Below are 135418 nucleotides of genomic sequence, written 5' to 3' on the forward strand. Positions count from 1 at the left end.
ATCCCATCAAGTGCCCCCCTCAGTGTCTGACACCCAGTCACCCCCAACCCCCAACCACCTCCCCTTTCACCACCCCAAGTTCATTTCCCAGTTAGGAATCTCTCATGTTCTGTCTCCCTCCCTGATAGTTCCCACTCATTCTTTTTCATTTCCCCTTTATTTCTTTTCACTATTTTTAATATTCCCCAAATGAATGAGACCTAATAATGTTTGTCCTTCTCTGATTGACTTATCTCACTCAGCATAACCTCCAGTTCCATCCACGTCTAAGCAAATGGTGGGTATTTGTCTTTCCTAATGGCTGTGTAATATTCAATAATACACATAAACCACGTCTTCTTTATCCATTCATCTTTCAATGGACACCGAGGCTCCTTCCACAGTTTGGCTATTGTGTACATTGCTGCTACAATCATCAGGGTGCAGGTGTCCAGGCATTTCATTGCATCTGTATCTTTGGAGTAAATCCCCAACAGTGCAATTGCTGGGTGGTAGAGCAGATCTATTTTAAATTCTTTGGAAACCTCCACACAGTTTTCCAGAGTGGCTGCACCAGTTCACATACCCACCAAGAGTGCAGGAGTGTTCCCCTTTCTCTACATCTGCTCCAACATTTGTGGTTTCCTGCTGTTAATTTTCCCTATTCTCACCGGTGTGAGGTGGTACCTCATTGTGATTTGATTTGTATTTCCCTGATGGCAAGTGATGCGGAGCAGTTTTTCACGTGTTTGTTCGCCACGTCTATGTCTTCCTCTGTGAGATTTCTGTTCATGTTTTTTGCCCATTTAATGACTGGACTGTTTGTTTCTTTGCTGTTGAGTTTAATAAGTTCTTTATAGATCTTGGAAACTCGCCCTTTATCTGATACATCATTTGCAAATATCTTCTCCCATTCTGTAGGTTGTCTTCTAGTTTTGTTGACTGTATCCTTTGCTGTGCAAAAACATCTTATCTTGATGAAGTCCCAATAGTTCATTTTTGCTTTTGTTTCTTTTGCTTTTGTGCATGTATCTAGCAAGAAGTTACTGTGACCGAGTTCAAAAAGGGTGTTGCCAGTGTTCTCCTCTAGGATTTTGATGGAATCTTGCCTCACATTTAGATCTTTCATCCATTTTGAGTTTATCTTTGTGTATGGTGAAAGAGAGTGGTTTCATTCTTCTTCATGTGGATGACCAATTTTCCCATCACCATTTGAAGAGACTGTCTTTTTTCCACTGGATACTCTTTCCTCCTTTGTCAAATATTAGTTGACCATAAAGTTGAGGGTCCACTCCTGGATTCTCTATTCTGTTCCATTGATCTATGTGTCTGTTTTTGTGCCAGTACCACACTGTCTTGATGACCACAGCTTTATAGTACAACCTGAAATCTGGCATTGTGATGCCCTCAGCTATGGTTTTCTCTTTTAAAATTCCCTTGACTATTCGGGGTCTTTTCTGATTTCACACAAATCTTAAAATAATTTGTTCCAACTCTCTGAAGAAAGTCCATGGTATTTTGATAGGGATTGCATTAAACCCATAAATTGACATGGGTAACAGTGACATTTTCACAATATTAATTCTTCCAACCCATGAGCATGGAATATTTTTCCATCCCTTTGTGCCTTCTTCAATTTCTTTCCAAAGTGTTCTGTAGTTTTTAGGGTATAGATCGTTTAACTCTTTGGTTATATTTATTCCTAGGTATCTTATGCTTTTGGGTGCAATTGTAAATGGGATTGACTCTTTAACTTCTCTTTCTTCTGTTTCATTGTTAGTGTATAGAAATGCCACTGACTTCTGGTTGTTGATTTTCTATCCTGCCACACTGCCAAATTGCTGTAGGAGTTCTAGCAATCTTGGGGTGGAGTCTTTTTGGTTTTTTAAGTAGAGTATCATGTCATTGGTGAAGAGGGAGAGTTTGACTTCTTCTTTGACAATTTGATTGCCTTTTATTTCTTTTTGTTGTCTGATTGCTGAGGCTAGGACTTCCAGTACTATGTTGAATAGCAGTGGTGAGAGTGGACATCCCTGTCTTGTTCTTGCTCCTGATTTTAGGGGAAAGGCTCCCAGTGCTTCCCCATTGAGAATGATATTTGCTGTGGGCTTTCCATAGATGGCTTTTAATATGTTGAGGAATGTTCCCTCTATTCCTACACTCTGAATAATTTTGACCAGGAATGGATGCTGTATTTTGTCAAATGCTTTCTCTTCAACTATTGAGAGAAGCATATGTTTCTTGTTTTTTCTCTGCTGATATGATGAATCACATTGTGAAGTATTAGTGGAGACAGTCACTTATTTGTACACCATGGGGACAAGGCATGATCCCATGTTTAGGATTCGCTCCAATTCGCTCCATTCGCTCCATTCGCTCCATGCTTCTCTCTTTCCATCCCTTTTCTTTTCTCTCCCTTAAATAAATAGATAAATGAATAAATAAATAAATCATTCCTTACAAAATTTACTGACCTTGATTTGAGAATGCAAATGGACTATTCTCATTATAGACAATGTCTCAGTAGTTAATTTGAATTTTCACATGTAAAACAAAATGAATATGGCTTAATAATTTTCTTCTAAGAATGAGAAACTGAGTAAACTTGAGTAATGCTTCTTTTTTTTTTTTTTTTTTTTTGAGCCACGGAGAAAGAGAGAGCGTGATAACTGGAGGTGGAGAGGAAAGGGGGAAGAGAATCTTTACAGATTCCATATGCAATACAAATCTATGGCCAAAGCTACCTCTCATGGAAATGAGAATATGATCTAGTGCAAAATCAAGAGTTGGACACTTGAATGACTGAATCAACCAGGTGTCCCTAGAAGAGTGATATTTGAATCCATGATTGACTTTCCATAATACCTTCAATTGGGCCATTTATTCGATGTCTTTTTGCTTTCCCAGATGAAATATTCTGGCTCACCTGAGTAGGTACATAGATTTACAGCTTTGGCTATGTGTTTCTTTTGGAGGCTCTGGAATATAGACTCATTGAAATGGACTGAAATAGAATGATATGTTGACAGCTTAATGTCAGAACACCAAAAGAAGGACTGATAACCTTACTGAGCTCAAAAGTTTGATCCCATTCCTAATTGTTTTCCTAGCAGAGCCACCTGATTCAGGGAATCTGATTCACTGGGGCTTTACATAGGACACAGAATTGCTCTATACCTAAAATATCCAAGAGAGAATGTAAATTGATGCAGTTACTAGGACATAAAATATGGAATTCCCTCAAAAAAATTAAAAAATCAACTTCTGTATACATCAATATAATGACTTTTGGTAAACACGTCCCAAAATTGAAATCTGAACTTTAGACAGATATCTGTGCATGTTCCTCTGTGCTAATCACAAAAGGTAATATTACAGAAAGAAACTCATGTCTACTAATGATCAAATGGATAAAGAAAATGGAGTCTATGCATGCAGTGGGATATTATTCTGCTTCATGGAAGGAAATCTTAACATTGTTGACAACATGGATGGCCCTGGAAGCCATTATGTTAAATGAAATAAACCAGGAGTTGTATGACAAATACTGCATGGTGTCATGTGTATTTGGAATCTCAAATACTCAAAGACAAAGAAGGAGAAATTCAAACAGTCCCTTGGGGAAAGAAATATAGAGAAAAAGTTGGGGATAGGAAATTAAACATGTTCAGGAAGGCCTCTTTACCACATAGATCTCTTGATTAAACAAGGGCTCACACTATTTCTGAAAGTCATTGGGATAATATTTCCAAAGGTGTGGTGCCTAAATTGAACAAGAGCAGCTCTAGCAGAAACTGTGTGAGCAAAACCTTCTATTAGCTGAAAAATAGAGAATGATGGAAAAACAGATTCATTAAGAGCATGATGTGGGTGACTTACCAAGTGTTAACAAACTGATGGCTGGTGGGTCCCAGAGGAAGAATGGAAGTGTTTCGGTTTGAAGAAGGTTCTCATAACACCTGACATGTCCCTGAGGCACCTGAGTTCACACCAAATACCCCTGAGCCTTGATCTCTGTCGGTCTCTCCATCAAATCCTCCTGCACTAGGTTCACTGTGGGAGATATCAATATCCTGGGGGAGGTCTGTGAGCAAAAAGAAGGTGAAATCTAACTCAGGTTCCACCTCACATGCTGACCAAAACCACCATGCACCTACCCAAATAAAGCCTCTTAGAATGGCCAGACAAGCTGTTGCCAGCCTCCCCAGCATTCACAACTGTTGCCAGCCTGTTGCCAGCCTCCCCAGCATTCACACTACCAGCTCTCTCCCATAGAGTTCTTCTGGAGACCAGCTGACAACTCTCAGTGACCAAGACCAGTGAGTGGTCTGCCCATCTTCCAGACTGATTCAGAATCCATGACATTCCAAACCATCTGTCACATGGCAGCTCTGCCTGCAGATGGCTTCCCTTCAACTGAAGAACTCTTGATGAGCACTTACTATAAATTAATTAGGAAAGTGGTTACTTGGCTGTAGATTAGGTGGTTTAATGGATAAAATATAAGCCACACAAGGTTCCACTGTCTGTGGGTCTCAGTATCTTCATAAGCAGCTAAGAATAAGGACTGCCAGGTAGTGGCCATTGGCTGAGCTTGCTCTAAGTGGGCCCCTTTCATGTTCCTTCCTTTTCTCTCCTATTCCAGCCTCTACAGACTTCTCATCCTTCTTTTGACCCTACTGTGTCAGGGTTTTAAGTCCAATTCTTTGAACAGGACCCTTCCTGGAGGTCTGTGTGTCTCAGGAAATTTAACATCTGACTCTGTCTCAGTACATCAACTCAGGTTCTGGAATCCAGTCCTGTATTGGACCCACACACGATTAGGAATAGAAGTGCCCACTCATATTGGGCCATATTTAAGCAGCTCGCAAACCCAAGCAAAGAATTCCCCCTTGCCATCATCTAAAGACCAAATAAACCATGGCACTTAGTAAATGTACTCATGTGTCAGTTCATATTTCAGGTGACCACATTGCTTTCCTAAAACAAAATTAGGATCTTATATAAAGGAAGAAGAAGTCATAGAGGAAGGGGTCAGAATTTCTTATAAACTCCATTAGATTATAAAACCACCTTTTTAATTTATACGTGGATATATCCTGAAAATGCACTACTTCCAAAAAGGCAGTATCTTACTACAGTCATGCAAAATTAAAAAAATACAAAGCAAACTAATTAAATAATCAGGCATAAAAATTCTAGGCAGACTAGGAAATGGCTTTCCATTTCATTCATGAGTAAAGAGAGGTGCTCTTGAAATAGCAATTCTTTCATCTCCTGCAGTCAACTGAGCTAAAATCAAAACTGCAGACTTTACTTATAAACATATATAAAAATGGAAATGGAGCCCTTACGTGGACCACAAGACACTCATAGAACATTTGCAAAGGTCTTTATTACAAAAAGGAGACAAGAGGAGCATTGGAAGGGCCTGCAGGTGACACATCTTGGTGTACCACACCCCAATTGAAGTACCCAGGTCATCTGTAAACAGTGAAAACAAAATAAATACTAAAGAAAAGATACGTCTTCCTGGCAAAAGAACACCAACACTTAGAAAAATCCTCCATTTCAAAGAAATGAAGGTGTTACAAGGAAAGAGGAAGCACTCAGATTCCTCTGTTGGCTTATGGATTTAAGATAAATTATCTAGAAATAAACAGTCATTCCCATCCAATTTCTGGTAAATCCTGGTACTCCTAGTTGTTTCTGAATGCTATCCGTGTTTCTCATGCTCATCTTTGGAGTAGATATATCCTGTAAGTTGTAGGTATCAAATAGCACACAGATTTTCCTTGAATCACCCCTGTGTCACCATACCCTGTGACCCCTGAACTGAAACAACTATTCTATGATTCTGTGTGTCTCCTGCCCTGCAGATTTACTTTGGAGAGACTTTGCAAATTTAATTGTATTATTGAATGTACACCACGAGGACAATGACTTGAGGTCCCATGGGTCTATTCATAACTGATATATATCTGCTCTGCATATGATTTTGCCTCCTCCATTGAAGGGAACACATAACTTTCACAAGGATTTGGCAGTGTACCTGACATTCCCAGGCTACAAATCACATCTACATAAGTAAAAGAATCAGAGCACAAAGCACAACATAGAAATGATAAGAGCCATCCAACATAACAATTACCTAAACTTCCCCAATAACTTATGATGTGGAAAATAAGGATCAGACTTGTAATTAAAAGCCTTTTAAATAAGATTTCATATACCTTCCACTTGTGCTAGTACCATTTTTGTATTGTTAGGAAAGGCACCAAATGAAGAAAGATAGTGATTTGTTCAAGACCTCAGGATCATCAACAATTTACTTTTTCTTCCTGGTAGGTCCTCACCAGGATGCTGAACTGTTATCAATTCTTCCAAAGCTACTTGCTTCGCTATACTGAATATTTGGTCTCGTTTCTCCATTTGTCTTTGGATCAGAGGGTTAATCCATTTCCCTCTCTCCAGAACAGCACAAAGGTGTTCCTGGACAATCATGGCCTAGGAGTTTACCGAAGGCCCCTTTGGTTTTCCCCTGGGCCTAGTCAAGACTTAAAATAATTTAAGGTTCCCTTGTAATTCAGTTGTTTTCATGTTTAAAGATCTTATTTATTTATCCATGAGAGAGACAGAGACATTGACATAGGCAAAAGGAGAGGCTGGGTCCCTCTAGGTAGCCTAATGTGGGATCCCGTGATCATGAACTAAGCTAAAGGCAGATGCTCAACCAGTGAACTACTGAGCCACCCAGGCAATCCTGTCATTCTTTTCTTATACAATAAGTGGACCTTCATCTGCTTTGTCCAGAGAACAAGAAAAAAAAAAGTAATAAGGATCCACATATTTGCTCCCAAACAACACAGAAAGAAATATAGACATTCAAAGGAAATTACAGTTTTGCTAAATAATTCATTAATCGTGACATAACTTATTTAAAGAGAGGAAATTATTTTTAGACCCATTAAAATAGGCAAAATTTCAAAAACTTGTGAGTTCCCTTCGTGCAAACTGACAGTAGCAAGGACGGCTATCCAGTACATTCACTTCAGTACATACTGATTCTTTTTCTAAAAGAGTTTATTTTTTTTATTATGACAGTCACAGGGTGAGAGAGAGAGAGAGAGACAGCCAGAAACACAGGCAGTGGGAGTAGTGGGCTCCATGCCGGGAGCCCAATGCGAGACTCAGGTATCCCAGGTGTCCAGGATTACACCCTGGACTGAAGGCAGCACTAACCCGCTGAGCCACCTGGGCTGTCCCATAGTGGTTCTTTTATTGTAAATTAGGAGTTGGAAGATACATAAGTCTAGGAATTTCAGCACTCAGACTTGAAGACACTACCTTACTACATGCAAATATGGTATCATTTTAAAGAACTCTTAGGATATTACCCACATTTTTCACCACCAAGTTAAGGCAAATGTTCTGCAAATAGTCCTAGCAGCCTCTCCCTACTCCTCAACAGGAGATGTTTCTGAAGGAAGAGACAAATATCAAAAACTACCCTGACACATCACTGAAAGGGAACTTGTCATGCCTATTTAAAACAAAGCAATAAAATTCTTGGAAATTCCACCTTTAATTACATTTTTAAAAAATTCAGAATTAGGGGAGGGGCAAGATGGCGGAAGAGTAGGGTCCCCAAATCACCTGTCTCCACCAAATTACCTAGAAAACCTTCCAATCATCCTGAAAATCTATGAATTCGGCCTGAGAATTAAAGAGAGACCAGCTGGAATGCTACAGTGAGAAGAGTTCACGCTTCTATCAAGGTAGGAAGACGGGGAAAAAGAAGTAAAGAAACAAAGGCCTCCAAGGGGGAGGGGCCCCGCGAGGAGCCGGGCTGAGGCCGGGGCGAGTGTCCCCAGGACAGGAGAGCCCCGTCCCGGAGGAGCAGGAGCTGCACCAACCTTCCCGGGCGGAAGGGGGCTCCCGGGGAGGTGGAGCAGGACCCAGGAGGGCGAGGATGCCCTCGGGTTCCCTGAGACAGTAACAGAGCAACTGCGCCCCGGGAGAGTGCGCCGAGCTCCCTAAGGGCTGCAGCGCGCACGGCGGGACCCGGCGGGACCCGGAGCAGCTGAAGGGGCTCGGGCGGCGGCTCCGCGGAGGGGGCTGCGGGGCCACGGGAGCAGCTCGGAGGGGCTCGGGCAGAAGAAGAGGCTCCGTGCGGAGGGGGCTGCGCGGTTCCAGGAGCAGCTCGGGGGGGCTCGGGCGGCAGCTCCGCGGAGGGGGTTGCGTGGCCCGGGAGCGCGAATCCAACAGCGTGGACGCCCGGACACAGCCCAGGATCCCGCCTCCCCCGGGACAGGCAGAGGCCAGGAGGGCCCAGGACAGCGAGGACGCTCCTGCCCCGAGCTGAGCAGATCAGCGGCCCCGCCCCGGAGCCTCCAGGCCCTGCAGACAAGAGTTCCTGCCGGAGCTGAATCCAGGTTTCCAGAGCTGGCCCCGCCACTGGGGCTGATCCTCCTGCGGCCTCACGGGGTAAACAACCCCCACTGAGCCCTGCACCAGGCAGGGGCACAGCAGCTCCCCCAAGTGCTCACACCTGAAAATCAGCACAGCAGGCCCCTCCCCCAGAACACCAGCTAGACTGACAACTTCCAGGAGAAGCCAAGGGACTTTTAAGGATCAGAAGATACTCCCCGGTGGTTCCTTTTTTTTTTTGTTTTTGTTTTTGTTTTGTTTTGTTTTGTTTTGCTTTTTGATTTGTTTCCTTCCCCCACCCCCTTTTTTTTCTCCTTTCTTTTTCTTTCTCTTTTTCTTCTTTTTTTTCCGTTTTTTTTTCTTCCCCTTTTTTTCTCTTTCTCTTTTCTTTCCTTCTTTCTCTCCTCTCTTTTTCTCTTTTTCCCAATACAACTTGCTTTTGGCCACTCTGCACTGAGCAAAATGACTAGAAGGAAAACCTCACCTCAAAAGAAAGAATCAGAAACAGTCCTCTCTCCCACAGAGTTACAAAATCTGGATTACAATTCAATGTCAGAAAGCCAATTCAGAAGCACTATTATACAGCTACTGGTGGCTCTAGAAAAAAGTATAAAGGACTCAAGAGACTTCATGACTGCAGAATTTAGAGCTAATCAGGCAGAAATTAAAAATCAATTGAATGAGATGCAATCCAAACTAGAAGTCCTAACGACGAGGGTTAACGAGGTGGAAGAACGAGTGAGTGACCTAGAAGACAAGTTGATAGCAAAGAGGGAAACTGAGGAAAAAAGAGACAAACAATTAAAAGACCATGAGGATAGATTAAGGGAAATAAACGACAGCCTGAGAAAGAAAAACCTACGTTTAATTGGCGTTCCCGAGGGTGCCGAAAGGGACAGAGGGCCAGAATATGTATTTGAACAAATTCTAGCTGAAAACTTTCCTAATCTGGGAAGGGAAACAGGCATTCAGATCCAGGAAATAGAGAGATCCCCCCCTAAAATCAATAAAAACCGTTCAACACCTCGACATTTAATAGTGAAGCTTGCAAATTCCAAAGATAAGGAGAAGATCCTTAAAGCAGCAAGAGACAAGAAATCCCTGACTTTTATGGGGAGGAGTATTAGGGTAACAGCTGACCTCTCCACAGAGACCTGGCATGCCAGAAAGGGCTGGCAGGATATATTCAGCGTCCTAAATGAGAAGAACATGCAACCAAGAATCCTTTATCCAGCAAGGCTCTCATTCAAAATGGAAGGAGAGATAAAGAGCTTCCAAGACAGGCAGCAACTAAAAGAATATGTGACCTCCAAACCAGCTCTGCAAGAAATTTTAAGGGGGACTCTTAAAATTCCCCTTTAAGAAGAAGTTCAGTGGAACAGTCCACAAAAACAAGGACTGAATAGATATCATGATGACACTAAACTCATATCTCTCAATAGTAACTCTGAACGTGAATGGCCTTAATGACCCCATCAAAAGGCGCAGGCTTTCAGACTGGATAAAAAAGCAGGACCCATCTATTTGCTGTCTACAAGAGACTCATTTTAGACAGAAGGACACCTACAGCCTGAAAATAAAAGGTTGGAGAACCATTTACCATTCGAATGGTCCTCAAAAGAAAGCAGGGGTAGCCATCCTTATATCAGATAAACTAAAATTTACCCCAAAGACTGTAGTGAGAGATGAAGAGGGACACTATATCATACTTAAAGGATCTATTCAACAAGAGGACTTAACAATCCTCAATATATATGCCCCGAATGTGGGAGCTGCCAAATATATCAATCAATTATTAACCAAAGTGAAGAAATACTTAGATAATAATACACTTATACTTGGTGACTTCAATTTGGCTCTTTCTATACTCAATAGGTCTTCTAAGCACAACATCTCCAAAGAAACGAGAGCTTTAAATGATACACTGGACCAGATGGATTTCACAGATATCTACAGAACTTTACATCCAAACTCAACTGAATACACATTCTTCTCAAGCGCACATGGAACTTTCTCCAGAATAGACCACATATTGGGTCACAAATCGGGTCTGAACCGATACCAAAAGATTGGGATTGTCCCCTGCATATTCTCGGACCATAATGCCTTGAAATTAGAACTAAATCACAACAAGAAACTTGGAAGGACCTCAAACACGTGGAGGTTAAGGACCATCCTGCTAAAAGATAAAAGGGTCAACCAGGAAATTAAGGAAGAATTAAAAAGATTCATGGAAACTAATGAGAATGAAGATACAACCGTTCAAAATCTTTGGGATGCAGCAAAAGCAGTCCTAAGGGGGAAATACATCGCAATACAAGCATGCATTCAAAAACTGGAAAGAACTCAAATACAAAAGCTAACCTTACACATAAAGGAGCTAGAGAAAAAACAGCAAATAGATCCTACACCCAGGAGAAGAAGGGAGTTAATAAAGATTAGAGCAGAACACAACCAAATCGAGACCAGAAGAACTGTGGAACAGATCAACAGAACCAGGAGTTGGTTCTTTGAAAGAATTAATAAGATAGATAAACCATTAGCCAGCCTTATTAAAAAGAAGAGAGAGAAGACTCAAATTAATAAAATCATGAATGAGAAAGGAGAGATCACTACCAACACCAAGGAAATACAAACGATTTTAAAAACATATTATGAACAGCTATACGCCAATAAATTAGGCAATCTAGAAGAAATGGACGCATTCCTGGAAAGCCACAAACTACCAAAACTGGAACAGGAAGAAATAGAAAACCTGAACAGGCCAATAACCAGGGAGGAAATTGAAGCAGTCATCAAAAACCTCCCAAGACACAAGAGTCCAGGGCCAGATGGCTTCCCAGGGGAATTTTATCAAACGTTTAAAGAAGAAACCATACCTATTCTCCTAAAGCTGTTTGGAAAGATAGAAAGAGATGGAGTACTTCCAAATTCGTTCTATGAGGCCAGCATCACCTTAATTCCAAAACCAGACAAAGACCCCACCAAAAAGGAGAATTACAGACCAATATCCCTGATGAACATGGATGCAAAAATTCTCAACAAGATACTGGCCAATAGGATCCAACAGTACATTAAGAAAATTATTCACCATGACCAAGTAGGATTTATCCCTGGGACACAAGGCTGGTTCAACACCCGTAAAACAATCAATGTGATTCATCATATCAGCAAGAGAAAAAGCAAGAACCATATGATCCTCTCATTGGATGCAGAGAAAGCATTTGACAAAATACAGCATCCATTCCTGATCAAAACTCTTCAGAGTGTAGGGATAGAGGGAACATTCCTCGACATCTTAAAAGCCATCTACCAAAAGCCCACAGCAAATATCATTCTCAATGGGGAAGCACTGGGAGCCTTTCCCCTAAGATCAGGAACAAGACAGGGATGTCCACTCTCACCACTGCTGTTCAACATAGTACTGGAAGTCCTAGCCTCAGCAATCAGACAACAAAAAGACATTAAAGGCATTCAAATTGGCAAAGAAGAAGTCAAACTCTCCCTCTTCGCTGATGACATGATACTCTACATAGAAAACCCAAAAGTCTCCACCCCAAGATTGCTAGAACTCATACAGCAATTCGGTAGCGTGGCAGGATACAAAATCAATGCCCAGAAGTCAGTGGCATTTCTATACACTAACAATGAGACTGAAGAAAGAGAAATTAAGGAGTCAATCCCATTTACAATTGCACCCAAAAGCATAAGATACCTAGGAATAAACCTAACCAAAGATGTAAAGGATCTATACCCTCAAAACTATAGAACACTTCTGAAAGAAATTGAGGAAGACACAAAGAGATGGAAAAATATTCCATGCTCATGGATTGGCAGAATTAATATTGTGAAAATGTCAATGTTACCCAGGGCAATATACACGTTTAATCCAATCCCTATCAAAATACCATGGACTTTCTTCAGAGAGTTAGAACAAATTATTTTAAGATTTGTGTGGAATCAGAAAAGACCCCGAATAGCCAGGGGAATTTTAAAAAAGAAAACCATATCTGGGGGCATCACAATGCCAGATTTCAGGTTGTACTACAAAGCTGTGGTCATCAAGACAGTGTGGTACTGGCACAAAAACAGACACATAGATCAGTGGAACAGAATAGAGAATCCAGAAGTGGACCCTGAACTTTATGGGCAACTAATATTCGATAAAGGAGGAAAGACTATCCATTGGAAGAAAGACAGTCTCTTCAATAAATGGTGCTGGGAAAATTGGACATCCACATGCAGAAGAATGAAACTAGACCACTCTCTTGCACCATACACAAAGATAAACTCAAAATGGATGAAATATCTAAATGTGAGACAAGATTCCATCAAAATCCTAGAGAAGAACACAGGCAACACCCTTTTTGAGCTCGGCCACAGTAACTTCTTGCAAGATACATCCACGAAGGCAAAAGAAACAAAAGCAAAAATGAACTATTGGGACTTCATCAAGATAAGAAGCTTTTGCACAGCAAAGGATACAGTCAACAAAACTCAAAGACAACCTACAGAATGGGAGAAGATATTTGCAAATGACGTATCAGATAAAGGGCTAGTTTCCAAGATCTATAAAGAACTTATCAAACTCAACACCAAAGAAACAAACATGATTCCAATCATGAAATGGGCAAAAGACATGAACAGAAATCTCACAGAGGAAGACATAGACATGGCCAACATGCACATGAGAAAATGCTCTGCATCACTTGCCATCAGGGAAATACAAATCAAAACCACAATGAGATCCCACCTCACACCAGTGAGAATGGGGAAAATTAACAAGGCAGGAAACAACAAATGTTGGAGAGGATGCGGAGAAAAGGGAACCCTCATACACTGTTGGTGGGAATGTGAACTTGTGCAGCCACTCTGGAAAACTGTGTGGAGGTTCCTCAAACAGTTAAAAATAGACCTGCCCTACGACCCAGCAATTGCACTGTTGGGGATTTACCCCAAAGATACAAATGCAATGAAACGCCGGGACCCCTGCACCCCGATGTTTATAGCAGCAATGGCCACGATAGCCAAACTGTGGAAGGAGCCTCGGTGTCCAACGAAAGATGAATGGATAAAGAAGATGTGGTTTATGTATACAATGGAATATTACTCAGCTATTAGAAATGACAAATACCCACCATTTGCTTCAAGGTGGATGGAACTGGAGGGTATTATGCTGAGTGATTTAAGCCAGACAAAGAAGGACAAACATTATATGTTCTCATTCATTTGGGGAATATAAATAATAGTGAAAGGGAATATAAGGGAAGGGGGAAGAAATGTGTGGGAAATATCAGAAAGGGAGACAGAACGTAAAGACTGCTAACTCTGGGAAACGAACTAGGGGTGGTAGAAGGGGAGGAGGGCGGGGGGTGGGAGTGAATGGGTGACGGGCACTGGGGGTTATTCTGTATGTTAGTAAATTGAACACCAATAAAAAATAAATTAAAAAAAAATTTCAGAATTAGACAAAATAATAAGGCTCTCAACCTCCTCAGAGATCTTTTGAAACAGTCAGTCTTTGGAAAAGGCAGTTGATACAAGACTTCTAAGATAGGCAAATGATGATAGATAGTGGGCAGCTTCCACCCAAGATAATGTCCAAGATTCTTATCTAAATCTTTCTCCGTTTTCTATCCACTCAGTAAAAATAATTCTTCTCTTTCCACAGATCCCTTTTGGCCCTTCACCCAGATCTCCCCTTTCACTCCTTATCTTCTCTTATACTTTTTATGCTAATTATAATCATTGTTAGGTCAGAACATAGCCAAACAGGTGCCATGACTCCCTGTCTTTCTGACTGCTGGACATGTCATCCACTAGGGAAACTCGTGGTAAATCCCTCAGGGAAGTGTGGATTTCATCTAATGAAATGAATCACCAACGCTGGAATTTCCAACTTATATGTGAGTTCCCAAATAAGACCACAATTTTTTTTTAAGGCACAGTACTCAGGGGAATTACCCATTATGCCAAAGATTGGAAAAATATTCCCATGTGTGAAGATTGCACAAATCGGAAAGCCTGTATACCAGCGACCTCCAATTTTGGTAATTGGTCACATGTTACTGATGATACAATATATGTCCGACATGGAATATGGATCCATCAAATCCTATTGTCATGAATAGTGACGGACTGTCACATTGCCCTAGATTTCTTAATGGCTGCGTAGTGTCATATCTATCATTGTTAACACCTTCTCTTCTGGGACCAATAAAATCACAGGGCAGAACAGGATGTGCAGTGCCATAGGAATAACCTGTCTAGCTTTCAGGTTGATTTTTTTTCAGGCTGATTTTCATGGCTTCCAGGAACAAATATATTGGTCTAGGTTGAGAAAATGCAGTTCCCCAGTATGAGGTAAATTTTCTTCATTCTTAACTTTTCTTTTTGTTTGTTTAATTTCATAATGGTCATAGCCCTGATCCTTTGTCTTCTATATGGAGACTTAACAGTTTTAATAGAGATGTTCTCACATGACATGAATGGTCAAGAAGATCTTATACTTCAGTTGAATATGAAGATGACTAGACCATGTGCAGCAGCAAAGCATGGGATCTCTTGTTTTCTCTGAATATGTCAACCCCTCGCAAGTGAGAAAAGGACCATCAGGGACTGTGAATGGAAGTCACAAATTGGCAATGGACTGACTACAGATAAACTTGGACTCTGTTGTGAAGTTATCAGCAACCCTCCAAGGATACCAGCAGATAATCTAGATTTTCCTACTAGTAGAAATTCATAACAGTACCTTGAGCAAGCATCCTAAAGAGGCAACCAATAATTCCTCTCATTATTTTCCTAGTCAGAGTATTATTTGTCCCTTAGACAGTCCTTGACTGTTCTATCTTGACAACAAACAACCACCATTAAAATAGCCCAACCTGTGACATGGGATGCCCTGAAGGAAGGGTGTACAAGACATTTTACACTGGGGAGCTGAGAAGTGGCACCATACTCCCATGATACAGGGGAGAGGGCCTGAAAAGATGAGGCATTAAGAAAAAAGACGATTTGGAATTGGGGTGAGTGGTGGAAGGAGAGGGAGGGAGAGCAAGAGATGGATGATAAGAAGGTCAAACACCATTTTTGCTATTTAGGTTCCTAGTGTGGATGAGACAGAGAAGCGATCTGGTCAGTCCCAAATTTTCCAGACTGTGTATGTAGAACACAATATTTACCAGAGCTGTTTGAAATTTGGTGACAACTGCAAGTCCAGAGTCCTAATACACTTAGGATGTATCATGCTCTGTACTCAGTTAGCTACTTAAGACCCCACAGGATACTTGACAGATTGTAAGTGAAACTCCACTTTTTGGGACAACATTCCTAAAGTTCAAAGAGATCTGTTATCTCCTTGGGGATGTGGGCCAAGGAATTCTGTATCTTGCGATAACAAAGGACATACTATACAAATGATTCAATTGAAGATTCCGTGGAGATTCATTCAGTTAGTTGATTCAAGATTAATTATTCAAGGGGTACCTGGATGGCTTTGTCAGTTAAGTGTTTATTGATTTTTACTCAGGTCATGATCTACGGGTCTTGAAATCCAGTCCTATGTCGGACTCCGTATTGGCTATGGCAGCTGCTAAGATGTTCTCTTTTTCCTTCTGCCCTTCCTCTTTTCCTTCTCTCTCTTCCTGTCTTAAACATAATAAAATGAATTATTATCCTAGTTTACTCAGTATGGCATAATTAAGAGCAACAGAACAAGGCATCTTATTTTTGTTTCATGTGTGTATATTTTAATTTTATGACGATTCATTAGTTTATAACCACACTAGTAAAATTTAATTTCCAACTCATATTTGATCTCATTCCATGATAGATATTTTGCAGCCACCATTTGAGTATTAGTTGGTTGTTAAATCTTAGCAAAAATTGAGGCCATTACTTTCTAGTGAATATAATTTATTATTTAGAATAACTCAGAATACTTGAACAAGTAGTATAAACCGTATCCCTATATCCCTATTCCCTGGCACAGATTTGCCACAATTATTAAAACTTGCATCATTGTGGAACATTTGTCATGAAGAAGAAATCAGTGGAGTGATTTTGTTTTTCATTGAAGCCTACCATTTCTATGAAGGTCAGCTCTGTATTGTGCCAATAGTGCAGGGTTTGACAAATGAATATCATTCATGCACCATGTGCATTGTAGTTTCACTGCCTTAATTCCCATTATTCAACTATTCATGCTGTTGCACTTTCTGTAGAAATCTTAGCAACCATTTAGCTTTTGTCATCCATATAGATCTTTTTTCAGAAATGGAGCCATAAAAAGTGTTGTTGTTTTTGAAGTCCCTACATTTTTCAATTTTATCTATTATTTAACATTCATCCATGTCTTTTTGTGGCTTAATAGGTCAAATATTTTTATATTAATATTTTTAGAGGGATAGACTGCAATGTATGGGGAAAGCAGAGGAAGAGAGAGAGAGGATCTTAAGCAGGCTCCAGGCACAGCACATGGCTGTCACGAAGCCTGATCTCATGAACCAGAGGTCATGAACCTGAGGCATAATCAAGAGTCAGAAGCTTAACACACTGAAACACATAGGCTCTCTAGGAGCTTAATTGCTTTTTATTACAGAATAGTATTTCTTTGTATGGTTTAAATTGAAGTTTCTTTTTCATTCCTTTAAGAGTGACTGCTTAGCTGTCTCTAGTTTCAGTAATCCTAAATAAAGCTGAATTTATTTGCAAAACATACTGGAATACCTTGGGGGAAAGCCAGTTTCAGGGGATCCCTGGGTGGCTCAGCAGTTTGGCTCCTGCCTTTGGCCCAGGGCATGAACCTGGAGTCCCGGGATCAAGTCCCACATCAGGCCCCCAGAATGGAGCCTGCTTCTCCCTCCTCCTGTGTCTCTGCCTCTTTCTCTCTCCCTGGGAGTCTTTCATAAATATAAATAAATAAATATTTTTTTTAAAAAAAATGAAAGAAAGCCAGTTTCATAGGCTAACCTCCTGAATCAGTTTGGATTAGGTCCATTAAAAATCTAATTTTCAAAGGGATGTAAGATTGTGGAGTATAATTCCTGTCAGCTTGTCCCCTAAATTTACCTACATAACATAAGCCATCCCAAACAACATTGAATTCAAGCTGAGATATAAGCAAGAACGGCTGTCTCTGCAAATAAAAAGTTGAAAACATGCATGGTGGAGTATGGAGAAATAAAACATAAGTGATATATGGGAGAATAATGGGCAGGTTGGGGGTGGGTTCATGTGTTAGCCAGCTGCAGGATAGTTAAAGAACACTGAAGTTCAAAATATGGAACTTTAGAAATCTGCTCCTCAATAGACTTCCCTGGCTGAAAGAGCTCATTGGTAAAAAGGAAAGGAACCACAGGTAATTGAGTGGGGTCTCAATTTCCTGGAGGCCAGAAGGACTGGGTGCCTGAGCCAACAGAGTTCCCATGTATTGGTTCAGGGCAATTGGTTTAGATCAGCAAGAGTTGGAGCATGCTTAGCTTGTGGTGCCGTCAACCAGGTTCCCAGGCTGGGCCTGAACTGCAGTCCATGTTGGGTCCATACAAGGGACTGGAACACAGCCTACATCTTCCTCTTAGGCAGAGCAGGTATCCATTGGGCTGATTGAATGTTCACTTACGGTGCCCAGCAAGCACAGAAAGGGACAAAACTTCCCTTCATCCAGGAAGAGGAGGTGAGAAGAGTGGCTAAGACTCTGAGGAAACCTAAACATTGCTCATTTCAGTGTCCCCCCCGCCAGATACCCTAGGGGACAATTGGGGTAGGCAGGCACCATCGGAGACTGCAGGTTTGTTAATCACCACATCACACATCTCCAGGCCTGGAGATGGAGGTGTGGCCTTCTTTCCACTCAGACCGAAAAAAGGCATAAGGGGTTTTAAGGAACAAACAGCTTATAATGTGCCTGGCCTCCTGACAAGGTTAGGGCAACACCACCCAGGCAGAGACCCTTGAGAATCTGTGCAGCAGGACCTTCCTTGGGGCATCATTTGGAAGAACAGGTGACCAGAACATTTCCTGATGGAAATAACAGAAAACTCCAGCCAGGGGGAACATTGCATAGCAACTCAAGGTTTTCCATTCTTGATTCGTTTGTTTATTGTTTGTTTGTTTGTTTGTTTGTTTTTTCAAGATAAAATTGTCCTTTATTTTTTAGTTTATTACAATCTCACCTATTTTCTTGTTTTATCAACTCTTCTTTTTAAAACTTTAATGACATATTTTAATATCACCTGAGAAATAAGCAGAGCATACGAGCAGGCATTTTTTGGAAGAGGACGATATGTGGTCAAAAGGCATGTGAAACAATGTCCTCCCTCACTTGTAAACAGTAAAATAAAAATCAAAACCACCATGAGGGCAGCGCCTGTGGCTCAGCAGTTTAGCACTGCCTTCAGCTCAGGGTGTGTGATTCTGGAGACTCAGGATACAGTCTCATGTTGGGCTCCCTCTGTGGAGCCTCCTTCTCCCTCTGCCTGTGTCTGTGCTCTCCCGATCTCTCTTGTGTCTCTCATAAACAAACAAAAACAAACAAATGATAATAAATAAATAAATAATAAATAAATAAATAAATAAATAAATAAATAAATAAATAAATAAATAAAATCTTAAAAAAAAAAAAACACAATGAGGCACCAAATCACACTGGTGAGAATGGCTAAATTTACAGCTAACGATGACAAGGATGACACTGATGGGAATGAAACTTGAAACAGCCACTCTGGAAAATAGTTTGGAGGGTCCTACAAAAGCTTCTGATACAAAGTAATTGCTCTGAAATACCTCCCTTGTCTCCCCAGATACACCCCCGTCTAGACAGCAGAAGTTGGTTGCTGTGCAGCTGCATTCACTATGAAAGGACTATGATGTCACACATTGCCAAGGTGACAAGAAATATACCTGTGCCTCTCTTTCCAAATGACACCCTTGAGCTTAGTAGATCAAAGTTGATATTGAGGGAGTTCTCCGCTCTCTACCTAACTTATTTGAAAATGGGCAAACTCAATTGTTACTGCTGTGAAGGTATGTTCATAAAGATCTTCTGAATGCTCTTTGTTACTAACTGGATACTTAACTGTTTCTCAAACTTTTTTTCTCATTGTTTGAAGTTTCCTCTCCCTGTATTGTCATGGGGACTTTACCTATGTGTTTTCATTTGTTCTAGTCCCTCATTTCTATTTTTGATTATTCTACCAAACTAGTTGCCTTGAAAATTTGGCCTCCATTTAAAAAAAAAAGTCTTACTCACTATTATATCTTGCATCCCTCATTTGTCACTACAAAGATCCTCACAGGGGGAAATATGGTTATGTTTATTTTCAGGATTTGTTAGTGTCCAAATTTATATATTCAATTTATTCATTTTAATAATTCAGTGTGAATCCAGAAAGGTTGATATGGAGGATATTTGTCATTGTTTTATCAATGGTTCACAATGTCTTCCTTACTGTTTCTCCCAAATTGGGGATCAAATTCTGTATTTGCAGGGACATGTTGCTACCTTCATCTGAATGGTTGCCCAAAAGTCACTCTGTGAATATGTGTGTCTATGTTTCAATGTATGTCCTCTAATACACATTTCCTTTTACACTTTGGGCATTATCCAAAATAAGACTTTATAGAGATATCAATTTTATCCTAACCCTAATCAAATAATTCCTCCCCTCTTCAGGTGTAAGCATGGTGAGAGTATAGTGATAGTTTTCTCGATTATGCTGCAAATAGTCAGTCTTTCTATTTGCACTGAAGATTGGATAATTGGTTAATAAATTAATGATTAATTAAGAGATAAACATGTAAACATTTATTAGTCATACTAAAAAATAGGTGATGTACACATATGAGTAGAGAAAGGACATCTTACAGAAGTGGAGAATGGCAAGTATTTACATTTGGAAGGCCAGTAGAAAACAGGAGAGTTCATTAGAGTGGTTTTTATGTAAAGTATTACGCAGTTCTCCTGAACTGCCCTCCAGAACTCTGTCCAAAGCTAAGCTATGGTTTATTCTAGGACATGTCAAGGTCTCAGGCACAGTTTTGAAGCACGTATATGTGAGTGAGGAATAAATAATGCATAATGACATTGTTTCATAGGTTTTAAAACACAGGACTTGATACTAGTGAGTCTACTTTCCTGCAACTACTATTCATCACATTTGATGTGCTGATCATGACTCAAGAATTGGAACGTTCTACAGGATAGTCATGTATATTTTGATCAAGGGTCCCAAGAGTATATTTGGGGAGGTAGCAAACAATTTCCCTTTCTTTATTTTTTGAGACCTTAATTCTGTCAATAATACATTGTTTTAAGGTAAAATACTTGTATTTAGGCAAAGCCACTTTGCGTAAAAGACAATAGTCTGGGAAGTCATATTCTTAGATTTTAATCCAGCTCTGGAAGTTGTGAAATGTGAGATCTCAGACATGATATTTAGCTTCTACTTAGACTTCGTGATCACTATCCATACATTTATTCATTCAATGCTCATCAAACACATATGTAATGTTTTGTTGACTCCATCCTCCTCAGGTGGATAAATAGAGGCACAGTAATGAGTTTCATGAACTCTGAATTCAGGAGCTAGGATATGAATCCAAGCTTGTAGTGTGAAATCTCATACTTTTATTATTGAATTACATTGCAGTGATTACTCAGTCATAGGATTATTGGTTACTGTGTAAAGGAGCTTTAGCTTCTGTGTGTATATCAGGAACAACCTGTGCCAAGGGAAATCCCAAAATTTTCACCATTATGAGGTCATTTCAGTAGTTATATAGCTCAGGGAAGCTCTTGAGCTGTAGTGGGAGAGATCTTTCCATAGTCACTAATAGGAACGTGCACAGAAGCCTGGTCAGTCCTAAGTCACAGATCTGGTCAGTTCAAAGCATTATTATGGTCCGTTTAAAGCTATGATAGTGTCAATTCAAGCCATGGTTTGGTTTGCAGATTCTGAGGGTTTGGAGGCACCATTAGAAACCCTGGTCAGGAAGAGAAGTCTGTCATTGTTGAGCTGTCCCTCAGCACATGACCTCAATCTGCTCAGAATTGAGGAGTTTCTTTCATGATGGCTTTGTCTGTATGGTGAGGCTAGTAATGCTGAAATCCTGTAAGCCTACTCCTGGGACAATGAAAGATAGACAAAAGGGCCAGTTTATGGTTAGCTTGCTATCATCACACCTTTGCCATTCACTTGTACAGGTGAGATACAATGCTGATCAATGCCTGGCCAATCAGTGTCATGGCACGGTCTGACTTCAGGATGTGGCCCAAAAATACTAAGAATTGGAATCAGAATGGCGAGTGCCTGGATGGCTCATTGATGAAGAATGCGACTCTTGATCTAGAGTCATGTGCCCTTGTCTATGTTGGGCATGGTGCCTTATTAAGAAAAAAAACAGTATCGGACACATATGGTAATATGTCTGAAAATACATTCAACCTGAGACCTAAAACATGCCTGAATGACATGAATTAACAATAACTGTTCATCATGGCTGGTTAGGTTAAGGGAAGCTGCGTCTTGGCAGAGCCCTCATGGGACAGTATGCTTGGAAGCTCCTGGGTTCTGAATCACCTTGTGAGCAGTCCACTTGTAATTGGGGCTAGTCCCCTGGTGTCCAGGAAGGCTCCACTTGAGACAACTGGCAGTATGAATGCTTGAGGAGGTTGACCACATTTTGGGTTCCCATTGCCATTCCAGAGCTTGACTTGGGGACAACTGCTTTGTGTTTTTGGTCAGGGATTGAAACCAGGATTGGATGATTTAGATAGGATTTGTACTTTACTATTCGCTCAGGCCATCTCCATGTTATGAAATGTCATGCACAGAGAACTTAGGGCAGGAGGATTTGAGAAAGAGACTGAGGCAGCCCTTGGTTCAGGCGTGCAGAGCATGATCTTTGGGACCTTAGGCAATTCACAGACCTCTCTCCACTGCGATCCAACTCACGTCATGTCTCAGTCCCCTTATTCATCAGTTATGTAACTCTTGGCATAATCAACATCATGTCTTGTGCTCTCAAAGACTGTGTTGTTCTGTCTTTCTATATTGTCTCACCTAAAGAAAGGTATGTCCCCACATAGTGTCTGCTAGCTATTTTCTTGTTTTCTGACATTAAGTGCATTTGATATCATCTAATCTCTTCATGATTTTCAAACATATAATACAGTGTTGCTTATCACAGGCCCTTGTCTGCAGATGGAATTTCAGAACACATTGAATTTGTATCACTGAAACTTTGGACCCTACCTGCAACATTTCCCCCTTTGTCCCTCCTTCAGGCTCCTACTCTTTTCTCTTATGCCGTGTATTGGCTTTCCTAGGTTAGGAACATAAGTATCATTCAGTATTTGTCTCACACTACCTGCTTATTCCTCTTAATATAAGGGCCTCCAGGCCCATCCATGTTATCATTATTATTGTGATTTCCTTCCTTTTAAAGTGGGATAATATTTACCACTTTAGTGGGAAAGTGTGATAAGAAATAATATTTCCTTGTGGAGATAGACTAATTTTTTTATCCTTTTGTTCATCAATGGAAGTGAAATCCTTTCTTTTTTTCTTGGGTGTTGTGAATGATGTTGCAGATCATGTGCAGATAACTCTGTGACAGTCAGATTTCAACTCTTTGAGACATATTTGCCAAAACTCAGATTACTAGATTATATAACAGATCTTTTTAAATATTAGAGGGGGGACTCCATGTTTTTTCATCATGGCTTTATCTGTTTATTTTTTTATTATTATTATTTTTTACTTTATCTGTTTAGACTCTCAGTTGGATACTTTAAGAATATGGCTTCTCTGAAGATTTTCTGCACCCCACTGTGACTCAGGTTTCTCTGCAAGGCAAATGACCAGTATTGGAATCAAATTTTGAATTTTGATAATCTTATCACTCTTTTTGGATGGTCTTCTCACATAAAGATATCAACAGCTCTTACTATGGTCATCCATTTCCCAGGATCTAGAGTTAAAAACCAAAACCCAAAACTATTTATGAAACCAGCTGGATACATCTGAACTGAGAAGTAAGCAAAAATATTTCAAGTTTTCAGAAACAGAAAAATTCACCCATAAAAGACATCAATGGAAGATACAATGAAAATTCATTCATTAAATTGACTCAAGAAATATTGTCATTGGGGCATCTAGGTGTTTATGTCAGTTAAATTTCCTCCTCCTGGTTTTCACCTCTGGTCATGATCTCAAGGTCATCATATTAACCCATATTCAGCATGGAGCCTGCTTGGTATTCTCTCTTCCTTTCCCTCTGCCCCTCTCCTCCTTACACTTTCTCTTTTGCTTTCTTTACAGAAAAAAAGAACCATTATGCAATTTTGCTCAGGGTGCTATTATAAAGACAAATATACCAAGCCATATTCTTTATATTTTTTGTTTGAAAATCTTAATTTAAATGGTCAGTCATTAGTTTATACCCAAAATAGTAAAGAACTCTATGTTGGTCAGACATAATGGTAGGTGTTGTGAAGCTAACATTTGCATACTTAATCCGTGTTAAATGTTTGCAAATAAACCTCTTATTGTATTTTAATAAATAGACCGTGTTACTGACATTGCGGTTAGGGTGATGTCATAATGCAGCATATAATATTAAAATAACCCTATCACCCTATGCCTTGGCACATAATCTCCACAATTATTCACACCTACACCTGTGTGGAGCATTTATCACATTTAACAAACTGGTGTAAAGATATTATCAACATTGACCACTCATATTAAGGACTGCTCTGCATTAGGGAATGTTTTGACACATGCATAGTAGTATGTAACTCAGGATCCTGGGAACATGACCTGAGCCAAAGGTAGTTGCTGATCCAAAGGAGCCACCCTCCTGACCACATATTACTGATTTTAATTCAGGTGAAGATGACCCACTAGGTTACATTAGTTTTAGGTGTACCTCCTGTAATTGTCACTTATGTTTATTGAAAATGCACTCACCCCAAACATAGATACCATGTGTCCCCATAGAGCACTATTACCATTCCACTGATCATATTCCTTTCACCCTCTCTCTTTTTTAATGGACGTGGAAGTCTGTCCCCTGTACTCTTCTTCACAACTATGACTATTTGTAAATTATATAAATTCAGTTTTTAAATCTCTCACATACTGGATGATTTTGTAACAATAGATTAGAGAATAAATACAATAGACTAATAGACTAAATAGAACAGAAAAAAATTTCCCTATGGGGCATTCGATACTGGGACTCCAGGATCACACCCTGAATCAAAGATAGATGCTCAACTGCTGAGCAACCCCGGCATCCCTTGCTCTTTTTTTTTTTTTTAGTTTTATAAAGCTTATTTCTGACACTACACTACAGGTAAGTACCGTGCTACTAGTTCAACACAGCAGCCCATTTTATCTTTCTTGTCTGGGACCTCAGTTGTCCAGTTTTTTTTTTTTTAGTTGTCCAGTTTTGTACTGCACTCACTGATGTGCTACCAGAATGGAAAGTCTACCAACTGCTCTCACAGTCATCAATTGCACCTGATGTGGACTTTGTGAGGTCCACAAAGTGTGTTTTGTGTGTGACAATCCGTGTGTTTCCCATTCTGCACACAAGGAAACTTAGGTCCATGAAATGGAGTAAGGACTGACATATCTGAGGTTACAGAGCCAGGGAGGACACAAAAGCAGAAGGAAAAACACACAAGGAGCTCAGATGCGACCACCAGCATGATGCATTTGGAGAATTGCATGTTGTTGTGGAAAGACTTGAATATTGGGGTATGGGGTACTGGGGTGGTCTAGGGAGATGTGGAGCCCAGTAAGAAAGGCAGCACCACGTGGTGGTTAAGATCACAGTCTCTGGTCAGACATACACATAACTGAACCTCATCCCTGCTACTTCCTCACTGTGTAACCTTCATCTTGACCCTTATAATTCCTGGCCTTTTTGCTTGTATATAAATGGGGATAACAATGATCACACTAACCTGTTGTGAGGATGAGATGGACACCAAGTTACTTGGTGTCATTCCCAAAATTTAGAAAATGCTCCAGAAATAGGAGCCTCTAGAATGTGGACCCCCCAATTCTGAATGGCCTAGCACAACCATTGAGTTGAGGCTGTGCTGGGTCACCTGACTACATCTGCTCCAATAAACTGCAGCCAGAGGGCAGAGGTTACTTGCTTCTATGGTCATTGCTGTTCCCAAGACTGATGGAGGGAGTCTCCCTGGAATGAGTCCATAGCTCCTGGTGTCTCCCTACGGAGGCCAAGAGAGCACATGAGAAAAATATTTCTTTCCAGGGATCCGTTTGAGCCCCATATGTCCTTGATGATTGGTCTTGGACACTCTACCACATCCACTCTCTCCACGCTGGATTATATGCAAGGGCATTCTTGTGAATTATGTGAAAGAAAAAGAACAGAGGCTTTGTTTATAAAACACGCAGAAGACAGACGAGGGTTACAGGAGGAAAACAAGGGGGAAGCAGAAGAACCGTAGGTGTCAGGGGGAATCCACCTGTTCCAGGTTTGCAGAGAAATGGGCCCAGAGCCTCCTTCTCAAGTTACATTAGATCCATGGGTTCTCACACTCGCCAAACCTGGGGCAAAACCTCAGGGAAGGCAGTGTGAGTGGAATGCTGTGTGTCTGACCATATGTGGTGGGAGGAGTGGGTCTATTGTAGCAGCACCCTGGGATCCCCAAGCAGAGTTCCCAGGGCTAGGCTGGATTTTGGGCATCTCCCCAGATATTCCATCGAGGACCTGGTGAGCAACATACACCTGAACCTGAGGAAGAAGGCCAAGGGATGGGGCACAGAGGAAGGAGACTTTCTCTATATGAGGTCAAGCAAGGCAGAAGTTAAGACAGGCTCATGTCCTCCTTACAATGATGCAAGGACAAGAATGTTTTCCCTCCTGATTTCAGGCCAGGATGGTCTCCAGTGACAACCAGGATATGATGCTCTGACTGGTTCCCATGGCAGTGAGGATGAACATGGCAGGATAGGCCAGGTTGGAAATACAGAAGCATCGCTCTTCAGGCTCTGTGGTGGAATTCACACTGCAAAGGGTGGACTTCTATCTGGCTCATTTGCCTCCCCCTCCTCCCTGTCCCTCAGAGGCTTGGTTCTCCAATATTCTGAAGAAATGCAGACATGGGAGATGAGTGGTGCTAGAAGCATGAGTGGGGTACAAGCTGCAGAAACCTGGGCAACAGCTATCTTTCAAGCAACCTGCCCTTTCCTTATTTAATTTCATAATATACCCATGAGAGATACAGAGAGAGACAGAAACATAAGCAGAGGGAGAAGTAGGCTCCACTGGGGAGCCCGCTGCAGGACTCAATCCCAGGACCCCAGGAGCACCCCCTGAGTGGAAAGTATATGTGTCACTAGCCACCCAGACATACCACCAGCTGCCCTTTCAGGTCAGATTTGCTTCCCAGCAAAATCCCCAGTGTTATAGATCTGGAACCTGAAGGAAGTGAGCTTATTGATGGATATTTCTATGTCCAGCCTAGGCCTGGGCAGGTGGTTGGGGAGAGACCCTGACAGCTAGCTAGGCTCTTCCTCATGGTGTTCAGTGTGGATGCACAACTGCTAGGCTAGACGCAGGGACATAGTAGTGCATAAGCTCAGCCTTGCCTTTGATGGCACTGGGTCCTCTACTCCCCAATAATGGGACTCTCCCCAGATAGGCCTCCAGGATTCTGACTTAAGGTAAGGGCCCTGAGACCTCCAAACACAAAGTTATTGTTAGTTAACACTGGGTCCTCTGGTCGCCATGCAGGCGCTTGGGTGAGAGGGTCCCGGGTGTTCAGACCCAAGCCTCCTGGAGGCCATGTATAGTGCTCATGACCCTACCCTTCTCTGCTCTAATGCACAGTGCTCCAAAGGCACAGCTCACATCTGGGGCAGATCTGCCAAACAGAGAAAACAAGAGCCACCCCAAATCAATAGTCTCCTCTCCAAGAATCCATACTGGTGACATCTGGTGTACTTCCCCATGGCTTATTTTTAGGTGAGTTCCCGCTTCTCCATACCATTAAACCATTAGGGAGAGAGTCCTTAAGCATTCTGGAGCTCAAAGGGTTCTCTCAACAACTGGATTGAGAAAAGCAAAGGACAGTTTGGGAGAAGATACATTGTCCTGAAAATAGCTCAGTGTTAAGTTTTGGAGACTTAAAGAGGTGACTTGGTGCAATCAGAAAAAAAGTAAAGAAATTAAACTTTGTGAGTAGTTATTTTTTGGAAGATGGACTGCTGCTCATACACATGGGTGGTATACACTAGTGTGTTTCCAGCTATTTGAAGGAATATTCCTATAGTGATATTATGGAGGTCACTGATACATATCCAATTAATTTTGTAAATGTCTTAATTCCACACCAATGCTTCATTGCTATTTGTTGGAACTCCTTCAGTCAAAATTCCTGTAATCTTGCCACATAGATGGAAATGTGACTGGCCCAGGAAAACTGGTTTAAATATTTTATTTTTTTAATTATTTATTTTTAAACATTTTATAACCATTCATGAGACACACACACACGCACAGAGAAAGAGAGAGGCAGAGACACAGGCAGTGGGAGAAGCAGGCTCCATGCAGGGAGCCTGAAGTGGGACTCAACCCAGGTCCAGGATCATGCCCTGGGCTGAAGGCAGGCACCATTCTACTGATCCACCCAGGCATCCAATGTTTAAAAGATGTTAATTTTTTTATTTTTTTTTAAATTTTTATTTATTTATGATAATCACAGTCACACACACACACACAGAGAGAGAGAGAGAGAGAGAGAGGCAGAGACACAGGCAGAGGGAGAAGCAGGTTTCATGCATCAACGTGGGATTCGATCCCGGGTTCCAGGATCATGCCCTGGGCCAAAGGCAGGCGCCAAACTGCTGCGCCACCCAGGGATCCCTGTTTAAAAGATTTTAGAAATGCCTTTGTGGGTTTTATTAAAATAACTTGATATTAGTGATATCTGTAAAGAATTTGAGTAAGAAGAATCATTTTCTAAATGTGAAAAGTATAACAGCAATAACTGTATTTTACATGATATGCAATGTAAATATATCATTGCATCTAAATGAATAAATATCATGGTACACATTTGATTTTACTAAAGGTTTATATTATTAAGACTAGCGACAAAATCTATACCTACTTGATGGAAAAGTATTTTTTGTTACAGCACTGGAAGCTGGACTTAGATTTGGGATTAGCATATATTGGGGTATTAAGAAGTCTGGAGTATATGGTACCAATCCTTTAATAATCTACTTTGTAAGCTTAGCATATTTTAATTATAGTACTGTTTATATCCACAAGATCCTTGAAGTGCACTGGAAGTGCTGTCAGAAAGGAATTTACATGAAAATGTGGATGCTCTTCTCTCACTGATGATGATCTGAAGATGCAGTACTTGCTTCTGCTTCTGGAATACCCCTTGTGTGTATGTACATATGCTTCATGCTTTCCACAACTCTCACTCACCCATCAGAACCTGGGGGTGGTGGTGTGCCTGAATCCCTGCCCTTGGTGGCAGTCAAGGACAGGGGAGAAAACTGGTTTGTTCTGGATTATTTCACCCAAAGGTGGAGGGGGTGGGGCTGTGCACAGGGGCACCAGGGAAGGCAGGACAATGGGGAAAGATGGAAGTGACAGTATGATGAGTATCCTGCAGAGCCAGAAACCCAAGGACCTGGAGTCAGGGGGACACAGGCCTAGCTGCGGATGAGTTGCCTGGAGCCTGGAGATGCCCTGGTTGTGTGTTGTATTGAGGCCACTACTTCATTGGTAACGTGATTGTGAAGACTTGGGGGCTGTGGTGGAGGCAGTGTCCTTAGCTGGACACAGCACAGATGGAGCAGAACATGAAGGATGGGCATCTGAGCCCATGGAGCAGGAGACCCAGCTTCAATGAGGCCAGAGAGGAGGGAGAATGTCACTCCTCCATTGGCACTGAGTCCTGGATCCCATCAAGGGGATCATGCCTGACCTCCCATGCACATATGGGTCACTTCCCTGACATCTCTGCCAACATTTGTCCCTGTGTTTAGAACTTTCTATACCAAATGTCCCTGTGACGCTGTCACTTATTCTTTCCTTCCACTAGATGCTGCTCTACAGCCACTGCAACAACCCGCATTTCTGATTCCTCAGTCCCAGTGTGGACAAGGAAGAGAGAAGATCTGGTGAGCCCTCCTCAATCTCCAGAAGGCAAATGGGGATCCGAGTGTTTACCTGGGCCCTTTGACATTGAGGTGACAGAATTAAGCAGCTATAGCTTGTGGAACACTCCGCGTGTGTCAGGCTCCTTTTGCCAAGTAGCTTTTCTCTCTCTTTTAAAAAGATTTTATTTATTTATTTCAGAGAGAAGATTGTGTGCACAAGTGTAGGCTCTGTGGGGAGGTAAAGGCAGAGATGGATGGAGGGGGAGAGGGAAAGAATTTCCAGCTGACTCCTTGGTGACCAGAGAGTCTGACTCAGGGTGCAATTTCAGTACCCTGAGATCCTGACCTAAGCTGAAACCAAGAGTTCAACAATCAACCAGCAGAGGCACCCAGGCACTCCTTCATGAATTAGTCTCTTAACTGACCCCAGGATTCTTGAAGTTTGTTCTCACCCTACATGCTGAGAAATAGAATCTCCGAGAGATGACGTGACCTCTCCAGAGTCACACAGCATATAGGTAGAGAAGCTGTGATTCGAATTGAGGTCCCCAGATTCCAAATGTCACAGGCTTAACAACTCTCCTGACCCACTGCCTAAGGCAGTTGCTAATTATTGTGTTTCTATGATGTGCTGGAGAATACAGAGATAAATAAGACAGACTCACACTCTAAATGGTTTGTGCTGTGTCCACTCTCCTGGGAAACCTGTCCTCATTTCTCTCCAGGATCTAGCACACAGCTTGGAACAGAGTAAGGCCTCAGTTACTATGGAAAAAATGATTTGCACTTATGTCAGAGACTTTTTTATTTTTAATAAGATTTTATTTATTTATTCATGCAAGACACACAGAAAGAGACAGAGGGAGAAGCAGTCATCCTGAGGGAAGCCGGATGTGGGACTGGATCCCAAGACTCCCAGGATCATGACCTGAGCTGGAGCTAGATGCTCAACCAGTGAGGTACTCAGACAACCCTATCAGATTTTCTGTGGTTCATACCCGAGATTGTAGAACACAGAGGATGTCCTGGGACCTCATATTTCTCCTATCCAGGCATCTTTTTGAGTCCTTTCTTTTGGGCGGTTGGCTGAACCCCACTGTGCCATCCCAATGGTCCCTTCTGGTCCTGGAGTATTACTCTATATAAAATGGTGGTTTAGGATGATTTTTTCCAGTGGCACATGCTTATTCATTTTCTCCATGTTCCTAGGTTTATTTGGCACCTTAAACCTTGTGCAGAATATGTTAAGTTGTCTAGATGCCTTCCCCTGAAAAATACATTTACACCTACCTTTTGCATCCAGTTTCCAAGCCTTCCTAAACCTGAAATTAAGTGTCTGTGCTGCAGAGGATTCTTGGAGGCTGAAGACCTCTCAAACCAACAGAATCACTTCCTAATGGGAGGGGGAGGGTTATTCAATCAGAAAAGTCATAAATTGCTGCCATGTGCTATGCATCACACCAGGTGCTGGGGACCACAGGGGACAGCTGCAGCATCCAGGTGAGTTAGGAGGCCACTCAGGGAAGTAGGAGTAACCCCTGGGCTCTCAGACCACAGCTTCAGACTGGGCTATGGGGCTTCTGTAGATTCCCACCTCCCTGGGGGTGCCTGGGCTTTTCTCCCTCCTGGCGTCTCAATTAGAGTCTACTGTAACAGGCTTATCCAAGATAAGCAGGATGACTCCTAGTAAGGTTCCTTAGTGCTTCTGCTCCAGAGTATATCCTACAGCCATGCAAACTCAGCTGTTGTCTGTTACAAGTTCAAAGCAACCCTCATCCTAACTCCCTCAGCAGATTGTCAGAAACCTCTTCCTCTCCTTTTTGCTGCTAATAACAATAATAACAGCTAATAATAACAAAAAGTTTAGTCATTCATTGGGCACATATATATGGAGCACTGTGGGTCCCCTGGGCCTGCGGGGTGAACAAGATCACATGTTTGGCTGAGACATGGGGTGGCCCCCCCACGATGAGATAATGCCTGGCTGCCAAGTACCAATCCTCATTTTTTAGGGTCTGAATATTCCCCAATTTTTTAGACTGCTTTAAGGAAAAAATATAAACTTCAAAAACAAGTTTTGCTTCTAAAGTGGCAATCTGCAGAATTAAGAAAACTTTGAAATATTGATGGCATCACAAAACTCAGAAAATAACATTTTTGGTATTGACTTCCATCTGTGTACCACCTCTTCCTGAATTTCTTATTTACTTATTTTGCTGGCATGGTCTTTGATCACTTCTCCATAGGACATAAATGTTTCATTTAACAGAGAACGAGCAGTGTCTGGGAGGTGTTAGGGAGCAGAAGAGGGGGAGGGAGGGGAACAAGCAGACTCCCTCCTAACACAAAGCCTAACATAGGGCTTCAACAATGACCCTGAGATCATGACCTGAGCAGAAATCAAGAGTCAGATGTTTAACCTACCTAAGCACCCCACGGGAGTGCTTTTTCTAATATAATCCTTTTTCAAAAAGAAATATTTATTCATTTATTTATTTATTTATTTGTTTGTTTGTTTGTTTATTTATTTATTTATGAGAGACACACAGAGAGAGAGAGAGGCAGAGACACCGGCAGAGGGAGAAGGAGGCTCCTCGCAGGGCTCCTGATGTTGAATTTGATCCTGGATTTGGGATCATGCCCTTAACCCAAAAGCAGATGCCCAACCTCTGAGCCACCCAGGCATCTCTCTAATATGTTCTATTCAACAAGTAAAATAGACATCAGTCTTCCTTCTAACAGAAAAGAGTGAAATTGGTTCTTTCTTAGCCATAGTTTAGAAAGGGATGTGTCACATGTCCTCAGTGGTGACACTATCTAACTTTTTGAGATTGTTGTCATATGTGGGACAGATACTGAACTTCTGTCAGTAATATCCATAATCTGAATATTTTTAGTTTTCTTTGTGAACTGATTAAATTTTAATACTCTGTAGGAAGGTCAGTCATTAATTAGTTTTTCAATGGAGACAGAACGTAAAGACTGCTAACTCTGGGAAACGAACTAGGGGTGGTAGAAGGGGAGGAGGGCGGGGGGTGGGAGTGAATGGGTGACGGGCACTGGGGGTTATTCTGTATGTTAGTAAATTGAACACCAATAAAAAATAAATTAAAAAAAAAGAGTTTTGTAAAGAGTTTTCCATTGACTTGATTTTGTGTGAAACCAGGTGGAAACTCTTTCTATTGTTCAAGATCTTTAATATTTACTTCCTTTCTTAATTTTATTCATTTACAAATAAAGTTCAGTAAGTTTCAGAATGGATTTTATTTATTTATGTATTTATTTGTTTGTTTATTTATTATCTATTTATTTATTTGAGGGAGAGAATGGAAAGGGATGGAAAGAGAGAGAGAACATAGCTGGGGGGAGAGTTAGAAGGAGAAGTAGACTACCCATGAAGAGGGAGCACAACATGGAGCAAATCCTGAACATGGGATCATGCCCTGTCCCCAAGGAGTTCAATTAAGTGTTTCCACTAGTAACCTACAAATCAAATATGATCATCATTAATAGTACTTATTGTGAATTTATTATTTGGATGTAAACCTACTGTAAAACATCAATAGATGTTTTAATCAATTGATGATATTTTAATCAATAGATTTATTACCTAGAATAAAAGTGATCTTTACTACTATTAATGATTTTAGAAAGCCAGATGGAACATAGTGTTTGAGATAATGTCTCACAAAGTCAGTGAAAGGACATCTGGAGGAAATTGTTTGTCCCTAAGGATGTGTCTCTCCAGTCCACTCAGGATGGTTACTACAACATTCCTCAACAAAGCAGGAGTAAATGTTGTTGAGAGAAAGTACCCCATCACAATCTGTAACAAGCTTCGCTGTCTCCAATGGCAAACATCCTCTTAAATAAGGTTATTCTTGGTAAGAGACAACCACTCAGCACTCTTCCCAAATAGACATTGACTGATTTTCATCAGAATCTGTGTGCAAAGCAACCAAGAAAGCGACATTCATTCCTTGGTCAAAAATACTCAAGCTCACTTTGACAATATTTATCAAATCTTCTTCTGTGATGTTCTTGATAAACACTTTCTTTAAGAATGGATCATGGGAAGAAGCCTGGGTGACTCAGCGGTTGAGCCTCTTCCTTTGAATTGGGGCATGATTCAGGGTCTGGGGATCAAGTCCCATTTCGGGCTCCTTGCAGGGAGCCTGCTTCTCCCTCTCCCTGTGTCTCTGTTTCTCTGTGTGTCTGTTAAATAAATAAATAAATAAATAAATAAATAAATAAATAAATAAGCAAGATGGCGGAAGAGTAGGGTCCCCAAATCACCTGTCTCCACCAAATAAACTAGAAAACTTTCAAATCATCCTGAAAAATCTACAAATTCGACCTGAGATTTAAAGATAGACCAGCTGGAACGCTACAGTGAGAAGAGTTCACGCTTCTATCAAGGTAGGAACACAGGGAAAAAGAAATAAAGAAACAAAAGGCATTCAAGGGGGAGGGGCCCTGCTAGGAGCTGGGCTAAGGCCGGGGTGAGTGTCCCCAGGACAGGAAAGCCCCATCCTGGAGAAGCAGGAGCTGCACCAGCCTTCTGGGGCAGAAAGGCGCCCGCAGGGAGTTAGAGCAGGAACGGGGAGGGCGGGGATGCCCTCGGGCTCCCTGGGACACTAACAGACACCTGTGCGCCCAGGAGGGTGCACCATACCCCAAGGCCGAGCTCCCTAAAAGACTGCAGCATGCACGGTGGGACCCGGGAGCAGCTCAGAGGGGCTCTGGCGGTGGCTCTGCGGAAGGGGCTGTGAGGCCGGGAGCAGCTCGGAGGCGGCTCCTCCAAAGGAAGAGGCTCCATGCGGTGGGAGCTGCGCAGCTCCAGGAGCAGCTCGGAGGGGCAAGGGCGGCGGCTCTGCGCAGACGGGGCTGTGTGGCCTGGAGCAGCTCGGAGGCGTTCCGGCAGAGGAAGAGGCTCCATGAGGAGGGGCCTGCATCGCTCCAGGAGCAGCTCAGAGGGGCTCGGGTGGCAGTTCCGTGGAGAGGGCTGCATGGCCGGAGCACGAATCCAACAGCACAGGCCGGGGAGCCCAGGGCGCCGGGGACAAAAACTGGGATCCGTCATCCCCACAACAGGCAGAGGCTGGAAGGGCCCAGGACAGCAAGGACGCTTCTGCCCCAAGCTGAGCAGAGCAGAGGCCCCGCTCCCCGGAGCCTCCAGGTGCTGCAGGTGGAGTGCTTCAGAGTTCCTGTGGGGGCTGAATCCAGGTTTCCAGAGCTGCCGCTGCCACCATGGTTGTTTCTCCTAGGGCCTCACAGAGTAAACAACACCTACTGAGCCCTGCACCAGACAGAGGGAAGAGCAGCTCCCCCAAGTGCTGACACCTGAAAATCATCACAACAGGCCCCTACCTCAGAAGACCATCTAGACGGACAAGTTCCAGGGGAAGTCAAGGGACTTAAAGTGTACAGAATTAGAAGATACTCCCCCATGTTTTTTTTTCTCGCTTTTTGATTTCTGTTTGCTTCTCCCATGCTTTTATTCCTTTCATTCTTTTTCTTTCTCTTTTTCTTCTCTTATTTTCTTTTTTCTTTTTCCATTTTTCTTTTCTATCCTTTTTTCTCTTTTTCTCCTTTTCCCAATACAACTTGTTTTTTGGCCATTCTGCATTGAGCAAAATGACTAGAAGGAAAACCTCACCTCAAACGAAAGAATCAGAAACAGTCCTCTCTCACACTCAGTTACAAAATCTGGATTACAATTCAATGTCAGAAAGCCAATTCAGAAGCACTATCATACAGCTACTGGTGGCTCTAGAAAAAAGCATAAAGGACTCAAGACACTTCATGACTGAGGAATTTAGATCCAATCAGGCAGAAATTAAAAATCAATTGAATGAGATGCAATCCAAACTAGAAGTCCTAACGATGAGGGTTAACGAGGTGGAAAAATGAGTGAGTGACATAGAAGACAAGTTGATGGCAAAGAGGGAAACTGAGGGAAAAAGAGACAGACAATAAAAAGACCATAAGGTTAGATTAAGGGAAATAAACAACAGCCTGAGGAAGAAAAACCTACATTTAATTGGGGTTGCCGACAGCGCCAAAAGGGACAGAGGGCCGAAATAAGTATTTAAATAAATCATAGCTGAAAACTTTCCTAATCTGGGAAGGAAAACAGGCATTCAGATGCAGGAAATAGAGAGATCCCCCATAAAATCAATAAAAAACGTTCAACACCTCAACATCTAATAGTGAAGTTTGCAAATGCCAAAGATAAAGAGAAGATCCTTAAAGCAGCAAGACACAAAAAATCCCTCACTTTTATGGGGAGGAGTATTAGGGTAACAGCAGACCTATCCACAGAGACCTGGCAGGCCAGAAAGGGCTGGCAGGATATATTCAGGGTCCTAAATGAGAAGAACATGCAACCAAGAATACTTTCTCCAGCAAGGCTCTCATTCAAAATGGAAGGAGAGATAAAGAGCTTCCAAGACAGGCAGCAACTAAAAGAATATGTGACCTCCAAACCAGCTCTGCAAGAAATTTTAAGGGGGACTCTTAAAATTCCCCTTAAAGAAGAAGTTCAGTGGAACAATCCACAAAAACACGGACTGAATAGATATCATGATGACACTAAACTCATATCTGTCAATAGTAACTCTGAACGTGAATGGGCTTAATGACCCCATCAAAAGGCGCAGGCTTTCAGACTGGATAAAAAAGCAGGACCCATCTATTTGCTGTCTACAAGAGACTCATTTTAGACAGAAGGACACCTACAGCCTGAAAATAAAAGGTTGGAGAACAATTTACTATTCAAATGGTCCTCAAAAGAAAGCAGGGGTAGCCATCCTTATATCAGATAAACTAAAATTTACCCCAAAGACTGTAGTGACAGATGAAGAGGAACAGTATCTCATACTTAAATGATCTATCCAACAAGAGGACTTATAATTCTCAACATATATGCGCCGAATGTGGGAGCTGCCAAATATTTAAACCAATTAATAACCAAAGTGAAGAAATACAGAGATAATAATACACTTATATTGGTGACTTCAATCTAGCTCTTTCTACCTTCTATAGGTCTTCTAAGCATAACATCTCCAAAGAAACGAGAGCTTTAAATGATACACTGGACCAGATGGATTTCACATATATCTACAGAACTTTACATCCAAACTCAACTGAATACACATTATTCTCCAGTGCACACGGAATATTTTCCAGAATAGACCACATAATGGGGAACAAATTGGGTCTGAACAGATACCAAAACATTGGGATCGTCCCCTGCATATTCTCAGACCATAATGCCTTGAAATTAGAACTAAATCACAACGGGATCCCTGGGTGGCGCAGCGGTTTGGCGCCTGCCTTTGGCCCAGGGCGCGATCCTGGAGACCCGGGATCGAATCCCACATCGGCTCCCGGCGCATGGAGCCTGCTTCTCCCTCTGCCTGTGTCTCTGCCTCTCTCTCTCTCTCTCTGTAACTATCATAAATAAATAAAAATTTTAAAAAAAAATTTAAAAAAAAGAACTAAATCACAACAAGAAGTTTGGAAGGACCTCAAACACGTGGAGGTTAAGGACCATCCTGCTAAAAGATGAAATGGTCAACCAGGAAATTAAGGAAGAATTAAAAAGATTCATGGAAACTAATGAGAATGAAGATACAACCGTTCCAAATCTTTGGGATACAACCAAAGCAGTCCTAAGGCGGAAATAATCGCAATAAAAGCATCCATTCAAAAACTGGAAAAAACTCAAATACAAAAGCTAACCTTACACATAAAGGAGCTAGAGAAAAAACAGTAGATGGATCTTACATCCAGTAGAAGAAGAGAGTTAATTAAAATTCAAGCAGAACTCAATGAAATCAAGACCAGGAGAACTGTGGAACAGATCAACAGAACCAGGAGTTCGTTCTTTGAAAGAATTAACAAGACAGATAAACCATTAGCCAACCTTATTAAAAAGAAGAGAGAGAAGACTCATATTAATAAAATCATGAATGAGAAAGGAGAGATCACTACCAACACCAAGGATACAAAGGATTTTAAAAACCTATTATGAACAGCTATACGCCTGTAAATTAGGCAATCTAGAAGAAATGGAGGCATTCCTGGAAAGCCACAAACTACCAAAATTCGAACAGGAAGAAATAGAAAACATGAAGAGGCCAGTAACCAGGGAGGAAATTGAAGCAGTCATCAAAAACCTCCCAAGACACAAGAGTCCAGTGCCAGATGGCTTCCCAGGGGAATTCTATACAGTGTTTAAAGAAGAAATCATACCTATTCTACTAAAGCTGTTTGGAAAGATAGAAAGAGATGGAGTACTTCCAAATTCGTTCTATGAGACTAGCATCACCTTAATTCCAAAACCAGACAAAGACCCCACCAAAAAGGAGAATTACAGACCAATATCCCTGATGAACATGGACGCGAAAATTCTCAACAACATACTAGCCAATAGGATCCAACAGTACATTAAGAAAATTATTCACCAAGACCAGGTAGGATTTATCCCTGGGACACAAGGCTGGTTAAACACTCGTAAAACACTCAATGTGATTCATCATAAAAGCAAGAGAAAAACGAAGAACCATAGGATCCTCTCATTAGATGCAGAGAAAGCATTTGACAAAATACAGCATCCATTCTTGATCAAAGATAGAGGGAACTTTCCTCGACATCTTAAAAGCCATCTACATAAAGCCCACAGCAAATATCATTCTCAATGAGGAAGCACTGGGAGCCTTTCCCCTAAGATCAGGAACAAGACAGGGATGTCCACTCTCACCACTGCTGTTCAACATAGTATTGGAAGTCCTACCCTCAGCAATCAGGCAACAAAAAGATATTAAAAGCATTCAAATTGGCAAAGAAGAAGTCAAACTCACCCTCTTCGCCGATGACATAATACTCTACATAGAAAACCCAAAAGCCTCCACCCCAAGATTGATAGAACTCATAACAGCAATTTGGTAGTGTGGCAGGTTACAAAATCAATGCCCAGAAATCTGTGGCATTTCTGTACATTAACAATGAGAGTGAAGAAAGAGAAATTAAGGAGTCAATCCCATTTACAATTGCAACCAAAAGCATAAAATACCTAGCAATAAACCTAACCAAAGAGGTAAAGGATCTATACCCTAAAAACTATAAAACACTTCAGAAAGAAATTGAGGAAGACACAGAGATGGAAAAATATTCTATGCTCAAAGATTGGCAGAATTAATATTGTGAAAATGTCAATGTTATCCAGGGCAATTTACACGGTTAATGCAATCCCTATCAAAATACCATGGACTTTCTTCAGAGAGTTAGAACAAATTATTTTAAGATTTGTGTGGAACCAAAAAAGACCCCGAATAGCTAGGGGAATTTTATTTTTGTATTTTTTTATTTTTTTAACATATTATTTTATTTTATTTTTTATTTTTTATTTTTTTAAATTTATTTTTTATTGGTGTTCAATTTACTAACATACAGAATAACCCCCAGTGCCCGTCACCCATTCACTCCCACCCCCGCCCTCCTCCCCTTCTACCACCCCTAGTTCATTTCCCAGAGTTAGCAGTCTTTACGTTCTGTCTCCCTTTCTGATATTTCCCACACATTTCTTCTCCCTTCCCTTATATTCCCTTTCACTATTATTTATATTCCCCAAATGAATGAGAACATATAATGTTTGTCCTTCTCCGACTGACTTACTTCACTCAGCATAATACCCTCCAGTTCCATCCACGTTGAAGCAAATGGTGGGTATTTGTCATTTCTAATGGCTGAGGAATATTCCATTGTATACATAAACCACATCTTCTTTATCCATTCATCTTTCGTTGGACACCGAGGCTCCTTCCACAGTTTGGCTATTGTGGCCATTGCTGCTATAAACATCGGGGTGCAGGTGTCCCGGCGTTTCATTGCATTTGTATCTTTGGGGTAAATCCCCAACAGGGCAATTGCTGGGTCGTAGGGCAGGTCTATTTTTAACTGTTTGAGGAACCTCCACACAGTTTTCCAGAGTGGCTGCGCCAGTTCACATTCCCACCAACAGTGTATGAGGGTTCCCTTTTCTCCGCATCCTCTCCAACATTTGTGGTTTCCTGCCTTGTTAATTTTCCCCATTCTCACTGGTGTGAGGTGGGATCTCATTGTGGTTTTGATTTGTATTTCCCTGATGGCAAGTGATGCAGAGCATTTTCTCATGTGCATGTTGGCCATGTCTATGTCTTCCTCTGTGAGATTTCTGTTCATGTCTTTTGCCCATTTCATGATTGGATTGTTTATTTCTTTGGTGTTGAGTTTAATAAGTTCTTTATAGATCTTGGAAACTAGCCCTTTATCTTATATGTCATTTGCAAATATCGTCTCCCATTCTGTAGGTTGTCTTTGAGTTTTGTTGACTGTATCCTTTGCTGTGCAAAAGCTTCTTATCTTGATGAAGTCCCAATAGTTCAATTTTGCTTTTGTTTCTTTTGCCTTCGTGGATGTATCTTGCAAGAAGTTACTGTGGCCGAGTTCAAAAAGGGTGTTGCCTGTGTTCTCCTCTAGGATTTTGATGGAATCTTGTCTCACATTTAGATCTTTCATCCATTTTGAGTTTGTCTTTGTGTATGGTGCAAGAGAGTGGTCTAGTTTCATTCTTCTGCATGTGGATGTCCAATTTTCCCAGCACCATTTATTGAAGAGACTGTCTTTCTACCAATGGATAGTCTTTCCTCCTTTATCGAATATTAGTTGCCCATAAAGTTCAGGGTCCACTTCTGGATTCTCTATTCTGTTCCACTGATCTATGTGTCTGTTTTTGTGCCAGTACCACACTGTCTTGATGACCACAGCTTTGTAGTACAACCTGAAATCTGGCATTGTGATGCCCCTAGATATGGTTTTCTTTTTTAAAATTCCCCTGGCTATTCGGGGTCTTTTCTGATTCCACACAAATCTTAAAATAATTTGTTCTAACTCTCTAAGAAAGTCCATGGTATTTTGATAGGGATTGCATTAAACGTGTATATTGCCCTGGGTAACATTGACATTTTCACAATATTAATTCTGCCAATCCATGAGCATGGAATATTTTTCCATCTCCTTGTGTCTTCCTCAATTTCTTTCAGAAGTGTTCTATAGTTTTGAGGGTATAGATCCTTTACATCTTTGGTTAGGTTTATTCCTAGGTATCTTATGCTTTTGGGTGCAATTGTAAATGGGATTGACTCCTTAATTTCTATTTCTTCAGTCTCATTGTTAGTGTATAGAAATGCCACTGATTTCTGGGCATTGATTTTGTATCCTGCCACGCTACCGAATTGCTGTATGAGTTCTAGCAATCTTGGGGTGGAGACTTTTGGGTTTTCTATGTAGAGTATCATGTCATCAGCGAAGAGGGAGAGTTTGACTTCTTCTTTGCCAATTTGAATGCCTTTAATGTCTTTTTGTTGTCTGATTGCTGAGGCTAGGACTTCCAGTACTATGTTGAATAGCAGTGGTGAGAGTGGACATCCCTGTCTTGTTCCTGATCTTAGGGGAAAGGCTCCCAGTGCTTCCCCATTGAGAATGATATTTGCTGTGGGCTTTTCATAGATGGCTTTTAAGATGTCGAGGAATGTTCCCTCTATCCCTACACTCTGAAGAGTTTTGATCAGAAATGGATGCTGTATTTTGTCCGATGCTTTCTCTGCATCTAATGAGAGGATCATATGGTTCTTGGTTTTTCTCTTGCTGATATGATGAATCACGTTGATTGTTTTACGGGTGTTGAACCAGCCTTGTGTCCCAGGGATAAATCCTACTTGGTCATGGTGAATAATTTTCTTAATGTACTGTTGGATCCTATTGGCCAGTATCTTGTTGAGAATTTTTGCATCCATGTTCATCAGGGATATTGGTCTCTAATTCTCCTTTTTGGTGGGGTCTTTGTCTGGTTTTGGAATTAAGGTGATGCTGGCCTCATAGAATGAATTTGGAAGTACTCCATCTCTTTCTATCTTTCCAAACAGCTTTAGGAGAATAGGTATGGTTTCTTCTTTAAACGTTTGATAAAATTCCCCTGGGAAGCCATCTGGCCCTGGACTCTTGTGTCTTGGGAGGTTTTTGATGACTGCTTCAATTTCCTCCCTGGTTATTGGCCTGTTCAGGTTTTCTATTTCTTCCTGTTCCAGTTTTGGTAGTTTGTGGCTTTCCAGGAATGCGTCCATTTCTTCTAGATTGTCTAATTTATTGGCATATAGCTATTCATAATATGTTTTTAAAATCGTTTGTATTTCCTTGGTGTTGGTAGTGATCTCTCCTTTCTCATTCATGATTTTATTAATTTGAGTCTTCTCTCTCTTCTTTTTAATAAGGCTGGCTAATGGTTTATCTATCTTATTAATTCTTTCAAAGAACCAACTCCTGTTTCTGTTGATCTGTTCCACAGTTCTTCTGGTCTCCATTTCATTGAGTTCTGCTCGAATCTTTATTAACTCCCTTCTTCTCTTGGGTGTAGGATCTATTTGCTGTTTTTTCTCTAGCTCCTTTATGTGTAAGGTTAGCTTTTGTATTTGAGTTCTTTCCAGTTTTTGAATGGATGCTTTTATTGCGATATATTTCCCCCTTAGGACTGCTTTTGCTGCATCCCAAAGATTTTGGATGGTTGTATCTTCATTCTCATTAGTTTCCATGAATCTTTTTAATTCTTCCTTAATATCCTGGTTGACCCTTTCATCTTTTAGCAGGATGGTCCTTAACCTCCACGTGTTTGAGGTCCTTCCAAACTTCTTGTTGTGATTTAGTTCTAATTTCAAGGCATTATGGTCTGAGAATATGCAGGGGACGATCCCAATCTTTTGGTATGGGTTCAGACCCAATTTGTGACCCAATATGTGGTCTATTCTGGAGAAAGTTCCATGTGCACTTGAGAAGAATGTGTATTCAGTTGAGTTTGGATGTAAAGTTCTGTAGATATCTGTGAAATCCATCTGGTCCAGTGTATCATTTAAAGCTCTCGTTTCTTTGGAGATGTTGTGCTTAGAAGACCTATCGAGTATAGAAAGAGCTAGAAGAAGTCACCAAGTATAAGTGTATTATTATCTAAGTATTTCTTCACTTTGGTTAATAATTGATTGATATATTTGGCAGCTCCCACATTCGGGGCATATATATTGAGGATTGTTAAGTCCTCTTGCTGTATAGATCCTTTAAGTATGATATAGTGTCCCTCTTCATCTCTCACTACAGTCTTTGGGGTAAATTTTAGTTTATCTGATATAAGGATACCTACCCCTGCTTTCTTTTGAGGACCATTCGAATGGTAAATGGTTCTCCAACCTTTTATTTTCAGGCTGTAGGTGTCCTTCTGTCTAAAATGAGTCTCTTGTAGACAGCAAATAGATGGGTCCTGCTTTTTTATCCAGTCTGAAAGCCTGCGCCTTTTGATGGGGTCATTAAGCCCATTCACGTTCAGAGTTACTATTGACAGATATGAGTTTAGTGTCATCATGATAACTATTCAGTCCTTGTTTTTGTGGACTGTTCCACTGAACTTCTTCTTAAAGGGGAATTTTAAGAGTCCCCCTTAAAATTTCTTGCAGAGCTGGTTTGGAGGTCACATATTCTTTTAGTTGCTGCCTGTCTTGGAAGCTCTTTATCTCTCCTTCTATTCTGAATGAGAGCCTTGCTGGAGAAAGTATTCTTGGTTGCATGTTCTTCTCATTTAGGACCCTGAATATATCCTGCCAGCCCTTTCTGGCCTGCCAGGTCTCTGTGGAGAGGTCTGCTGTTACCCTAATACTCCTCCCCATAAAAGTCAGGGATTTCTTGTCTCTTGCTGCTTTAAGGATCTTCTCTTTATCTTTGGAATTTGCAAGCTTCACTATTAAATGTCGAGGTGTTGAACGGTTTTTATTGATTTTAGGGGGGGATCTCTCTATTTCCTGGATCTGAATGCCTGTTTCCCTTCCCAGATTAGGAAAGTTTTCAGCTAGAATTTGTTCAAATACATATTCTGGCCCTCTGTCCCTTTCGGCACCCTCGGGAACCCCAATTAAACGTAGGTTTTTCTTCCTCAGGCTGTCGTTTATTTCCCTTAATCTATCTTCATGGTCTTTTAATTGTTTGTCTATTTTTTCCTCAGTTTCCCTCTTTGCTATCAACTTGTCTTCTATGTCACTCACTTGTTCTTCCACCTCGTTAACCCTCGTCGTTAGGACTTCTAGTTTGGATTGCATCTCATTCAATTGATTTTTAATTTCTGCCTGATTAGCTCTAAATTCTGCAGTCATGAAGTCTCTTGAGTCCTTTATGCTTTTTTCTAGAGCCACCAGTAGCTGTATAATAGTGCTTCTGAATTGGCTTTCTGACATTGAATTGTAATCCAGATTTTGTAACTCTGTGGGAGAGAGGACTGTTTCTGATTCTTTCTTTTGAGGTGAGGTTTTCCTTCTAGTCATTTTGCTCAGTGCAGAGTGGCCAAAAGCAAGTTGTATTGGGAAAAGGAGAAAAAGATAGGAGAGAAAGAAGGAAAGAAAAGAGAAAGAGAAAAAAAAGGAAGAAAAGAAAAACGAAAAAAAAAGAAAAAGAGAAAGAAAAAGAAAGAAAGAAAGAAGAAAAAAGGGGGGTGGGGGAAGGAAACAAATCAAAAAGCAAAAAAAAAAAAAAAAAAAAAAGAACCACGGGGGAGTATCTTCTGATTCTGCGTACTTTAAGTCCCTTGGCTTCCCCTGGAAGTTGTCAGTCCGTCTAGCTGGTCTTCTGGGGGAGGGGCCTGCTGTGCTGATTTTCAGGTGTTAGCAGTTGGGGGGGCTGCTGTGCCCCCTGCCTGGTGCAGGGCTCAGTGGGGGTTTTTTACCCCGTGAGGCCCCAGGGGCAACAGCCCTAGTGGCGGGGCCAGCTCTGGAAACCTGGATTCAGCCCCCACAGGAACTCCGGAGCTCTCGGTCTGCAGGGCCTGGAGGCTCCGGGGCGGGGCCGCTGCTCTGCTCAGCTCGGGGCAGGAGCGTCCTCGCTGTCCTGGGCCCTCCCGGCCTCTGCCTGTCCCGGGGGGAGGCCGGATCCTGGGCTGTGTCCGGGCGCCCACGCTGTTGGATTCGCGCTCCCGGCCGCGCAACCCCCTCCGCGGAGCCGCCGCCCAAGTCCCTCCGAGCTGCTCCTGGAACCGTGCAGCCCCCTCCGCACGGAGCCTCTTCCTCTGTCCGAGCCCCTCCGAGCTGCTCCCGGGACCGCGCAGCCCCCTTTGTGGAGCAGCCGCCCGAGCCCCTCTGAGCTGCTCCCGCCCCGCAGCCCCCTCCGCGGAGCCGCCCCCAAGCCCCCCGAGCTGCTCCCGCCCCGCAGCCCCCTCCACGGAGCCGCCCCCGAGCCCCCCAAGCTGCTCCCGCCCCGCAGCCCCCTCCGCCGAGCCCCCCCCCCGAGCCCCCCCCCCGAGCCCCCCCGAGCTGCTCGGGGTCCCGCCGTGCGTGCTGCAGCCCTTGGGGAGCTCGGCGCACCCTCCCGGGGCGCAGGTGCCTGTTAGTGTCCCCGGGAGCCCGAGGGCATCCCCGCCTCCTGGGTCTTGCTCCAACTCCCTGCGAGCCCCTTTCCCCCGGGAAGGTCGGTGCAGCTCCTGCTTCTCCGGGACGGGGCTCTCCTGTCCTGGGGACACTCGCCCTGGCCTCAGCCCGGCTCCTCGTGGGGCCCCTCCCCCTTGGAGGCCTTTTGTTTCTTTATTTCTTTTTCCCCGTCTTCTTACCTTGATAGAAGCGCGAACTCTTCTCACTGTAGCATTCCAGGTGTTCTCTCTTTAATTCTCAGGCCGAATTCATAGATTTTCAGGATAATTTGAAGGTTTTCTAGGTAATTTGGTGGAGACAGGTGATTTGGAGACCCTACTCTTCCGCCCTCTTGCCCCTCTCCCCTCATTCTTTGTTTTAAGCAAGGATTTGTAAGTAGTGGTCTATGAGAAATTATATCTCACAATACACATCCCTAAATCTGCTCCACAAAAAATACAAAAGGTAATTTCTCACACTGAAGGAAAATTTTCTACTTGAAGTACAGTCTGTATGTAGGAAATAAAAGTAAAAATGTTTGTGTGTATATGTGTGTGTAATATACATGCTAACTATTTATGCATTTTTGAATATAGATATATAAATGAATATAAATATATATAAACATTAAAAGGGTAAATGAAAATTGACTTTTAAAAATAAAAATTAGTGTGGTTGCAGACATGTAGAATTAAAACATATGAGGGTAATAATAATAAGGCAGAGTGACAAATCAATCTCGTGAGTCTTAAGACTGAGAGGTTAGAAGTATGAAAACTGCTATCAGCCACACAACTCTAAGTAGAGGGTATATGTATTGAATCTGTAGCTTGACTGCCAATTAAATTGAAAAAAATATGTATAATCTGTGTACACTAACCTAGAAATAGATATAAATTTCTACATATATGTGTAACTATATATGTTAGCACAGGAGAAGTAAAACATTAAAAATATTTCATCAAAAAAAAAGAAATAAAGCTAAATCTAAAAGGTATAGTCATCAAACAATATGATCTAGATATCACTAAAGACAACAGAGAAGAGAATGGAATAATTAAAAATAATTCATGAGAACAAAAGCACAAAGAGTGATAAAGTAACAAATAGAAGAATGCTGACACAAAACAGCAAGAGTTGAATTATGATTATGCACCAATGATTCATGAAATATAAGTAGACTAAAAAAAAAAGCAAATTTCAGCAAATAAGGCAGACTGAAATAAAATGAAAGATGGAATTCCATGCTGTTGACAAGTAGCACATGCAGACTGAAAATAAAAAGTTGAAAATAAAAGGTTGGAAAAATGAACACCTTGCAGAGACAAACCAAAGAAAGCAGTGGTGCTCTATTACTATAAGACAAAGCTGACTCCAAGTGAAGAATTACTACCTGAGACAAAGTGGAATATTTATTAATTAAGAGGGTCAGGGCAGCGAGATAATACAAAAATCCTATATTTATATGCACATATAAACATGACCTCAAAATAAAAGGAAGAAACAGACAAATCCCATACTGGAGTTATACACATAACTCTTTAACTGCTAGAATAAGAAGGAAAACCCAGTCGCAATACGGAGACTAGAACAACATGACTACCAAACAGAACAAATATATCCAACAGTACACACAACTCAGAATATACATCCCATGGCATTTCAGACAAAATGATCACCAGAATAGACTGTATGGTGGATGAGGAACCAAGTGTCAACAAATAGTAAAGACTGAACTCACACTGACTGTGCCCTCTGAAAAGTGTGGATTTCAATGTGAAATCAATGACATGGAGAGAACTGAGATTCCCTTTCCTACTTGGACTGAAGCAACACACTTCTACATGAGCCATGGGTCAAAACACACATCACAGAAAATTTCAGAAAGAATTCTGGACTGACTAGTAATAAAAATAGAATTTTGCATGGGATGTAGGTTAGATGGATAAAGAAAGTTTCATGTGTCTATATTAGAAAAGAAGAAATGCTGAAAATCAATTAAGGAAGCTTCTCCTATAAGAAGCCAGAGAAGAATAGTAATTGGGCACCTGGGGGGCTCAGATAGTTGAGCATCTGCCTTTGGCTCAGGTCATGATCCTTGGGTCCTGGGATTGAGTTCTGCATCAGGGTCTCTGCTCAGCAGGGGGGCCTGCTTCTCCCTCTCTCTCTGCCTTTCCCTCAGCTTATGCTCTCTCTCTCTCTGTATCACACACACTCTCCCCCTCTTAAATAAATAAATAAATAAATAGTAAATAGAACAAAAGAAAGTAGAAGCAACTACAGTACAAATATTAAAGCAGAACTTCATTAAAAGAAAGCAGATGCATGCTAGAGAAAATCAGTAAAGCTAAAAGTTGGTGGTCTGATAAACTTAGATTAATGTGATAAAAAAAAATAAGATTCGGCAACAGAAATGGTAAGCACTGGAAATATAATGATAGAGACCTATGAAGTGCTGGGACAGGAAGCTCTGCCCAGATTGTCAGCATCACGTACAACTGCATGGTAGAAAGCAGCTACCTCACTCAGTGTGTCTGGTGTTGCTTCTTAGGGATTCCCCTGGCCTTTCCCTTTTGGCCACCAGATGGCAAAACATATCCAGACGTCACTGCCACTGCCACTCCAGCCTTGAACACTTCTGTCAGGAACCTGTTCTGGCCACTTTGATGCTTCCAAAACCCAGATGCATGCGCCCACTTTTACCAGAAAAGTGAGGAGCTTCCTTCCTTAAGTAGCTTATTCTCCACTGAAATTCCATCAGGCAGATCTGCCTGGTGGAGCTTGTGCCTCTGCTGTAATTCTGTATTCTTTAGAGTTCTCTTTTATCCTTGTGATAGCAAAGCACCTTTCTTTTTCAGGTAATAATTCATCCTAGTAAATTGGCCCTGTCTCTTACAGAAATGGTTCAATATTCACAAATCAAACAATATAATATATTACATTATTAAAAGAAAGGATAAGAAGCATATGACCCTCTCACAAAAAGCATTTAACAGAATATAGTAGCATTACTTGATTAAAAAAAACCTCAACAAAGAGGGATAGATGGAACATACCTCAACTTTAGAAAGGCCATATATAGAAGACCCACAACTAATATTGCCTTCAATGGGGAAAAATCGAGAGTCTTTCTCCTATGGTCAAGAAAAGTCAGGGATGTCCAGTCTCACAATTACTACTGAACACAGTATTGGAAGTCCCAGCCTCAGCAGTCAGACAACACAAAGAAATCAAAGGCATCTAAAATGTCGAGGAAGTAGTCAAAATCTCACTATTCGCAGAGAACTTGGTACTCCATATAAAACCTGAAAGACTCCACCAAAACCAGTTACTACTAATATATGAAACCAGTAAAGTTGCAGGATATAAAATCAATGTATTAAAATCTGTTGCATTTCTATCACCAATAATGAACATCAAAAAAGAAATCAAGGATTTGATCCCATTTGCAATTATATAAAAAAATAGGATTCGTAGGAATAAAACCAACCAAGTTGATAAAAGATCTGTACTCTGAAAACTATAGAACACTTTTGGAAGAGACAAGGAAGACACAAAGAAATGGAAGGATATTGCATGCTCATGGATTGGAAAAACAAACATCATTAAAATGCTTATACTACCCAAAGCAATCTATACATTCAATGCAATCCCTATCAAAATAGCACGGGCATTTTTACAGACCTGGTAAAAATAATCCTAAAATTTTTGTGGAACCAGAAGAGATCCTAAATGATGAACATAATGTTGAAAGAGAAAAGCAAAGCTGGAGGCATCACAATTATGAACTTCAAGCTGGATTACAGAGCTGTGACTATCAAGACAGTATGGTACTGGCACAAAATCAGACATGTAGATCAATGGAACAGAATACAGAACCCAGAAATGAACACTCAATGAAATGGTCAACTAATCTTGATAAAGCAGAAAAGAATATCCAATGGAAAGAAGACAGTCACTTCAACAAATGGTATTATAAAAATTGGACAGCCACATGGAAAAAAATTAACCTGGACTACTTTTTTATACCCTACACAATAATAAACTCAAAATAAATGAAAGACCTAAATTTGAGACAGGAAACCATCAGAATCCTAGAGGAGAACAGAGAAATATCTTTGTGCAAACTGCAGCAACTTCTTACTAGATACATTGTGGGAGGCAAGGTAATCAAAAGCAAAAATGAACTATTGGGACTTCATCAAGATAAAAATCTTCTGCACAGTGAAGGAAACAATCAAGAGAACTAACAGGCAGCATGTGGAATGGGAGAAGATAGTCGTAAATGATATATTGAATAAACATTTAGTATCCAAAATCTATAAAGAACTTAACAAACTCAACACTCAGAAGAACAATCCAGTCAGAAATGGGCAGAAGACATGAATAGATACTTTTGCAAAGACAACATCCAAAAAAGATGTCATGGAAAAAACACTCAACATCACTCATCATCAGGGGAATAAAATCAAAGCCACGAAGAGATACCACCTCGCACCTGTCAGAATGGTTCAAATGAAAAAAAAAAAAGAAAAGAATGGCTCAAATGAATAACACAGAAACAAGAGGTGTTGGAGAGATGTGGAGAAAGCAGAACCTCTTACACAATTGGTGGCAATGCAAACTGGTGCAGCCATTCTGGAAAACAGTATGGAGGTTCCTCAAAACGTTAAAAATAGAAGTACCCTAAGATCCAGCAGTTGCACAACTATGTAATTACACAAAGGATACAGAAATAGATTTAAAGTGGTCCATACACCTCAATATATATAGTAGCATTATCAACTATAGCCCATCTAAAGAGAGAACCCAAATGCCCATTGACTGATGGAGTGAGAAGGTATAATATACACACACATACACACACACAACAGATTACTTACTACTCAGCTATCAAAAAGAAAGAAATAATGCCATTTGCAACTACACGGATGGAGGTAGAGTATATAATGCTAAGTTAAATAAGTCAGAGAATATATAGTCAGAGAACAATACCTACTGATTTTACATATTTTTGGAATTTAAGAATCAAAATATATGAACATATGGGTGGGGGAGAAGGGGAGAGGGAAATAAAACACAAGAGGCTCTTAACCATAAAGAATAGAGGGCTGATGGACAGAGGTGGGTGGGGGGATAGGCTAGATGGGTGAAAGATGTTGAGGTGGACACTTATTGTGATAAACACTGGCTGTTGTATGTAAGTGATGAATCATTGAATTCTACTCCAGAAACCAGTTGTTTACTGTATACTCACTAGGTAAAATGTAAATTAAATAAACAAATAAATTAATCAAAAATAGGCCCTGTTCCAGTCACTGGTGGGGTCTGCATCCTGAGTAGACCCTGACTGATACACTTTGTCAACACATTTCATATTGAACTGCAGTCTGGGATTTGATCTTTCTGTCTTACGTAAAAGTAACAATTATCAATGCTCTACAAAAGTGGGTAAAAGTAATTGATTGTGAAGAAGCAAAAGGGATATTTCTGGAGTGATGGAAATGTTCTATGTCTTGATTAGGGCAGTTGTTACTGAAAAGGGAATTACAAAAGTCTCTAGAATTTTGGAATTTCTTTCCTGACAAAATAAAGAATCTCCATGAAACACACCACATCCCAACTTTAACTTAATGTTGGTCATACATCCAAATAGGAACAGAAAAATTGTAAACTTTTAGGAGGAAATTGGACATCATCTTATAATATATGTTATATACATTTGATATCTATTCTGTTTGCTGTATTCAATATCAAGTATATATTTGATGAATTTGTTTAATACATTACATAAAGGAGATATTATATATACTAGTATCTATTTATAAATCAAGTGTATGGGAATTTTCATATACATCAATAAAATGCATATCAATGTTTCATATTTAAATAATATACATATTTACATATCACTTATAGTATGTATATTTTTGTTAAATCTACTACAAATCAAAAGAGAGAGAGATTTCCTAAACCTCCCTAATTAAAACAAACATCCTGGTGGGACACCTGGCTGGCTTAGTAGAGCATGCCAATCTTGACCTTGGGGTCAAGAGTTCAAGATCCATGTTGGGCATTGAGCTTACTTAAAAATAAAAAAAAGTGGTGCCTAGGGGGCTCAGTCAGTTAGGCATCTGCCTTCAGCTCAGGTCATGATCCCAGTGATGTAAGAATGAGTTAGGGGCAGGTGTGGTTAGACAGGGAAAGATAAGGGAAAGGCCCAGAGTTGGGCTCCCATAAATCCCAAGGACACCAAATGGTCCAGAGTTAGGTTCCTACCCATCCCAAGGAAACAGAGATAAGACAGTAAAAACAGAGAAAGAAGTAAACATAGTTCTCTCACAGTGCTAAACTCCCTAACTTTGAAGTGTTACAGAGTATCTCCCTTTGATGGCTACCAGACAATCCCAGAGATTCACTAATCTCAATCACTGAGACAGCGTAAAGAAATCCCAAGGCCTTGGGCTCTCTGGTTAGGTTTCCAATAAAAGGCCAGCCAAAAAGCCCTCAGTGGCAACCCTGTCAGGACCCCTCTCACTTCTGAGAGCTTTCTCTGTATCCTTGCTTAATAAACTTCTACTGCTTTACTCATTTTCCTGTGTCCACGAGATTCATTCTTCAACTCTGTGAGACAAGAACCAAATTCTCTAGTATCACAAGGGTCCTGGGATTGAGCCCTTCATTGGGCTCCCTGTGCAGCAAGGAGCCTACTTCTCCTTTTGCCTCTGCTGCTCCCCTTCCCCCTACTCCTGCTCTCTCTCTCTCTCTCTCTCTCTCTCTCTCTCTCTCTGAAATAAATAAATAAAATATTTAAAACAACAAAAACAACGTGACATGAAAATGAGCAAGTGAGCCCTGCACTCTGTCTGTGGTCAGCAGGCCCAGCAGCATGGGCAGCTAAGAAGGCAAGACTGCTTATTTGCTCTAGGAGGGGAGGAACCTCCCAGACTCAGGATCAGCCCCCAGTAGTGGTAAAACCAGATGAGGTGCAGCAGTGGCTTGGTGGCTCTTTGGGGATGTGATCCAGTTCTTTGAGAGAAGCAGCTTGAAGCTGGTAAGGATGAAGATTCTGTAGGTGCTCAAAATTATGCTTGCTGCAAATCACCATGATTTGCAGAGGAAGTCCTTCTGCTCAGTCACCACCAGCAAAACAAGCTCCAGCCCCATGGTGGCCATGGCTGGGAAGGTCCCATTGTGGTCTGCACCTCACCAGCCAGGACAGGACATACCTGCTAGGCTGAGGTTATATCTCCAGCACTAGCCAAGGAGACATCAGCAGGAACGTAAGCAGTGCCACTGACTCCATGGAGGCACCTGAGGGAGACCCAGCTGTGGATCCAGAGCAGTGAGCTGGTGGACTGGACAGAGGAGGGACACCAGAACATCCAACCAGGCCAAACTATCTCTGACAGTGAGAACTTTAGCGCAAACACTTGCTCTGCCAATCTGCCCAGACCACCACCCTGTCTACCTTTTGCTCCAGCTCAGTACAAAAGGATTAAGCCACAAAGCTTATGTGCCTTTCAGTCTCCTAAGAAAGCAAGAAATGGCTTTCTATACCAAAGTGACAGACAACAATGGGGGTGTCTCTGAAAGTATGTAATGTGACCTCCTTTCCTAAAGGGCAGGCAGTCACTTAAATTCACCTTGCAGTGCAAAATAAAAAATAAAATAAGCAAAGAATATGCATTGTCCTTCATAGAAGAAAATGTACAAATGGTAGTAAATGGTGTGGGGAACACAAGCAAAAAGGAAATGTAGATAAAATTACATTTTCTTATGACCTACAGGCTATTGACAAATACTTGAGACAGGCTGACTGTAACATTCTTGAGAAAACTCCCAACTGTCTTAATGTTAATGCATTGCTTAAAGGTAGAACAACTTTAGCTTGAAAATAGCAAGGCTTCCAGGATTCTGAGAGTCTTCTTTAGTATATGACAGTCCTTTTGTAAGCTTCCCTTTGTCTTTACCTCCCCCAATTCCAAAGTCTATACCAGCCATTCCTCATAACCCCAGGGAAGTTCTTGCTGCCCAAGGGTCCTGTCCCCCTGCTTTAATAAAACCACCTTTTTGCAACAAAGACAGCTCCTTGGCCATAAGGTCAGAACCCCAGCACTCCAAACCACATCAGTAAACAGAGGCATAGCGCTCAACATGATTAGTTGTCAGGGAAACACAAAGCAAAACTACAATAAGGGGCAGATACACAAACCTAAAGGGCTGAAATTTGAAAAAGACATCCACAATGGGTCAGAAAGGATCTGACACAACCAAAAGACTCATAAGTTACTTGTGGGAGTGTAACATGGTACACTCGCTGACATTATCTCATAAAAGTAAATTAACACTGTCCTTTAAGCCAGTAACTCCACCCCTCAGTACTTACTCAAGAGAAATAAAACAAGTGTCCATAAGCAGAGTTTTATCAAAATGTTTTTAACTACTTTTTCATAGCAGTTTCATACTGGAAACAATTCAGATATCCATCAGGAGGAGAATGGCTAAGCATACACAAGTAGTTATCTTTAAGAAAGGATACTACTCAGCAGCAAAAGAATCAAAGTTTCATCAAAGTGATAAAATTGATAGATCTCAAGAATACCATGTTATTTGGAAAAAATGAGACACTGAATAGTAGCTAAAGTGTAATTTCCCCTCTTGCCGTTGGATTATCTTTGCGTTTGGTCAGGAAAACAGTGGGGTAAATTGTGGATCTATTTCTGGACTCTACTCTGTTCTTTGTATTAATTCTGAAGCCATTTCCACCACGCTACCTTGATTGCTATTGTTTTTTTACAGATCTTGAAATCAAGTTATGTGATTTTCCAACTTTGTTCTTTTAAACAGTGTTTGGACCTTTCTAGGTCATTCAGCAATGCAGTTATTTTTTGTTTTGTTTTGTTTGTTTGTTTTAAGATTTTGTTTATTTATTTGAGAGACATACAGAGCAACAGGCATTGTGAAGTTTGGACTTAGATCTGGCAAGATTTTCCACTAGATCACTGGAGACCTGGCCTCAGGAAAGAGGTGGCTGTTCTCTCTGGAGGCAGGATATAGATAGCCTTAAAGTATCAAAAGCCTTGGCAATCTCCCAGGAAAAATGCCTGTGAGTTCTCAGAATCCCAGACCTGGGCATTTTCTTCTCCCAACACATCCTGCCCTGCTGTTGGAGCAACTGATTATGTACTTTGTGGTTGAGGGAAGTAAAAATAAGGGAAGTTTCAAAAGGATTTTCATATGTTAAAGAAGACTCACAGGATCCTGGAGGCCTTGCTTGTTTCTTTCTTTTTTTTTTTTTTAACTTCTTTTTATTTGCCAACATATAGCTTAACACCCTGTGCTCATCCCATCAAGTGCCCCCCTCAGTGCCTGTCACCCAGTACCCCACCCCCCCACCCACCTCCCTTTCCACCACCCTTGTTCGTTTCCCAGAGTTAGGAGTCTCATGTTCTGTCACCTTCTCTGATATTTCCCACTCATTTTCTCTCCTTTCCCCTTTATTCCCTTTCACTAGTTTCAAACTAAGGTTGTTTTTCCCTCTCTCAAAGCATTAACATTAAGATATTTGTGAGCTTCCTGGGGAAAGGCTATATACTTTGCCTCCCCCAAGTATTTGTCAATGGGCTACACATTATAAGAACATTAAATATTATCTACATTTACTTCTGCCTTTGTATCCCACATCCTTTCCCCTGAACAATTTTTTTTTCAATTTTCCCCTTAAATCTTTAAGGTTACTGAAGGTGGGAGGTCTCACCTTCTGTAACTTCTTCCTGCTGAATAGGGGGGTAGAGATGTCCCTATGTACTGGTCAACATTGGTCAGTTGAGGAATTTATATATATGAGTCACAAAAGGCAGAGGCATCCAATCCAAGGGAAACAACATATATGAATCTCTTTGAGTAAGAAAGGATCATCTATAACTAGAAGTTATGGCAGTGAGGAGTCTTGGTACCAGGTAGGGATGTGGAGGCTGAGAAAATTAAGGCCATTCCACCTCAAGTTCAGCGTTAGCACAAGTACAGCCATCTCAGACCCCTGTGCTTAATGCCCACGGCAGGAAGCCCCATATCAGAATGAGAACAGAGCTTAAGAAATTCCTCCACTCCTTCTGGAAATCCCCTAGACCAGCCCATAAAAACCCAACTGAAACCCACCTGGGGTCCAAGTCCCTGCTCCGCTGTGTCGGGTATACTTGGACCCAAGCTTGAGCTTGTTAATAAACCCTCATGTACTTGCATTGGTGTCAGCTCCTTGGTGGTTTCTCAGATTCACAATCTTGGGCACAACAGGGAGACACAAAAAAGACAACAAAAGAAGGTTAGTATTATGATAAGAAAGAGAAGACTACTTCAATAAATGGTGCTGGGAAAATTGGACATCCACATGCAGAAGAATGAAACTAGACCACTCTCTTGCACCATACACAAAGATAAACTCAAAATGGATGAAAGATCTAAATATGAGACAAGATTCCATCAAAATCCTAGAGGAGAACACAGTCAACACCCTTTTTGAACTCAGCCACAGTAACTTCTTGCAAGATACATCCACGAAGGCAAAAGAAACAAAAGCAAAAATGAACTATTGGGACTTCATCAAGATAAGAAGCTTTTGCACAGCAAAGGATACAGTCAACAAAACTCAAAGACAACCTACAGAATGGGAGAAGATATTTGCAAATGACATATCAGATAAAGGGCTAGTTTCCAAGATCTATAAAGAACTTATTAAACTCAACACCAAAGAGACAAACAATCTAATCATGAAATGGGCAAAAGACATGAACAGAAATCTCACAGAGGAAGACATAGACATGGCCAACATGCCATGAGAAAATGCTCCACATCCCCTGTCATTAGGGAAATACAAATCAAAACCACAATGAGATACCACCTCACACCAGTGAGAATGGGGAAAATTAACAAGGCAGGAAACCACACATGTTGGAGAGGATGCGGAGAAAAGGGAACCCTCTTACACTCTTGGTGGGAATGTGAACTGGTGCAGCCACTCTGGAAAACTGTGTGGAGGTTCCTCAAAGAGTTAAAAATAGACCTGCCCTACGACCCAGCAATTGCACTGTTGGGGATTTACCCCAAAGATTCAGATGCAATGAAACGCCGGGACACCTGCACCCCGATGTTTCTAGCAGCAATGTCCACAATAGCCAAACTGTGGAAGGAGCCTCGGTGTCCATCGAAAGATGAATGGATAAAGAAGATGTGGTCTATGTATACAATGGAATATTACTCAGCCATTAGAAACGACAAATACCCACCATTTGCTTCAACGTGGATGGAACTGGAGGGTATTATGCTGAGTGAAGTAAGTCAATCGGAGAAGGACAGTCTATGTTCTCATTCATTTGGGGAATATAAATAATAGTGAAAGGGAATATAAGGGAAGGGAGAAGAAAAAGACTCCTAACTCTGGGAAACGAACTAGGGGTGGTGGAAGGGGAGGAGGGCGGGGGGTGGGGGTGAATGGGTGATGGGCACCTAGGGGGGCACTTGACGGGATGAGCACTGGGTGTTATTCTGTATGTTGGTAAATTGAACACCAATAAAAAATTAATTTATTTTAAAAAAAAGAAAGAGAAGACTAAATAAAAAGATCTTTGATAGTTAACTAAAATTTTCCTTCAGTTCTTTATTGTCCTTTGAGGTGAAAGTTGAGGTCTTCCCACAGGTTCACAGGAATAGAAAGACATGTGAGTTTCCATATTGATTTCCTGTGAAGGAGATAACAGGTTTTCTTCTAGATATAAGAGCCCATGAAGAGTGCCCCTTTATATTTATTGCAGTGGGAGTACATAAAATGACCCAGTAGGGGCTGTTTCTGTTTTGGAGTTAAATTCCCTGGTGCATTAGACTTACCATCTTTTAAATAAACCATGTCTCTGGGGTTCATATAGGGTGGGTTGCTAGAGACCGTCAGATCAGGGTTAGGAGGGATATGGTTTGCATATTCATTTAGAGATTTGTTAATTAATATGGCCTCAAGTGATTAATTTAAAGAGCACTATAAGATGAGAATAAAAAATAAAAAATAAAAAAATGAAAAAAATAAAGACCACTATAGTCTCCATCTATTGATAGGTCTACAATTTGAAAAAGGAGTTTAAACTTTTTCCATTTAGTAACTCAAAGGAGCTTAACCTTATTGGTTGTTTTGGGGCAATCCTCATTCTGAGAAGCCCTATTAGCAAAAGAGTAATCCAGTTTTCTTGAGTCTCAATCTCTAGTTTGGGCAGATGCCACTTTAAGGTGTGGTTAACGTTTTCCACCTTTCCAGAGGATTGTGGATACCAGACCTAATGTAAAGGGTAACTTTTAAGGCCCAACCTATTTGGTGAGTTATTTGTGCAATAAAAGAAGGTCTGTTGTCATTTTGTAGAAACCAAGAGAGTCCAAATCTAGCGACAATTTCCCTTAGCAATGTTTTTGTCACCTCAGTAGCCTTTACTGTTTTACAAGGGAACCAGTAGAAGTGTTTTCATAAGTATTTACTTACATCCTTTACATGATTGCATTTGCATGAAATCTAATTGCCAGCCCTCCCTAGGATATGTCCCCTGCCTTTGGATTGCCCTTAAAAGAGCAAGAGGGGGGCCAAGAGGGAAGAGTGGGACGAGTAGCACCTTCTAGATTTGGTGTGCTCAATGAATAATAGCGCATGACTGACAGAACTGTTTTATGGTAGTGGTTAAGTTAATCCCATCATAGGTGTTTTTAGCCATTTGTTCCAGGGCCTTTTTACCCAAATGAGTACCCTGATGTATCCCTGAACTAGTTTCCATTGGTTGACTCTGGGTATAAAGACTTTTCCTCTATCATTTATAAGCTAGTCCTGCACATTTCTTTTTGAAAATCACTGTTCCTGGATTACTCAGGTTTCTTGATCTGAATAAACTGGACATATATCTTTTCTTGGTGACAGGACTGCTATGAGACTCAGTATTTACAGGCTTTGAGCAGCCTCCTTGGCTGTTATTCCCTTTAGATTCCATGGTGTCATCCTTTGGATGTTCCCTGAGGTGAATTATAGCCAACTCTCTGGGTTTGTTAACAGCTTCTAAGAGAGCTATTATTTCAGGTCCATATTTAATGGGAGAGTTATGACTTGATAACAGCCCCCTCTCTTTCCAGATTGCCTCATGCATGTGTGGAACCTGGAAGGCATATGTAGAGTCAGTATAGATATTGATTCTGAAGCCCTCTGCCAACTAAAAAGCATGAATGAGTGTCATTAACTATGCTTTTTGGGTAGATGTATTTCCTGGAAGAACTTTGGCCTCAATAGTCTGAGTTAGACTGATTTGCATACCCAGCTTTTCTTTTTTTTTCTTATTTATTTATTTATGTATTTATTTGGGTGCAGAGAGAGAGGGACAAGCAGATTCCATGCTGAGCACAGAGCTCAATCTAAGGACCCTGAGATCATGACCTGAGCAGAAATCAAGGGTCAGACACTTAACTGAGGCACCCAAGCACCTCATGTACCAAGATTTTCTTATCGCCTTTCCTACAAAACTATTGCCACCAGCAAACCAACTGTTATCTGCATTATCAATAGGAGAATCTTTTCAGTCTGATCAGCTAGAAAAAACAAAACCAATAACCTCTGATCAGCTATGTTCTATTGAAGTACAATAGTCAGGTCCAGGCATATGAGTAGCTGAATTTAAAGTCTGACAGGTCTTAAGGACCACTTTAGGTATGCCTAAAAGCATAGCCTGGTATTTAGTAAGTCAGCCCTCTGTCATTCATTGATAAACTTTAGATGTTTGGTTTTTTTTGTTTTTTTTTTTTTTAGATTTTATTTATTTATTCATGAAAGACACAGAGAGAGGCAGAGATGCAGGCAGAGGGAGAAGCAGGCTTCATTCAGGGAGCCTGATGTGGGACTTGATCTCAAGACCCTGGGCTCACACCATGAGCTGAAGGCAGATGCTCAACTACTGAGCCACTCAGGCATTCCTAACCTTTAGTTTCTTTTTTTTTTTTTATTTTTAACCTTTAGTTTCTGTAACACTTTGGACCTGGTATGAGGTCATCACAGTTCAGGACTGCTCCATAGTAAGTTTTGAAGCTTCCTCTAGCAGAAGGGCAATCACAGCCACTGATTGCAGGTAAGTGGTCACCGTTGTGCTACACTATCAATTGGCTTAGAAATATAGCCCACTGATTTGTTTTATTTCCTAATTTTTGGGTAAGAAGTCCCAGCTCTTGGCCGTGTTCCTCTGCTACACATAAAGTAAAAGGTTTTCCAAAATTTGGTAGAGCCACATCTGGAACTGATAGGAACTTATATTTTAATGTTCTGGAGGTCTTCTGGGGGCTTAGTCCTGAGTAAAGGCTCTTCATTAAGAGGTTTAATTGAATCATACAGTAGCTTGGCTAAGAGCCCAATTCCTGGAATTCATAGAGGGCAGAAGCCTGCCATGACTAGGAAAGTGTGGAATTGTTTCTTAGTAGTTGGAGGCTCAAGATAGCCTTTTCCTATCAGTATATAGAGAATGGTGACCTTTTGTTAGTTAATATCCCAAATAGTGTACTTCCTGGTTAGATATTGGTGTCTTTTTAGGGAAGACATGATACCCTCTGTCTGCCAAGAAATTAAGCTAAGGTCTTAGAATTTTTATCAGATGTTTTCTTTGTAGGACTACAAATTAAAATATCATCCCCTTTTTGAATTATAGTTCCTTGAAGCAGTGATATCACAGAGATCTTTGCTAAAAGCAGCCCCAGTAAGTGAGGACTTGCCCAGTTATTAGTAATGTGGAAAACAAGGCAAAGAAAGAATTAAATTTCCTTACTACTTACAACCCATTGGCAAGTCCTTGAAATAGGCAAGGTGACATTCCTCTAGGAACTAAGCTGCCTCAATGTTAATATGTTAAGGGCAAAAGGCAATCTTAGCTTTTTTTTTTTTTTTTTTTTTTTTAAGGCAATCTTAGCTTAACATTACCCCAGCCTCCAGGATCGTATAAGTCTTCTTTAACATAAAAATTCCTTTGGAAACTTCCTTTATCTCTACTCCCCACCTAGATATGTGTTAGCAATCACCCTCCAAGCATATGGCCCACTGATAAACATCTGAAAGTCTCATGACTGAGTTTTTACTAAACGGTAATAAATGACCTTTCCCTAAAAATAGCTAGGTCCCCGAGGATCCTGCAAACCTTGTTTCCAAAATACCTTAGAGGCTTGTACTGTTCCTAACTTCCTCCCAACTTGAAAGTCACAACCCCAATTCAGCTTTTTCTGCACAGGTGTCCTGTGCCTGTGCTTTAAAAAAACCAAATTTTTGCAATGAAGATATTTGAAGAATTATTTCCTGACCTTCAGCTCTGAACACCAACAACACCATTCCAAAAACTACATCATTTGGCATCCAGGGTGGAGCTTTAACTCTTTTCTTCTGGACTCTAAGCCATGGTGAAAACTGGTGAGTACTTTCTTACCTCTCCTCATTACTTTCATTCCAGGGGCTTTTCAAAGAGTAGTCTTATTGCATGCCAATTGCTCAGGCTGCCATCCTCTAGCCCATGACTACTCTTTGAGGAGAAAAATGCCTGTCTTCTGACTGGTAGTACTCTGGCTGGAATGGTAATAAGACCCAGAAACCTGAAACCCTCTCTTTATTCCTGTCCTTATACAAAGCTGTCTGTCTTGGGCATAAGACAGCTGCCTAACTACCATGGCTGCCAATCTTGAGACTGCTGTTTGAGATTTCCTCCTCATTTGTCTAATGTGATCCCCTCCACATCTCTGTTCTTGCTGCTTCTGGCCTTGAGACATCCAGTGGGAGCTGGCCAAAACCAGTACTCAGTTGAGTTAAAACCCAACCAGGGAACATTTCCTAAGGAATCTGGGTGTAAAGACCACAGATATTGGAATATCACTTAGATCACGATGGATTTTTATCTTTACTGTTGGTCAATGTCCTCTACTAAGGACATGTCCTCTTAAGTTACAAAATTGGGCACTTTCCTCTTGTAAAACTTTTCAAATGTTTTCCATGAGTTATAAACAGTGGGTTCTTCATGGCCTTCATGGTACAGCCTTCACTAGAAGGCAAGCCAAGGTGCAGTGGGGCCTTCACAGCAGGGTAAACTTGGTCCATATGTCGGCATGCATCATAGTATAGAATGCATTTGGGAAGTGAGAGGAGGGCAGACCTCCCTCCTATAGGGCCTTTACAGAAAGTGGTGATCATAGCAATTTCATTTGAGGGATGCCTCAGGTCACTGTGACACCACTCTGACATATCATGCACAAGGGATGGCACCTGGGAGTCAAGGGGTGGGGCTGATTTTCTTGGTAATGCATCAGAGCTTCTTTTTCAATCCCCAAGGATTGAAAGACATTCCCTTGGGATGTCTTTTAACCCATCAGAAACAATTTGCATTGCAAGGTTTACGGAAAAAGAAAATAATCTGTAATACTGCATGGCCTCAGTACTCTAGGAGATGAGAAAAACTGGCCCACTAATGAGACACTCACTTTCAATAGGACTTATAAGATCTCTATTGAAAGAAATAACGTAATGGACAGAAACCCCATGTTCAGGCTTCTGGGTTCTAGATCCAGACCCTGACCTAAGGGCCTCTTGAGTTTGGCCACTAATCAGACCAACAAACCTCCTCCTGATATATTGGATAATGATCATCTAAACAGGTTTCATCCTAGTGAATCTAAGTTGTCAAAGGAATAACAAGCCTCTTCAAATGAAGAGGACACTTATTCTGTCACTTCTCCTTCTAAGCCTGAAGGCCCTTATATGCCCAGCTCAGCTGGGTACTCTAGGAGCAGGACTCCTTATATCCTTGGAACTCCTCCTATATTAGGATTATATTCTCTTAGAGAGGTGGCTAAGGGAGAAATGGGCACTATTCAAGTCCATGCCCTGTTCTCCATGTCAGACTTGGGTCAAATAAAACAACAATTAGGATTACATTCTGAAAACCCTTCTCAATTTATTGAGAGTTTTCAACAAATATCCATTAAGTTTGATGATGTTTGATCCATTGTGTTTGTTTGATATATATCATACTAACTCACTGCTGCACCCCTGAGGAAAGAAACTGTATCTGGGTCAGTGCCCAAACTCTTGGTGCCCAAGAGTTTGATGATGAATTGTCAACAAGGACATAGAACATTATGTGGAGGGGGGTGCTGTTGTCCCAAATACTGAACCACATTGTAACTATCAGGAGGATAGGGAAGAAAGAAACGAGATCATATGATTACCTGCCTGATACATGGAATGAAATAAGGCTTTACTAAACCTATACATTTTAACAAAATTCAGGAAAGAACTGATGAAAATCCTGCTCTATTTCAAAGTTGCTTTAGTAGAAATTGTCCACAAGTATACAAACCTGGACCCGAGTATGCCTTAGGGAATAACTATTTTTAAATATGCAGCACTGCTCCTAGCCCATAGGAGCATCTCTGAGAGGTATTTCCCATTAAAAACCACAGGTGTCCTCCCCCACCCAAAGGTACTGCCCAACTTCTTATCTTCCCTCTCTGCCAAGAGTAAATGGAGTGAGCACAAAAAGGCAAACAAAAGTGACTATACTTACTATTGGGGAAGGGAGAGGTTAGCAAAGTGGTTGTGACAAATAGGGGTGCCATGATTGCCAAAGGGCCAGGTGTGACCTTGCCCCAGAGGTACCCCATGTTGCCAGGGGGACCCTGCTCTGGGACATTAAAAAAAGGCAGGTCTTCAAGGCTGCTTCCTCCTTTAGAACTGCCCAAGGTTCAGATCAAAAGGGGATGGGGTCCAGGAAGGCTCTACAACCCCAGGAGGCAGTCACATCCACTACCAATGGAAATTTCTTAGTATAAGTAGCATCTGAAATTCAATTTTAACTGGCTGTCCTATATTTCATCTGGCCCCCTTGTCGTTCTTTTGGAGGCCGAGAAAATTAAGGCCATTCCACTTTAAGTTTATTGTTAGCAGAAGTACAGCCATCCCAGGCCTCTGTGAATAAGAGCTGAAATTTACATTACTTCAGTTACAGGAAAAAAAACCCCAAAAAACAGTTTACAGCTTAATGCCCTAGAAAGCCCCATATTAGAATGAGAACAGAGCCCAAGCCAGTGGCAAGAAGCCCTATATTAGAATGAGAACAGAGCTTAACGCCCATGGCAGAAAGTCCCATATTAGAATGAGAACAGAGCTCAATGCCCTTGAAAGCCCCATATCAGAATCTAAACAGAACTTGAGAAATTCCTCCACCCCTTCTGGAGTTCCCCTAGACCAGCCCTTAAAACTAAGCTGAAACCCACCTCGGGGTCCAAGTCCCTGCTCCGCTGTGTCAGGTATTCTTGGACCCAAGCTCGAGCTTGTAAATAAACCCTTGTGTGTTTGCATCAGTGTCGGTTCCTTGGTGGTTTCTCGGTTACGTAATCTTGGGCACAACAATTCTGTATTCTTTTTCCCTAATTGAAATTGTTGGCAAACAGATAACAAAGAAAAGGTAGGTTCTCTGGCAGCATACTAATGAATTCCAGCTCTCTAATCACCAATACTAAAGTTATCATCAAAAAAACACAAAGGACTACTATACTGCAATCCTATGCATAAAAATTGAACCTTTTGAAAGCTCTCAGATGAATAATTTGTAATGTAAAATTCTTTCTTAAATCAGATTCTTTCATTTTACGCTAAAAATCACACTGTATATTTAATAATATACAATATTACAATATACAAGAGAACAAACAAATTACACTCTACTTAAAAAAGTGATGCAGGATGATTGAGCTAAATGGTTGGGGTTTTTTTTTTTTTAAAGATTTTATTTATTTATTCATTAGAGATACACACACACACACACACACACACAGAGGCAGAGACATAGGCAGAGGGAGAAGAAGGCTCCGTGCAGGGAACCCAATCTGGGACTCTATCCTGGAACTCCAGGATCACACCATGAGCTGAAGCAGACGCTCAAACACTGAGCTACCCAGATGTCCCAAGCACAATCGTTAAGAAAGAATTCCTGAGATGTTTCATGGTGCAAAAGGTGCTTTTATTGTAGCAGGGTGGACAGGACCTGTGGACAGACAGACCTGCACTGTGATTGTGAGGTGTGACTGATTATATATTTTTAAGTTGAAGCAAGGTAGAGATAACAGAAGTCTCTAAAGGGGTTTCTGTTTGTCAAAGAAGACTTACAGGATGCTGGAGTTCTGGCTATTGTCAAGATGAGGTTGGTTTTTGTCTCTAGCAAAGCATTGCAACATTAAGGCAGCTGTGAGGTACATGAGGAAGGGTCACATTCTGCAAGTCTCAGGTGGGCTGCCGGTTATAAGGAAATTTAATTTTATCTACAGTTCTCTTGCCTTTGTTCTTTTCATCAGAAGGGAGATTACTCATTGCTAAAATTGTGGGAGTAGAAAGCACCCAGAGGCTATGTTTCAGCCACAAGCCCTAAAACTAATCTAATCTTAGCATTTACTACTAATGGGTGGTGTGAACAGAGCCAAACAATTTTCTTCCTTTGAGTTTCAATTTCATCCTCTCTAAAACAGGGGAACTATCACCTGTTCTGAATTCCTTAGGAGTGCAAGGTGCTGTTTTCAGCAGGGTTTAAAGTCAAGAATACCAAACTGGTAATCAGGAGCTAATTTTAGGTCCAGCTACAAGACTATACAGACATGATTCTGAACCCATTACAACTTCTCTGGAGTTCAAGCTTTTCAGTTGTAAAAAAAAAAAAAAAAAAAAGCCAGTTGAATGGATAGATCATCAAGCCCCCACTACTTTCTTCACAGGCCAGGTGATAGCAAATTCACTTAAGATCTGTGAATTCACTTAAGATCTGTTTGCCCCTCAGCTTCCTCTTTTGTTAAATAAGAGAAAGATCTCACTACACAGGACTGATATAAATCAAATTAGAAATTGCATGTGAAAGCATTTGAAAGCTCTAAGATTTTCTGATCTATATCCTTAATTTTCATTCCAACAGAGATGGAGATGTAGGTCTGGGGTAAGGAGCAATGACTTCATTTCTACATACAATTTTACAATGAGGACAGGGCAAGGATAAGGGGGGAAAGGTGCTCCCAGAGTACAAGCCCATAGGCTGATGAGTTAATGGGATCTGGAAAAAGGCTGGATACATGCACCCAGGACTCAAAGGCCTAGGCCAAAGCAGACACTGCAGAATGCTTCATGAAGTCCCCCTGATGCCCACAGGCCAGGTCCAAGGACGCCGAAGGAGTCTTGCAGAACCAGCCAAGAGAGTTATTTCTGGCTTCACACAGGATGGAAATCAAAAGTGAGCCAGCAGGAGGTGAAAGCAGTTTATTGAAAATAGAGAGCAGGTAATAGACAGCTGAATGACCAGGAGACTCAGAAAGGAAAAGACCAAGAGTGTCGTCTTTGTACAGGGTCTGGAGTTTTTATTGAGGACAGTAGTCTGAAATGTGTCTTCTCAGGCAAGCAAGAACCAATTAGAACAAAGGCATAGGCCCATGTGTTATTTCTTGGAGCCAAGGGGCCTTGGCCTCCAGATATCTAGCTCCTCTTTTCTGGAATATGTATATGATAGCTTCCTCTGGTCATTCTCACCTAGTACTTCCTTAGATGTTATTTATTCTACAGAATCATTAACTGCTTGTCCATTATTAGGAAAACACAGGCTACTTGCATTACAAGGCATATGTAAAGTGGGATGGTGGTGCAGGTCCTGGCAAGAACAGAAGCAGGAAAAGAAGCAAAGGCAAAATAATGCTTCTTTTCTCCCAGGGTTCATTTGATTTCCCTGTCTCATCTCCACTCAAAATAAGGGTAATGTCATAACTCTTGCATAAGTTACATCCCAGCCATCTAAGCAAAAGGAAAGAAAGGAACACAAGCTCCACAAAGGTGTTTCATCCTTTGCCACAAGCACAGAACTTAGTAACTGGGCTTTCATGTATAAGCTTGTCCTTGTAACTACTCTGCAATCTTTTTAGCAGCCCCAAGCAGAGCTCTCCTGAAGTCTTTGAGTTGATTTAACTATATAAGGCTGTTGAGAAAGCTAAGAGCTCCTAGACAGCACTTGAAATAAAACTATGGCCAAGAGAAATGCAGTGAAAATTGGTGCCGGCAGCTGCTTGGGTGGCTCAGTGGTTGAGCATCTGCCTTAGCTCAGGTCATGATCCTGGAGTTCTGGGATCCAGACCCACATTGGGCTCCCAGCAGGGAGCCTACTTCTCCCTCTGCCTGTGTCTCTGCCTATCTCCCTGTATCTCTCATGAATAAATAAATAAAATCTTAAAAAAAAGTGGTGCCAAGAATTTATAATGAATGACAAGACCATGATGTTTAACATCCCATCCAAATCGTTCCCTCTCTCCTTAACAAACTCTGTTTTATTATTTTCCAGTCACTGATTTCCTTCTGTATTTTATTACACAAAAAATATCTCACCTCATAAATTACTTGTATTATATACCTTTTTGAGTGGGTAATTTGAATATAATTTGTGCATGTGTATTTTTTTAGCTTTTATAATTTACCTTAAAATTGCTGGAGAAAACCTGGAGGGTTGAAACCAATGTTGGGTGTTATTCCTCTCAGTAAATACAAATGATAATGCCATCTGGGGTTTCAATCTCATATCATAGATGCTGCTCAGGCTCCCCTAAGGAACCTTTTCCCACGCTGAGCAAGCAGAGACCCCAAAAGACTGATATCAGTTAAACAGCAGGAAATAAAGCTAAATGGCAGTTGCCAAAATCTTGCCAGTTTGACATAAACGAGACACCAATATTCTATCTCAAATCATTTAGACAAATGAATTGAATCAGAAGTTTACCCTTTAAAAAAAAGTTTATCCTTTTAATATTCTACCTTAGGGAAGACTCTTGCAGCTCAAACTGATCATGCAATGAAGATTTGCTATAAAAATCAGTGTCGTGAAGAATAATGTTCAGCACATTTTTATTTCACCAGGCTTCTCTAATACCACCTGCACTGCACTCTTCAAAGCAGTGTTACAACATAGGTGGAGCGCTCTACAAATAAATGAGTTCAGGCATGCAAAAGCCCAGGCAGCCAGGTTCCAGCAGTAGATGCAGGAAAAGGCTGAGCTGGACATTTCCAGTGGTGGACATTTTGCATCTTTAGTAATATGCAGAAGGATGAATAGGTTCACTCCTGAATAGTAAAAAGGATAAAAGGAATTCTAAGGAGTAAGAAGCTTAGAAGATGAATTGTCAGTTTTTTTTTTTTACAACTATTGTAACAGAGTTTATTTCATCAAAATGACAAACATAGCAGGATCCTGCGTGCTCATATTCAAGTAAGATGAAGTATATCATTCTTAAAGTGATAGACTGATACATATTAAAATTTTTTAAATGACGGACTGAACCAAGTTAATGATTTAATTTTTTTTTTACAATTTCAAAATACTTTAATGTCTTTTATCCACATAACAGTTTTATGCTGTAGCAGCTATTGTTACCCTTGTTTTACACTTGAAAAGGAAAACACAAGAAGGTTAAGAGACTTGACTTGCATAATTAGCCAGTAACAGGCTCAGCTGAAATGAGGATCCAGACTTTCCGTAGTCTGACAGCTCAATACCTTTCTTTGAGCCTTTTCTTCCTTCTTTTTGAACTTCTTTTCTCAAGGCCAGTTGTTTAAGTAACAGCTGTCTTGATTAATGGTGCCAAGTTAGTAATATCTTTTCTATTGATATTTAAATAGGTTTAGGTTTTTTATATTGGGGGTACTTTATCTTCTACTTTGTAAAAATATCGATTAGTAAGATTGATTGAAAACATGAGATGTCACTGTATGGCACATGCTCTGTTAGAAATTGAAACTTCCACCTTTTCCAATTTCTTATTTGCATTCAAGATTATGATAAACCTGTCACAGGAAAAAATAACTAATTTATAGTCTGTGTTCTACAGATTTTCTACTAATTTAGACAAGTCACACCTTCATCCAAATGCCTACTATCTAGAAGTATTAAAAAGGATATGCAAAATGTATTGACATACAGAGGGATGTAAAAGCTCATATAATCCTTCAAATATGGTTAGTAAAAGACATGCACACACACACACACATGCCTCTGTCATAAGGGCTCCATGCAGCAGTAACTTTATTTTCTAACAGAGTTGAACTACTCAGTCATCAAAATGAATCTTGATAAAGATAGAAATGCCTTAATGTATATATTCAGCATTCCATTGAATATTCAATTTTCAGCTGGGAGTCTGCTTGAAAATTCTCTCCCTCTGCCCCTCTGCTCATGTGCTCTCATGTACTCTCTCTATATAAATAAATATATAAATCTTTTTTTAAAAAGGAAATATACTGGACTTAGGGCATTTGTGTTCTGATACTAAAAGTACAAATGCAATTGTCTAGCATCTAAATTTTCAGCCACTTTTATGTTAAAATGTCATTTGAAAGTTCTCAATTTTTGAACTCTAAAATTATACATGGAAACTAAACCCACGTGTGCACAGTATCTAGGCATATCACTTAGTAATGTGCTTGTACATGAAGAGGCCCTTGAAGGAAATTTCATCTCTTCCTGAGTTAGATTCCACATGACATTAAACCCCAGAACTTTTGCTTTGCTGCATTAATGCTAACACTGAAGTTCAGTAAAGCTTGGTAGATAAGGCTCTAGGTGGGACGGACTTAGGCTTCAACCCCAGAGATACTTCTTTCTAAGAATAAGACCTCAGGTATATTACTTACTTGCTCTATAAAATGGAGGTAAAAAAAAAAAGATAAAAAAAATTAAAATAAATAAAAAAATAAAATGGAGATAATAACATTAAACCTCCCAGGGTTTAAGGAAATAAAGGAAAATACAGATAAAGTGACAGCACAGCATCTATTATAATCAGATTCTAGTATGCCCAGACTCCATGAATAATACATGATAGGCACTGTTTGTAAGTTAGTTGAACATTATTAAATGGAGTATATTTTAAAAAGTGATTTTTTTGGTAAAAATAAAAATACTTGATTCAATGGGATTAAGTCATTAAGCATAACTTAAATGGTAGCTGCAGCTGCTTCTTAAGCTCTTAAATTAAAAGCACTAATTTTCCTATGAAAACACTTGTATAAAAAAAGAGTTGTTTTAATGTTAGCACTTAAATTACAACTGAAGGGATCCCTGGGTGGCGCAGCGGTTTAGCGCCTGCCTTTGGCCCAGGGCACAATCCTGGAGACCTGGGATCGAATCCCACATTGGGCTCCAGGTGCATGGAGCCTGCTTCTGTCTCTGCCTCTCTCTCTCTCTCTGTGTGACTATCATAAATAAATAAAAATTTAAAAAAAGAGGTCTAGAGTTTATTTTAAAAAAAATAAAAATAAAAAAAATAAATTACAACTGAAAAAACATCGACTCCCAAGACCAATACTACACTTCCGTATGACATCATTTTCTGAATAACATAAAGATTAAGAGCTGATCATTTGAATCAGAATTAAGATGGTGGAGGGCTATGGGGTCCCTAATTTTGTCTGGTCCCTGGGTTTCAGCTAAATAGTTATCAAATCATTCTGAATACCTGAAAAATCTATCAGAGATCTGAGAAAAGAATTTCTGAAATTCCACAAGTAGAAAAGTGACCACTGTTTGCAAATTAGGAGGTACGGAGAGGAGAATCCAGGGCAATATATAAAAAAATAAGCTAAAAAGGTGAGGAGCTTCTTTAACCTGACTACAGGAAAGTATTATAAGCAGTGGAGCACAAAATCAAAACTTTTAGAACTTTGCTACAGGGCACCTGAGTGGCTCAGTCAATTAAGTGTCTGCCTTTGACTCAGGTCATGATCCCAGGGTCCTGGGATGAATTCTCACATGGGACTCCTTAATCAGTGGGGAGCCTGCTTCTCCTTCTCCCTCTGCCTGCTGCTCCCCCTGCTTGTGCACATTCTTTCAGTCAAATAAATAAATCTAAAAAAAGAAAAGTAAAAAAGAAGAAGAAGGAGGAGGAGGAGGAGGAGGAGGAGGAGAAGACTTCTACAGTTAGGGACATCCCTGGCATAAAGGTGCTCAGGTGGTGATGTGGGGAGGAATCCCACGTGGGACAACATTGTCTTAGGATCCTAGGGGTCACAGAAAGAACAGTGGTGCCTGAGTGTGGCAGAGTTCCCAAGCATCAGAGAAGAGAAGCTGGCTGAAAACAGTGAGTGTAGATATTAGCTTTCTGCTCAATGTTGCCATAAACCAGAAAACACTGCATGGTCATGCAGTGATTCACCAGGCTCAGCAAAATGCAGAAGTACAGCAAGAGCCACCTCCCTCCCCTAGGAGGAAGGGCTCTGGGCCACTAGGCAAGAGTCCATAAAGTTTGGAACCTTGAAACTAGGTCATGTGCCTGAGATAAAAATGCTTGGTCACAGGCTGGGTAAACACAGAGTTAGGATGGAAACCAAGGAGACAAGAGTGATTGATTGCTTTTCTGTGGCTCACTGAAGAGTAGAGGGTGCAAACTTTCAGCTCTGGGGCTAGAGATCTGGGTACCATCACTTTCATTCCCCTCTTCCCCTGTCACTGGTGTTGAAAGTATTCAGGTAGCAAAATAGCTCCACATAGTGTAAGCTGGAGCCACTGACACTAAGCCCTGGCAAGGGGGTGGGGGTGCAATGATAGCTGGGCAAGGCCTCATGAGAATCAGGGCAACAACCCCCACCCCCACCCCAGGAGACCAGCAGGAACAACCAGCTAGCATCAAGTTCACTGATTATAGAGAATTTAAAATTCCAGCTCTTGGGGAAAACAGTATGTAGTATTCTTTTTTTTTTTTTTTTTTTTTTACTATTATTATTTAGTCTTTCAGGGTTTTTTCCCAGCTATTTTCTTATTTTTCATTCTTTTTTAATTTTAATTTTTATATTTTCATTATATATATTTAAAATTTTTGGTTTCCTTTCATTGTATATTATATATAGAACATGTATATATATAATATAATATAATAAATATATATTATGTGTATATATATAATACATATATGTGTGTGTTTTTCTTCCTTTCTTACTTTGGGATCTAATTTCCTTTAACAAACAGATCAAACTACACACAGGGCAGTAGGGTCAGAGGTGCAGGCAGAGGGGAGAAAACCATTTTTCAGTGTGAGCCACAACAGGATTAAACCTCTGTGAGTGTTCCAAGCAGCTACTTTTCTGGGACTGGCTGAGCCCAGCACAGAGACTCCAGTGTATCGCTGGTAACCTGACCCTGCTTTTTGCTCTGAGCCACAATAGGCTTGAATTCTGTGCATGTGTCAAGCAGTCACTTTTCTCAGCTGGCTAGGTCATTGCAAAGACTAGAGCATATCACTGATATGATTGATAGACACCACTTTTTGCTGTCTGTCACAAGATTCAAGCCTCTGTGATGACTTTTCTGGGACAAAGCAGATTAGGGGACTAAATCAACTGCAGATGGCTGATAGCCTCGCTCCAGCTTTTCAGTGAGCATTACAATAAACTCTAGCTTCTGTGCATGCACTGCAGAAAGGCTTTTTGGGGGATGAGATGGTGCTGGGCACACCTTGAGCCTCCCCGTCTGGGTACAAGAGGGTATGCACATTAGACTGTTCAAAATTAGAGTTTTCAGGGGTACCTAGGTCGCTCAGTCAGTAAAGCATCTGCCTTCCACTTGCATCATGATTTTATGGTCATAGAATCCAGCCCCACATCAGGCTCCCTGCTCAATGGTGAATCTGCTTCTCTTCCTCCCTCTGCCCCTTCTGCCCCTCTCGTAAACGAATGAATAATTTTTTTTGTTTAGAATTTGTTTCTTTTATTTTTGTTATTGGAGTTCAATTTGCCAAAATATAGCATAACACCCAGTGCTCATTCCGCCAAGTGCCCCCGTCAGGCCAATCACCCAGTCACCCCCACCCCACCCCCCCACCCACCTCCCCTACCACTACCCCTTGTTCATTTCCCAGAGTTAGGAGTCTCTCATGTTTTGTCACCCTCAGTGATATTTTCACTCATTATCTCTCCTTTCCCTTATTTCCCTTTCCCTAATTTTTATATTCCCCAAATGAATGAGACCATATAATGTTTGGCCTTTTCCAATTGACTTATTTCTCTCAGCATAATACCCTCCATTTCCATCCACATCGAAGCAAAAGGTGGGTATTTGTCATTTCTTTTTTTTTTTTTTGTATTTGTCATTTCTAATGGCTGAGTAATATTCCATTGTATACATAGACCACATCTTTAACCATTCATCTTTCTTTCTTTTAGTTTTTAAAATTTTAAAATAAATTTATTTTTTATTGGTGTTCAATTTGCCAACATATAGAATAACACCCAGTACTCATCCCATCAAGTGCCCCCCTCAGTGCCCGTCACCCAGTCACCCACACCCCCTGCCCACATCCCCTTCCACCACCCCTAGTTCGTTTCCCAGAGTTAGGAGTCTCTCATGTTCTGTCTCCCTTTCTGGTATTTCCCACTCATTTTTTCTCCTTTCCCCTTTATTCCCTTTCACTATTTTTTATATCCCCCAAATGAATGAGATCAAATAATGTTTGCCCTTCTCCGATTGACTTATTTCACTCAGCATAATACCCTCCATTTCCATCCACGTTGAAGCAAATGGTGGGTATTTGTCATTTCTAAAGACTGAGTAATATTCCATTGTATACATAAACCACATCTTCTTTATCCATTCATCTTTCGATGGATACCGAGGCTCCTAAAGTTGAGGGTCCACTTCTGGATTCTCTATTCTCTTCCATTTATCTATGTGTCTGTTTTTGTGCCAGTACCACACTGTCTTGATGACCACAGCTTTGTAGTACAACCTGAAATTTGGCACTGTGATGCCCCCAGCTATTGTTTCCTTTTTTAATATTCCCCTGGCTATTCGGCATCTTTTCTGATTCCACAAAAACCTAAAGATTATTTGTTCCAACTCTCTGAAGAAAGTTCATGGTATTTTGATAGGGATTACATTAAATGTGTAAATTGCCCTAGGTAGCATTGACATTTTCACAATATTAATTCTTCCAGTCCATTAGCATGGAATATTTTTCCATCTCTTTGTGTCTTCCTCAATTTCTTTCAGAAGTGTTCTATAGTTTTTAGGGTATAGGTCCTTTACCTCTTTGGTTAGGTTTACTCCTAGGTATCTTATGCTTTTGGGTACAATTGTAAATGGGATTGACTCCTTAATTTCTCTTTCTTCAGTCTCATTGTTAATGTATAGAAATGCCACTGATTTCTGGGCATTGATTTTGTAGCCTGACACACTTCCCAATTGCTTTATGAGTTCTAGCAATCTTGGTGTGGAGGCTTTTGGGTTTTCTATGTACAGTGTCATGTCATCTGCAAACAGGGAGAGATTGACTTCTCCTTTGCCAATTTGAATACCTTTTATTTCTCTTTGTTGCCTGATTGCTGAGGCTCGGACTTCTAGTATTATGTTGAATAGCAGTGGTGAGAGTGGATATCCCTGTCTTGTTCCTGATCTTAGGGGAAAGGCTCCCAGTGTTTCCCCACTGAGAATGATATTTACTGTGGGCTTTTCATAGATGGCTTTTAGATGCTGAAGAATGTTCTCTCTGTCCCTACACTCTGAAGAGTTTTGATCAGGAATGGATGCTGTATTTTGTCAAATGCTTCTCTGCATCTATTGAGAGGATCATATGGTTCTTGTTTTTTCTCTTGCTGATATGATCAGTCACATTGATTGCTTTATGAGTGTTGAACCAGCCTTGCATCTCAGGGATAAATCCCACTTGGTCATGGTGAATAATCTTCTTAATGTATTGTTGGATCCTATTGGCTAGTATCTTGTTGAGAATTTTTGCATCTCTGTTCATCAGGAATATTGGTCTATAATTCTCCTTTTTGGTGGGGTCTTTGTCTGGTTTTGGAATCAAGGTGATGCTGGCCTCATAGAATGAGTTTGGAAGTACTCCATCTGTTTCTACCTTTCCAAACAGCTTTAGTAGAATAGGTATGGTTTCTTCTTTAAACGTTTGATAGAATTCCCCTGGGAAGCCATCTGGCCCTGGACTTTTGTGTCTTGGGAGGTTTTTGATGACTGCTTCAATTTCCTCCCTGGTTTTTGGCCTGTTCAGGTTTTCTATTTCATCCTGTTCCAGTTTTGGTAGTTTGTAGTTTTCCAGAAATGCGTCCATTTCTTCTAGATTGCCTAATTTATTGGTGTAAAGCTGCTCATAAGTTTTTAAGATCGTTTTTATTTCCTTGGCATTGGTGGTGATCTCTCCTTTCTCATTCATGATTTTATTAATTTGAGTCTTCTCTCCTTTTTCATAAGGCTGGCTAATGGTTTATCTATCTTATTAATTCTTTCAAAGAATCAACTCCTGGTTTTGTTGATCTGTTCCACAGTTCTTCTGGTCTCGATTTCGTTGAGTTTTGCTCGAATCTTTTACTTTTCTTCTTATTCTTGGTGTAGGATCTGTTTGCTGGTTTTTCTCCAGCTCCTTTAGGTGCAAGGTTAGCTTTTGTATTTGAGTTCTTTCCAGGTTTTGAATGGATGCTTGCATTGTGAAGTATTTCCCCCTCAGGACTGCTTTTGCTGTATCCCAAAGATTTTGAAGGGTTGTATCTTCATTCTCATTAGTTTCCATGAAACTTTTTAATTCTTCCCTAATTTCCTGGTTGACCCTTTCATCTTTTAGCAGGATGGTCCTTAACCTCCACGTGTTTGAGGTCCTTCCAAACTTCTTCTTGTGATTTACTTCTAGTTTCAAAGCATTATGGTCTGAAAATATGCAGGGGGCGATCCCAATCTTTTAGTATGGGCTAAGACCTGATTTGTGACCCAGTATGTGGTCTATTCTGGAGAAAGTTCCACGTGCACTTGAGAAGAATGTGTATTCAGTTGTGTTTGGATGTAAAGTTCTGTAGATATCTGTGAAATCCATCAGGTCCAGTGTATCATTTAAAGCTCTTGTTTATTTGGAGATATTGTGCTTAGAAAATCTGTCAATTGTAGAAAGTGCTACATTCAAGTATCCAAGTATAAGCGTATTATTATCTAAGTATGTCTTAACTTTGGTTATTAATTGATTGATACACTTGGCAGCTCCCACACTCAGGGCATAAATATTCATGATTGTTAGGTCCTCTTTTTGGATAGATCCTTTAAGTACGATATAGTGTCCCTCTTCATCTCTTACTACAGTCTTTGGGATAAACTTTCTGATATAAGGATGTCTACCCCTGCTTTCTTTTGAGGACCATTTGAATAGTAAATGGTTCTCCAACCTTTTATTTTCAGGCTGTAAGTGTCCTTACGTCTGAAATGAGTCTCTTGTAGACAGTAAATAGATGGGTCTTGATTTTTTATCGGTCATTAAGCCCCTAAAGTTCAGAGTTACTATTGAAAGATATGAATTTAGTGTCATCATACCTATTTAGTCCCTGTTTTTGTAGATTGTTTTCTTGGACTTCCTCTTTCTTTTACAGAGTCTCCCTTAATATTTCTTGCAGAGCTGCCTTGGTGGTCATATATTCTTTCAGTTTCTGCCTATCTTGGAAGCTCTTCCTCTCTCCTTCTATTCTGAATGAGAACTTTGCTGGATATTCTTGGCTGCACGTTCTTCTCATTTAGGACCCTGAAAATATCCTTCCAGCCCTTCGGCCTGCCTGGTCTCATGAGAGGTCTGCTGTTAATTTAATATTTCTCCCCATATAAGTTAGGGATCTCTTGTCTCTTGCTGCTTTAAGGATTTTCTCTTCATCTTTAGAATTTGCAAGTTTCACTATTAAATGTTGAGACGTTGAATGTTTTTTATTGAATTTACGGGGGACTTCTCTGTCTCCTGGATCTGAATGCCTGTTTCCATCTCCAAATTAGGGAAGTTTTCAACTATGATTTCTTCAAATATTCTTTCTGGCCCTCTGTCCATCTTGGCATCCTCTGGAATGCCAATTGTATGTAGATTTTTCCTTCTGAGGCTGTCATTTATTTCCCTTAACCTTTCCTCTTGGTCTTTTCATTGTTTTTCTCTTTTTCCTCAGCTTCCTTCCTTGTCTCCAACTTGTCTTCTATGTCACTCACTCTTTCTTCTACCTCATTAACCCTCGTCGTTAGGACCTCCAGTTGGATTAAATCTCATTTAATTGATTTTTAATTTCAGCCAGAGTAGATCTAAATTCTGCAGTCATGAAGTCTCTTGAATCCTTTATGCTTTTTTTCCAGAGCCACCAGTAGCTTTATAATTGTGCTTCCAAATCTTAGCTTTCTTTTGATGTCCATTAGCATGATACATGGTTCTCCATCCCCACACGTTCAATCTGGAGGTGATTTGGATATAAAATGAGTCTCTTATAGATGAAAAATGGATGGGTCTTGCTTTTTTATCGAATATGATATCCTGTGCATTTTGATTTAGCCCATTTACATTCACAGTAAGTATTGAAATTTATGAATTCAGTGCCATTATATTACCTGTAAAGTAACTGTTTCTGTATATTTTCTTTTCCTTTATGATTTATGTTACTTTTGGGCTCTCTCTTTGCTTAAAGGATCCCTTTAATTTTTCTTGTAGGGCTGGTTGAGTGATCACAAATTCTTTTAGTGTCTGTTTGACCTGGAAGCTTTTTATCTCTTTTAATTTTTACAGTGTTGCTGGATAAAGTATTCTTTGCTGCATAGTTTTCCCTCCTGAGGCATTTGAAATCTTCTTGAACTTTACTCAAAATTTTCTGTTTTGGAATCCCTGTTTTTAATTCTACTAAAATGCATTCCTTTTTAAAAAGATTTATTTATTTAATTTTAAATAGCTAGCACTCATGTGAGAGCAAATGGGAGGCAGATCAGAGTGAGAGAATTCCCAAGTAGATTCCCCACCATGTGAGGAGCATATCTCAGGGCTTCAATCTCACAACACATGAGATCATTACCAGAGCTGAAACAAGTCAGATGTTTAACCAACTGAGTCAGGTGCCTGTAAAATGTATTCTTTTTTAAGATTTTATTTTTATCTAATCTCTACACCCAACATTGGGCTTGAAACAATCAAACCAAGATTAAGAGTTACATGCTTTACCGACTGAGCCAGCCAGACACCCCTAAAATGCATTCTTGGTAGGTCTGGAACCTAGGAAGCCCACTTTCATTAACATCTCATTTGGGGTTACATCTTGGTACCACTTTTAGGGTCTCCAGTCTGGCCTCCAGCAGGTGGAGGTTCCTCCCATGCTTCATTCAAAGCCATACAACATTCTTCTACTGTCAGAAGGACATTTAGTAAGGTTTGGATATCTGCCTGAGTGGGATGGTTAGTAGCAACTATCAAGGAAATAAGCCTTCCATGCTGAGTGGTTCATGAGACTTTTTTCCCATTAAATAGATCTCATGTGGTGAGTCGAGAATGGACTCAAACCATTCCTATAGATTTGCCATTAGCAGTTAATCCTCCAATAACGTATTGGCACAAAGGATATTGCAATATTGGCAAGCAAGGTTGCAAACCCACACCAAAAGGGGGACACTGATGAGTATGCAAAAGGGAGATCATTCCTGAGCTTTCTTCTGAGGGTCCCTGGTTAGAGTCCCTTGTTTCCTATACAGGATGGATTTGTTCCATCTTGGGTGGGGGGAGCAGGTGGAGGAGCTAGCAGTGGAGTATTAGCTTCTGCACTATTTTCTAGTTCCCTGGATGGGGGCGGTTATCATATCAATAATTATTTTTGCATTATCCCCTTTGTCAGAATCAGGGAGGATAGGTCGAATCTTTATGGACTGTTATACTATAAGCTTACATGATTTCTGGGCAGGTTCATTTTACACAAAATCTTGTACATAAAGTATTTCATCTCATTTTCTGTTCTTATAAAACAGGATTATAATTTCATGTTCCATTTGTCAGTCACTTTTCTGTCATTCAATGCATATTGCAGCTGACCCACATTACAAAAATATATCATATTTTTCTTTTTCATAGACTCATAACTAAAAGTAGACCAATTTTGGAGTAAGCAGCCCAACAGGCTACAATCTGGAATCAAATCAGCATTTCTCATGGCACAAACAAGACAAATGCACAGTAACACACAAAGACAATTAGGGCCCTGTGAGAGGAAAGAAATCAAATAAGGATAGTTGTACAACTTTATCCATTTTGTAAAATGTGAGAGTCCCTCTTACAAATAGTCTATCAGGAAAATTCCCTGAAAGGACTAAAAGCAAAATGAGAGGAAAACACAGTTGCTGGTATGCACACTAGAAGCTTACTCTTCAGCTGCAGAATTCCTCGCAGTGGCCAGAGGTTTCTCTGCCTAGTGGTGGCTTGACTTTGAAGGTGGCAAATCCTGGGCAGAGAGACAGCTGAGAGAACTCCCTTGGATTCAATCTGCAGCCCAAACAGCCACAGGGAACCCCCCAAGTCACACCATTGCTCAGGGCCTTTCTGCCATAGAATAAATCTTCCTGGCTGGCTCGCATGATTGCTACCAAACCCTAAAATCAGATTCATGTATGTGCAAGAAGTCAGTCTCTGAATCACTGGGTTTGAAGCAGAGAAAGCTTTATTATCAGAAGGGCAGCCCAATGAGAAGGCAGTGGGTTGGTTCTGAAATCTGCCTTGATTTCATTAGGTCTGACGTTAGGTGAGTTAGCTGTTTTGTTTGGGGGCTTTGATCATAGTAGCTGCCCCCTTGTGTCCTCCACAGGTCTCTGCTTTTGGCCCCAACCATCCCTACATGGTCTAGACTCTACAGTCAGACAGGCTAGCTTTAGTGTACTTTGCTTCCTACCAACCTCCAGCCCTCAGGTTTTCAGAACCTCTAGTCCCTTTGAAATAGGATTTTCCCCAGCTCAGCAGGATGTGTTTCTTTAGCTAGAGGCTACCAGCACTATTCTACTGATGCAGTGATGGGAAGATTATTTCAGTGAGAGCCCTTGCGACCTGGTGCCAGGTAATACTCAAAGCACCTGTAGGAGTGAAGTCCCCTAGGTGTCTCTCATTAGAAATTTCCTGGATGCTTTCAGGTTAGAAAGACTGACAATTTCCTATGAGATCTGGCTTCAGAGGAACAGGCAATTTCCTTTTACAGCGGGTTGCAATTTGGCATCCCTGTGAGATTCATAGAAGTCCTCATTAGAGGCCCTGTCTCCACAAAGCACTGGGAACAGATACTGAGTGATAGCATCTCAAGCATGCTTAGTTGGTTCCTGCCCACTTACCCCCAGGCATCAGGCCTAGTTGGCCTGTTACATAAGACTGGCAATTGCTTGCCACACCACCTTCCTGGGGCAGTGTTTCTCTACATTAATCCAGTGATTAAGAGGTTTGAATGCTATTTACAGTCATACCCTATAGGATGTCTTATCCTTATTGGACTGTTTGTTTAGCAATCAACCCCAAGCTGTCTCCCATCCCAGGAAACATGTTCAGACCCAGAATGGCTATTCAGATCCCATGAGATCTGCACCAGTTATTAACTATACTGTTTTGGGTGTATGGACCTTTGCCCTATGTGTACCCTGCTGGACCCTGTATCTGGCCCAAATTAACATACATGGCATTTACCTGGGGGTTGAGCCTGGAGAGCTTGACATTTCCTTTGGATTAGTCAATGCCTGTGCACTTTGTTACCTAAGTACTTTGGGCCTTTAGATGTTTCAGAATTCTCCATAAAGCAGGTATTCTTCCTGGATCTAGGGGTTCTGTGCACTGTGCTGCAGTGGGAGAATGGAAACTTTTTTTTATTTAGACCACTTGTAGCCTCGTGCCAGTGGGATAATCAGGGATTCTGGGGGAGGTCAGGTCTCACATGTGTCTCTTATGAGTGGTCAATATGGCCATACTTGAGATGGCAAAGCTAAGCAGTTCCATGAGACCTGACTTCAGGGAACAAGGAACTGTGTTTTGGAACAAAGCACACATTGCCACCACTGAGTCCCCCAGAAGTCCCTAATAGGGACTAGTCTCAGACCTGGGGACCCATCCCAGGGTGTCTGAACAAAGAATCAGTAAGGCTTAGGCATTCCCAGTCTGCTCCTGGGAATCTGCCACAAGCATTTTGCACAAATAGCCTATTAGAATAAGCCTGCCCTCATCTACCAGGACATCTTCCTGGTACAGGCTTTCCCTATACTGTGCCATTGATGAAAGAGTTCGAATGATGATTATTCACGTTAAACCCCCAATAGACCTTGCTGTCTTTACCCTGTCTGGGAGCCTATAATCATGATGTCTAGGTGTTTCCAATCCCACTGGGCTCTAGTGACCCTGGAAATTCATCTGAAATCTCAAGAGATCTGGCATCAAGGGAATTAGCTATCCTGTTTTAGAGTAGGATGACCTCTAGCAGCCTCATGTGTCCCCACAAGCTCAGGCTTGTAGGCTGGAATATCCCTACATATTTCTGATGGGGAACTGTATCAGGGAGCCTGGCTGCAGGTGAGAAGGGCCAGTGCATGCTCACTTTGTTCCCTGTGTACTTCCTGTCATCAGATTTCCAGGACCTCTAGTCCCAGAGAAATAGGCTCTATTTCATCTCAACTGGATATCTTCCTGTAGCTGGTGTTACCAGCACTGCACTCCTGATGCAGAAAGTGGAAAGATGTTTGAATGAGATCCCTGGCACTCAAGGGATACTCAAGGTGTCAGAGGATACTTAAGTCACATGAGAGTGAGGTCCCCCAGGTATCTCTCATCAGTGAACTTCCATTTGTCCTGTTAGAAAAGGCCTGGGCTTTCTCACCATGCCATCTTCCCAGGGCAGTGTTTCTCTGCATTGAGGAAGAGACTTGAATGGTGGTTACCCTCATAACCCATAGGGTCCCTTATTGGACTAAGGACTTACTTGTTTGGTTTTCATGATTCCAAGGTGTGTCCATCCCACATAGCCCTGGTCATGCCTGGCTATCAAGATCCCAGAAGATCTGGTTGTGTGATCCCAGGAGACCCTCAGACCTGCTTTGGAGCATGATGGACACTTTGGGCCTTTTTGTATCCCACCAGTCCCCACCCATTGCCCAAATTATGCCTGCATGGCTCTGACCTAGGGGCCAAGACCATGGAGGCTGTCTTCCATTTCTGATGGGCCTATGCATGGGCAAGTCCTGCCCTGTGCAACTTCTGCCCTTAGACTTCCTAGATTCTAGACCTAAGGGCCTTTCTGACAATCATGATTTCAAATTGTCTCCCATCTCTTGTAGCCCTGGTTAGGTGTGGAGTATTAATCAAGATCCCAAGAGATCTGGCATCAGAGGAATTAGCTACTCTGTTTTAGAGCCCTTTTAGATGGGCCCTTTTAGCCCTGTGTGTACCCAGCAGTCCCCACCTGTGGCCCAAATTATGCTTCCATGTCCTGATTCATGGACCAAACCCAGGAGCCTGGCTGCCCCTTCAGATTGCCCAACATATGCACATTGCTATGCATGCACTTCCTACCCTCAGGCACCGTGGACTTCTAAGCTGCTGTTTACAGAGGCTGCCCCAGCTCAGCAGGCATCTTTCTGGAGTGAGGGGTTACTTACTTGCACTGCACTTGTGGTGCAGTGAGGGAAAGTTCATCTACTGCTGTGGAGAGTGGTTTGGCAATTCCTCTAAAAGTTAAAAATAGAATTACCTACCACACATCCCAACAATTTCATTCATAGGTATATTCTTAGAAGAATTAAAAATAAGGACCAAAGTGAGATATTTATATACCAGTGTTCATTACTATAGTATTCACAGTAGCCAAAATCAACCCAAGTGTCCATCAACAGGAGAATGGTTAAGTAAAATGTGGCATATATGCAAACAATGGAATATCACTCAGTTATGAAAAGAAGTGAAGTTCTGATACATGCTACAACATGGATGAACCTGAATATGTTAATTATCCAGAAATAAAGGGTCAAATATTGTGTGATTCTACTCATATGAAATATTTAGAATTTGCAAAATAATAGAGACAAGGTAGATTAGAGGTTATCTGGGGCTAGGTAGGCAATCAGTGGGGAGTTATTGCTTAATGGGTACAGAGTTTCTTCTGGGGTAATGAAAATGCTTTGAAGTAGTAGTGATGCAAAGACAGTATTGTTGCTAAAATTAATACCACTGAATCATACACTTAGGTATGGTAAAATGGCAATTTTTGCTATAGACTGAATTGTGCCCCCTCCATTCATATGTTGGAACTGTAACACCCCATGTGATGGTATTTGGGAGATAGCTTTTGGGAGGTTTAGATCAGAGAATGAGGGCTGGGCCCTCAAGATGGGATTAGTGCCCTAATCAAGGAAGAGACCTTGCTTCCAGACCAAAGAGCTTGCTTCCTGCCCCACTTTTCTGCCATGGGAGGACACGGTGAGATGGCAGCTGCTTGCAAGCCAGGAAGAGAAACATAACCAGGAACCAATTCTGCCAGCACCTTGATATTGGACCTCTCAGCCTCCAGAACTCTGAGAAATAAACGTCTGTTGTTTAAGCCACTCAGTCTGTTGTATTTTGTTATAGCAGCCTGAGCTAAGACATTTCATGTTATACACATTTTACCACAACAAAATCAATTGTATTCCTAAATACAAGCATCAAAGAGAGGAATTAAATAACAAAAAATACCATTTACAATGATATTAAAATATATAAACCACTTAAGATTAATCTTTAAAAATGGCAGTTATCCCATGCTCAGCAATCTTCATATACTGCACATGCACCCTGCAGCCTTCTTCCCATAATACCTGTATATTTTCCAAAGATTGAACTGCCACAAGCTGTAAAGCTCAGTTGCCTCATACATTACATGGGGATAATAAAAGACTTGAATGAAAAAGCTAATAGTCATTATTTCTGAACAATGACAATATGAGTGATTTTAATTTTCTTTCATGTTTTCTTGTAGTTCTTAAATTGACTGACTGAAAGAAATCTATTCGAAGCCACTCCCCCACCCCGACCCCAGCCACACTTAGACAAAACTCACAAGTGTCTGGACTTGGCCCTAACTTTTTTTTCTAGGTCACGGTGCCCTGCATTCTCAGAAAGTAGACCCAAACTACAAAACATATTCTTCTCTAGCCTGACCATAACCCACATCCAGGACAGAGTCCCTTGAAAAACCTGCCACTTCCTGCTCTATCTGGCCAAGAATCAACCCTCTCCCTTCACCCCATGGGTGCAGCTGCAACCCTCTCACATCCTTAAAAATCTCCTAAAAGGCCCAGCCAGACAAAACTCAAGGCTGACATTTCTCCTGATGCCTGGCTCCTCCCCCGCCTTGGAGAGTAAATAAACTCTGTCCTGCTTGTAGCTTTACTCTTTGTGCAATTTTTTTGTGCCCATGTCACCCACTTTAACACTAACATCAGAATAGTTTTTTAGAGAGAAATGATATTGGTTGTTTAATATATTTAGAATTTATTCTTTTCTCTTAATTCCCACTTAATCTGTATTCTAGGTCTTCATACTTCCTGCATGAGCATCCAATAGGTTCCACATTGTCTGGCCTTTCTATGTTGTAGTTCCTCCTGCACCCACAGCTCCTCCTCCTGCCCTTCCACCCCTCCTAAAGACTCTGGTGTTCTCTGTTGTCATTCCCATGAGACCTCCCTCACTCTAGCAGTCTGTGCGCTCAACACTGCCCCCCACAAAGCCCATGTCCTGTAGCTGTCCGGTAACTGTCCTGTGTGGGTACTTTCTGCTTTCTAAACCCCTCTGTTACCTGCACAACTAGGGCAGTGATTCTTCACCTAGTTTTTTCCACTGTGCCCAATCAGAAGGCCTCAGGCCCTGTCTGGGGCAGCAGCATTCTGTCATGGCTGCAAGCAGTAGCTTAGCTTTCACAGCCTGGTACAAGTACTCAACTCTTGAAACCTCACTTTTCTCGCCAATAAAATGGAGAAATTAATGTCTATGTCATAAGAATAGATGACAACAAAATAAAACAATCTGCGTAACTCAGTGGGAATAGTATGCTTGGCCTACATTAAACAATAATTTTAAAGCAACTTGAATCAAACAAGAGTTTAGATCAGATGAGCCTGGGTTCAAGCCTCTCCACACAGCTGTTTGTTAGTCACGTACCCCCAAGCCAGTTTCTTAACTTCATAGATCTCAGTTTCCTCACTGAAAATGGGTGTAAGTATGATAATCCATTTATTCGTTTATTCATATGAACAACACCAGATTGTGTGGTAGCTACATTAGGCACTGTGTTGAAAGGTAGGAATGCAGAGACAAGAAAGGAGCACTTCCATCACCGGGGGCACATAGCCACCTAGAAAACAGACAGCAGAATCATAGTCCTGGCTACATATTGAAGTCCCCTGAGAAGATTAAAAAATCCTGATGCTGGGCTCTGCCCAGGAATTCTGAGAGGAGGTCTTGAGGTCTGGCTTTAGCATAGGTTCAGAGCTTCCCCGTCGACCCCAGTAAGTAGTACACATCTACAACTGCTGCTTTAGTCACTCTCAGAGAATTTCTTCACACCTAATTTGCTGCAGGACATTTCTCTCAGAGATTGTTTGATGTACTGAGGACACAGAGGTGGGGTGGTCTCCAATCCTGGGACAGGGTGTCCCAATTCCCACACACTTTATGTCAGCTCAAAGTGAGTCAGAAGTTCCACTGGAGGTCTGCTGGCTGGGTTGGCTCCAATCTCATCAATTTACAACTGATAACAAGAAGGAGTCTTACCCAGAGCTAATGATGTGCTGCCCCTCACTAGGCTTTCAGCTGTTCCCAGGCAGCCTCTTCCAGCTGGGCCTTATTAATCAAGCATCCCGGGCTCCTCTGCCGTGAAATGCAAAACTCATTTTAATAATACCTGTAAGTAAATAAGAGTAAGTGACAGGAAGCTGAGAAATAGCTATCAGCAGCTTTCTACCGGTAGGCCATCAGCCCTTTCCCCCTGGAGCTGACTTTAGGTCCTAAGCAAATATGGGGCATTTCATTCCTAATATGGGCATTTCATTCTTATTTCTAGACAGTAAGTCCCATCTTGCCGGCAAGACATTTCCTTTCCTTTTCCTACAGTTTCCTTATAAAGTGCTTATTTTCAAAATCTTATTTGACATAGAAAATATGATTTCTGAGAGTTGCTTTCAAAAACTCCAGAAAAAAAAATGGGGGTGGGATACAGAATAAATAAGACTGGCAAAGGTTGATGTTTAATCGATGAACCCCAGTTTACTGAATCATTATCCTGGCTTTGGTGTATGTTCAAAAAATGCCCACAATACAAAATTTAATGAAAGAAGCTATGGGGGAAAATTAGATTTTAGATACTACTCTTATAATTTTAATGTTTCAGAAAGGTTTGGATTTGTTATCATATAAACTCATGTTTTAAATCTTCTTATTCAAATATAATCCCTTAGATTATAGTTTTATTTTAGTGTACAAGCTATTTTGCCCAAAAAGTTTCCATTGATTTAAAGTAATAAATTATTCTTACTTTTACATATAACTCAATTATGTAGTTACTAAGTAATAACAATTAAGTTTAAAAGTATATTTGTCATGACTCCAGTTACACATGTTTCCATGAAGGTGTGAGGTGTCTTCTTCCACATAGTTCCCCCAGCCAGGTCTGCTGGTTCTGACGTGGTCCTGGCAGCTCACACAAATAGTCCTTGGGAAGCTCACTAATTTCCTGTTGCTTTATATAATAGCCTTTTTAATAAACCTCACATTTAAAGGTCTAAAAATTAATCAGTATCAAAGACGATTTCATCCTTGGAGGAAGCATGTTATTTTTAGAAAGCCATTTTTATACTAAAATCACAACGATTTACCCCAGAGCTTATTTTTATTTATTTATTTATTTTGCCCCAGAGTTTAAAGTATCCTCTTCAACGATTATAAAAGGGTCCCAGTCCTTATTTTGGCAATCACTCCCTTCTTGGATTTAGAGCTTAACATCAGACCACCAATGGGGCAGTCACCTCTGCATTCAGTGGTCTTCACAAACTAAGCACATTGTAGACTTCTCATAAAATCTGTTCATTACATATTGAAGATGTAACTGCCCCAAGAGACTTAGACTAAGCCTCTGTTGCCTCTCCTTTTACATAGGGGATAATAAAACACTTTCCCAGAGGCATGCTGTAGTAAATGGGTAATGTAGATGGTATATTCACCACCGTGCTGGACACAGAGAAAAGGCTTAGTCTGTGGAGGTATCAATACATCCTCAGAAAGCAGGTGTTGAAATGTCTCCCTTTATATTCATGATTCCCAGTCAAGACTTTTGGGACCCATGCCTGCTGGTTATGTTCCACACGATGGCTCCCTCCCTTCTCTATCTGGGCCCTTACCATCAAGCACAAAGGTATGAAATATAAAATTTCCATTTTCCTGTGAACATTTTTTCATGCTGGGATTTTAATTTTGGGTTTTTTTTTTTTTTTCCAGTGAGGAAAAGACTTGTCGCCTTAGCCACCAATGTTTGACATCAGGGTTGACCACTCCTGCTGCTTTCAGCACGGTTAACACTACTGAGAGAATCAGGCCTAGTCTCCAGCCCCTCCCCCCCCAGGTCTCATTGAGAGGACAGCCTGGAGGCTCAGCATGGGCCTGCCTGTCACAGCAGGTCACTGCCTAATGGGCTTCCACAGCAGAACCCAGAGATCTCACTGCTATTTCTCACAGCCTAGGGAACAGGTAGGAAATATCTGTATCTTCTTTCCTTATCCATCTTATGTCTTAATACAGTTATTCCAGGACCTGGAGTAAAGATACTTTTAAACACAAAACCCAGTAAGACTGGACTTCCTTGGAAACTGGTCTCAGCTAATGTATTGATTAGAGAAGGAGCTTCTCACACCAGACTTGCCAGTGTGAAAATGACCTGGAGCTACCCTGTCAGGTAAGAACACAGATCATCCAGATCTGAGAGTCAAGAGGGGGCATTTAAAAGCTTCTAGAATAAGCTGCAATGCATGCACAATTGTTCCATCCCATTAAGGGACACAAAGACTTCGTTGGTCTCAAAATCTTTCTAAGTCATGACAACATTGACATGTTAACATTAACATATCTACAAGTTGCAAAATGATGACATAATATTATACATTAAATACTGCATATACTTACATTTATATGATTATATGATTGCTTTACATTTTAAACACGTAATTTTCTACCTATGCTTTTAATATTTTAAACTTCAATAATTTTCTTTAAATATTCTAGGCTTCTGTTTTTTGTCAGTTTGGCATTATGGAACATACACTTGGGAAACAACAGTAAGAAGCATTTTATTTATACTGTCTTTTTATCACATATTTATTTCTTAATCATTAAGTCTCATATTTTCAATGTTTTTAAAAGGTCACAGAGAAGAAATCAACAATGCTACAACCCAGAAGCTCCAGCAGAAAACACTCAACTGGACCCTGAATAATTTGGGGGAGGTGAATGGGAACGGAGATGGCTGGAGGCCCCAGGATACACGTCCCTACTTCCATGCTTTCCAAGATCGTAAGCCGTGATATCGCCCAGAATACCTTTGTGGTCATCTCCATCAGTGGCTTCTCAGTCTAGATCTGAGAAAAACCTGGAGTAAACTAAGGATAAAATGAGAAATCCAACACAGCACATTTTATCATATTCAGATGATGCACTATAAAGTGGAAAATATTTCCTAGTGAGGTGTTCTTTTGCTCTGAAACAGGTTTTACTATTTCATTGGTAAAATGTTGCATTTGCTCATGTCTAGCGAACTGTGATTAGATATATTCAAAACAACTACTCCATCTCAAGATAATAGCAGACTTTTGCTTGGCTTATTGCAGACTCTCAGGCTCCAGACCCCAGTCCCTGGCGCGGGGAGGAGTCCCTCTGGCGGGAAGGAGGGGTTGGGGGTTTTCTATAGCCATCGAACCCGTGGGTGGTCCCCGCCCTGGAGGCCTGTTTTTAATCATTGTCAGGGCAACTCGCAGCTTGACTTTAACATGTGAAGGGAAGGGAAAGAGAAAATCATACTTACAGTCGGGGCAGGGTTTCTCGCCGGGGACCTCGAACTGGTTCCTGACCCTCTGGTACCCCTGGCAGTTTGTTTTTAATCCTTAAATTAAGAAGTAGGGTTTACCTGAGCAAACATACTTGGCAGGGGGTTAAATTTTATTGCCTCTCCGAGGCAATCTCGTGAGGCCCTCCCGGGGATACACTAACGCTGAGGGCCAGACGGTCGGCGGACACTGATGCCCAGGTGTCCCCCCGCAGTAGGTGCCTCCTCGCCGCCGCGCTGCTGCAGGAACGGCGGCACCTGCGTGCTGGGCAGCTTCTGCGTATGCCCCGACCCCTTCACCGGCCGCTACTGCGAGCACGACCAGAGGCACAGGTGGGCGCTTGCACCAGCTGACTGCATGGCCCGGGGTGGGGAGCGCACGGAGCGGAGCGCACGGGGGACAGGAGGGACAGGAGGCGCACGGGCGGGGGAGGGACGGAGCGCACGGGGGACAGGAGGCGCGGGGCGTGGAGCTGAATGGGCGTGGGGAGCGCACGCGCGAGGGCAGCGCTGACGACGCGTCTGTCTCATCAGCGAATGCGGCGCACTAATGCACGGAGCCTGGACGTTCCGCGGCTGCCGCCTCTGCAGGTGTGTCTTCGCAGCCCTGCACTGCCTCCCTCGCCAGACACCTGGCAGCTGCGGTAAGGAGACCCACGTCCTGTGCACACAGTCCACGCACGCGGGCTATTGCTCCTTTGTATCTACCAATTTGTAGAGATCTAGCTGTGCCAGGCGACACAGAAATGAGCAAACTTAGAAAAGTCACATTCGTTGTGAATCACATGGCATATTGTCATTATTATTTAAAAATATTCCTAAGTTTACTCTGCCCTAATTGCTTGGTTTAAATCTGATTTCCGAACACTGCCCTTTCAGTAAGCAGAATTTGGGGGAGCACACAAGCTGGTAAGCAGAGCCAAGCCTGCCAGACAGTTTACCCGATGAAATCTCCAGTTGATGTCCCTACACCACACCAACACCATCTCCTTAACTGTGAAATAAGGAGGACACTGGAGCAGGACAGGAACAGGCATGGATGGCCAGGCGCCATTAGAGCCAAACAGACATTGCTCCAGAGAAGGAAGATACCTTGTAACCACAGCCCAGGTCTGCCACGCATATTAAAAGCCAGGAGGGTGTGAGGAATCTACCAGGTAAAACACTCCTTTGTAAGAATTCTGAGCAGTGAGCAAACTCAGTGCAAATGTTTCACTTGTAAAACTCAGTAAGGAATTGCCTGGGTCAGAAAACAGATAAAACACTCTGCTGTTGACCTTGGACAGGCCTAGGGGCACAGGGAAACAAGGCACAGCATTTCAATCCCACTTCCTGCCTCCTCTCACCTCTTCAGCATGCTCCAACCAGACTCCAGTGAGGAGCACACTTAATGAATGCTAAGCTTCCAATCCTCCTCCTGCTCCCTCTTCTGCAGCCTTGGGTAAGATTAGCTATCAAAGGATCCTTAATGAAGGTAAAGCCCATTAACCTCGCTTCCAGCCCCTCCCTCTCATCTAGCTGGGCGTGGTGTGGGCAATGCCAGTAGGGAGAGTGTGATTATAGTACAGTATTGCAAAATGTTGCATCTTTTTGTCTTTCTGCCTACCACATTTCCCAAATCTTTCCCTCTCCTTCCATTTGCTGGGCTTATGCCCCTGATTCACTAGCTGCTCCTTTTGTGCCCCAGAGAAAGGAGGATGCAAATTAGGGAACAGGTATTGGGATTTCAAGTGGGACTTGTGTGGTCCTACAGGTGAAGTCATTTCCTCATGCCATTGGTGCTCCCAGCTGTAATGTGGGGAAAGGGCCATCTGTGATCATGTCCAGTCTCCTATGCAAGTCCAGCTTGGGTTCAGAAGCAGCAGGGCAGAGACTAGATTCCAGACTACCGGCTTATTATTTTTATATCCTTGGAAACATTCAAGTCTGGGAATGCTATCTTCCAAGGACAGTGACAATGGCTCCTAAATGTAGCTTCTGCTCATCACAGTTGAACAAAATAGTCATTTCAGAGTAATTTTTCAGGTGCCAAAAGGACAGTAACACTTTTGTACTGTTTGATCCATTGATCCTTCCTCAGGGCATGACTGCAGTGGCCGTGCTGACAGTGGTTATGATGACATGAGAGATGATGAAGATAATGATGATGGCTCTCAGTATATTTCAGGCACTTTATACACTTTATTCCATTTAATTCTCTTAAGCCCATAAAATAGGTATTATTATACTTTTTATATTTGAGGAAACTGAGGCTTACAGGAGTTAATTCCTAATAGCTAATAAACAGGGTCTGATATTTTTTCTTTTTTTTTTTAAGATTTTATTTATTTATTCAAGAGAGACACAGAGAGAGGCAGAAACATAGGCAGAAGGAGAAGCAGGCTCCCCATGGGGAACGCAATGTAGGACTCGATCCCAGGACTGTGGGATCATGACCCGAGCCAAAGGCAGATGCTCAACCGCTGAGCCACCCAGGTGTCCCTGATATTTTTTTCTTAAGAGATAATCACAAAAGGCTAATTGTTAATTTAGAAATAATATATTTTGTAACATTAATTATTTAGAAATACTGTAAATAAACATACCATAGCATATTTATATAATTAATATTATTCTATGAATATTAACAATATTAATCTATGAATAAAACTGCTACCGTATTGAGATATAATCTGCAGATAACATTATATTAGTTTCAGGTGTATAACATAGTGATTTGTTACTTGTGTATATTGTGAAATGATCACCACACTAAGTCTAGTTAACATCCATCACCTCACATAGTTGTTATTTTCTTGTGATGAGAACTTTAAGATCTACTCTCTTAACAACTTTCAAATATAATTTTATTAACTATAGTGACTACTATACATTACATCCCCATAAGTAATTTTACAACTGGAAATCTGTACCTTTTGATCTTTGATCCTCACCCACTTTGCCCACCTACCAGCCTAGATTGGCAATCACCAAATTTCTTGTATCTATGAGTTGTTTTTTTTTTAAGATTCCACATAGAAGTAAGAGCATATGGTATTTGTCTTTCTCTGTTTGATTTATTTAACATAACACCCTCAAGGTCCATCCATGTTGTCACAAATAGCAAGATTTCCTTCTTTTATATGGCTGAAAAATATTCCATTGTGTGTGTTTGTGTTATCTACATGTCATATATTTTCTTTTATCTACATTTATATCATATTTATATCATCATATTTATACATATTTACATCATATTTTCTCTGTCCATCCATCAGCATACACTTAGATTGCTTCCATATTTTGGCTATTGTAAATATGCAATGAAAACAAAAGTACCTATATATTTTTGAGTTAATATGGTTGTTTCCTTTTGAAAAACCCCCAGAGGTGGAATTGCTGGATCATATGGAGCTCTATTTTTAATTTTTTAAAGAACCTCCATACCGGTTTCCATAATGGCTGTACCAATTTACATTCCCACCCAGCAGTGCAGAGGGTTCATGATGTGAATCTTAACTACTGTGCCATTTCTCTACTCTTCCTATAAGAATAATTATCAATATAAACTAAAGAAGATAATTTTGACAGTGTTATTTAGAATATTGAAAATATAGCCATATTATTTTTTATTAAGATTTTACTTATTTATTCATGAGAGACACAGAGACAGAGAGAGACACAGGCAGAGGGAGAAGCAGGCTCCATGCAGGGAACCCGATGCAGGACTTGATCTCGGGACTCCAGGAATCTGCCCTGAGCATGAAGGCAGACGCTCAACTGCTGAGCCACCCAGGTGTCCTAAATATGGCCATATTCTAAATCTAACAGCAAAGTAATAGGTAATTGAATGTTTTAAATCCTTTAATAGGATGTTATGAGGATTTTGAAGAACATATGGAAAATTATGTTTATAATATAATTATAATGATGTAAAACGATACATCTGGATGGAAGAATCACAAATAGATAACAACACATTACAAAATCATGACCCTCTTGGCACCTCCAGGGACCTGAGGGCCAAAAGATCTCCAAGGGCTCTTCTTGCTCTGATGTTCTTTGGGTCCAAGAATGACAGGTTTTCATAATCCCAAATATAATGTCTTTTCAAGGGCCTGTTTTTCCATTCTTACTCAGAAGAACACTGCAAGTTTCCCAGTTTTCTTTTGTAAAATGAGGATAACCTATGCTCTATCCTCACATAGATGTTGAAGGATAAAATAATCTTGTTAGTGTGAGCTATTTTGCCATTTTTCTGCTCCATGACCTAAAATAATGTTTTGTGAATAATAATTCTGAATATTGAATGGATGATTTTTGACCAATTATTTTATTTTATTTTATTTTATTTTATTTTTATTTTATTTTTTGTTATTTTTTTTCTTTGACCAATTAATTCCAAATACAGCTCCAAAGAAGAAATTGCTCCATATAAGCAATTATCTGTTATTATATTGCAATTAAAAGAAACCATTTTTAGTATTCTAAAACCAATTTGCTTGAGGCAGGCAACTGTCATTATCTCTACCATTTTCTTCATTTACATTTGTTAATTTTGCATTTAAAGAGACAGTGTAGCATAATGGAAAAATCATGAAGATCCCTCCAAAATATGTGTTCAAATCCCAAAATATACTTTTTATAATATTTATGATCTTTATGAAATGTTGAATAATTTGTGTTTCAGTCTCTGCAACTGCAAAATTAGAGCTGAATATTTACCCCATTGATTTAAGATGAAAAGGCACTGTACCTGTTACATATTATGCACATAATAAATTCTTACTTTATTATTATCACCATCAACAGTATTCAAGTCAATATAATGAGATTTTAAAAATTGTTTTTTGATCTATCATTTATATACTGATGTGTGTTTTTCAGGTTGTGAACAACATTCACTAATTTAGGGGCATTAAGTAAATAAGGGTTTAAAAAAAAAAAAAAAACAAGCTTCCATCTAGCAGGGTCTTTGCTTAGTGTTGAGCTGGGCCAAAAACTCATTATATTAAGAGGGTAATTCTTCCCACACATAGCCCCAACGAATTACTTCATTAGCCTCAAGAACCAGTTTGGTGCTCTAAAATTTTAGGTTTAAGTTCTGACACAGTGAAGTAGCAAACTCAAGTACCTTCAGGGGTAAACAGATAATGTGAATGTCAGGTTGGGGTCAGATCAAGCCTCTTCTCATGCTTTGAACTCAGTTTTTAAAAAGTACATTTCTGGCACCAACCAACCCAAACAAGCAAACAAACATTTTAGGGCCAGAACCATCCTGAAGGCCAATGGGAGAGATGGCCCTCCAGGGTCCTGGCCCCGGGTCAGCTCCAAGTGTGCAGTGTTGGAAAGAGAGACCCTTTGTTCTGCCTTCTGGGGACATTCTCCCATTGCCATTTCAATGGGTAAGATTCTCTGGGTGTCATGGCAGGAGAGGAAGCCATCTGGCTCCCAGAGGTATCTGCAAATTGCAAATTTTAGGAGTGCTGGATCTGGACCTCAATTCAAATATGACATTAGCCTCATTCAGGGTGGTCTCCAGACTTTTTTTTTTAATTTCCCACTCCACTCCAGTAAAAATACTTGAGTATATTCCCCATTCAGTGGTAGTGAGACAGTTGCCATGCTGAGCATGTACAAACTTGAATTTACTTATATCTTCTTTTTCACATATGCACAGGATTAATACACATGATAGAAATCTTTGCTATGTCTAACCAAGTCTAAAAAAGGCCTTTTGATAAGTATATAATAAAAATCCTAGATTATAGTCAGTCATCCACAGATAGCAGAGTTTCCCTCTTGGTATGATGTGAAATAATGGCTATAGAACAGTTGATTCAGTAGATTCTAATAAGTACAGTAAATATTAGTAAAGCTTAGTTTTAAATTTTCCTATAAATATATAGTTCTAGTATTTTCTCTCTAAGCTCAGTGGATGACCTGGGGCCTCGTGAGAGGGACATCACATGGTGCTCACAGCCCCAATTTGGTGAACCCTGCTTGCAGGACTGACTTGGTCTAGCCAAATTCACAAAGCTGACTAAAACAAAGGCCTTTGAATTTCTATACAAGAAATAACTGCCAACAGGGTCTTAATCCTTTCCTGTAGGCAGCCTATTTCCTTCCACTAGGGGAGAGTCAACACAGAAGCTCAGTATGGGCTGATGCCTTTCTCACTTGAATAGCTTCTTATGCTGTGAGCACCTGTTTTATTTAGCATCAGCTTTTCTGGAACATTCTCTGAGCCCAGAAGTTAAGTTTCCTGTTTTCTGAGGTTTTGGCACTCTGGAACAACCCTTTCCCAAGGTAAGGTGGTATGTAAAAGTGGTACCCAGGCCTAGAGTAGGCCAGACCTCAGTCTTATCCTGAATCTAGTCTCTTGGATGGTCCCACCATAGCCCACCTGTGAACAGGTATAGAATGGGTACCTGTTGCAGTTGCTTGTCATCATTACTTGTTAACTTCCACTGTTTCATGCTCACCATAGGTTCTCACATTCAGAGGACATCTCCTGAAGGTATTGTAGAGGGCAGGACCAGGCAGTCCAGTCTGGGGTGGGGTCAGGGGGAAGAAGGTGGGAAGTACACCAGGTTGGCCTCTGCCAGGCAGTCCTAGAGAGAAGTTCTCCGTAGTGCCTTTTCTCATCTGCATGCTTACCTGCCAAGCCAACCCCACACATAGGCCCAGATTTGCTTGTGAGAATGCTTTAGTGGAGTTGGCACCCTTGCCCGTGGGGCTTGGCAGCTTCACATAGTCATTATTCAGGAGGGACTTTAGCTGAGAGCCTGGGTTCTGCTACCCCAGGGACTCCCAGCCAACACCTTTGGGGTGGAGTCCCAACCATACAGAAAGCTGGACTCACAGACCCTTAGGACTAGAGTGAGACCCTACTGTTGAGGAACCACACTGTGGCAGCAAAGAAAGTGAGCACCTTGGGGTGCTGCACCAACCCCCAGAATGCTATGAAGCTGTTCATTTTTGTAACTTCCTCTGTAGAAGTAGTAGCCATTGCTTTAGGGATGGGTGCTTTCCTCCTGTTTAATAGGTAGTCCCTAATCAAGGAAATGGTATAAGGACTAATTTGGGGAAAAGTTGGACCTTCTTTGCAACACATAGATGCAAGTTGTTTTATTTTATTGTATTTCAAATCAGATCTATTTGCCCCTGATTGCTAAATGACTTGGTGTGGAATTCTCTGAAAAATCACCTTTGGTCAGCTCACAAGTAAATGAGAGAGCTGAAGGGCTGTTTCTTTCTTAAGCCCTAAAAACAATAAATTCTCTTTCAGTTCTCTAAGTTCCACAAAAATCCCATATAAAAGCTAAAGGAAGGCACAGCTTCCTTGAACAGCCACTCCCACAGTGGAGCTTCCTTCTGCTGCCAGGTGAGCCCACTGTTGGCATGGTGGGGCTGTGCTTTGGAAGGGCTCTGCAGCAGAGCCCCAGCAGCAAAGTCTAATGAGGAGGTTCCAGCAGAATAGGGCCTTTATCAGAGCAGGTGCAGACATCTCTATTTCAGTTTCTTAAAGACAGTCTGTAACAATGTGTCTTACACACTTGGGATTTTTTTTCAGACCTGGAAGATCTTCTTGCTGCACGCTCTGATGGACTAAGCGCACAACTAAGCTCACAACGCATGCTGAGTGTTCTCTTCCTCCTTCCCTGCTTGCTCTTACAAACTATCCTGAGTGAAGGGGGAGACTGCTAACTAAACCGTAGAGGACTTAATCTGCAGTTCCACACTGGCAGAACCTTGGCGTCACCAGCACAGCTTGAGTAAGCATGGTCCTCTATGGGAAAACCAGGACTTGTGCATCATCTCATTTTCTGTTGTAGGTAATAGATTTCCTACATTTCCTATAAACTGAAGCATGAGATGAATATTTTTATTGTTCAATAAATATCCTCATGAAAGAGATTTTCTTGATTCTCTAAGTCTTATTTCAAGGGTCTGCCACTTAGACGCCTTGTGAGTAAACACTTGTGCTGGGGCCTATTCAACTCTAAATTATCTCTGATTTTGGAGTAAACTGAGCATGTGGCCCCTCCCAAATGACAACTATTCCTTGAGCACCCCTTCATCCTCCACACACATGGATAAACCATGGATAGGGCAATGCTTCACTGTTCGACTCCCCCACTACTCTCTAAGTCCTTGGGAGGCAGACATAGCACCACATGTGGTGTACTCTGGGTCTGGCAAAGAGCTGCAGCCTAAAAAATGCTTCATTGATAAGGAAGACAAGAAAGGGGAGGGAGGGTGAGAAGGTGGGAGCCAAGACTTGAGTCTGACAGCCTGTCAACCCACCTCCTTTTCTGTAGCTTCCTCTACTAACCAGCTCCTTTGTGACATGCTTTCCAGGGCAATTAGCACTTACTGGGATTATTACCAATCTACTTAAAAGGGGAAGATTTTACAGAGCAGAACCCATTCTAAAGGCAAGGCAGAGAGAGAATTTAGCAAAAAGGGTTACATTTGCTCAGGTTCTAGGCTAGCCCTCCTCTCTTGGAGTCCAGTCATCTGACAGCCAGCCAGGCAAGCACAGCTTACCTGCAATAGTCCAGCCACCAAATCTTGTTACTTACTCAAACTTGCACATGCTGTGCCTTTCTTTTTGTCCCCAAATCTGCCTTGCTCTGTTGAGCCTGGGAACAGTTTACATATAGTGATTGCGTAGGGAGATGAACACATGAGAGGAGGGTGATAGGTTTCTTGAAGCCTTGGCTGGGGGAGCTTTGAAACAACCCCAAGGGATGTATTCTTCTGAACAATGAGATGCCATCCAGAATCTGGTATGATGGGATATATCAGTTTAGATCAAGACAGACGTTACCATCTAGTCTCCATTAAGTTTCTATAATCAATGTGTAAACAAGGAATAGAGGGTGGAAAAGGTAGTTAATGATTAATCATACATGGGGCTGAGAGGAGATTAAAACATAAGTAAGGAACATAACAGAAAACGACATAAAGCTAAGTTAATAAGGTAATTCATACAATTATGGTACTGCTTATGCTTTCAAAACAGGTCCAGCAAGCATCCAGCCTCAATCTGAACCCCAATCTGAAATTTGTGAAAAAATAAAGGGACTGAAGGGCCCATCTTGAATCAGTTGCATAGCACTTGGGAGTCAGGCATTACTAAGCTGGATCTGTCCACTACATTAGCTATCTAATAATCACAGCCCTGTTTGAGCAGTTACTTCAACTAGAACTCAGATGAGTGAAAACAAGAATATTACATTATTCAGGTAAATAAACAAGAATAAAATTGAAGCAAGAAAAGGACTCTGGAATAGATAAAACAGTCTGTATTAAAATATTAATTGATCAAGATATTGATACTTTATAAGACTTATGGATTTCATTTAAAATGTTCACACCTGGGGGTGGGGCAAGACGGAGGAGGAGTAGGGCCCCCAAGTCACCTGTCCCCACCAACTTATCTAGATAACTTTCAAATCATCCTGAAAACTTTTGAATTTCACCTAATTTAAAGAGAGAACAGAAAGGGGAGGGGCAAGATGGCTGAAGAGTAGGGTCCCCAAGTCACCTGTCCCCACCAAATTACCTAGATAACCTTCAAATCATCCTGAAAATCTACGAATTCGGCCTGAGATTTAAAGAGAGAACAGCTGGAATGCTACAGTGAGAATAGTTCGCGCTTCTATCGAGTTAGAAAGACGGGGAAAAAGAAATAAAGAAACAAAAGGCCTCCAAGAGGGGGGGCCGCGAGGAGCCGGGCTGAGGCCAGGGCGAGTGTCCCCAGGACAGGAGAGCCCCGTCCCGGAGACGCAGGAGCTGCACCAACCTTCCCGGGCGGAAAGGGGCTCGCAGGGAGTTAGAGCAGGACCCCAAGAGGCCGAGGATGCCCTCAAGCTCCCTGGGACACTAACAGACACCTGCGCCCCAGGGGAGTGCTCCGAGCTCCCTAAGGGCTGCAACGCGTGGTGGTACCCGGAGCAGCTCGGAGGGGCTCGGGCGGAGGAAGAGGCTCCGCGGAGGGGGCTGCGGGGCGGGAGCATGAATCCAACAGCGCAGGCTCCAGAGCACAGGGCGCTGGGACACAGCCCAGGATCCGGGCTCCTCCCTGGACAGGCAGAGGCCAGGAGAGCCCAGGACAGCAAGGACGCTCCTGCCCAAACTGAGGAGATCAGCGGCCCTGCCCCCAGAGCATCCAGGCCCCTGCAGACTGAGACCTCTGTAGTTACTGCAGGAGCTGACTCCAGGGCTCCAGAGCTGGCCCCGCCACTGCGGTTGTTCCTCTTGTGGCCTCACAGGATAAACAACCCCCACTGAACCTCACAGTGGCCTCACCAGATAAGCAGCTTAAACATTACTCACTGAGCCCTGCACCAGGCAGGGGCTGAGCAGCTCCCCCAAGTGCTAACACCTGAAAATCAGCACAACAGGCCGCTCCCCCAGAAGACCAGCTAGAGGGACAGGGGAAAAACAAATTATTGACCAAGCAGCACTGGAAAGTACCAGGGGAAGTCAAGGGACTTACATTATACAGAATCAGAGGATACTCCCCCTTGTTTTTTTTTTCTTTTTATTTTTTTTTAATTTTTGTTTGCTTCCCCCACCCTTTTTTTCTTTTCTTTTATTCTTTTTTATTTTTTTATTCCTTTTTTCTTTATTTGTTATTCTTTCCTTCTTTCTCTTCTCTCCTTTTCTCCTTTTCCGAATACAACTTGTTTTTGGCCACTCTGCACTGAGCAAAATGACTAGAAGGAAAACATCACCTCAAAAGAAAGAATCAGAAACAGTGCTCTATCCCACAGAGTTACAAAATTTGGATTACAATTCAATGTCAGAAAGCCAATTCAGAAGCACTATTATAAACCTACTGGTGGCGCTAGAAAAAAGCATAAAGGACTCAAGAGACTTCATGATTGCAGAATTTAGATCTAATCAGGCAGAAATTAAAAATCAATTGAATGAGATGCAATCCAAACTAGAAGTCCTAACGACGAGGGATAATGAGGTGGAAGAACGAGTGACATAGAAGACAAGTTGATGGAAAAGAGGAAACTGAGGAAAAAAGAGACAGACAATTAAAAGACCATGAGGATAGATTAAGGGAAATAAACGACAGCCTCAGGAAGAAAAACCTATGTTTAATTGGGGTTCCCGAGGGCGCCAAAATGGACAGAGGTCCAGAATATGTATTTGGACAAATCATAGCTGAAAACTTTCCTAATCTGGGAAGGGAAACAGGCATTCAGATCCAGGAAATACAGAGATACCCCCCTAAAATCATTACAAACTGTTCAACACCTCGACATTTAATAGTTAAGCTTACAAATTCCAAAGATAAAGAGAAGATCCTTAAAGCAGCAAGAGACAAGAAATCCCTAACTTTTATGGGGATGAGTATTAGGGAAACAGCAGACCTCTCCACAGAGACCTGGCAGGCCAGAAAGGGCTGGCAGGATATATTCAGGATCCAAAATGAGAAAAACATGCAACCAAGAATATTTTATCCAGCAAGGCTCTCATTCAGAATGAAAGGAGAGATAAAGACCTTCCAAGGGAGGCAGGAACTGAAAGAATATGTGACCTCCAAACCAGCTCTGCAAGAAATTTTAAGGGGGAGTCCTAAAATTCCCGTTTAAGAAGAAGTCCAATGGAACAATCCACAAAATAGGGACTGAATAGATATCATGATGACACTAAACTGATATCTTTCAATAGTAACTCTGAATGTGAACGGGCTTAATGACCCCATCAAAAGGTACAGGGTGTCAGACTGGATAAAAAAGCAGGACCCATCTATTTGCTGTCTACAAGAGACTCATCTAAGACAGAAGGAACCTACAGCCTGAAAATAAAAGGTTGGAGAACCATTTACCATTCAAATGTTCCTCAAAAGAAAGCAGGGGTAGCCATCCTTATATCAGATAAACTAAAATTTACCGCAAAGACTGTAGTGAGAGATGAAGAGGGACACTATATCATACTTAAAGGATCTATCCAACAAGAGGACTTAGCAATCCTCAATATATATGTCCCGAATGTGGGAGCTGCCAAATATTTAAACAAATTAATAACCAAAATAAAGACATACTTAGATAATGATACACTATACTTGGGGACTTAAATCTACCGCTTTCTACAGTCGATAAGTTTTCTTTTTTTTTTAATTTTTATTTATTTATGATAGTCACACAGAGAGAGAGACAGAGAGGCAGAGACATAGGCAGAGGGAGAAGTAGGCTCCATGCACCAGGAGCCCGATATGGGATTCGATCCCGGGTCTCCAGGATCGTGCCTTGGGCCAAAGGCAGGCGCTAAACTGCTGCGCCACCCAGGGATCCCTCTATAAGTTTTCTAAACACAACATCTCCAAAGAAACGAGAGCTTTAAATGATACACTGGACCAGATGGGTTTCACAGATATCTACAGAACTTTACATCCAAACTCAACTGAATACACATTCTCTCAAGTGCACATGGAACTTTCTCCAGGATAGACCACATACTGGGTCACAAATCGGGTCTGAACCGATACCAAAAGATTGGGATCGTCCCCTGCATATTCTCAGACCATAATGCCTTGAAAGTAGAACTAAATCACAACAAGAAGTTTGGAAGGACCTCAAACACGTGGAGGTTAAGGACCATCCTGCCACAAGATGAAAAGGTCAACCAGGAAATTAAGGAAGAATTAAAAAGATTCATGGAAACTGATGAGAATGAAGATACAACCCTTCAAAATCTTTGGGATACACCAAAGCAGTCCTGAGGGGGAAACACATCTCAATACAAGCATCCATCCAAAAACTGTAAAGAACTCAAATACAAAGGTAACCTTACACCTAAAGGAGCTACAGAAAAAGCAGCAAATAGATCCTACACCCAGCAGAAGAAGAAAGTTAATAAAGATTTGAGCACAACTCAACAAAATCGAGACCAGAAGAACTGTGGAACAGATCAACAAAACCAGGAGTTGGTTCTTTGAAAGAATTAATAAGATAGATAAACCATTAGCCAACCTGATTAAAAAGAAGAGAGAGAAGACTCAAATTAATAAAATCATGAATGAGAAAGGAGAGATCACTACCAACACCAAGGAAATACAAATGAATAAATTACGCAATCTAGAAGAAACGGATGCATTTCTGGAAAAGCACAAACTACCAAAACTGGAACAGGAAGAAATAGGAAACCTGAACAGGCCAATAACCAGGGAGGAAATTGAAGCAGTCATCAAAAACCTCCCAAGACACAAAAGTCCAGGGCCAGATGGCTTCCCTGGGGAATTCTATCAAACGTTTAAAGAAGAAAACATACCTATTTTACTAAAGCTGTTTGGAAAGATAGAAAGAGATGGAGTACTTCCAAATTCATTCTATGAGGCCAGCATCACCTTAATTACAAAACCAGACAAAGACCCCACCAAAAAGAATTATAGACCAATATCCCTGATGAACATGGATGCAAAAATTCTCAACAAGGTACTAGCCAATAGGATCCAACAATACATTAAGAAGCTTATTCACTATGACCAAGTGGGATTCATCCCCGGGATGCAAGGCTGGTTCAACACTCATAAAGCAATCAATGTGACTGATCATATCAGCAAGAGAAAAAAACAAGAACCGTATGATCCTCTCAATAGATGCAGAGAAAGCATTTGACAAAATACAGCATCCATTCCTAATCAAAACTCTTCAGAGTATAGGGACAGAGGGAACATTTCTCAACATGTTAAAAGCCATCTATGAAAATCCCACAGTAAATATCATTCTCAGTGGGGAAACACTGGGAGCCTTTCCCCTAAGATCAGGAACACGACAGGGATGTCCACTCTTACCACTGCTATTCAACATAGTACTAGAAGTCTAGCCTCAGCAATCAGACAACAAAAAGACATCAAAGGCATTCAAATTGGCAAAGAAGAAGTCAAACTCTCCCTCTTCACCAATGACATGATACTCTACATAGAAAACCCAAAAGCCTCCACCCCAAGATTGCTAGAACTCCTACAGCAATTTGGCAGCGTGGCAGGATACAAAATCAATGCCCAGAAGTCAGTGGCATTTCTATACACTTAACAATGAGACTGAAGAAAGAGAAATTAAGGAGTCAATCCCATTTACAGTTGCACCCAAAAGCATAAGATACCTAGGAGTAAACCTAACCGAGGAGGTAAAGGTCAATACCCTAAAAACTATAGAACACTTCTGAAAGAAATTGAGGAAGACACAAAGAGATGGAAAAATATTCCATGCTCATGGATTGGCAGAATTAATATTGTGAAAATGTCAATGTTATCCAGGGCATTTTCACATTTAATGCAATCCCTGTCAAAATAGCATGGACTTTCTTCAGAGAGTTAGAACAGATTATTTTAAGATTTGTGTGGAATCAGAAAAGACCCCGAATAGCCAGGGGAATTTTAAAAAAGAAAACCATATCTGGGGGCATCACAATGCCAGATTTCAGGTTGTACTACAAAGCTGTGGTCATCAAGACAGTGTGGTACTGGCACAAAAACAGACACAGAGATCAATGGAACAGAGTAGAGAACTCAGAAGTGGACCCTGAACTTTATGGTCAACTAATATTCGATAAAGGAGGAAAGACTATCCATTGGAAGAAAGACAGTCTCTTCAATAAATGGTGCTGGGAAAATTGGACATCCACATGCAGAAGAATGAAACTAAACCAGTCTCTTGCACCATACACAAAGATAAACTCAAAATGGATGAAAGATCTAAATGTGAGACAAGATTCCATCAAAATCCTAGAGGAGAACACAGGCAACACCCTTTTTGAACTCGGCCACAGTAACTTCTTGTAAGATACATCCACAAAGGCAAAAGAAACAAAAGCAAAAATGAACTATTGGGACTTCATCAAGATAAGAAGCTTTTGCACAGCAAAGGATACAGTCAACAAAACTCAAAGTCAACTTACAGAATGGGAGAAGATATTTGCAAATGACGTATCAGATAAAGGGATAGTATCCAACATCTATAAAGAACTTGTTAAACTCAACAGGAAAGAAACAAACAATCCAATCATGAAATGGGCAAAAGAAATGAACAGAAATCTCACAGAGGAAGACATAGACATGGCCAACAAGCACATGAGAAAATGCTCTGCGTGACTTACCTTCAGGGAAATACAAATCAAAACCACAATGAGATACCACCTTACACCAGTGAGAATGGAGAAAATTAACAAGGTAAGAAACCACAAATGTTGGAGAGGATGAGGAGAAAAGGGAACCCTCTTACACTGTTGGTGGGAATGTGAACTGCTACAGCCACTCTGGAAAACTGTGTGGAGGTTCCTCAAAGAGTTAAATATAGACCTGCCCTACGACCCAGCCATTGCACTGTTGGGGATTTACCCCAAAGATACAGATGCAATGAAATGCTGGGACACCTGTACCCGATGTTTCTAGCAGCAATGTCCACAATAGCCAAATTGTGGAAGGAGCCTTGGTGTTCACCGAAAGATGAATGGATAAAGAAGATGTGGTTTATGTATACAATGGAATATTACTCAGCCATTAGAAATGACAAATACCCACCATTTGCTTCTACGTGGATGGAACTGGATGGTATTATGCTGAGTGAAATAAGTCAATTGGAGAAGGACAAATATTATATGGTCTCATTCATTTGGGGATTATAGATAATAGTGAAAGGGAATAGAGGGGATTGGAGAAGAAATGGGTAGGAAATATCAGAAAGGGAGACAGAACATGGAAGACTCCTAACTCTGGGAACGAACTAGGGGTGGTAGAAGGGAGGGGGGCGGGGGGTGTGGGTGACTGGGTGTACGGCACTGAGGGGGGCACTTGACAGGATGAGTACTGGGTGTTATTCTTTATGTTGGCAAATTGAACACCCATAAAAATAAATTTATTATTAAAAAAATAAAGAGAGAACATTTGGTACGCTACAGAGAGGAGTTTATGCTTCTAACAAGGTAGGAAGGTTGAAAAAAAAAATCAAAATAAAAATGAATCAAGTGGGGGAGGGACCCCAGAAGAGATGGGATAAGGCCGGCCATGCAAGCCTCCTGGACAGGAAAGCCCTGTCCCAGAGAAGCAGGAATTTAAAAAATCGGCACCAGATTCTTCCCAGAGGGAAAGGGGCTTAGCAGGGAACTCAGGCAGAACCACAGGAGGGTGGGTGGAGCCTCCAGTCTCCAGGAGTCACAAACAGAGGAAGTGTGCCCCAGGGGAGAGCTTGGTAAAGGGCTACAGCAGGCACCCGACAGGGCCACAGGAGAAGCTCAGGCGGTTGCTCTGCCGGCCTGAAGGATCTGCCCCTGCTGCCTTTGGGAGCTGAGGCCTCGGGAGCGCAATTCCAGCTGCACAGGGCCCGGATCCCAGGACACAAGGGGACACAGCTTGTGATCCTGTGCTACCTCTGGGACAAGCAGAGGCAGGGAGGGCACAGGACTGTGAAGACCCTCCTGCCACCCGGTGCCCCCACGCTGTACAGATCAGCACCCCAAGCCCCCGGAGCATCCAGGTCAGTGTGGACTGTGATAGTTACTGCGGGAGCTGACTCCAGAGCTGGAGAGCTGGCCACTGCCAGTGTGGTTGTTCCTACTGGTGTCACCCTGTGCTTGGGATGGAGTGCAGCCGCCAGGGAACAGGGGCCTCAGGATAAATTGCTCCCACTGAGCATGGCACCTGGCGGGGCGGGGCAGCTCCCCCATGTATGCACACCTGAGAATCAGCACAGCAGGCCACTCCCTCAGAAGACCAGCTGGAAAGACCGGGGAAGAGCAAGTTCTTAACCCAGCAGTGCTGGAAAGCTCCAGGGGAAGTCAAGGGATTTACAGTATATAGAACCAGAGGATACACCTCTTTTTTTTTTTTTCTGAACTTTCTTTTTCTTTCTTTTTCTTGTTTTTCCCCCCTCCCTTTTCCCAGTACAACTCGTTTTTAGCCACTTTCCCCTGAGGAAAATGACTGGAAAAAAGAACTCACACAAAAGAAAGAATCAGAAACTACTCTCTCCCACAGAGTTACAGAATTTAGATTACAATTCAACGTCAGAAAGCCAATTCAGAAGCACAATTATAAAGCTACTGGTGGATCTGGAAAAAAGCATAAGGGATTCAAGAGACTTCAGACTGCAGAATTTAGATCTAATCAGGCCAAAATTAAAAATCAATTATATGAGAGCAATCCAAACTGGAGGGCCTAAAAACGGGGGTTAATGACGTAGAAGAAAGAGTGAGTGACGTAGAAGACAAGTTGGTGGCAAGGAAGGAAGCTGAGGAAAAAAGAGAAAAACAATTAAAAGACCATGAGGAAAGGTTAAGGGAAATAAATGATAACCTCAGAAGGACAAATCTACATACAATTAGGCTTCCAGAGGACCCCAAAAGGGACAGAGGACCAGAAAGCATATTTGAATAAATCATAGCTGAGAACTTCCTTAATTTGGGGATGGAAACAGGCATTCAGATCCAGGAGGTAGAGAGGTCCCCAAATAAAATCAATAAAAACTGTTCAACACCTCGAGATTTAATAGTGAAACTTGAAAATTCCAAAGATGAAGAGAAATTCCTTAAAACAGTAAGACACAACAGATTCCTAACCTATATGGGGAGAAATACTAGATTAATAGCAGACCTCTCCATGAGACCAGGTAGGCCAGAAAGGGCTGGCAGGATATACTCAGGGCCCTAAAAGAGAAGACATGCAGTCAAGAATGCTTTATCCAGCAAGGCTCTCATTCAGAATAGAAGGAGAGATAAAGAGCTTCCAAGATAGGCAGAAAGTGAAAGAATATATGACCACCAAACGAGCTCTGCAAGAAATAGTGAAGGGGACTCTGTAAAAGAAAGAGGAAGCCCAAAGAAATAATCCACAAAAACAGGGACTGATTAGGTATTATGATGACACTAAATTCATATCATTCAATAGTAACTCTGAACTTGAATGGGCTTAATGATCCCATAAAAAGACGCAGGGTTTCAGACTGGATAAAAAAGCAAGACCCATCTATTTGCTGTCTACAAGAGACTCATTGTAGATCTAAGGACATCTACAGCCTGAAATTGACAGGTTGGAGAACCATTTACTATTCAAATGGTCCTCAAAAGAAAGCTAGGGTAGCAATCCTCATATAAAATAAATTAAGTTTATCCCAAAGACTGTAGTAAGAGATGAAGAGAGACAATATATCATACTTAAAGGATCTATCCAACAAGAAGACCTAACAATCATGAATATTTATGCCCCTAATGGGGGAACTGCCAAGTATATCAATCAATTAAGAACCAAAGTAAAGACATACTTAGATAATACTGCACTAATACTGGGAGACTACAACATGGCACTTTCTGCAAATGACAGATCTAAGCACAATATCCCCAAAGAAACAAGAGATTTATTTATTATTATTTTTTTAAATAATAAATTTTGGGATCCCTGGGTGGCGCAGCGGTTTGGCGCCTGCCTTTGGCCCAGGGCACGATCCTGGAGACCCGGGATCGAATCCCACGTCAGGCTCCCGGTGCATGGAGCCTGCTTCTCCCTCTGCCTGTGTCTCTGCGCCTGTCTCTCTCTCTCTGTGACTATCATAAATAAATAAAAATTTAAAAAAAAAAAAAAATAATAATAATAAATTTATTTTTTATTGGTGTTCAATTTGCCAACATACAGAATAAAACCCAGTGCTCATCCCGTCAAGTGCCCCCCTCAGTGCCCGTCACACATTCACCCCCACCCCCTGCCCTCCTCCCCTTCCACCACCCCTAGTTCATTTCCCCGAGTTAGGAGTCTTTATGTTCTGTCTCCCTTTCTGATATTTCCTACCCATTTCTTCTTCCTTCCCTTCTATTCCTTTTCACTATTATTTATATTCCCCAAATGAATGAGACCATATAATGTTTGTCCTTCTCTGATTGACTTATTTCACTCAGCATAATACCATCCAGTTCCATCCACGTTGAAGCAAATGGTGGGTATTTGTCATTTCTAATGGCTGAGTAATATTCCATTGTATACATAAACCACATTTTCTTTATCCATTCATCTTTGGATGGACACCGAGGCTCCTTCCACAATTTGGCTATTGTGGACATTGCTGCTATAAACATCGGGTGCAAGTGTCCTGGCGACAAACAAGAGATTTAAATGATACAGTGGACTAGATGGATTTTACAGATATTTACAGAACTTTACATCCAAACGCAACTGAATACACATTTTTCTCAAGAGCACATGGAACTTTCTCCAGAATAGACCACATACTGGGTCACAAATCAGGTTTTGATGGATACCAAAAGATTGGGATCGTACTCTGCATATTTTCAGACCATAATGCTTTGAAGCTTGAACTCAATCACAAGAAGAAATTTGGAAGAAACTAAAACATGCGGAGGTTAAAGACCATCCTCCTAAAAGATGAATAGGTCAACCAGGAAATTAGAGAAGGATTAAAAAGATTCAAGGAAACTAATGAGAATGATGGTACAATCATTCAAATCTTTGGGATACAGCAAAAGCAGTCCTGAGAGGGAAATACTTTGCAATACAAACAATTGGAAAAAACTCAAATACACAAGCTAACCTTGCACCTAAAAGAACTGGAGAAGGAAGAGCAAATAAAACCCACACCCAGCAGAAGAACAGAAGTAATAAAGATTTGAGCAGAAATAAATGAAATAGGGACCAGAAGAACTGTAGAACAAATTAAATGAAGCCAGGAGTTGGTTCTTTAAAGAATTAATAAGATAGATAAACCATTAGCCAGCCTTATTAAAAACAATAGAGAACTACTCAAATTAAGAAAATCATGAATGAAAAAGGAGAGATCACAATCAATACCAAGGAAATACAATGATTTTAAACACATAGTAGGAGCAGCTATACGCCAATAAATTAGGAAATCTAGAAGAAATGGACGCATTTCTGGAAAACCACAAATTACCAAAACTGGAACAGGAAAAAATAGAAAACCTTAACAGGCCAATAACCATGGAAGAAAATTAAGCACTCACCAAAAACCTCCCAAGACACAAAATTCCAGGGCCAGATGGCTTCCCAGGGGAATTCTATCAAATGTTTAAAGAAACATACCTATTCTACTAAAGCTGTTCTGAAAGATAGAAAGGGATGGAATACTTCCAAACTCTTCTTATGAGGCCAGCATCACCTTAATTCCCAAACTAGAGAAAGACCCCATGAAAAAGGAGGATTATAGACCAATGTTCCTGATGAACACAGATGAAAAATTCTCAACAAGATACTAGCCATTAGGATCCAACAATACATTAAGAAGATTATTCACCATGACCAAGTGGGATTTATCCCCGAGATGCAAGGCTGGTTCAACACTCATAAAGCAATCAATGTGACTGATCATATCAGCAAGAGAAAAAACAAGAACCATATGATCCTCTCAATAGATGCAGAGAAAGCATTTGACAAAATACAGCATCCATTCCTGATCAAAACTCTTCAGAGTGTAGGGACAGAGGGAACATTCTTCAGCATCTAAAAGCCATCTATGAAAAGCCCACAGTAAATATCATTCTTAGTGGGGAAACACTGGGAGGCTTTCCCCTAAGCTCAGGAACATGACAGGGATGTCCACTCTCACCACTGCTATTCCACATAGTACTAGAAGTCCTACCATCAGCAATCAGGCAACAAAGAGAAATAAAATCAATCAATGCCCAGAAATCAGTGGCATTTCTATACACTAACAATGAGACTGAAGAAAGAGAAATTAAGGAGTCAATCCCATTTACAATTGTACCCAAAAGCATAAGATACCTAGGAGTAAACCTAACCAAAGAGTTAAAGGACCTATACCCTAAAAACTACAGAAGACTTCTGAAAGAAATTGAGGAAGACACAAAGAGATGGAAAAATATTCCATGCTCATGGATTGGAAGACTTAATATTGTGAAAATGTCAATGTTACCCAGGGCAATTTACACGTTTAATGCAATCCCTATCAAAATACCATGGAGTTTCTTCTTAGAGTTGGAACAAATCATCTTAAGATTTTTTGTGGAATCATAAAAGACCCTGAATACCCAGGGGAATATTGAAAAAGAAAACCACAGCCAGGGGTATCACCATGCCAGATTTCAAGTTGTACTACAAAGCTGTGGTCATCAAGACAGTGTGGTACTGGCACAAAAACAGACACATAGATCAATGGAACAGAGTAGAGAACCCAGAAGTGGACCCTGAACTTTATGGTCAACTAATATTCGATAAAGGAGGAAAGACTATCCATTGGAAGAAAGACAGTCTCTTCAATAAATGGTGCTGGGAAAATTTGACATCCACATGCAGAAGAATGAAACTAAACCAGTCTCTTGCACCATACACAAAGATAAACTCAAAATGGATGAAAGATCTAAATGTGAGACAAGATTCCATCAAAATCCTAGAGGAGAACACAGGCAACACCCTTTTTGAACTTGGCCACAGTAACTTCTTGCAAGATACGTCCACGAAGGCAAAAGAAACAAAAGGAAAAATGAACTATTGGGACTTCATCAAGATAAGAAGCTTTTGCATAGCAAAGGATACAGTCAACAAACAGAATGGGAGAAGTTAGTTGCAAATGACATATCAGATAAATGGCTAGTTTCCAAGATCTATAAAGAACTTGTTAAACTCAACAGGAAAGAAACAAACAATCCAATCATGAAATGGGCAAAAGACATGAACAGAAATCTCACAGAGGAAGACATAGACATGGCCAACAAGCACATGAGAAAATGCTCTGCGTGACTTACCTTCAGGGAAATACAAATCAAAACCACAATGAGATACCACCTCACACCAGTGAGAATGGGGAAAATTAACAAGGCAGGAAACCACAAATGTTGGAGAGGATGAGGAGAAAAGGGAACCCTCTTACACTGTTGGTGGGAATGTGAACTGGTGCAGCCACTCTGGAAAACTGTGTGGAGGTTCCTCAAAGAGTTAAAAATAGAAAAAATAGACCTGCCCTATGACCCAGCAATTGCACTGTTGGGGATTTACCCCAAAGATTCAGATGCAATGAAACGCTGGGACACCTGCACCCGATGTTTCTAGCAGCAATGTCCACAATAGCCAAACTGTGGAAGGAGGCTCGGTGTCCATTGAAAGATGAATGGATAAAGAAGATGTGGTTTATGTATACAATGGAATATTACTCAGCCAATAGAAACGGCAAATACCCACCATTTGCTTCAACGTGGATGGAACAGGAGGGTATTATGCTGAGTGAAGTAAGTCAATCGGAGAAGGACAAACAGTGTATGTTTTCATTCATTTGGGGAATATAAATAATAGTGAAAGGGAATATAAGGGAAGGGAGAAGAAATGTGTGGCAAGTATCAGAAAGGGAGACAGAACATGGAAGACTCCTAACTCTGGGAAATGAACTAGGGGTGGTGGAAGGGGAGGAGGGCGGGGGTGGGGGTGAATTGGTGGCGGGCACTGAGGGGGACACTTGACGGGATGAGCACTGGGTGTTATTCTGTATTTTGGTAAATTGAACACCAATAAAAAATTAATTTATTAAAAAAGAAGATTTTTTGTGGAATCATAAAAGACCCTGAATAGCCAGGGGAATATTGAAAAAGAAAACCACAACCAGGGGCATCACCATGCCAGGTTTCAAGTTGTACTACAAAGCTGTGGTCATCAAGACAATGTGGTACTGTCCGAGAAACAACCACAGAGATCAATGGAACAGGATAGAGAACCCAGAAATGGGCCCTCATTTCTATGGTCAACTAATGTTTGACAAAGCAGGAACGAGTATCCACTGGAAAAAGGACAGTCTCTTCAATAAATGGTGCTGGGAAAATTGGACAGCTACGTATAGAATAATGAAACTAGACCACTTTCTTACACCATACACAGAGATAAACTCAAAATGGATGAAAGATCTAAATTTGAGACAAGAATCCATCAAAATCCTAGAGGAGAACACAGGCAACACCCTTTTTGTACTTGGTCACAATAACTTCTTGCAAGGTACATCTATGAAAGCAAGGGAAACAAAAGCAAAAATGAACTTTTGGGATTTCATCAAGATAAAAAGCTTCCACACAGCAAAAGAAACAGTCAACAAAACTAAAAGACAACCTACAGAATGGGAGAAAATATTTGCAAATGACATATCAGGTAAAGGGCTAGTATCCAAGATATATAATGAACTGATTAAACTTAACAGCAGAGAAACAAAAAATCCAATCATGAAATTGGCAAACAACATGAACAGAAATTTCACAGAGGAAGATATAGACATGGACCACCAGCAGGTGAGAAAATGCTCCTCATCACTGGCCATCAGTGAAATACAAATCAAAACCACAATGAGATGCCACCTCACAGCAGTGAGAATGGTGAAAATTAACAATACAGGAAACAACAAATGTTGGCAAGTATGTGGAGAAAGGGGAACCCTCTTGCACTGTTGCTGGGAATGGGAACTGGTGCAGCCACTCTGGAAAACTGTGTGAAGGTTCCTCAAAGAGTTAAAAATAGAACTACTCTACCACCCAGCAATTGCAGTGCTAGGGATATACCCCAAAGATACAGATGCAGTGAAATGGCAGGACACCTGCACCCCAATGTTTATAGCAGCAATGTCCACAATAGCCAAACTGTGGGAGAAGCCTCAGTGTCCATTGAAAGACGAATGGATAAAGAAGATGTGGTATTGTATATAATAGAATATTACTCAGCCATTAGAAATGACAAATACCCACCATTTGCGTTAATGTGGATATAACTGGAGAGTATTATGCTGAGTGAAGTAAGTCAGTTGAAGAAGGACAAACATTATATGGTCTCATTCATTCATGGGATATAAAAATAGTGAAACGGAATAAAGGGGAAAGGAAAGAAAATGAGTGGGAAATATCAGTGAGGGTGACAGAACATGACAGACACCTAACTCTGGAAAAGGAACAAGAGGTAGTGGAAAGGGAGGTGAGTGGAGGAATGGGGTGACTGGGTGATGGGCACTGAGGGGGGTACTTGATGGGATGAGCACTGGGTGTTATGCTATATGTTGGTAAATCAAACTCCAATTAAAAAATATACAAAAAAATAAAAAAAATAAAATGTTCATTGCTGAATTCAATGGAAAAGCCATCCTATTACATCATGTGCCCATGTGATGATGTTTATAAAGCTGGATGTACTGGAGTACGTTTGTGGACAGAAAAGTGCTCTGAGACCATTGCCACAGTGCTCAACTGTCAAATGCTCCATGAAGGATGGTTTAGACTCTGCCTAGATAATTGACACAGCACCTCTATGTGAATGGAGAGTTCTTGTTGTGAGCACTGAAATGAGAAGTCATGCTGAATTAAATAGGCTACTACTTTAGTGCTATTCATAGCATACACACAAACACTCAAATGTAACAATTCAAGAAAATCTTTTGAGGTCCACTATAACCTGTTCCCCTTGGCCCAGCCCTTCAAGCAGGAAATGCCAGAGAGAAGTGAAACAATACAAAGTTTCCCAGTAACTACAGAAGTCCATCAGGATGGGGGAAGGGCACACTGGGAACCAGACCATAGAAGCATGTCCGGAAGGTTCACTTTGAAAGCACCCACTTCAAATAGATGGTATTTCTATTGACTTTTTCAGCTTTTTAAATCCACTTTATTTCATAAGCCTATGTAATACAATTAATTCAAAAATTTATAGTATAGTTTATTGGCATTTTCAACCATTGGCTATGAAAATATGAGTTAAACGCAATATTCAAATGAATGTTAAGACAGTAGAGTTCAGAAAAATGTTGATTTGTCCTCCTATCTCGGATCTTTTTATTTTTTAAAAATATAAATTGTTTATATTTAAGGCATACAATGTGATGTATCAAGTTAGTTAACACATCTATCATCCCACATAGTTATCTTTTTTCTAGATAAGAACAGTAAGAGCTCTTAGCAAATTTCAGGTACACAATAAGGTGTTTGTAACTGTGGTCACCATGCTGTACATTTGATCCCAGAACTTCTCATAACTGAAAGTGTAGACCCTTTGACTAACATATTTCCATTTCATATGCCCACCACCCTTGGCTGACAACCACATTTCTACTCTTTTCTTTAAGTTCAACTAATTTAGATTCACCATATAAGTGAAATTATGCAGAGTTTCTGTTCTGTGCCTGGTTTATTTCACTTAGCATAATATCCTCTAGGTTCATCCATATGGTCCAAGATGGCAGCATTTCCTTAATTTTAACACTGAATAATGTTCTGCTGTATATATGTGTACTTATATATGTGCATATGAGATATATAAATATATCTGAGAATATATATTAATACATATTCATATATATCCATACATATTCATATATATATATATCCATTCATTTATTGACAGATACATAGATTGTTTCCACATCCTGTCCATTGTGGATAATGTTACAATGATCAAGGGATTGCTGGTATCTCTTCAAGACACTGTTTTTATTTCCTTCACATGTATACTCAGAAGTAGAATTCCTAGCTCATAAGGTAGTTTCATTTTTTAAAAATTATTTATTTATTTATTCATGAGAGACACACAGAGAGAGGCAGAGACACAAGCAGAGGAAGAGGCAGGCTCCCTGAGGAGAACCCAATATGGGATTCCACCCTGGGACTCCAGGATCACACCTTGAGCTGAAGGCAGGCACTCATCCACTGAGCTACCCAGGCATCCCAGGTAGTTTCATTTTTAATTTTTTGAGGAACTTCCCTAGTGTTTTCCATGATGGTTGTACCAACAGTATACAAGTATTCCCCTTTCTTCAAATCCTCATGAATACTTGTTATCTATCTCTTGTCTTTGGCATAATAGCCAACCTAACAGGTTGGATATGTCATTGTGGTTTTGATTTACATTTCCCTCATGATTAGTAACATTGAGTCCATATTCATATACCTGTGGATCATTTGTACGTCTTCTTTGGGAAAATGTCAGTTTCAGGTCAGTAAAAAGGTTGATTTGCACTATGGTTCACGAAAAAGTAAATACTGAAGTTTTGAGACAGAGGTGCCTGGGTGGCTGTCATCTAAGCATCTCCTATTGGCCCAGGTCTGATCCCGGGGTTCTGGGACTGAGCCCCCCAATGCATGGGGTTCTCTGCTCAGCAGGGAGTCAGCTCCTCCCTCTCCTTCTGCCCCTCCCTGCCTCCACTAATACTCTCTCTCTCTCTCTCTCTCTCTCAAATAAATAAATAAAATCTTAAAAAAAGAATTAGTTAAAAAAAATAAAGTTATGAGAAATAAATATTTCTATGCAATTGTGATTTTTGATAGCAAAGTTGTGTTTAAATAGTTTCAAGTACATTCTGAGCAGTACCTTCTATTTTTTTTTTAAGATTTTATTTATTTATTCATAGAGACAGAGAGAGGGAGAGGCAGAGACACAGGCCGAGGAAGAAGCAGGCATCATACAGAGAGCCTGACGTGGGACTCGATTCAGGGTCTCCAGGATCACGCTCTGGTCTGCAGGCGGCGCTAAACCGCTGCGCCACTGGGGCTGCCCTGAGCAGTACCTTCTATTGCACCTCAGTTATTACAGAAACAAGTGATGAACTTTGAAAACTTATCCTCAGAACTTGATGAATATGTTTATACTATGTGTAGAATATTTATAAAATGCTTTTTATATTTTTTACCCTTTTACACCAATAGGAAGTATGCTGAAAAACATAGGCAGACAAAAAGACACATTGTCTTATTTTCAATGGCCTCATTTAGGAAATTGAACTGAGAGGACTGTCCCACATTTGAGAGAGTCTAATTGTGGTAAAAAGGAAAAGCAAAATGTGTTCATTATTGGTATGAATATGTAAGATATAAACACTCATTTGCATTTTAAGTAGAAAATTGGATCCTACTAATAGAATGATTCCTGATTATAAATAAGAAAACCAGGGATGCCTGAGTGAGTCAGCAGTTGAGTGTCTGCCTCTAGCTCAGGGCTGGTTCCTGGGATCCAGGATTGAGTCCCACATTAGACTCCTTTCAGGGAGACTGCTTCTTTCTCTGCCTATGTCTCTGCCTCTCTCTTTGCAGCTCTCATGACTAAATAAATAAAAAGTTTAAAATAAATAAATAAATAAACCAAATTAACCATTTTGTCTCCTTCCCTCCCTCCCTCCTTCCCTCCCTCCCTCCCTAAGAAACCTATACCTACCTAACTTTGAAAATAACATAAATTATCATCCAGTAATTGTGAAAAGTAAGCCACCAACTTTTATAGTGCAACTTTTGTAGTGCAACTTTTGTAGTTGAGAATTTGAGGATAAAAGGTATTTTCCTTGTAAATAGCTCTCCAGGTATCCAGAGAGATCATTAAAAAACAGATACTTCCCAGGACACAAAAGAGGATTCTGGGCTCATGGTTGGAAACTTCACATAAATGTGTCCCATGTCTTATCTGTACCCTGCATTGAGTAAGGCACATAGAGATAGCCTTCCTAGACCAGTATCTCAGAGCTGCCCCATCCCAGGGATGAGCCTTTTCACACTCCTGGTTTTGCTCACCCTACAGCCCATGAGGAGACCTCGTCTTGGAAAAAGCAATAACAAGCTCTCACCACGCTGGATTGTTTATAGAAGATATTCTTTCCTTGCCAGCCTTCCTTCTAACTCAGTGTACCCTGGCATATCCTAGAAAGGTAGGATCTGTTACCACAAGGCCATGTGGACTCTTGCTGAGGGAGCCACTTGAGGATATTGAGAAAAGGAACAGGGAAAGCCACAAGGATTTATACCAGTCACACAGTTTCAATTTCCTGACCTTTCAGAGCTTTTAAGCCATTCCTGCATTAGAGTTTACTTCAGAGCCAAAGTGAATGCCTGCCAGGCCTGAGCCCTCTTGTACCTTTCAGCCACATCATAATCCCTTCACACCAGCCTGGAATCAATTGATTTCTTGGCTGGGAGCATATAAAAGCAGCTCTGAATGTATTTCCAATTTTTGAGGTCTGCAAAAGTCACTCTGGCACAAGTAGCTTTATATCACACAGGCAATATATTTATTGGTCCTGTGACTGGCCTTTCTATTAAATTTATCTTTGAATATTTAAAATTAAATTCTATAAGCTTTATATACACAGACTTTTGTCATTTCACCTGGGCTGTCTACTATTGGAAAGGAAAACAAGGAGCAGTATCTGCTCCACTTAGAACTGCTGGGCACTCCACTGATCTTCTGACCAGCAACTGGACCCCAACTAGATTATGAAAATTTGTAGCCATAGAGATGGCTGAGTCCCAGCAGCTTATATTGCCAAGCTGAATGAGAGTATGCTTGGAAATGTCTGCAGCACTTCCACTGGTATTTATATACTGGCATGCAGGTAAATGTTCAATAACCTGCCCTCCAGAAAGAAATCTATCTACAAATATATACATATATTGCTCTTTATAATATTTATTTTATATTTTTACAAATCTGTTATATATTATAAATGAACATATCTATCAGTTTATCATAAGTAAGATAGATAAGAGTTTGTTATATATAAAATATAGATAACTCAGAATTTATACATAAAAATAATAATACATATAATATTCTCTTGTAAGTTCCATGTAGCCAATTAGCTTTTATTGATTTTTTTACCAAATTTTGCATCTGTATGCAGCATATGGTTGTGATTCAACCATAATTTGACAAATGGTGCTGCATCCTAGTTCACTCTTTCTCCAATAAATTTATTGTCATTATATCTGATTGTGATCTACTGTGAAACTATTTCTTTTTTTTTTAAATTTTTATTTATTTATGATAGTCACAGAGAAAGAGAGGCAGAGACATAGGCAGAGGGAGAAGCAGGCTCCATGCAGGGAGCCTGATGTGGGACTCGATCCTGGGTCTCCAGGATCACGCCCTGGGCCAAAGGCAGGCGCCAAACTGCTGCGCCACCCAGGGATCCCCTGTGAAACTATTTCTAATGCTCATACAAATGATGTTAATTAACTGAAGCCTCTTTGAACTTTGGTACTACATGAGAGCTTCACTTGCTTGTTGACATGAGTGATTTCTTTGCTGTTTTAAAGTGTGGTTGGGATTTGTTTTACTTCAGCATGGTAAGACATACAGACAGACACACAGGACTGTCACAAACAAAGAAGTTTATGTTTGCAGATCCCTAGAAATAGGAGGCATGAAACACCACACAGAGCCACACAGGGAAGCACCAATGTCATTCAGAAGACAGATGGAGCAAGGGAAAAGTGTAGGCAGAAGTCTTAAATGTGGTTTGCAAGGAAAGGAATGAGCAAGGCAAGGTAAGAAGGGTTAGGATTGGCTAGTTTGAATAATTTCAGGAGACTCTTGGGTTTAGAGGCTGTCCTGGTCCAGTTTTCTGGGACATTTTTCCATTGCCTCCTCTGCCTCCTAACTGACCCTGTGTTTTCCCACATAGGCATGGTGTGCCCTGTCCTCTGGAGACTTGTGAGTACAACAAACTATCTTTTCAATGGCCTTGCCATACCTAAATAATAATAGAGCTGCATTTTAAGACACTAGGGAAGAGCTATTCATACATTAGAACTATAATGGACTGAAGAACTGCTTAAGCATTGGCATTGGGTCATCACTGTGAAAGCTCCTACATATGCTGATGTGTTGGCTGAACTTCCACAAAGGCCAGTCCTACAGGTATGGCCCAAAGGTCAAGACAAGGCTGGTTAGGAATGAGCATCCACTTGGACCCCAGGCATTGTCTTTAGGGAAGCCTGGTGCTGCTTGGGACTCTGGAGTTTATTATATACCGAGGGATACTTCAGTGAACCTAGGGGTGGGGGGGCATGTCATCACCACTAAAGAAAATGCATGAAAACCATTATTTTAGAATCTCTGTTACTGAGTCAATAAAAACTTCATCTGATAATAAACCTCACCTTGGCTTCTACATTTCCCTCATGGCATTTGATTAATCCTGATAAAAGAAAAGCCACCCTAACTGTCTCTGTGTGTGACGTGAGGGAACGGAGGCTTGAGGACTCAGCAGGGACACGGCCAGCATATGAGAAACTGGGCACTGAAGTTGTGGTGCTTGATTCCAGAGCCCATGCACTTTCTCTTACATCTCTACTCCCTGGAAGGGATTATAAATTTCTGCTATGAGTTTGGCATCAACTGTGACTTTAGTCCTTGCTCTTGGACTTCCTGTGTGGAGTGCCTGCCAGGCCCAAGGCATTAGTAACCCAGTCCTTGCCCATTCAAGTACTTTTAGCATCAAATGGGTGTTTTTCTCATTGACGCTTCACTCCTTTCCCTTTCCTCACTCCCAAACTCTTTCGATTACAGGCAGTTTCAGAGTTAATCCTCCCACAATCTTAAAAGTTTGGAGTTCTGGAGCAGGGCTCCTTCCTGTTGTAGTCAGGTCCTTGGAACAGCTCTGGTGGGAATCTGAGAAAGGAGGAGACTTCAGATGGAGCTAGGGGAACTTCACTCCAAATTTCACCCATTGGGATCTAATATTTCACTTCAGATAATGTTGTCAAAAATGAAAATGCCATTCCCTTGTGGAAAATCTGTCTTCCTCACTTGTGCCAGCCATGGTTTCTGTGTGATAAGCAAAAGACACTAGAATATTAAAAAGAAGCAAAAGATCTTCTTCAGGGGCAGAGCATTAAGATGGGCACCTGGCTTCCTTCCCAAGAGGGTAAAAGAATAGGCCATGTATTACAAAGTGGAGGAGGAAAAGCTTAGCAATGGGAGAGAGAGAAGGAACCACCTAGGTTCCTGTCGAATTGACCAGTTCAAATAGGCTCTTGCTCTCTTATGTGGACCTTTGGAAAGAAACAAACCTAGGTTGTCATTTTGAATAAATATAAATATAAAATGAGACAAATTATGGTTTGAACTTTCCTTTTAGATCATGTATATGTATGAAATATGTTACATTTGAATGGACTTTGTTCGCCCCATCAGTGCCAATATTTTTTTTCCCACAAAATAAAAAGCTGAGACTGCTTCATTTAAAAATGACACTCACCTCAGAAAGTCCTAGAAATCCATAATTTCCACAGTATAGTTTCCATGACATCAACAGGGAGGACCTCAGGATTAAGAGACAGCTACCTGGTGGGCTCCGTGGGTGAGTGCCCCACTCAGTGCCTAGGGCTGGGCCTTATGAGGAAAAAGATTTCTGAGGGTAGAAGGAAGACGACTAGGCACATCAGACCATGAGATAGATGAAGGGTCCAGCATTTCAAGATCAGAAGAATCAGGAGAGCACCATCTTCTGAACCCAGCTATGACTGATGGACCATCTGTTCACCAATATTTGTGCTCCTCTGAGTAGGGATGAGGCAAGATATGTTTCTGTGGCTGTCATGAGCACCATATGGAGGTCTCCCCACAAGACTTCTGTAGAGCTTCCTTCTGTTCTCTTGTCTTGTCCAACTACCTGTGTGACATGGGACTTTCCTGACTAGCAGTCTCACTGACAGAAGTTGGTGAGAGGCCAAGTGAAGTCAGGTCTACAATGATTGGCCCAGAAACATTTACACTGAAGGGCAATTTAAAGGGCTAGGGCAGGTGCTTATAGCATGTTCTAGTACAGTGGAAGTGGTGAGGGCACTGACTTCAGTGCAGGGTAAGCCCAGCAGAGATGGGAGCACATCCTAGGGCTCAGGTGGTTCTTGCTGCTTCCTTTATGGCCTGCAGGGCATCTGTTGGAGTTTCTCTAAAAGGCCTTTGGAATTCTCAGGCCCAGACTCTCCCTTTGTGTGTCATCCCACTCACAGGGACAGGAACCCTGGCTATGAGCAAGTCCTACAAGGGCAGAAACCATGCCAATCTCATCACCAGTGCTCAGCCCTGGACAAAGTCAGGTGAATACACTCCTGGACTGCGATCCCATTCAGGTGTGAAAAGAATCCCTTCTCAACTTGTTCAGGCCTGTTGGGTTCCAGATGAAGCAGGTGTCTGCCCATACTCTCATCAAGGGTGGGCTTCTGAAGTCAGTGGAGGATTTTTCTGCTTTGATTGTGTCTAGTACAGTCTCTGTAAGACCATGCTCTTCACCTCTGTTTTCAAGTGACCCTCTGCTGGGAACTATTCCAGGACCTGAATATTGATCTAACTCTTTCAGTGTTCCCATGGCACCTGTGTATGTGCCTAAGCCAGTGAACCACTCTACAAGGAAAACCAGGGGATCTTCTTCATCACTGGAACTCTAGAGCTGCACTATTCAGCATGGTAGCCACTAGCCAGATGAGCCTGCTTATATTTCAATGAGCCCTATTTCAAGTATCCATCAATTCTCTGTGCCAGCAGCCACCATGTTGGACAGTGCAGAGGGAATATATCCACCTTCACAGAGGCTATCTTGGGCAGCTGCTTTGAGTCCAGCATAGGGTCACTGGCCTTATACTTCATCCAATCCAAAGTTTCAGAAACAGAGAGTAGCAACTGGCATGTGATTTACTTCTTCTTTCTGTCTCTTTTGAATTCTCTCTTTTAGTCATAAGCTCTTCTTTGTAGTCCTTCCCCATTCCCTCTTTCAAGATTTTCAACCTGAAGGACCTGGGCTCATCTAGTCAGTTGAAGTCATTGGATCTTCTGTGCCTATAAAATCTGCCTGCAGCCCCTAACCCCTGCCCAGTTTCTTAGCACTGCCCTGGTTTCTGAATGCCAAGCTGTGCCCTGATGTGTTGAGCAACCCTGAATGCCAAGGTAGTGGGGCTGTGAGTCAGAAGACCTGGGCCCACCCTGCTGGAGTGGCCACAATAGTGCTGCCTGTTCCCTGGACATTCCCTACACAGGAAATTTTCTGCCTTGGACATGCATGATTGTTTTTCTTTCTTCCAGTTGTCAATTCTGTTCCAGCAGGAGTCTGGTTCCAGAGATTCTCTTGTCATGGACTCAAGAGAAGGGATCGAGGAAGTAAAGGACATGATAAAGTAGGAGAAATGTGCATGTGGAACATGTGAGATGAAGCAGAGAAAGCAAATAAGTTCACAAACTTTTATGCTTTTGTATGTTTTTATTAGCACTGCATAAGAATTTTTTTTTAAATCAAAAGGCACAGGCAAAGTCTGATGGTTGTGCTAGAAAGAAAAATCCTTATTAGGGCAAAGGGAAGCACTCCAGGAAGCTGCCGACTTTTGAAGTGTAGATCTCATAATGGGACTGTCTTGAGTGGAGGAGGTGGGGAAGAAAAGGTCTGAAAGAAATGGAAACCTTTCCATTCTAGTTCCAGAGAGACCTGAGACAACCGGCTACTTAACTGGCCCAGGTCTGTGGGACTCAGACTTTCATCCCTGGAGATCTATAGCCTTCCCCTTTCCTTTGCATTATTTCACTGCCCAGGGGACCTGACCCTTGAAAACTGCTCTGCCCATCACGTAGGTTAAATGGCTCTGTGCACAGAGCAGCCAACAGACCTCCATTGTGCATCTGACCTCTGGGGATTTTAGGGGTCAAGGTTATGTTCCCAGGGCTTAAAACACACTCATATATCCACACTGGTGAGACCCTCTTCTATCCATCTCTGTGACCCCTGTGGATTCCTGTTTGTGCTATAGATTCTGGAACTGGTGACCAGAGTCCTCAGCCTGAGCTTCAGAGGGGCTGGAGCTTGCCCACTGCTGGGGGGGCTTCCATCAGCCACTCCTTGACTCCTTGAACACTCCTCTCTCCCAAGTCAGCTTATGTATTGCCAGTTATTTAGTTCCTGAATTGTGTGGACTTAGAATTAGTTTTGGCGAATACTCTTTTATATTTTTTATATTAGTTTTAAACTCTTTTATATTTTTTAAAATTTAACATCAATTAATTAACACATAGTGCATATATTAAGCAGTTTTAATTTTTATTCACTTATAAGCAAATAATATTTACTACCAGCTGTTTTAAAAATATGTATACATAAAATAAAAAGCATCCCAAACCAAGAAAGTTAAATTATTATGAGGCAATTACCCTAATGACTGCTACTAAGATCATTCTCCCTCTCATACTCTTAGTCATGCAAAGTCATTATAGATTTGGTGCTTACCATCTGTCCTTACATTCTTTGTAGGCATTTCATTATCCTAAGTTTGGTCATTCCTCTTCAAAGTGTCATGAGAACAACATTCCCTGAGGTCTTGCATGATGACTTGAATGCCAAGATTTTTAATCTATGTAAATCAATTTTTCTAGCTATAAGTATCTGTGGCTCACAGTTTCTTCCCTCAGTGTCTTTAACTACATTACTTAATTTTTTTCTGACACAAAATATGGCACTCAGAAATGTTGATGAAATTCTAATTTCCTTTCCTTTGTCATTTGCTCTTTTTTCTAGATACCCTAGGATCTCCTTTTTCTTTAAATTTTCATTTTTACATTTTAATTTGAATTTAATTTTTCTTTCCAATGATTTTGCTAGACTATGTCTTGCCATTTGTTGTTCTGAATCAGTGCCCAGTATGCTCTGTTAATATACAGTTTGAAAAGCATTTCTTTATTTCCAGGAAAATTTCTCAATTATAACTTTTAACTTTTTTGTGTTTTTGCTTTGGTTTTCTTGTAAGCACTCCAGTTATTTATCTTCTCTGCTTATCCTCACATTTTGATGTTTTCCCTCAAATCTTGTAATCTCTTGCTTAGTTTCTTTTTTAGCATTTTCCTTTTCTTGTCTTCTATTTCTCATACAGCAGTGTCTGCCACCTTGCTCTTACTACTTTACATTTCATTTATGATGTTGATTTTTCAATATGCTTCTTCTTCCCTGAGGTCTGTCCTTTCATTACTGAGTTTTCTAAGTCTAATTTATGATGTCACTTAATATTTGTATCATTTTCTTAATGCCTTTTACTTCATTAAAAAAACCACATTACAGTTGATGAAGTATGTCAACAAAAAAAAATGTTTTCGTTTTGTGTAGTGGCATTATTCTGAAGTTATTTCCCTTTTCTCCTACAGTCCATGGGATTGTATGGGATTCAACACTGTCACTAAATTTGTTTTCTTGGATATATAGAAAGCAGTATGACTTAAATAGACTTTCCAGCCTCACAAAGCTATTTTTGTTCTCCTATTGTTGCTGTGAAATGCTCAAAACCATGGCAACTTGCTTCTGGAGATTTTCTAGCTGTGTTCCTCTACCCCTTGTTTGTAAGGGTTCTGCTTTCTTGCTACTTCTATTGCAACCGTCCTTCTCTATTTACTGTAGCAAGCAGTTTGTACAACTTAGAAGGGACAACTGCCTTTGTCTTCCTGAAATTTATAGCCACTTCTTTACATAGTTACCTATTTTCAGATTCATTTGACTTTAAAGTTATTTTCAATTATACGCATGTTTTTGAATTATTTCATTTTAGAATTACTTTTAAACTTATTTTTAATAATAAGTATTTTATTCTTATAATTATTATTTTTTAGTTTTTTATTTATTTTAGTCATTGATTTTCTTTTATTTTTGTTATTTATATTTGAGTCTTTTGATAATAAAGTTGTCAATTTTCACTTCATTTCATTTATTTTATTTTAAAAATCAGAATAGATTAACTTATTTAGCAATCTTCTGTGCTAGGTTTTTTTTTGGGTATGGGGGGAGGATCCCAGCTCAAAGAAGCTTGCAATCTTAGGCAAACTCTTAAAATGTTAAAAGTATACAAATGGAGTTCTATTAAGATGACACTTCCTGATGAAACTGATGAAGATTTCATGTAAAAGGTAATACTAGACTCTCCAAAAGAGAAGAAAGGGAAGGACATTTGATGCATGTGCAAAGCCTGAGTGTTACCATTTCATTATTTTTTAGTTGTCTATTTTAGAAGGATATGGTTTTTATTTTTATTATGGCAATTTATTTTTAGTGCTTAAGTAGCTAGCTTTTTTTTTTTTTTTTTTTTTTTTTTAATTCTAGTTCTCTAGATTCCTAGTCATGTAGGTTCAGAATCATGTACTTCATCAGCAAATGGCTTTTTTGAGTATCAGGCACACGTGCCAGGCTCCCCTTTGGATCTTGTGTATGTCACAGAGCCTCCAAGTATTATCTTAAACACTAGTCCATACCACATAAAAAAACATTGTTTTGGGAAAAACCTCTAAAATGAAAGAACTCTTTTAATTTTTACTTATTTTTAACAATGTGAATGCACATAAAAAAGTCAACCACATAATGCCATAAATCTAATTAGTCAGCATCTTGAAAACAGACATGCAAGCTAATTATGTGGGTCACAGACAAAAATGTTAGCCTTCTACATATGAATGAGCTCTTGTTCCAGGAGTTGAGAAATGTACTCACAGACTGCGCAAGGGTGGTTTGCTGCTCACTGCCAGCAGACTATCAGTGCTAGAAGTCCTTGAAGCAGAGCCACAGCTATATTTGAAACACCTTCTTAAGACATCTCTCTTTATTAAAGGATGAGAGCTACATCATACAAGGCCCCTGCAAAACTTGATCTCCACAGAAGCCCTGTCCCAGAATCTTTCAATAAAGGTTGCCTGGATTCATGGATGACAGAGCATGTGACATGTAGCTGAGTGCTGGACCAGGGTGACTATGTCTCATGGGCAACTGTAAGCATATCATTCGCCTTGGTCTAAGTCACTTATAGGCTAATGGGAATTCACATAATTAAGCTCTGGGCTTGTCCTACACTTGCTTTTCAGATGGTGGGCAGAGGGCCTTGATTGCCTCAAGAGTAGGTGTAATCAGAGACAAGGGTATCAAATCCTTGACTTTTCTTTGGAGAGAGAATATAGGAAAAGAGAGAAAAACAGGGGATTTGTAGCCAAGGCATCAGGTAGCATGTGTCAGGGGAGGAGTAATGATGGCCAGATTTTCACCCAGGTAGAGTCTTGCAAAGTAGCAGGAGAAGGACTGTGGTACAGAATTCGCTGTCAAATGTGCAGTCCATTGACTATGGGATTAGTCTTTCCCTGATCATCAAGGAAGACAGCAAGTGGGCAGGCCCAGCTTCATGGGCATGTGGCACAGTAATTTTTATCTTTGAACTTGTGTTTTGTAACACAGTATGTGCACAGGGACAGGAGAAGAGGTGCTCCAGGTGGACACCTGGCAGGCCATGGGAAGTGTGCAAAGGAGTAGTTGGCCTGATCCAATTAGATTCAAGCTCCTTTGGGGGGATGGTTTTTGAAGTCAATGTTTGAGATTTGATCTCACCCAGGAGGGCTTTTCTTAGCTTTTTTTCTTGCCCTGGTTCTCTCCAGTAAACCATCTGGCCTTCAGTTTAACTTTTATCTCTAATAATTCTGCCTGTCTTTGTCTTTGATGAGTCTGTCTTCCAGAGTAGGCTGGATGGTAGAAAGGGCCCAGTCTCTTAGCCACACTTGCCAGGAATTTTACCTCTCCAACAGGTAGCTGAGGTCAGGATGAGAAAGCCTGGTATCCTGCCTCTCCCAAGAGGATGCAGTAACCCTCTAACTGGGGACAGGGAGCTCTGTGTCCTTGGCTGCAGCTATCTGAAGTAGACTTTGTTTCATGCTGAGCTGGGAATGGGAAAGGGAGGAAGTAGGTTGTGATTCAAATGTCACAGACTTTTATTAGTCTTACTAAGTTTTTGCAGGTTTTCTTGAATTTTCTTTCATTTGCTAGATGTCCATAGGACCATTTCTGGACACTTTAATTTTTAAAAAATAATCTTTATCACTTTCACTTTTCAGAATTGGTCTAGAGAGCCATGCTGGAAGTGGTACTTTTAGATGGTAGTTTTGTGGTCATCTGTTGTTCAGGAAATAATAATAGATACAGGGATATGAGTAGAGATATTTAAAAGCTAACAGACACAAGGAAATGAGTAGAGGTATATGTAATGTTTGACATTTACAAAGTCTGAAATCTTAGTCCATTTTTGCTTTCTCTTATATCTTCTGGTTCTTACATAATGAGTTGTGTTTCCTTTCATGGTTGGTTTTGTTTGACCATATGCTGCTTTTTATTCTTGGAAAACTAATTATAGTGATTTTCTTATACCAAGAATGAATGTACCCTCCTTTAGAGCAGCTCAGCATTTGTTTCGGCCAGGAGGCTGGAGCCCTATTGATCACAGACCACCTCAAACCACATTCACAGCTTGATGTGGGTTGACAGACCCCTAGCTAGTCAAACTACAAGGGCACATCTACCCATTCCTTTGCTTTATCCTTTCAACTTAGTGCCAATGTGGCCTTCCCTGCAGGTTTCTGGGCTTGAGGAGACCGGTGTATCTTATCCTGTTAGGACCCAAGTATAATAGGGGGAGCATTTCCCAGAAAAGTCTTGGGATGGATAATTTTATATGTCAAATTGGTTGGCTCACAGTGTCCAGGTATTTGGTCCAACATTATTTTAGATATTTCTGTAAGAGACTTTTTCTTGGATGTGATTAGTACTTAAATCAGGGGACTTTGAGTAAAGCACATGTACTTCCATAATGTAGGTGGGCCTCACCTAATCAGCCAAAAGCCTAACTAGAACAAAAGACTAACTGTCCCAGAAGAAGAAGGCTATTATGCCAGTAGACCACTCCAAACTTGAACTGCAACATTTTCTCTTCTTGCATCTCCAGCCTGACAACCTTTGGACTTTGTGTTAAAATACCTGTGAGGTTTTAACTTATGGAGGTGATTATGTACTGACCCAAAGAGGCAAATGCCATTGGGAAATTTACATTTCCCAAGAAGAGGGGGAATGCTACTTCACACAGGACCACATGATGAAACGTCAATTTGATCAGGAGACAGAAGCAGAGGTGAGGTGAAAGTATAGCCCAGAGCCTTTTCTGTGGTTTCCATGGACAAAGCAAATCAGAGCAGGGGAAACAGTTTAGGACTGACCAGCTTGAATAATGTCAACAGGTTCTAGGCTATAAAGATGGTTTCTAGTTGTCTGGCATCTAGCTTTGCAGTGATTTAGAATGGCGGAAATATTGGTTTGGTGTGTGAGAGTGAGGTAAAGGAGGTGTACAGACTTGGGACTGCTTGGTTTGCATATGGTTGGAGGCCCCTTTCATATGCAAAAGGTATGTTCACATTTAGTTATTATCTCCAAGAATGGAACAGCTTCTCCCTGGCCAACCCCCACTAAGATGTCAAGTCACCATAAAATACATAAAGTATTGGTTAATATAGCCTTAAATTGCAATATCAGCTTTTCCTGGGTTTGAGCCTGCCAGCCCACCCTACAGATTTTGTATTGCTACTCTCCATAATCACAAGACAATTCCTTAAAATAAATCTCCCCCCTGCCCCTTCTCTGTAGATATATAGATAGATACAGACATATATATTTACCCACGGATATCCAATTGGTTCTCTGGAGAACTCTAATACAGCTTCCTTCCTGCGGCCTTTGCAGATGTCTGCTGAAGCCCAGTTAATGAGCTCAAAGAACATCCTTGCAGCAAAAACAACTTTGGTTATCAGATATTCTGATTATACTCTGATTGCAGGCTTTCTCTCAGAATTTGGCCTGGCAGATCTTTGCTCTCTTTCTACCTCTTCAATGACTTTATGATGATTTTTAAAAAGATTTTATTTTTTTGTGCATTTTTATTGAAATCTTAGTCAACATACAGTGTAATATTAGTTTCAGGTGTACCATATAGTGTTTCAGCACTTCAACACAACATCCTATGCTCATCACAAATGCCCTCTTTAATCCCCATTATCTATTTAACCCATGACCCACCTCTCCTCTGGTAACTATCTATAATGGTTTGCTTGTTCTCTATAATCTTGTCTTCTATAATTAAAAGTTGGCTTCTAGGTTTGCCTCTCTATATAAGATTTTATTTTTTTAAGTAATCTCTACACCTAATGTGGAGCTCATACTCACAACCCCAAGATCAAGAATTGTATACTCCACCAAACTGAGCCAGCTAGGTGCCCCAAGAAGATTTTTTTTAATGAATTAATGAAAACTTTACATTTCTTTTTCTAAGCATTTGAATGGAATCTAGTAATCTAAACCCCTATAGCAGTTATCTCCTGTCTGTCCCTCCTTGCAAACTCTCCACCCTGTCCCATTCCTTCTGTGGGGAGGAAGTAGAAAGTGGAAAGGCCTGACAGTCTCCTATGCTCTCTTGCTGCATGGATTCAGCCAGTGGGGAGCCTCAGCTGAAGATCTGAGTAAGGGACTAAAGTGGTCACAGAGTTTATTTCCCTGAAAATGCTATTTGTGAGGTTTCCTCAGTTAGCTATGTCCTTCAGCTGTAGGTCTCTGCTCCTCATTCTCCCTCCACTGCCCCTTAGGGCTGGCAGTAGTGGGGGTGGTGGGGACACTAAGGAAGGTGGTAAAGAGGATGGGGTAGTGACAAAAGCTCTGTTGCTGCTGCTTATGCCAGGCCTCTTCTTCTTATACCCCAATCATATCTTGGTAATTAGTTCTTTTTAAAGAAACTACACAAATTATCCTACCATAAGTGTGCCAGCTTCAAAGTCCATACTTTCTAATGTCCACACAAAGTAGTGATTGCACATCCCTTTTATCTGTGTTCATCCTATTATTCACCCAATCTATTTTGCCCTCTAATTCAACCATTATATTTTTCATATGCAATATTTTGACTTGGTTCTTTCTTGTGGTTTGTCTTCGGTCTTATTGCTAACAATATTTCCTATATATATAGGGATATTTATTGTGTTTATTCGTTTTTCAGAATCTATCTCTTCTAATAATTCTATTTCAAATAATACATAATATTCAGTCTGTTGTAATTCTTATGTGGCAGTCATATTTCTCAGGTGTATAGTTATTTTTGCATGTGTGCTCATATTCCCCATGGGTTAGCAGCTACTCTGTCACTGTTTGGTAATGTGCACCAGAGAATGACAGAAGTCCTGATGAGTTCAAGGAAAAGTGAAGGTAATCCCAGAGCAGAGGGCCCCAGGCACCAAAAAGCCAGTCTAAGCCTCTCCTCCATACTGCCACTTGCTAGGCAACTCCTACAGCCAGCGCTTCAACTTTAAAGCCCATACAAGAAATCATAGAGGAAGGACCAAGTCTCCTCAGGTAGTTTCTCCCCCTGCACTTGGGGAAAGAAATAGGGGCATGTAGGGCATGTACTGAAGGTGGCTGTCAGGACCTACATACACACTAGTTGTCATGGCCACCCTCCAATATACTGGCACTTGAGAAAGATTAGGCAGCATTTGTCACAGGATATGGGATGGGAAAAGAATGGAACATGTAAAAAGCATTCTTCAAGCCTATCCTCTCATTGCCCTATCCTCTTCTCCCAGCTACAGATCACTTCAGGATAATCTTTAGTTTTTTCAGGTTTTCTCATTGATTCTACATTTTCCTCTCACCTCCCCTTGCTCATCAAGGGTTGATTTGGGGGTGTGAGCCAGCAGTCCACTGGGGGTTCCTGATGGCAAGTCAAACGTAGCCTGAGAAAGGAAGTCACACAGGGCGTTGAGGTACCTGAGAATGGTTTGCATTAGAAGGAAGACCCTCTGACCTCCTTTAAAAGACCTCCTTTAAAATAGTAGACCTTCTGTTCTACTATTTGCTACCCACATGACCTTAGAGAAGTTACTTAACCATGCTAGGCCTCAGGTCCAGATCTGTAAAAAGAGATCGAACATGGATAATAATACTGAGTATTGAGTCTGGCTGTGGATAACAGGAGAGTAGGCTGTAGTGGAGCTGTGATTTGGCAGATCTGCACAGTGAACTGGAAATGAATTTGCATCTACTGAGTGGGGCCCAAGACACTTCATGGAGGAGTAAATAGTCACACCATTCCATGCTCCACACAGAAATTGATGAACAAAACAAAAGTCACTGTGTGAGAGAAATCCAATACAGTCACCAATCTTGAGGGACAAGATTGGAAAGAGTTTGCACAGAACACCTGATTGGATTTTGGATGCAGTAAACAGCATTTTGGATACAGTAAACCAATGTATACAAATGGTTGCTGCAATGGTTGGGGACTGTTTCCTGATCACCAAGTATTTGGGTTGGGGCAAGGGTTGTGAAACCTTTCTGAGCATTTTGCTAAATAGTTAAGGTTCTGTGATCCAGACATGTTTAAGTGGAGGAGGTTAGAGCTGTGGGTACTAGGGGAATAGACTAAGAGCTAATCCTAAAGTAGAGCTCTGAGGGCAGCTGACCTGAGACTTTAGACCTTAGCTTTGTGGCCAAGGCCCATCATAGTCTATTTCAAATACAGCCTTTCAAACAGAGGCTCTGTGACCTGTGGACTTGGTATATTCTTATTCATGCCCAACTCATGGCAAATCATCCACCTGTATGAGGACCTGTCCCCATTGCACTGGCCGTTAGTGGTCTGTGGTACCTAGGGCATGTCACTTTCTCCAAGGGGTGAGACTTTGGCCCTTAAGCCATGATAGCTCTCCTGGAAGACTCCCCAAGCTAGTGACTCAGCTCTGGATGGCCAAGAATCCCCTGAGTGTCCCTGTCCTTCCCCACCCCCAGTCCAGGGAGGAAAGAGAGCTTCTTGTGCTGAGGAGCTTGAAGAACAGTGGGGGTGGGAGTGGAAAGCATCTCTGACAGGTCAGAAACAGGAAGTGGGAAGCTTCTTTAATTATTTTTATTTGTCAGGCCTGGAGTAGGCCTCAGATGGATGGGAGAGCTCAGAGATTGACACATTTAAGAAGAAAGTAAGCCAGTTAGCACTAATGCAGACAAGTTTGTAGAGGGGAGACCATGGGGTCTGTCACAGAGTCCTTAGGGAAATCAGCAGCAGAAGGAAGGTCTGTGAAGACACAAAGCTTATACAGTTCTGGGCTTATACACTGAGCCAAGAGAAGAAAAGTCATTCAAAATAGGAGGTGTGTCCTGAGGAGAGCAAAAGAAGGATCAGGATTGGGTGAGGCACTCCACTTCTCATTGATCCACATGAAGAAGTAGGTGACCCTGGTGAAGATGCTGAAGCTTATAGGGTAGTGTCAGGCCAGGCTCCAGCTAGATAGCCCCATCAGAAACCAAGTACTACTGCTCAGCTTGCAGACCAAGGGGCCCCCAGAATCTCCCTGAGGAAAGAAACAGTAGGAGTAGGGGGACCAAGATAGAAGGGGACACATATGGTTTAGGCAGTGTGAAGACAGTGCCCTTGTCCTTCACGGAGTGGATATTAGGAAACCTCATGTCAAGGTGATGCCGTGAGTTGTTCTCATCAGAATCACCTGAAGGATTTGAAAAGTTCAGACACAGAGTTCCACTGCAGACCTCTTCAGTCAAAATCTCAAGGGTAGGAGGGGGGAAGATGGAGGAAGAATAGGGTCCTCAAGTCACGTGTCCCCACCAAATTACCTAGATAACTTTGAAATCATCCTGAAAACCTACGAATTTGGTCTGAGATTTAAAGAGAGAACAGCTGGAATGCTAGAGTGAGAATAGTTTGCGCTTGTATCAAGTACAACTTGTTTTGGGCCACTCTACACTGAGCAAAATGACTAGAAGGAAAAACTCACCTCAAAAGAAAGAATCAGAAACAGTCCTCTCTCCCACAGAGGTACAAAATTTGGATTACACTTCAAAGTCAGAAAGCCAATTCAGAAGCACAGTTATAAAGCTACTGGTGGCTCTAGAAGAAAGCATAAAGGATCCAAGAGACTTGATGACTGCAGAATCTAATCAGGCAGAAATTAAAAATCAATTAAATGAGATACAATCCAAACTAGAGTCCTAATGACAAGGGCTAATGAGGTAGAAGAATGAGTGAGTGACATAGATGACAAGTAGATGGCAAGAAGGGAAACTGAGGAAAAAAGAGAAAAACAAAGATCATGAGGATAGGTTAAGGGAAATAAATGACAGCCTCAGACGGAAATATCTACGTTTAATTGGGGTTCCCGAGGGCGCCGAAAGAGACAGAGGTCCAGAAAATGTATTTGAACAAAACATAGCTGAGAACTTTCCTTAATCTGGAAAGGGAAACAGGCATTCAGATCCAGGAGATAGAGAGATCCCTCCGTAAATCAATAAAAACTGCTCAACACTTAGACATTTAATAGTGAAACTTGCAAATTCCAAAGATAAAGAGATGATCCTTCAACCAGCAAGAGATAAGAGATCCCTAACTTATATGGGGAGAACTATTAGATTAACAGCAGACGTCTTCACAGAGACCTGGCAGGCCAGAAAGAGCTGGCAGGATATATTCAGGGTCCTAAATGAGAAGAACATGCAGCTAAGAATACTTTATCCAGCAAGGCTTTCATTCAGAATAGAAGGAGAGAGAAAGAGCTTCCAAGATAGGCAGAAACTGAAAGAATATGTGACCACCAAGCCAGCTCTGCAAGAAATACTAAGGGGAATTCTGTAATAGAAAGAGGAAGTCTAAAGGGAACAATCCACAAAAACAGGGACTGAATAGGTATCATGATGACACTAAATTCAAAATTTCAATAGTAACTCTGAACATGAATGGGCTTAATGACCTCATCAAAAGATGCAGGGTTTCAGACTGGATAAAAAAGGAAGACCCATCTATTTGCTGTCTATAAGAGACTCATTTAGGACATAGGACACCTACAGCCTGTAAAAGAAAAGGTTGGAGAACCATTTACCATTCAAATGGTCTTCAAAAGAAAGCAGGGGTAGCCAACTTATATCCGATAAATTAAAGTTTATCCCAAAGACTGTAGTAAGAGATGAAGAGGGACACTATATCATACTTAAAGGATCTATCCAACATAGGACCTAACAATGATGAATATTTATGCCCTGAATGTGGGAGCTGCCAAGGATATCAATCAATTAATAAACAAAGTTAAGACATACTTAGATAATAATACACTTATACTTGGGGACTTGAATGTAGCACTTCTACAATTGACAGATCTTCTAAGGACAAGATCTACAAAGAAACAAGAGCTTTAAATGATACACTGGACCAGATGGATTTCACAGATATTTACAGAACTTTATATCCAAACACAACTGAATACACAGTCTTCTCAAGTGCACAAGGAACTTCCTCCAGAATAGACCACATACTGGGTCACAAATCAGGTCTCAACTGATACCAAAAGATTGGGATCATCCCCTGTATATTTTCAGACCATAATGCTTTGAAACTAGAATTAAATCACAAGAAGAAGTTGGAAGGATTTCAGACACGTGGAGGTTAAGGACCATCCTGCTAAAAGATGAAAGGATCAACCAGGAAATTAAGGAAGAATTAAAAAGATTCATGGAAACTAATGAGAATGAAGATACAACCCTTCAAAATCTTTGGGAAACAGCAAAAGCAGTCCTGAGGGGGAAACACATTGCAATACAAGCGTCCATCCAAAAACTGGAAAGAATTATAGAATACAAAAGCTAACCTTGCACCTAAAGGAGCTGGAGAAAAACCAGCAAACAGATCCTACACCAAGAAGAAGAAGAGAGTTAATAAAGATTCAAGCAGAACTCAACGAAATCTAGACCAGAAGAACTGTGGAACAGGTCAACAAAACCAGGAGTTGATTCTTTGAAAGAACTAATAAGATAGATAAACCATTAGCCAGCCTTATTAAAAAGAAGAGAGAGAAGACTCAAATTAATAAAATCATGAATGAGAAAGGAGAGATCACCACCAATGCCAAGGAAATAAAAACGATCTTAAAAAATTATTATGAGCAGCTTTACGCCAATAAATTAGGCAATCTGGAAGAAATGGACGCATTTCTGGAAAACCACAAATTACCAAAACTGCAACAGGATGAAATAGAAAACCTGAACAGGCCAAAAACCAGGGAGGAAATTGAAGCAGTCATCAAAAACCTCCCAAGACACAAAAGTTCAGAGTGTAGGGATAGAGGAACATTCCTCAGTATCTTAAAAGCCATCTATGAAAAGCCCACAGCAAATATCATTCTCAATGGGAAAACACTGGGAGCCTTTCCCCTAAGATCAGGAACACAACAGGGATATCCACTCTCACCACTGTTATTCAACATAGTACTAGAAGTCCTAGTCTCAGCAATCAGGCAACAAACAGAGATGAAAGGCATTCAAATTGGCAAAGAAGAAGTCAAACTCTCCCTCTTTGCAGGTGACATGACACTGCACATAGAAAACCCAAAAGACTCCACCACAAGATTGCTAGAACTCATATAACAATTCGGTAGTGTGGCAGGATACAAAATCAATGCCCAGAAATCAGTGGCATTTCTATACATTAATATGAAGACTGAAGAAAGAGAAATTAAGGAGTCAATCCTATTTACAATTTCACCCAAAAGTATAAGATGCCTAGGAATAAACCAAACCAAAGAGGTAAAGTATCTATACCCTAAAAACTACAGAACACTTCTGAAAGAAATTGCGGAAGACACAAAGAAATGGAAAAATATCCCATGCTCATGGGTTGGAAGAATTAATATTGTGAAAATGTCAATGCTACCCAGGGCAATTTACACATTTAATGCAATCCCTATCATTTTACCATGGACTTTCTTCATAGAGTTTGAACAAATCATCTTAAGATTTGTGTGTAATCAAAGAAGATCCCAAATAGCCAGGGGAATATTAAAAAAGAAAACCATAGCTGGAGGAATCGCAATGCCAGATTTCAGGTTGTACTACAAAGCTGTGGTCATCAAGGCAGTGTGGTGCTGGCACAGAAACAGACACATAGATCAGTGGAACAGAATAGAGAATCCAGAAGTGGACCCTGAACTTTATGGGCAACTAATATTCGATAATGGAGGAAAGACTATCCACTGGAAGAAAGACAGTCTCTTCAATAAATGGTGCTGGGAAAATTGGACATCCACCTGCAGAAGAATGAAACTAGACCACTCTCTTTCACCATACACAAAGATAAACTCAAAATGGATGAAAGATCTAAATGTGAGACAAGATTCCATCAAAATCCTAGAGGAGAACACAGGCAAAACCCTTTTTGAAGTTGGCCACAGTAACTTCTTGCAAGATACATCCATGAAGGCAAGAGAAACAAAAGCAAAAAATGAATTATTGGGACTTCATCAAGATAAGAAGCTTTTGCACAGCAAAGGATACAGTCAACAAAACTAAAAGACAACCTAGAGAATGGGAGATGATATATGCAAATGACCTATCAGATAAAGGGCCATTATCCAAGATTTATAAAGAACTTATTAAACTCAACTGCAGAGAAAAAAACAATCCAATCATGAAATAGGCAAAAGACATGAACAGAAATTTCAGAGAGGAAGACATACACATGGCCAACAAGCACACGAGAAAATGCTCTGCATCACTTGCCATCAGGGAAATACAAATCAAAACCACAATGAGATACCACCTCACACCAGTGAGAATGGGGAAAATTAATAAGACAGTAAACAACAAATGTTGGTGAGGATGTGGAGAAAGGGGAACCCTCTTGCTCTGTTGGTGGGAATGTGAACTGGTGCAGCCACTCTGGAAAACTGTGTGGAGGTTCCTCAAAGAGTTAAAAATAGACCTGCCCTATGACCCAGCAATTGCACTATTGGGGATTTACCGCAAAGATTCAGATGCAATGAAACGCCGGGACACCTGCACCCCGATGTTTCTAGCAGC

The 135418-nt window shown here is 41.0% G+C and overlaps 1 protein-coding gene across 10 annotated transcripts; it reads left to right on the top strand.

Moving 5' to 3' along the window:
* The first annotated feature begins 14215 nt into the window (after nt 1-14215).
* LOC144291601 (cryptic protein-like) lies at nt 14216-95898 on the top strand. Of its 10 annotated transcripts, none has more exons than XM_077861202.1 (16): nt 14216-14315; nt 19212-19434; nt 23186-23446; nt 27289-27423; nt 28735-28858; nt 29522-29600; nt 30422-30538; nt 59082-59190; nt 60334-60509; nt 86232-86321; nt 86705-86858; nt 87185-87237; nt 87323-87472; nt 88217-88334; nt 88536-88645; nt 95557-95898. In XM_077861202.1, exons 9-16 carry the CDS (start codon nt 60497-60499, stop codon nt 95688-95690), a joined length of 822 nt encoding a protein of 273 aa, XP_077717328.1. In that variant the 5' UTR covers nt 14216-14315; nt 19212-19434; nt 23186-23446; nt 27289-27423; nt 28735-28858; nt 29522-29600; nt 30422-30538; nt 59082-59190; nt 60334-60496; the 3' UTR covers nt 95691-95898. The 10 variants fall into 10 exon arrangements, 8 of the variants coding, with proteins under 8 accessions (XP_077717328.1, XP_077717329.1, XP_077717334.1 ...); XM_077861203.1 differs by having other exon boundaries at nt 60410-60509; XM_077861208.1 differs by lacking the exon at nt 86232-86321.
* Nucleotides 95899-135418: the final 39520 nt, after the last annotated feature.

Source organism: Canis aureus, chromosome 20, assembly GCF_053574225.1.
Source record: "Canis aureus isolate CA01 chromosome 20, VMU_Caureus_v.1.0, whole genome shotgun sequence".
Lineage (NCBI taxonomy): Eukaryota > Metazoa > Chordata > Mammalia > Carnivora > Canidae > Canis > Canis aureus.

Coding starts and splice junctions, on each gene's coding strand:
- LOC144291601 (XM_077861202.1), top strand. Junction 87,238..87,322: donor CATACACTTGGGAAACAACA/GTAAGAAGCATT, acceptor TGTTTTTAAAAG/GTCACAGAGAAGAAATCAAC. Junction 88,646..95,556: donor CCAGACACCTGGCAGCTGCG/GTAAGGAGACCC, acceptor ATTTTTTTTCAG/ACCTGGAAGATCTTCTTGCT.